Source organism: Accipiter gentilis, chromosome 14 (assembly GCF_929443795.1).
Source record: "Accipiter gentilis chromosome 14, bAccGen1.1, whole genome shotgun sequence".
Taxonomy (NCBI): Eukaryota; Metazoa; Chordata; class Aves; order Accipitriformes; family Accipitridae; genus Astur; species Astur gentilis.
The window spans coordinates 33,101,395-33,206,676 of NC_064893.1; the positions used below are offsets into that span (position 1 = coordinate 33,101,395).

Here is a 105,282-nt window from a genome sequence, read left to right on the forward strand (position 1 = left end):
TGGCATTCCTGCTGTCCTGACATGATAAATGGATGTTCTGGGTTTTTAATAGTTGGTATTATTGGAGTGCTTTTGCCTGGTGGTGCTGGCCAGGGAGGGCTGGGTCCGGTTACCGGGGCTTCCTCCTGCAACCCCCCCCTCTGGCTGCCTCCACCCCCAGAAGAAACCCCCAGCAGCTGTCCATGCGCTCTTGGTGAGCAAGGCTTTCCTCACCTTAAAGGTTCAAGTTTTAAAGTAAACAGGGCTCTGCTGGGTGGGGGAAATGAAGCAGAAACCCGGCATAACCCTTGGGGCGCCATTGGCTTCAGGACCCTGCGTGGCTGTGCTGTACCCTTGCCCGGCTCCGCTCGTGGCCTCTGCAGCCCCTGGCATGGTGCAGCCCACTGTGCCCCTCTCCCCTGGGGTTTTCCGTGCCCGGATTCAGCCCCGCACAGTCCCTGAGGCCGTGCCCTGGGATGCAGCACCCCAATACTATGCACTGCGCCTTCAGCAGGGGCCAGTGATGCCCACGCACAGCCTGACGCCCCCAGCAGAAGCCCCCAGCTCCTTTGTTTCTCTCCTTGATCCCCACAACACTTCATTTTGCAGGAAGCTGGGGTCTTTTAACTTGTTCCTGGAGGAGGCTGCAGCCTCTGGTAAGTGACTGGTTCCCAGCTGCTGTCACTTTTCTTTTGGGGACCCGCAGTTGTGCCCAGAACCGGTGGTGCCATCGGCTGCCACAGTGTTCTCGTGGAGTGCAGCGTCCTTTGGAGATGCTCTCCCCAAGGGCTGGCACCAGTGGGCACAGTCGGCTGCAGCTCAGCGGCATGGGGGGCTGGCATCATCACTGGCTGCTCCCGGCCACCATCCCTGTGGAGTGGCCACTAGCCACCTTCTATCACCCGCAGGCCCCTTGGAACCGCTTGGCCACTTGAGCCAGCCCATGTCTGGCTCAGCCAGGCCACCCCCGTGGGATGTTTTTGGGGTGCTGCTGTGCCTGGTGCCAGCCCCCCCTGCCGTGCCATGCTGGGGCGGGAGGCGGCTGCGTCCCCCTCCCCTGCGCCGTGTCTGCGCCTCCCCGGCCCGCGGGGGACAGGGAAGAGTGGCGTGTCCTTTGAACGGGCTCCAGCAGTGACAGGTGCTGGGAAAGGCGAAGCGGGATGGCTCCTGCCGCTGTAAAGGATCCTCCTCTGCCTGCACTAATCCGGCTCCGTTACACCCGGGATAGAAGAGGCTGCTCCCTCCGGGTGCTGCCACAGTGCAGATGCTGCCCTCCTGACCGCCCTCTGCACCGGGACCCAGGTAAAGGGGCTGGGGGGGGTGGGGGTCCCCATGGGTGCCCGCTCAGGGCACAGCAGTGGGGGGTCCTGGGGAGAGCAGAGCCCCCAGCCCTGGGAGGAATGCCTCTGTCCCCATGGGCTCCCCATGCTGAGCTGCAGGATGTGGGACCACTTGGCTGGGAACCAACTGCCTATAGCTCCTGTCCCAGTAAGACTAGCAAGTGACTCCCCTGTTACTGGGATGGTCGCTGGTGGGTTTATTCTGGGACTGGGCTGTCCCAGCCTCTGGACGGTTGTGCAGGCTGTGCAGGGGGGTGTTTTGGGATAGGGTGAGGTGAGGTGGCCGGGCAGGGATGGACAGCGGAGCCTGGGGCAGGGCGGGGATTTGGGGAACGGGTGCTGGGCTGCAGGGGATGGGATAGCAGCTTGTGCTGGCAGCCTGTGCAAGGCACACTGGCGGCTGCGGGGGCCGGGGGTCTCTCTGCGTGGCTCGACCCGCCTGTGCGGTTCGGGGTGGGCAGCGGTGGGGCCGTGCCAGGGATGCTCACCTCGCCTGATCCCTACCCCACCAGCCCGGGGCTGGAGCCGCCGTCTCCTGCCCCACCGTGGGTGGGGGGGAACGTGGCCTTAAATTGGCACCCCGGCTGCGCCACACAGGCCTGTTTGCACGCCGGAGGCCCCGTGGCAGTGACAGGTGCCGGCATCACGCCATCGATCAGTCACCGCTGAGCAGATACCGGGGCACAATGGGATGGTGCAAGGGACCGGCGGCCACGTGGGACCCCTGGCTCGGTGCCACCGGCCGGGTGGCAGGGGCACGGCTCCCGGCTGGGTGACAGCAGCTCGCCCTTTTCTGCAGGAGCTGCCCGCGTCCCACCGTGCCCCTTGGCAGGGTGTCGGGTCCGGGGAGCCCTCAGCTTCTGTTTTCTTTCCCGCAGGAGACTCGCCAGACCGGGAGCACCGCAGGGCAGCCGCCTTCTGCCCGGAGAGTCCCCATGGAGCAGGGCGGTGGGGTGGGCAGCATGCCTGGTGCTGGGGGGGCCGGTGGCATGGCCCCTCCTGAAGCAGAGGGCAACGCAGCTCCAGCGGCCCCTCAGGCCGCCCAGCCCCAAGGGGGGACGGTGCCGGCTGCCGCCGAGGCGCAGGACGGAGGGCAGGCAGAGCCTGGGAAGGAGAAGGCGGCGGGAGAGGCTGGAGGAGGGAAGGCAGAGCCGGTGGGGCAGACGGCTCCGACTGTTCCAGAGCCCCAGGCTGGAGAGAAGGCAACGCCGGCAAAGGAGGCAGCTTCAGCTGCGCAGCATGATGGAGGGCAGGCAGCTGCCGGTGAGGAGAAGGTGCCGGCTGCTGCCAAGGCCCAGGATGGAGGCAAGGATGGGAAGGAAAAAGCTCCAGCTGCGGGAGAGCTCAAAGGAGGGAAGCACCCTGTGGAAGGGAAGGCTCCAGCTGTAGCAGAGGCTCAGGACGGAGGGAAGCACAAGCCCAGGAAGGAGCAAGCCCCTGGCGGGTTAGAGGCTGGGGTTGGTGGGAAAGCAGAGCCCACGGAGAAGGCAGCTCCGGCTGCAGCGGAGGCTGAAGGAGGGAAGGCAAAACCCGCAAAGGAGACGGCCCTGGCTGCAGCAGCACAGGCTCAGAATGGAGGCAAAGAAGAGCCTGCAAAGGATAAAACCACGGCTGCCGCAAAGGAAAAGCTCCCCGTGGCTCCGAAGGCTCAGGATGGAGGGAAGAAAGCTGCAAAGGCAGAGAAAACCCCAGCCGATAAAAAGCCTGCAAAGGAGAAGGCTGCAGCTCCTGCAAAGGAGAAGGCCTCAGATGCTGCCAAGTCTCAGGATGGAGAGAAGGCAGCAGCAAAGGCAGGGAAAACCCCAGCTGCAAAAAAGTCTCAGGATGAAAGCAAAGAAAAGCCTGCGAAGGAGAAGGCTCCGGCTGCTGTAAAGGCTCAGGATGGAGGGAAGGAAGCCGCAAAGGTGGAATCCCCCCCGGCTGCAGCAGAGGCTGGGGATGGAGGCAAGGAGCCCACGGAGGCAGCGGCCGTGGCTGCTGCGAAGGCTCAGGGTGAAGGGGAGAAAGCGGCAAAGGCGATGGATAAGCAGCAGCAACCGAGGGGCCCCGAGCCCCCGCGCCCGGTGCTGCTGCAGAGCCTGAGCTGCCCAGCCGCCTGCCAAAGGTACCTGCACCCTCCTGGGCTGGGATCCCTCCCCTCGCTGCTCCCCGAGGAGCCTGGGCTCTCTCTGGGCAGAGGTGGGTGCCGGGCTCGGGGGGCTGCTGGCTGGGCTCTTCTCACCTCCTGCTCCTGCTTCCAGGGAGCAGCAGCCCTGGGCAGGGACAGCAGCGATGGAGATGATACCAGAGGAGACCACAGCCGCGGAGTCGAGAGAGGGTCCGACGGAGCCCGGCCCTGCCCTGTCAGCCCCAGGGGACCAGAAGCCCCCGGAGCCCCCTGGCCCCGCAGGGAGCCCTGGCACCCCCCAGGAGAGGACATTGCCCGGTGCCACAGGGCAGCCCCTGGATCCCACCAAGGCCACGGAACAGCCCGGCCCTGGGGGGCAACCGTCCTCGACAGAAGCAGAGCCACCCCCCAGCCCCTACCTCACCCCCGATTTTGGGAAGGAAGACCCTTTCGAGATACTGGGTAAGGTGGTGAGGTGCTTGCCTTATCCTCGCACCCCAGGACCCTCTGCAGGGTGGCAGCCCGGGGTCTCCCGTGGCTCTGCCCGCTGCCTGCACTGCCCTCCCGTGCTGCCAGCTCACGCTCTTGGCTTGTCACCTGCCCGGTGGCCTTCGAGCTCCTGTTTCACTATAAACAGGGCTAAATGTGTCATGTCCCCTCCCCGGGCTGCTCCAGCCTGGCACAGTCCCCGAGGCCGGGGCTGCCTGGGAGGAAGAGGAGCCCGGGGAGTGACAGCCACCGCCTGGCCGGTGGCAGGGGACAGCGTGTCCCCCCGTGTGTCCTGCACCGCTGTCCTTGCAGGGATGGCAGGGCTGGGGCTGGTCCCAGCTCGGGGGCGGTGGGACTCCCTGCGAGGGTGGCCCAGGACCGGGTGCGTGGGGTGCGTCCTGGGAGGGCGAGTGGGATGTGGTGGCCCAGAGAAGGTGACACGCAGCAGCGTGGCCTGGAGAGGGCGACCACGACACGCGGGATGGTGGGGAGCGGGCAGGCAGCAGGGTGGGTGCCACGCAGCAGGGTGGGTGCCACGCAGCAGGGTGATGCTGTGGGCAGCGGCGAGGGACCCGTCAGGGGATGCCGCGTCCCCCCGGTGCAGCGGGCAGCCGGCAGACCCTGATTTGTAACCAGTCACTCGGTACCTGGCCGCATCCTGCACCCGCGAGGTTTGACTGGGCTGCGCTGCTGGGTGCCTGCCTGCGCCTGGGTGCGATCCCAGCCTGGGGAGCAGCTCCCCTTCTCACCCCAACCCTCCTCTCCGGGCAGATGATGTCCCTCCGCCGCCGGCGCCCTTCGCGCACCGTATCGTCACCCTGCGGTCCGGCGACATCAGCTCCCAGTTCAACCTCAGCTCCAAGGACATCCTGGGAGGGTAAGGAGGGGCCCCAGGAGGGTGGAAGATGCCCGGCTTTCTCCTGGCACTGCCCCGAGCTGCCGTCCAGCCTTGGGCAATGGTTCTGGGTCAATGGGACTTCTCTGGCCATGATGGGTCAGTGCCTCGGGCAAGAGGGGGGCGGTGGGCAGTACAGGGCAGCAATGTAGGGGTCCCCAGCAGCCTGGACGGCTGTTATGGTGTTGGTGTCTCTCCCGCTCTCCCTCCCCAGGGGCAAGTTTGGCGAAGTCCACACGTGCACGGAGAAGCAGACAGGGCTCAAGCTGGCGGCCAAAGTGATCCGGAAACAGGGTGCCAAGGACAAGGTCTGACTGATGCTGGGGCGGGGGGGCTCCTCCTGGCCACAGTGCCACCAGCAAGTGGCATGGCCAAGGTGGTGGGTGGCAGTGGCATGCCCGGTGCGTCCCTGGTGCTCTGACACAGCCTGTCCCCGTGCTGGTGGCTTGGTCAGGGCTGACACCCTGCACTGCTGTGGGGCTCATTCTGCAGGAGATGGTGCTGCTGGAGATCGACGTGATGAACCAGCTGAACCACCGCAACCTCATCCAGCTCTATGATGCCATCGAGACTCCCCGGGAGATCATCCTCTTCATGGAGTTGTGAGTGTCGGGGCAGTGCCGCGTGGGGCCTGATGCCTGGGTGAGGGGCAGTGTTGCAGGGGATGTTCCAGACATAGAGCAGATGTGCCGGCCCCTCACCAAGCCGAAGCAGTTGCTCCCATGGAATGTCCCTCACCTCGCCTATTCCCTTTTGGGTACCTCCTCGTCTCGCACTGGCCTCAGAGGCAGTCTTGAGCTCTGCCTGGCTGGGACAGCATCTCCGTCCATCATGGCTGCATTGAGATGACCCGAGTCCTCCCCACACAGCTCCTTTTCCCGCTGCTCGCTTGCTCCAGGGAGGCTGGGGCCGTGCTGGGGCAGTTCTGCTCTACAAACCCTAAGGGAGCCGGGGTGTCCTGGGGTGATCTGCCACCCCCATGCCTGCCTTGGGGAGGTGTGTTGAATCCCAGCATGCACGCATCCCGCTGTGGCTCCGCTCAGCTTCTACGCCAGCATCTCCACGGTGGGGCTGGGCCAAGGTCCCCAGGGTGGGCAGGGGGCTCTGCAGGAGGGCGGCTTGGGGCAGGGAGCCCCGGGTAACCCCGCGGTCCGTCCCAACGCAGCGTGGAGGGCGGCGAGCTCTTCGAGCGGATCATCGACGATGACTACCACCTGACGGAGGTGGACTGCATGGTGTTCGTCCGGCAGATCTGTGAGGGCATCCGCTTCATGCACCACATGCGCGTCCTCCACCTCGACCTCAAGGTGCGGGGCCGGGGGTGACAGCAGGGGCCGGCCACTGCTTGTGGGGATGGGGGACACCAGGGTGCGGGGGGGCGGCGGGTGTTTGCAGGCACCAAAGTGGGGAGCGCTGTGTGCTGGCCCCGAGCCCTGCCGTGCCCGTGAGGGCAGTGTGTCCCCGACACTGGCCAGCCATGGGAGGGGTGCCTGCAAGTCAGTACTGTGGTGCGGGTCGGCCGCAGGACCCATGGGCTGCCAGACCCACACGCTGGGGATGTCCCCTCTCAGCGGTGGGGCAATGGTCTCCCTGTCCCCACAGCCCGAGAACATCCTCTGTGTTGCTGCTACCGGGCATATGGTGAAGATCATCGACTTTGGGCTGGCTCGAAGGTGCCATCTTCCCCCCGCCTTGGCTCCATCCCTTCTCCCTGTCTCCCTCCCACCCTTCGGCCCCATGAGCCCTTGAGGTGCTGGGACACTCGGGACCCGCTGTGGGCCCCGGCTCTGGCCACGGCTGCCAGCCCCGGCTCTCCCTGGCTGGCACGGGAGGGCTGGGGAGAGCAGTGCCTGCCAGGAGGGGGGCAGGGGTGTGGGGGAGCAGCCTGTCCCCCTCCTGCTGACTCGCCTGCCCTGGCCGCAGGTACAACCCCCAGGAGAAGCTGAAGGTGAACTTTGGCACCCCCGAATTCCTCTCCCCCGAGGTGGTCAACTACGAGCAGGTCTCCTACTCCACGGACATGTGGAGCATGGGCGTCATCACCTACATGCTGTACGTCAGGGCTGGGGGGGGGGGGGGGGGGGCTTCCAGCACCATGCCAGGACAGAGCTGCCCTGGGCATGGAGTTGTCCCCAAGCTGTACATGTGCCCCAGGCACCCGGCTGTTTGGTGGGCTGGTGGAGGGTGCTGGATGGGGAGATGGGCAGGTGGGGCTGCGGGACACCGAGCTGGGCTGGGGAGGGTCTGTGCCTGCATCTGCAGGCAGGGAAAGGCTCAGCCCAGCTGCAGGCAGGAGCACAACATGGTGCCAGTAGCCGCACACCACCTCCCATCTCGGGGCCACCCTGCCTCGCTCCCTGGGACAGCCCTGGCCAGATTGGCTCCGTTCTGGGGGGTTTGGGAGGTGCCACAGCCTGAGGGCACCGGGCTCCTCACCCCACTGTGCCCCCAGGCTCAGCGGCCTCTCCCCCTTCTTGGGTGACAATGACACCGAGACACTCAACAACGTCCTGGCTGCCAACTGGTACTTCGATGAGGAGACCTTCGAGAGCGTCTCCGATGAGGCCAAGGACTTCGTCTCAAACCTCATCATCAAGGAGAAGAGGTGAGAGGCTGGCAGCAGCCATGGGGGTCCGGGGGTGGGCATCCCCAGAGCTGCCTGCTCAGCGCCTGGGTACCACGTTGCTGCCCTCTGCACCGGGACCAGCAGCATCCCCTGATGTCCTGTACCAAATGAGCTTGACAGGGCCCTGCCCTGGCCGCTGGCTGTCCCCAGCAGAGCCCTGTGTCCCTCCAGGGTCACCTGCCCCAAGCAGGGCATGCTGGACCACTCGGGGTCCTGCCCAGCCCCACTGGTCCCTGGGCACATCCCTCCGGCTGGTTCCTCCCTGCACGTTTCTGGGGTTTTGGGGCTCCTGGGTAGCTGGAGAAGGGGGTGGTTGGGGGAGAGGGGCTCGAGCAGGGGTGACCCAGGCTCCTCTCACCCCCAGCGGCCGGATGAGCGCCGGCCAGTGCCTGCAGCACCCCTGGCTCAACAACCTGGCAGAAAAGGCCAAGCGCTGCAACCGCCGGCTCAAATCCCAGGTGCTGCTCAAGAAATACGTCATGCGGCGGCGCTGGAAGGTGCGGGGTGCCAGCATGGGGAAGAAGAGGGTCAATGCCGTCTGGGGGAGCTGGGGGGGGGTGGGCTGCCAGTCTCTGCCCATCCTGGTGGATGGCATCTGGGACATGGAGGATGCCATGTGGTGCCAGCTGGGGCACAAGGGCTGGGAACCCTTGAGCCTGGAGGAGGGGCTCCCCAGCAGCAGGGTCTTTGCATGGGTGCCCCCAAGGTGGGGCCCCCCTTGCATAGGTCCCATCATGGTGGTCTCGCCTGAGCTGATCCCAAGAGCACCTTTTAGGGGCAGGAGTGGCGTCAGGACAGAATGTAGAGAATGATCTCCAGCATCAGCCCTGCGCCTCCCCCTGCCCCGCGCTCCCCTCCCACACAGCCCAGCTGAACGGGTGCCGGGGCAGCTGCCGGCTCCCCAGCCCAGCTCCTCACCAGCCCCAGGAGTGGGGTCTCTGGCTCAGCCTCTGGAGCTGCAGCCCTCGCGGTACGATGAGCATCTCTCCTATTCCCCCTTTACAGAAAAACTTCATCGGGGTGTGTGCAGCCAACCGCTTCAAGAAGATCACCAGCTCGGGGTCACTGACAGCACTGGGCGTCTGAGCAGGGGCTCCCGGTGGGAGCCCGAGCCTCGTGTGAGCCTCGGCCGGAGAGGAACTGCTTGAGAGAGTCCCACATCAGTCTTGCTTCTGGACAGCAGCAGGACCTCGCTGGGCTCCTCGCTTCGCACCTTGGGGGCCAGAGGCTGGAGCCACGCAGCCCCCTCCCTGCCCGTGCTGCTGCCAGATGGCTGCTCTGGACCCCGCTGCGGCACGCCGCTGCGCCCCTGCTCCGTGCCCCCCGCCACCGCGGGTGCTGCCCTGCTGCGTCCCTTGGGGCTGCGCCCTGCCTTGGCACCCAGCGGCTGCGGGACTGCTTGGGGGGGCCGGGACCCCACTGGGCTCTGGGCCCGCACCCGCCGCTTCGGAGTCGCTCTGCCGAGCTTATCTCACCCTGTGCTGCGTTTCTGCGCTGAGGACCTGCTGCTGGGGATGCCGGCAGCACCCTCCTGGGCTCCTGGGGCTCCAGCCCTCCCCGTTCCCATTGAGCCAATGTTCCCATGTGGATTTCCTCAGACTGCGGGGCCGCTCCTGAGTGCTGGTTTCCAATCTCATCCCTGGCCCAGCTGTGCGATGCCTGACCTGCAGCATCTCTGCTCCGCTCCTCCTTCCTTCTCGTGGCCCTAGAGGAGAAATTCCGGCCCGGTGCGAGCGCCGCTGCCTGGGCCGCCCTGCGCGCTTGCCGCTACCTTGGACCCAAGACTTGCGTGCTCTGCCTGTAAATGCTGCAACCCTGCCCTGCCTTCGCTGTCGCTGGACCCTGAGCTGCCCGACCTCCCTTCCCAGCGCTGTGGCTTGGCGTGGGGATGCCGGAGAGCAGGCGTGGACCCTCACCCTGGCGCTTTGGCACCAGAGCCGGGGCCGAAGCGCCTCCTCCCTGGCCGGCTGGGCGTGCGGGAGCGGAGCTGGCCCCGAGCTGCTGCTCGCACAGGAAGGGAGGAAGCGGCGAGCACGCTTCCAGCAGTGTCCCCAGCTGGGAGCCAGCGAGGGAAGAAGGAGGCTTTGTGTTCCTCCTGCCCTCCCTGCCCTTCGGCTCTGCCAGCGGGGGAAAAACACAACCTCTGCTTCACCCGTCCCCGCCAGATCAAGATGAGCGAGGCGTCCTAATGCAGAGCAGCTGGACCGCGCTCCCCCGCTCCCGCGAGCATCGCTCCAGCCCCGACCACCAACACACAGGAACTGCTGGTCGGCGGCTGCGGCCGCCAGCTCCCCCCACCACACGCGGGGGCTCCCCAGGACCGGCCGGACCATGGGAGGCGGGTGCTGCCCCTGGTCCTCTGCCTCGCCCTGACCCCCTTCCCCTCTGCCTGCGCCCCTCGGGGGTCCCCGATGCTGCCGGAGGATGGGCAGCCCCTGGGCTTTGCAGCTCCCACCCTTGCCCGCTGCAGGAGGGGATGGGGGGACTGGTGGGGGGTCCCGGGCTCCCCCTGCTCTCCAGCTTTGGCTTTCGCTGTGGCCGAGCCCCCCCTGAGCCAGGGCTGTGTGCTTGCTCTGGGGCCGTCTGTACCCTCTGCGCCTGCTGGAAAAACCCTGGGGAGAGATGGGGGGAGGCACCGGCCCCCCAGCCCCACCGGCTGCAGCAGGTGAAGGGGCTTCAGGTTTGTCCCCACCAGGCAGGGGCCGTGGCTTGCAGCGCCCAGCCTAATGCCCGAGTCCTGCCCGGCTCTCGCCTTCTTGTAAATAAATGTACAGGTCTGCCCGCAGCCTGCGCCTGGCCTGCTCCCCCCGGCCCCCTCCCTCGGCCGCTGTTCCCGCCTGTGTGGGCCATGCAGCCGCAGTCTGAGGGCTGCAGATAGGCGAGGAGGGGATGGGAAGCAGCGTCTCATCCTCAGGGTAGAGGGGACAGAGAGGGGCCCTGGCTGTGCCAGGTGGGGCTGCGGAGCCCACAGTGCAGAGGGGTTCTGGTCTCTGCACCCCGTGGCCGTGCAGCAGCAACCGGCTCTGAGCACCCCAGGGTGCTGGGGGAAAGGAGGGAGGGATGGTCACAGACTATCCTCACGGCTTCAGCATCTGCCCGAGCGGGGTGGGATGCCCAGACAAGGGCTGGTGGGTGGTTGGTGCCCCTCTGCCCGGTGGGGCTGCAGCTGGCCCCGAAGCGGTTAAGGCTGCCCGGGCTGGACGCCGGCTCCTGCCGCGGGCGTCCCTCCCAGCCGCTTCCTGCCGGCAGCCTTTGACCGGTTCCTGTCGGTGACCACCCTGCGGGCCTGGAAGCCAGCACGGCCCCATCTGGTTTGAGTTACGCTCCGTGGCGGTGACGTCTCCTTCCTGTCTGGCCCCAGGAGCCACGCGTTGCCCTGGCCCCAGCGGGCCACGGGGGGCTGCAGGGCCCCGCCATGGGCTGGCCCACAGGGCTCCCGAACGGACTGTCGCCCCCGGACTCTCCTGGTGCCCTGAGCCGCTCCAGAGGATCGGTTCCTGGACGCGGCCCTGCGTGCGCACAGCTGCGGCACGGGGACGCGCGGGCATCGGCACGTCCTGGTGCCCCGAGCCCAGGATGGGGGACCCCCACCCCACAGCCCAGTTTGGCTTCCCCAGCCCCCTCCTCTCCTGCCCTGGGACCCCACGGGGACACCCACGGCACCTCCATCGGGAGCAGCTGTGGCCCCATCCTGCCCTCCTGGCCGAGGGGCAGAACAGGGCTCGGGAGCCCCCCCAAGCGCTGTGGAGGGGACCAGTCCTGCCGGGGCCGGTGACAGGACTGGTCCTGGTCCAGCACAGGCCATGGCAGCCGGCGCCATCCCTCCTGAGGGGGATCCTCGTCAGCCCCACGGACGCACGGCGCGGTCTGGGCTGGGTGCCTGTGTGTCCACAGCATCCGTCCCTGGAGCACTTACGCAGAGCAGCACCCTTTCCCCATCCTTACCTGCACCCCATCCCTGTGGCACCCACACTGCCTGTGCAAGCAAGGAAGGGCAGGAATGGGAGCGGGCAGACCTCCTTGCACCGGCACCCGGCAGCACCGCCGGCCCCGGCAGCAGGTTTGCCCCGTGACCGGGTGCAGCCCAGTTCCTGGCCATGGCACGGCCCATGCCGGGAGCGGGTGAGCGGGCTGGGGGCCAGGCCACCCACCGCGAGCTGGGAGCGAGCCGGGGAGGAGGCAGGGCAGGGAAAGCAGCGGGCCCACGGCCGGGAGCTGGGGCGGGCGAGGAGAAGGGGAGAGCACTGGGAGAGCGGATGGCCGTGGTCTGCATGCCCAGGGAGGCGCAGGCAGCCGGGCTCTGCGGGACGGGGGTCCCCGTCCCCGGGGGCTGCAGCTTGGGTGGTGGGCAACGGCACGCGCCACGCGATGCCGCGCCGCTCCCAGCACGGGGACGCCAGCCCGGGACGCCGCGTGGGGGCCGGGGCCGCGCGTTCCCAGGCGGTGGAGGCGAGAGCCGAGGTGGGCGATGGGCCCGGCCACGCTGCGTGGGAACCAGACGGCCCCTGGGCACGGCTGCGGCGCTCGCTTCCTCCCGCGCCCCCGGGGACCGTGCGAAGGAGGGGGCTGAGGTCAGCCGCGCTCGCCGCCGGCCGCTCCGGAGACGCCAGCATGATGTAGACGCTCAAATATTGTTTTCCACTGGGGAGGGGAAAAAAAAAAAAACACCCAGGGAGAAAAAAGAGGCCCAGGGCTGAGCGGCCATCCCTGATGACGAAGGGCAGTTCCCCCGCTGCCCTGCCCCGGGGCTGGGACGCAGCCATGGCCCAGCAACAGCCATCTGGGGGCTGATAATGGGGCTGACGTGGCCACGTTGCTCTGTCCCCGAGTGACGCCAGCTCTGCCCCTCGGTGCCAGCACGGCCCCTGAAGAGACCCCGGGACTGGCCGAGCTGGGGTCCTGGTGGTCTTGGGGGCTGGGGGGCTCTGCCGCAAACCTGCTCCCCACAGCGGTGCGGAGATCCCCCACCAGCCTGGCATCCTCCCACTGTGCCCACCCTGGGGCTGGCTGTGCCGTGGGGTCCGGGCATTACTGGTCCTGGGGTCCCCCCTGTCCCAGCCTGGGGTGGGCAGGTTGGGGACATGGGCACGGGCACAGCCCCCCGCTTTGCCAGCATCGCTCTGGCCCCGTTCCAGCGCTGCAGACGTGCTGGCCCGGGTGTCCCAGTGTGCCTGGGAAGGGGCTGGTGGCCAGGTCCCAGCCCGGGGCTGTGTGGGGACCCCCGCCTGCTCCGCTGTCCCCCGGCCCAGCCGGCCGGGGCAAGCCCCCCATGCCCAGCCCGGTGCCAGCAGCGGTGACTCAGCCGGTGCCTCCTCACCGGCAGCCGCCCGGCGTGATTCAGGTCGGAGGAATCTGCTTTCCTAGACCGTTCCCATCACAGCCGCAGCCCCTGGCACAGCCCGGCTCCAGGGGTTGCCCTGGCTTCGGGGTGTCTGCAGAGCCCTGGCGGGACCCCGGCCAGGCACCGGCACAGCCCCGAGCAGGGACAGAGAGGGGAGGGACCCCCGTCCCCACCAAAGCAGAGCACCCACACACTGTGCTACCTCCCCCACAACGTTTCTCTGGGGCCGTGCGTGTGTGTGAGCGGGGCCACCCGTTGAGGCTGGCGTTGGTTGTGCCATGCGTGGCACCCGGGGCGAAGCCAGGCATTTTGAGCGGTCCCAGGTGCAGGGAGGCAGCAGCAGGGCTCCGCGGGGGCTTGCTCCTGCCGCACCACGTCCCCCTGCCCTTCATGGACAAGATTCCCTCCTGCTACCCCGGGATGGGGCTTCAAGGGCTCCTGGCCCCGCGCTGCAGCAGGATCTTGTCCCCAGCATCTCCCAGGGATGCAGGACTTTGTCCCCAGCATCTCCCAGGGACGCAGGACCTGGACGCGGGTGCTCTGACCCTGGCCATGTCCCATCCCCCCGTAACCTCACAGGTCAGCCGGTGATCGCCGATGGAGGGGCCGGCGGGGATGGGGGCTGCGCCGGGTGGCCTCGGGGACGCGTGTCCCCCAGCCAGCACTGGGGCTGGGGCAGAGGGTCCCCAGCTCACCCCTGCCCACCCCGAGCGGGGCGCAGAGACCACAGAGGCAGCGTTGGGGAACGTGCTTTATTCGGTGCCGGGGCCGGCGGCGTCCCGGAGTGGACCAGTCCCTCACTCGAAGAAGAACATGCCGGGTGTCCGGTAGAGGCAAGGGGGCAGCCCCAGGGGGTAGCCGTTGCCGCCCTGCAGCGGGATCGCACCCCCCGGCCCCCATGGCTCCTTCTGCTCGCCCGCCCGCGGCCCCGCGGCCCCGAAGGGTGGCTGGCGAGGGGTGGCGGGGGCCGGGGGGGCCGCAGCCAGGAGATGCTCCAGCGCCGTGCCGCACGGCCGCTCCTTCACGCAGAAGCTCAGCGCCTGCACCCGGCACTGGTAGCTGCCGCCCAGCGCCTCGGGCCCCGACCGGCTGAAGGAGCCAAAAACGGGCAGGGGGGGCTGCGCGTAGCCCTCCCCTTCTAGGAAGCAGGACGGGGGGGGCTTGCCCGTGCCCAGGAGGGTACCGGGAAACGCGGGGGGAACCTGCCCAAAGGGCTGGCCTGGCCCCAGCCCGGGGGCGGCCGGCTCCTCGCCTTCCAGCTGCCCCGGGGGGCTGCCTGGGGGGGCCGGGGAGTCCTGCGGGGGGTCCCTGGGCTGGGAGGGCAGCAGGGTGGGCAGCAGGGCAGGGTGCGGTGCCGGGCGCTCGCCGGGCAGCGGGTACTGACCTGGCCGGGGCAGTTGCAGCGCCGCCGGGAGCCCCCCGAAGACAGTCTCCTTGGGCGGGCGGCTCTCCGGCGGGGCGAAGAACGGCCCCTTGGGCTGCGGCGCGTCCGGCAGGTACAGGCACGGCTGCCTGGCCTTGGGGAGTTGCCGCCGGGCGCAGGGTTCGGCGCACCCCGGCGCCCCGGCACCTTCGGGCAGCGCGGTGGGGCTCGGCAGGCGCCCCGTGGCCGGCGGCGAAGCGTAGCCCCCCTCCGCCTTCCCTTCCTCGGGCAGCGGGGCGGCTGGCTGCCCCTGCGCCCGGTGCCTGGGGGGCTTCCTGCGCCCCTCGTCCCCCTCGGTGCCCGGCACGTCCCGGAGGCCCCTCTTCCTGGTAAAGCGCCGTCGGCGCCGCAAGAAGCTGCCGTTCTCGAACATGTTGTAGCAGTCGGGGTCGAGCGTCCAGTAGTTGCCCTTGCCCGGCTTCTTGTCGTCGCGGGGCACCTTGACGAAGCACTCGTTAAGGGAGAGGTTGTGGCGGATGCTGTTCTGCCAGCCCTGCTTGTTCTCGCGGTAGAAGGTGAAGCGGCCCATGATGTAGCGGTAGATGCCGCTGAGCGTGATGCGCTTCTCGGGCGCGCTCTGGATGGCCATGGTGATGAGGGCGATGTAGCTGTAGGGTGGCTTGGTGGCCTCGGGGCTGGGGAAGGAGCCGCCGGCCGGCTCGGGGGCCGGCGGACCGCGAAGCGCCGTGTCGCCGACGGGGAGGTCCGGCTGCATCCTCCCGGCCAGCCGCAGCCCTCCCGTGCCGCCGCCGCTCCCGCTCTGCCGCACGGCCCCGGCACGGCCCCGTTAAAACCCGCCAGCGGCCCAACCTCCCGCGCCCGGCCGGCGAGGGGGCGGCGGGCCCCTCCTCTGCGGGGCCGCCCAGGGCGGAGCGGGGCTCTGCCGTCCAGCGCTGGTCCCTGCGGACGGACGGACGGACACGCCGCCAAGGCCTGCGGCCAGCAGCCGGCGGCCCTGGCGCTGGCACGGCCGCGGCCTCCCTGGGGCAGAGGCGGGCAGCGCTGGCCTCGGCCAAGTCCCGGGCATGGCCCCCGGCTCCCCCAGCCCCTCTTCCCACGGGAGGTTCCCACGACCTGGGTCTCATCCTGCCCTGCCCACGGTGCGCAGCTGGGCCTCGGCCAGGGATGGTGGGGGGCTGAGCGGGGCGCTGCCGGCGGAGCTGGGGCTGCTGACAGCCCTCGGTTCATCACCCACCCCCTGCCCACCCCAGCGTCTCGACCCCCCAGCCTGGGGTTGTGACCAGATCCCGTGCACCATCCCAGATCTCTGCTGCGTGCCAGGTCCCCACACCGTGCCCAGCCAAGATGTTGACTCCAGGGTGCAGCACGGCCCCCCAAACCCCAGGATCCCACTCATTCCGCTCACCAGGGGAAACTGAGGCACAGGCAGCGAGTCCCTTTAGGACAGGCTCCTGCATTGCCAGGTCAGCAGAGCAGCTAACGGGCACCTCACCGCTGCCCGCAGCCCCTGCCAAGGGGCCAGGACCCTGCACAGGACAGGTCTTGAGCCGGCACATAGGCAAGGGGGTCAGCTCATGCTGTCGCCTGCGGCTGGGGCTGAGCTGGCTTTGCCCACAGCGTGAGGCTCTGCCAGGGCTTGGCTCCCCCCAGCTGCCCGTGCCCCCCTCGGTCTGGCGCCAGCCCCTCACGCCGGAGCCAGCGGTACCGAAACACAACCTTTATTTCTAAGGTTCGCGAACGGCGAGTCCCGGCAGTGCAAGGCACGAGGACGGAGCTGGCTCTGCCCCGGCTTACCAAACAAGCACACAAAAATCCCACCTGGGTGGCTCCCGGGGAATAAATCCAGTGATCTGCGCAGGGACGGCGGCCGTCCGCCCACCCCGGCCAGTGCCCGCCCGTGTCCGGCCCCGCAGCGCCGAATGCCCCGTGCACACCGGCTCGGGGAACGTGGCCGGAGCGGGGCCATGGGGCGGCAGAGCATCCCGCTCCGAGGCTTCCTTGCGGCTGGTCTTTCCTCCTGCCTGTCCAGGCTCAGGGCTGGCAGAGCTGTTTGAGGACGCGGATAATGTGGCTGGAAGAACCAGGGGGGCAGGGCTGGGGGGAGTCGTGGAGCAGCATCGGCCCCATGCGCTGGGCGTGATGGAAGAGTTCCCGTGCGAACACCGGCTCCACCTGCGGAGGCATAGAGCCGACGGAGAACGGGCACGGGTCCGTGTGCCCCCCGACCGCGGTGGCCCTGGCTCCCAGCTCGGTGCCACCGCGAGCGCCAGCCCCGGTGCATACTCACGTGGGCCATGATGAGTTTCTGGAAGTGGTGCCCGGTGCTGGTGGGGTACTCCTCCCCGAAGCACAGGTGGATCTGGTACTGTGGCGTGGGCTGCCCGTGGCTCAGGTACCCCCGCAGCTCTGCAAGACACCGGCTCTGTCAGGGGACACGAGGTCCCCGCAGCCCCACAGCCCGCAGCAGCCGTGCCAGGGCAGGAGCTGACCCCGTTCCCGAGGGGACTGGGGTCTCCCGGGGCAGGGTCCAGCAGACCCCGTGCGCCCAGGACGGCAGGCGGGCACTTACGCTGCAGGAACTGCTGCGTGTCCAGCAGCTTGTAGGTCTTCTCCCTCTCCAGCTTGTTGGGCCAGTCCCTGTGCGGGGCCAGTGGCCCGTTCCAGTACACCCTGCCCTGGCACTGGCGCTTCATGAAGACCCCCTCGGGCGCTACCCACAGCAGCACACCGCGCTCCAGGTGGGGCAGGAGCCGTTCCAGCACGTCGGTCATGCCGGCCACCCGGCCACTGCTACCGAGCGCCCGCGGCGGGGGGAACTCGATCTGCTCCATGCAGGAGGGGCCGTAAAGGCGCTCGCTGTCGGCCGGCACGGCGCGGGAGGTGATGCGGCAGCCCTCGGCCGTGCGGGTGGTGACTTCCTTCACCAGCACGTCGCAGTAGTAGAGGCGGATGTGGAGCCAGCAGTCTGGGGAGAGGGGATGGTCAGCTCACGGGCAGCCCGGTCTGGGGGGGGCCACCCAGGGCACTGCCCGGCCAGCGCGGCTCCTACCTGAGTGGTTGACATCCTCCACAGGGAGGTAGGACGGGGGTCCGGGGAGGAGGTGGCCGTGGGGCGGGTTCCAGCCGTAGAAGACTCCCCTCACGTGGTACCCTGGGCCAGGGCAAGAGATGAGGTGGTAAAGGGACATGGGCAGCTGTCCCCGAGGGCTCCGGGGTGCTGTCCTGGCCCCAGCCCATGGGCCAGGTGGGCGGCAGGGTCCTTCCCACCGCTGCTGCTCGTTACTGGATCTCATTAAAGCTCCTAAGTGCATGATCAAGTGGCTTCGCTGGGGCAGGGAGGGAGTCCCCAGCCCCAGTCTCCATCCCCGTGGGCATTGCCTGCACAAGGGATGGTGCACGGGGCTGTGGAGAGCAGGGTTGCTCCCTCTAGGCAGCGTGTGCTCCCTGCCCCCAGCCCCATCCCGCTGCCAGGGACCCTCCTCCTCACCTCGCTCGGCTGGGTGGGCAGAGAGCAGGGGCAGCGGAGACACGTGGCACGTCTCCTTCTGGTTTTCATGATCCGGACTCTCCGCAGTGGTGCCCTGGGGAGGAGAGCGGCTGCGGTGAGGACCGAGGCGGGAGCGGGGAGTCCTGAGCCGGCTCCTGCCTCCGCCATGGACCCTGTGTGCCGGCGGATCCCCGGCCTGAGGCTGGCAGCTGCATGGCACAGGGGACCCGTAGCGATGCTCGAGGGAACCAGCTGCCCAGCGGGATGGACAGAGGCAGCGTGCAGGCAGGGGAACAGCCAGCGGAGGAGGGGGGATTTGGGGGTCCCACCTTCTCCAGCCCGCAGGCAGCTCCTGCGGCGGATGGCACGGGGCGGGGGGGCTGGCTCACCTGCTGATCCTCGCCGGCTGGGGACTGCGTGTCACCATCCTTCTCTGCAGAGAGCAAGGAAAACCAGATGACCCCCTGGGCAAACAGCAGGAACAGCCCCTGGGAAGGCGCCTGGCTGCCCAGGACATGCAGAGAGGACGAGGAGTGGGGAGGAGGGGTGATGTCCGCAGGACACGGGGCTCGTACAGGCACAGTGCATGCATCAGCCCCAAGTCTGGCGCAGGAGGAGGGATGGCAGGGATGTACCTGCATCCCGGGTGCCGTCGGACACGATCTGGTACACCTTGTAGGGCTCGGAGATGTCCAGCTGGCTTCGCTCGGGCACCTCCTGGAAGTCGGTGCTCTTGTTGAGGGCGCAGCGGAGACGCGTCTTCCAGGTGGAGGGGTCGGCCTTGTCTGTCCCCTCGTGGTACTTCCCCTTGTAGACGGCCCAAGCCTGTTGGGCAGAGGATGCCCTGCGCTGTGGGGGCAGCCTGTGTCCTGGCTCCCCGCTCCACTGTCCAAGGGGGCCCACTGGGGTACGAGTTCACTGGGGCTGGGTGGGGGGCAGTGGGGAGCCGGGGCTGTGTGTCCTGGGGGGCTGCAGAGAGATGGGTGGTGGGGTTCCTAGGGGTATGCACGGAGCCAGGCAATAGGGACGCTTGGGGGTGCGCACAGAGCCGGGGGCAGGGGGTTCTCAGGGGTGCTCATGGAGCCAAGTGGGGGGTCCTAGGGGTATGCACAGAGCTGGGCAGTGGGGAGGCCCAGGGGTGGGCACAGAGCTGGGCAGTGGGGAGGCCCGGGGGTGTGCACAGAGCTGGGCAGTGGGCAGCCCTAGGGGTGCACACGGAGCCGGGCGGGGGGGGTCCCGGGGGTGCGCACGGAGCCAAGTGGGGGTCCTAGGGGTGTGCACGGAGCTGGGCAGTGGGGAGCCCTGGGGGTGCACACGGAGCCAGGCGGGGGGATTCCGGGGGTGCGCACGGAGCCAAGTGGGGGTCCTAGGGGTGTGCACGGAGCCCGGCAAGAGGGAGCCCCGGGCGCGGTCACGGACCGGGCGGGGGTCCCGGGGAGCCCGGGGTACCTTGAAGAGCGCGGCGTCCTGCTGCTGCCGGTAGTCCTGCTTGGCCGCGTGTTTCCAGGGGATGCGGAAGAGCGTCCGGTGCCGGTTCTCCCAGCGCAGCCCCGGGTACCGGCCGCTGTCGATCTGGGCGATGAGCCACTCCTTCAGCCGCATGGGTGCCCCCGGCTCCGCCATCGCGGCCCCTCGCCCGGCCCGGCCGCCCCGAGGGAACGTGCCGGGGCGGTGAAAGCGAAAGCGCGGCTCCGGCTTTCACTTTCCTTTTCCCGCCCAACACCGCGGGCTCTGGCTCTGCCGCCAGGCAGGGGCGGGCGGGACACACGGGGCAACCCGCGGGAGAGGGGACGGGGCCACCCGTGGGAGAGGGGACACCCACCTGGCACCCACAGGAGAGGGGACGGGGCCACCCGTGGGAGAGGGGACACCCACCTGGCACCCACAGGAGAGGGGACGGGGCCACCCGTGGGAGAGGGGACACCCACCTGGCATCCACAGGAGAGGGGACGGGGCCACCCGTGGGAGAGGGGACACCCACCTGGCACCCACAGGAGAGGGGACGGGGCCACGCATGGGAGAGGGGACACCCACCTCACATCCACAGGAGACAGCACAGGGCAGCCTACAGGAGAGGGGATGGGGCCACCCAGCGGAGAGGGGACACCCACCTGGCACCCACAGGAAAGGGGACGGGGCCACCCGTGGGAGAGGGGACACCCACCTGGCACCCACAGGAGAGGGGACGGGGCCACCCGTGGGAGAGGGGACACCCACCTCACATCCACAGGAGAGGGGACAAGGCCACCCACGGGTGAGGGGACACCCACCTCACATCCACAGGAGAGGGGACGGGGCCACCCACGGGTGAGGGGCCACCCACCTGGCACCCACAGGAGACAGCACAGGGCAGCCTACAGGAGAGGGGACAGGCACCTCGCACCCATGGGAGAGGGGACAGGGCACCAGAAAGCACAGGGGGCTTCGCTGCACCCCTCCTGGATGCCCCCCCTCAGACTTTCAGGGCTCCCACACACTCCCTGCAGGGGACAAGGGACCCTCCTCTCCCGTCCTCCTGCTTTGGGGACCAGGACACCTCCCTGCCCAGGGCCTGCGTACCCTCCTGGGACCCGCACCTCAGCCCACGGGTGCGGGGAGGTGCGGGAACAGGCACGGGCTTTCCAGGTTGGTGTGAGCAGTGACGTTGCCCCATCTCTCGAATCTCTCCTTCGCTCCAACACTCACATCTGCCTTGCGGGGCTCCGGGTGCTGAGTCGAATGGGAACCAGGTGGGAAGGCCCGAGATGAGCTGTGCCAAGGGCTGCCGGGGACCGGTGAAGGAGCCTGACTCATCCCGCGCCCGCGCCAGCTCCCTGCTGGCCCAGGGGTTCCAGGCAGAAGCCGTCCCTGCAGAGGAGACCCCAGTGCCTGTGGTCATGGCTCTTCTGGGCACCAGCCTTCCCACGCCTCGGGAAATGGCTTCCCGCACCTGCACTGCTCTGCGGGGAGGTGGGTGCTTGTGTTGGTGCACACGTGGGTGAGACGGACGTCAGCACCGGGAGAGGGCTGGGCCCAGCACAGGGTCCCAGACAGCCCTTTCGCTCCTGGATGGCTCCTGAGCATCCTTCCTCAATGCCACGGCTACCAGGAGGGTCTGTCCCTCTCTCCTTCCAGTGAGGAGCCCAGCTCAGCTGTCCTTCCAGGAGGAAGAAGGATTTCACCTCATGTAGGGCAGGGATGGAGCTGGCTGGTACCAAACACTGCCCGGCTGCCCTTGCACAGGGCTGTGCTGGAGCAGGGCTGGTGTTGCGACCCCCCCACCCATCCCACCAGCAGGGCACAGGCTGGGTGAGCTTTGCCCTCTGGTCTCACTGGTACGCCCTGGGGTGACCAGCGGTGTCAGCTCCTCCATCACCGCTGCAGAGTCACATGTTGCTGTGTGGGGAAACCCAGCTCTCGCACCCAGCCCGCAGCCCACCAGGTCTCCTTTTGCAGCCCGCTGGGTTTCCTTTCCAGCTCTGAGTCAGAGAAAGTCACCTCTCTCGGGGAGGAGAGATGAAGCTCCCAAGAGCTGGCAAGCTGCTCGGGGCTGCGAAGCCTCGAAATGAATAAGCAGCGACACAGCACCCAGCCCTGGGCTTTTCCAAAGGACATGGGGACGGGGGCTCGGCCGCGTGGCACAGCGGGCACACGGGGCCATGCAGGTGTCTACAAGCCAGGCACGCTGGCAGGGATTTGCTTTCCTTACTGAGCCTGTCCGTGGCCCCTTTGCTGCAGAGCAAAGCCCACCCGCCCCACCTGCGCCCGCTCGGGGTGCGGGGCCGCAGCTAACCGGGGTCTGCCTGCGGCGCGGCTCTCCCTGCCTGGGAGGAGGAGGAGGTGGTGATGCCAGCACTGTGGCTCGGAGTGCCAAGAGCTGAGGGAGTCCCGGTTTAAGGAGGGGGAGACGGGTGGCATGTAGGACACCCCTGGCCCAGCCAGCGTTGGGCCATGCTCGCCCTCGCCCTGGCAGCCCGCGGCCATCCCGCTCGGTGCTGCCGTAGCCGGGCTGGCAGCCCGCCGCGCTCGGGGCAGCGCAGGAAGCCGCTCTGCTCTCAGCACCACCCCAGCGAGAAGGGGATTTCCAGCCGGCTGCGCCTTTGCTGGGGCAGCACCCTGGCCATCCCTGAGACCCTTGTCCAGCCAAGCCATGGGCTGTGTTCTGGGAAAAGGGTCCGGGACTGACAGATGGAGAACCCACACCTCCCCTTTCTGCTTTGGGAAGCGGGGTGATGGCAAGGGGTCATTGCACAGCCTCTCTCAACAGCTTGCGCAGATTACGTCCAAGGCCGGGAGATGATTGTAGCCGCCAGCTCGTTAGCCAGCTCCAGCCCAACAGGATAAGCCTTTATCAGCCAGGGATTTCATCTTGTGTGACAGCCGCGAGGTGACGTGCAGGGCCCGTGGGACCCTCAGGATCTAATTACCCCGGCATCAGCGAAGACGCTCAAGAGCCAGTTTCCCTGCTGTGCTGCTCCCTGTGCAGGGAAGGCGAAGCTGCTTAACCCTTAAACTTTTCATGCTAAAATGAGCTTCAAAAGGAGTCAAACATTAACTCGCAGCTAACCCTGCCCTCGCCTGGGTTTTTCCAGTTGTGCAAACCAGATCTGCCAGAATAAATACATTTTTATGTGCCGCAGAGCTGGGCTGGAGGTGCCGTTGCTCAGTGTTTGGCCTCGCCGTGGGTTTACAGTGTGAACAGGGGAACCTTGGCTGCAAACACCTCAGCACACAACGTGACGCTGCATGGGACCGACGGGAGGGTGCAGCCATGCACGAGGCACATATCCATCCTGGGTCCGTGGTCATGGTGTGCGGGACCACCACTCTCCTGGGTGCTGAGGGGCCAAAGGGTGCTGGAGAGCCCTGGCCTGGGGGCACGGGAGAGCTGGGAGGAGAGGGAGGACCCCATGGTGGAGGGTGCAGGAGCAGTGGAGGATGGAGTAACCCCTGGTTACTCCGTGGGGTCAGCGTCTATGCGGCAAGGCGGGAGTTGGGGTCCCAGCCTGCCTAGGTGACCCCAAGGCAACACCCGGACCGGCAGGCAGGTGCTGGCAGCAGCGAGGAACCACAGCCCCGAAGCTCTGTGGAAGTGAAACAGGAGCGGGTGTGCGAGTCCTGCTGAGGGGCTGCTTACACAGGAACCTCCAGGCTCCCAGGAGCTGCAGCTGCTGCAGCCCCCTCCTAAATTACCCTCATGTAAATGAAAAGGGAGGCTTAGGGTGCCAAAAGGTGGAGCATGGCATGGTACACCAGCCCAGGGCAGCGGGTATAACACCATCTCAGCCACCAGCCCCTCCTGTCCCTGCCGCTTCGCGCACTCCTTGCAGCACCCGCGGCGCGGGGGGCCTGGCACTGCCCAAGCACCGGCATGGCGCACACCAAGGGACCCTTGGGACGCCCAGACAGCTGCTCACCTTCAGCCACAGCTGCCACATAAGGGTAAATGAGCGACTATTAATTACTGGTGGGCATGCTGATGTCTCCTGGAAGCAGCCAGGGCAGAGGCAGTCCCTGCTCCCCGGGAAGTTCCTTCACTCTGGGACCCCATGCCTGGCACCCCATAACATGCAGAGCTGGAAACCTTCCTGCAGGCACCTGTACCTGTCCCCGTCTGGCTACTGGGGGACACTCTGTGTCGTGAGAGAGGGTTGGCAGGGATGAGGGGGACCCCAGAACCACACTCGGGCTCCCAGCAGGGGAGATGCTGATGACCCAGCTGGGCATCCCCAGCATTTTCCCCACCTGGCGCTCTGCCCCAGGGAAAGCTGTGGATAGGACAGCTCTTGGGAGGAGCTGGGGCTTGTGGTTCTCAGCTGGTGCCAAGCTCCCAGTGCTCCCAGCAGCCGGAGCCGGCAGTCTCCTGCACCCGGTGCTCCCGGACCTGGTGAGTGGAGAGGCTGCAGTGAAACAGGCTTCGCATGAGTGCCCACCACCTGCTGCCTGACCTCTCCTGGAGCAGACCCTGACCCCGCAGAGAGCCCTGCCATGCCACCCAGGTTTGTGGCCTCTCTTGTAACCTTCCCCCAGCCCACTTCTTCCCCAGTCCTCCCTGGGCTGCAGAGAGCAGCCAGCAGCAGCCTCCAGACCCACCCCACGCCAGGACCTTCCTCCCCAGCATCCCCCTCCTGATCCGGTCATCGCAGGGGAGTCGGACTGCACCCCGGGCAGACTGTGGAGAATAGGTGTTTATTACTTGGGGGACATAGAAAGTCTTTAAGCAAAATGGCTTAAGGCTCTGGTTTAGTGAGGTCTGGCCAAGTTAAACGCTTAGGTCCCACCTTTTAAAGATTGTGCCCTGGGATGGGTGGGAATGGGGTGCAATGGATTCCTAAAGCTACAGTGCTCGCTCAGGGCTTGTGCTTGGCTGGGCTAGAGCTGGACCCTTGCCTCGGAGCCGGTGTGGTGGCATTGCCTGCTAATGCACCCGTGTGTTCCAGCTCCGCAGCCACCTCGGCTCTGGGACCTTGTGCTGCTGGTGGGAAAACCGCTCCGAGGGGAGAGCCGGCTCTCCTGTACCCTGTGCACCCCGAGGACCGTGCAGCAGGTACCCAAGCGCTAAAGCTGCTGCCGGCATCACCTGGGTGCTGGCCCCACGGCAGGAGAGATCCCCTCTGTCGCTCTGCCCCGAGCAGGAGCCTGCAGTGACCTGAGGGGCAGAGACCTGCGCCTTTCACCAGGTGTCCCTAATACACTGGATACGAAGAGGCTGAGCCCACCGAGCGCTGCAGAGCCCGGCAGTGCATGCGAATCCCTCCCCGAGAGCTGAGAGCTGGGACAGAGAATGGCACGCTCACACCCCAGAAGAGAAGAAGGAGCTGAGCTTGGTACGTCTCCCTTGCAAAGTGTTCCCCCAGCCTGCTGTGCTGCGGCTCCTTCGTCTCTCCCAGGCTGTTGGGTGATTCTTGCTGCTCTCCCTTGGCTGGGGTCACTTCAGACAAGCCGGGATGCAGGAGAACGTCCTCTTCACCCGCAGCAGGAAGGGAGTCGTGGTCCTGATGTCTCTGGCTCTTGGGACCAGTCCTTGCCGAGGTCCCTCCGTCCTGGACGGTCCTCCTCTCCCTGCCGGCAGCAAGGCCTTTATTTCCTCCTCGTCGTTGAAAGGTGATGTCCCGTACCTCTGCTTCAGGTGCCTGCGGACCTGGGGAAGGAGGGGGAAGCAAACTAAGGTGCCTGTTTCCAACAGCAGGTCCAAGCCTGCTAGCAAGGGGAGCGGAGAATCAACCTGATCCCCTGAGGACCCGTCCTTGCTCTGAGACCCGTGAGCAGGCTCAGCTATGGAGCAAGAGGATGGGTGGCAGAGGCTGGTCCCACCTTGCGGGCTGCACCACCGCCGAACTCAGCCAGCTGCTGCCTGAAGCCGGGATTGGGGTTGGCGACGGGCCGGACGGTTCGGACGGCCTCCAGCACCTCCTGGCAGCTCAGCTCCGTGACGGCCATGACGTAGGCGACAACCACAGTGGTACTGCGGGAGATGCCGGCAAGGCTGGCAAGGGAAAGGGCAGAAATGCTGCTGTCGGCGGTGCACCCTGACCTCATGCTTGCCCCTTCCTCCACCCCTGCGCTTCAGCTATTTCGGTTCCTCTTCTCCGAGAACTTGCTCTCCGGGAGGCCTGAGCCCTTCCAAGGTCCTCTCCATCAGTGCCTATAAATACCCACTCCTCCCTGGGGAAGCGAGAGCAGCGGCCGCTGCCTGGCCGCCTGCCCCAAACCCCACTCTTCCCACTCGCTCAGCTGCAGCAAAAAGCTGCCCCGTCTCCAGGGCTGCCTGGATCCCGCTGGGTTTGAGTCACAAGCCGCAGCCAAGGGTGGATCCTGGGTGTATCTGTGGGCACGGAGCCCTCTGGCACAGGCTGGCTTTGATCAGGGGTCTGCAGCCAAAGCGGGGGCCTGGGGGCTGGATCTTTTCTTCTCTGGTCTGCTGGGGGGACATGGCATCAGGCACGGGGAAAGAAGTGTTACCAGTGGACGAGGCAGTTCCCTCCGTGCAGGCGACACTGGTGGATAAAACTGATGCATTCCTTGAAGTGCCTCTTGCTAGCAGGAAAAATAAACCAGACAGAATAAGAACTTCAGGGACAGAACAGGATTTTTAGGCTGCAGGCAGAGCAGCCCTCTGCATTTGAGGATGAAGCATTAACATAAACTGCCCGCTGCTTTACAGGCTGAGACCTGAGCAGCTCACTGCTGTTGTTTCCCAAGGGAAGGCGCATGGGCCAGCTCATGCTGTGCTGGGGATGGGAGCGGGTGCCGCTGTGCTGGGACGTGTGGGGCTGCCCGGCTGCCCTGGGACTCGTGTGCCTTGTGCTGGGGCAGCAGGAGCTTGGCTGCTCACGCTTCCAGCCGTGCTGGTGCCCTTGGCCGGCTCCACACCCCTTACCTGCTCTTCCTCTCTTCCCCCCCTCCAGGCACCTCTCAGGGGGATGCTCACTTCTCCTCTCCATCAGTGCTACCGAGCGGCTGCCCCTCACCTCTCCCCAGGGCTGGGACCTGCTCCCCAGCAGTTACTGAGCTGGGATGCTCGCAGGGTCCAGAGGTGAGCCCCAGCACTGGGGCATCGTGCCTCCAGCCTATGGGTCGCTGCGCTTGAGGAGCTGGAGGCAGCACCTCAAGGGCTCGGGGTGCTGTGAGCCCTCACCCCTGTTCGCCCTGCAGACCCCAGCCCTCCCGTGTGCCCCGAGCCGGCTCCGGCCTCCCTGGGGTACTCACATGTTGGCCTCAGGGGTGTCGGGCAGGGGGATGCGGAGGTAGGTAATGTCCTGGAAGACACAAAAGGAAGAGGGGGCACTCGGGCGCTGTGGTCGGGGTGTCACACGTGCATGCAGCCGGTCTGGCAGCACCTTTGCTCCTTGCCCCAGTGCCGCCTGCGGGGCTTCGCTCCCCCAACACAGCATCCCCCTGTGTGGGGACGGGGCCACTCTCTCCCTTGGCAAGGGGAGGGCAGCGGGGGACAGGCGGCTTATGGGAGGAAGTGGGAAACAAGATGAGGCTGGAGAGCTGGAAAGTGTTTTCCATTAGCATTCAAGGCCAGGTTATAGTCACAAGACAGCCAGTTTCCCATGCCACGGGGGCTGCCCAGCTCCTCTGGGACCACTGACCGGGGAGAGCCGTATGTGCTGTGGGATGCTCAGAGGGGGAAGGGAGATGCTGCAGCATAAGCTGCAGAGATCTACACAGTGGCGCCTGGCACGGGACCCTACCTGCAGCAAGGGCTGGGGAGATTCATGGATTGAAACGATGTGGGTGATCTTGTTCCGACTTAGCTGCTCCAGGTCTTTGGCATCTAAAGGATAAAACTAGATATTAGCACGTATTAATTTCTTACCCTTCTCTTCCCACAAGTGCATCTGCCGTGCTCCTGCAGACAGACACCATGCAAAGCCATGCATCACCCCCCCCACGTGCAGCAGCACAGACATGGGCAAATACACAAATGCACCCTGGAAATCTGGAACGCAAACCCCGTGATGCCAAACCAGAGACCTCCTCCCTCCGAAGGCACTTGACCTTGCTGCTTGTGCTGGGGTCAGCATTCACATCTGCATGGAAAAACTCCCTCTTTTGCAAGCAGGCAGCTTCCCGCCTGCCTGTACTTGCCCCCAGCTTGGGGAGGAGAAGCACGCTCTGCCTGCACCTCCCTGGTGCAAACACACACATAGCAATGGGACTTAACCGCAGCCTGAGGGATCTGCTTTATCTTGTGAACTACAGAAGTGGAGCTGCAGCAATTTGTATCAACCCTGAGTTTGGCTCAGTCTGAGCTCCCCTTTAGCACCCAAGGGGGCTGTGGAAAACACCTGAAGGGCAATTCGCAGCGCTCTACATGTATCCTCTGCAATTGCACGCACAGAAACCAGGTATCCTCGGCTTTCTGAGGTAATGACCTGCTTCTCACTAATGCTTCAGCATCCCTGGCCGTGATCCTGGTCATTGGTTCAGCGCAGCGGTTGTTACGCTGGGAGGGGAGCGTGATTGTCTTGCTGGCTGAGCAGCTTTGTAGCCATCTCCCTTCATGCCACGACCAGCGGATGCTGCACAAGCTGCCGGAGAGGAGGAGTAACATTTTCCCATCTCGTTGCTTTGGGTTTCTAAGCTTTCACATGGTGTAAAACCTTGGCTCGGGAATCTAGACCGCAATGTGCTAATGGCATGATGTGAATTTTAATAGGAGGGAGTCTCGAGAGAGATGCTCTGCAGGCGAGCCGTGCCATGTGCCAGTGGGGAGGGAGGTGGGATCCCTCGTGGGAACCCGTACAGCACCCGCCACTTTCCCACCTGCCTCGGGCAGGCAGAGTGACAGCAATTAGTGACACCGGCATGGAGGCTTACAGCGGCTGGGAAAGCTTTCAGATGGAGAAAATATCTCTGTGGGCAGACAGACCTTAACGTAGCAGGCCTGAAATCTCTGTTGTCACCCTGGATTGCTTGGTAGAGCGATGCTCAGGTGGCAGCAGGCCAAGACCCCACATCAGTGGTTACTCGCAGGAACCCCCGTGACGAACCTGGGAGCCGGGTACCCTTGCCCCTCTGCTCCCAGCAAGCCACAGCCCCCCCCCAGCCCACCCCAAGGTGCTCCATGGGGCGCAGGGAGCACAGGGCTGCCACTCAGGCTCCAATGACATTTTCTTACCAATTCACACCAGTGGCTTGAAACCTTCTCAGCACTTACAGCCAGAATCAAGCTGCCAAAAGAGCCATTAGGGAGGCAGGAGCACCAATAAATGCCAGTTTGTCATGGCAGATGCCAGTACTTGGTCATGAATTGTCCTCTGACAATGAAAACCCCTTAAAATAGTGAATTGGTGTGAGAATTTCTCTCTGCCTCTGAGAGAAATTCCCTCCTGAGGGTGGGCAGCCCTCTCCTGCATCTCCTACAGCTGTAAAACTGAGGTGCATCACCCTGAGCAGCTCCGGTCCTGCTCCTTCACGCTGCTGTGGCACCACCAGCTCCTCCGCTCCTGGCACGGGATCCATGCCAGCTTGAGCACATGGCACAGCCCACCCCGGCAGGTGAACTCCCACAGGACTCGGGAGAGGTTTGAAAGCAAAGCCTGGCTTGCCCTTTGCCGTCCCACGTGCTCCCATCCCCTCCTAGCCTGCCCAGCTCGCTGATTCACGCAGGGCAAGTGGGACGGGGGGTCCCGGCTGCGAGGGCTTCCCGGACCCAGCCGGTGGTGTCATGTCAGGGGTACATCTCGCTGGGCACCGCTGGGACCTTTCCTGGTGAGACCACGTCCCCCCCCTCAGCCCCTTCCCCGCTGTGTGTCCCGAGACCTCAGGGCAGCCGTTAAATAAGGAAACCAAAGCAAAGGCAGAGGGTTTCTGCCTGGCGTTTCCCCCTGGTGCCCCCACTCTCGCTGCTGCCAACACAAACCGAGCGGCAGAGCGGAGCGTGTGGTGGGCGCTGGCAGGGCATCGGGCAGCGTTTGCAGGCGGGGAGGGACGAACTCAAGCAAGCCCAGCTCCCCGGCTGGAGGACATCTCTGCGGTGGCGGGGCTCCGCTTACCGATGAAGTTCCCAAGATAGAGGCCAGGGAGGATCTGCGGGACACAAGGAGAAGTGGCAGCGTGAGCAGCAGCCTTGTGCTGTGGTACCCGCCATGCCGGCATCCCCCATGGAAAGCAGTGACCTCGGCCAAAGTTCTGCCATTAATGTGACCGTCACCAGCCCCAAGGCAGGAGTGGTGCTGGTGCAGCTGAACCTGCACACTCCTGGGGCTGCTGCTGCTTTGGCATCCAGCACGTAGAGCTGGGTGTAAGCCCCGGCACCCCAACCTGCGCAACCACCCGGCGCTGCACCCTCACGGACGCTGGGAGTTGGCCACGGCTTTTTTATTGCTCCTTTTGCTTATTATGAATAAATTCTTTGTCGGAGCCTATTATCTGAGCTCAGCAAACTACATACGCCTCCATACAGCCTTGGACTAGACCCATGGCCTGCGGATGTCCTGTTGTCCGAGGGATGGGGAAGCAACAGGCACAGAGGAGCCTGGGGGGGATGCAGTGGTCCCTCTCCCAGCCCCAAGCTCTGCTCATGTCGCCTTGAGCTGCAGGGAGCCCATTTCTAACAGTCCAGGAACAGATAGCTCTGGACACCGTGTCTTCATGTTATTTTCCTTGTGAAATTCCACTTCTCGTGATGAAAAGATAATTACTTGACATTGCCTCTGTTAATAGCACTGCAGATGCAGAAGCAGGATATCTTGCATCCCTTATTACCCAGAGCTATTTTATATTTTCCCTCTCTCCCAGCCTGGGCAGCGAGGCTTCCTGGGCTGTTCACCCCCGTGTCCATCCAGTTCCCCTCCAGCTTCTCCCTGCTGTGACGTTTGGTGCCCAGGACCTGGGCAGGTGGAGGTGATTTCCACTAGCACAGCTCACAGTCATCTCACTGCCCACGTTTGGAAACATTTCTCTTGGCTGAACAGCTTCGGGAGGTTTTTTTTTTTTATGATTCCTAAGATTTTAGATCAATTTTCTATCGACAGGGTGCCTTTAACTTGCAGCTGCGGCAGCGAGAGGAGCGGGTAGGAGAGCGCCAGTTAGCAAGGGCAGCTCCCAAGGGCAGGACACGGAGCCATGAATAACGGCACATTCCCGTCCCCAGCACCCTTCTGACCCACTCCTCGCTGGAGAAAACGGGGCAGTAGAGCCCCGTCTGCAGCTCTGGGCACTTCCCCAGATAACGAGCAATTAAGGGGGGGGGTGGTGTTTAAAGCTTAGGACCTGGAGATTCTTGCAGGAAGATGTATCTGTTCAGCTGTGACACGGAGAAGCTCAAACAACCATAAAATAATGCCCGTCCCCCCCACCCAGTGATGCTGAGCCCCACGCGCAGCCCGGCCCCACTGAGCGGGGGGGTGCGGGACCGCTGGGCTTGGGGTCGCACAGGGCTCCCGGTGCGTGCTCAGGAGCTGGTGCCTGGGGTTTAAAGACATTGGGAAAGATTCCACCCTTCCCTCGGAGGGGGCTCGCTGTCACTCCTGCCCTCCACACCCCCCGGGCAGCTGTCGGGACGAGCCCCGGCTGCCGGCTGGCGCAGCATCCCTGCCTGCATCTCCTCTGATTTCGCTCCACCAGCAGGTAAACAAGCTGCCTGACGGCCGAGCCCTGTGCCGGATCCGGTGCCAGCAGGTGAAACGCGGCTTGGCGTGGCAGAGCGAGCCGCCAGGCGAGCGTCTCCCACCTCCAGCGCCGGCACAAGCCACCCTGGCATGGCCGGCCCTGCAGAGCAGCCGCCCCAGTGCTCCCCATTACCTGGCTCATGCCGTTTCCCATGGCCGGCAGCGGGCGCCGCGGGGGGAGACGGGGCGCGGGTGTCCTTGTCCCCAATGCTGCCGTCCTCCCCGTCCCCAGGCACAGCCGCCGTCCCCGCTCCGGACGCTTCCCGGTCAGGTTTCCGTCATGAAGAGCTTGGGTCCCCCGGGATCGCTGCCCGTGGCGGGCAGGTTCGTTCCCAGCACGGTGAGGCCGAGCTGGTGGCGGCCGTGCCGGGGCGCAGAGGGGACCTCGGCCGCCGTCCTCCACGGCTTTTGCCGAGGCCTTCCCTGGCTGCTCCGGCGGTGCCGCGCACCGGCTGCTGCTCTCGCCTGGAGCAGACAAAGGAGGAGAAACTCCCCCTCTGCGCCGTGGCGTGGGAGCGTGGGGGCCGCGCTGGCTGCCGCCTGTCGCCGCTGCCCGCCGCGGCCGCACAAGGCTGCAGTGTTGGGAGAAGAACAAAACCTTTGTCCCGCTCCATCAAGGAAGGTCTGTGCGGCCACGCGGCGAAGCGCCCGGCCGCATGCCCACTCCTGCCTGCGCCATGCCCGTCCTTGCCTGCGCCATGCCCACCCTTGCCTGCGCCATGCCCACCCCTGCCTGCGCCATGCCCGTCCTTGCCTGCGCCATGCCTTTCCCTGCCTGCGCCCACCGCAGGGTGGGCAAGACCCCGGCCCCCCACACCTCAGGGCTGCCCACAGCGTGCCCACCTGCAGGCAGGTGACACAGCATACCTGCCCTGCCTGGGGGGGGGGGGGGGGGAATGGGATCTGCGTGGGTTTCCCCGGGGGGGCTCTGCAGGGCAGCTGGCTCGGGCAGTGCTGGTGGGTCCCGTCAGCCGTGGGCAGGGGTCCGGTGGGTGAGGGCTCACCCGCTGCCTGTCACCCACCACCCCCCCCCCCCCCCCCCCCCCCCCCCAGTGACATCCTGGGCTGGATTTTAGAACTTTTTAGATCTGTTTGCTGTCCCCCTCTGCCACCGGCCCCAGTAGCTGGGTGCATCATACTGGGCCGCTGCTGGGCTCACTGGGACTGGGGAAAGGCTGGTCGCCGTCCCTGCCCAGCAGCGGTCAGGGGCTGGGGGACCCCCACCCCCCCCCCCCACTTTGCGCCCTGTGGGGTGACACGCCGTGGCCCTGCACGGGGTGGGGGACCTGGGGGCACAGGGCAGGGGGACACGGGGTGGGGAGTGGGGGACTTACAGGGCATGGGGGGCATGGGGTGGGGGACGTGGGGGGGCACCGGGCAGGGGGACGCGGGGAGGGAGGGGGGGCACGGGGCAGGGGACCTGGGGACACAGGGCGGGATGACAGGGGATGGGGTGACATGGGCTGGGGGGTGGGAGCCCACAGGGTGGGATCGAGGGGACTGGGGGAGCTGAGGGGACCGGGACACGGTGGGGACACAGGTCTCGGGGGTGGTGAAGTGACGGGTCTGAGGCCGCGGGGGGGGCCGGGCCCGGGGCGGGCGGGGGCGGGGTCAGGCCGGGGGTGTGGCCAGACCCGGACTTCCGGTCCCGCCAGCGCCCTCTGCTGCGCAGCGGCGCCGTTGCCATGGGGACGGGCGCGGCCTGGTGGCTCAGGCCCAGGCCTAGACCCCGACCCAGGCTCAGACCCAGACCCAGACCCAGACCCAGACCCAGGCCCAGGCCGGCAGCCCGCGGGGCAGGGCAGAAGCAGCAGCCGTAGTCAAAGGCAGAAGTGAGGGTAACAGCCCGTGAGCGGGGCATGTGGTGGGTTCATGGCGCTGCGTCCCCGGCTCTTGCCTCATCCCCGAGGCAGTGTGTTAAACCCTGGATGCTCCCTGTGCTGGTGAGGGCAAGCACAGCGCCGGCAGGGCCTCCTGTACCTGGGCCGTGCGCTGTGTCCCATCTACCCAGGAAAAGGAGCTTTTGCCTTAAAACCACCTGAGGACGGTGCATTGCAATAGGGCTTCCAAAATGGCTGCATTTGGGGAAGTCTCCTTTGTATCGGCGGGCAGGTTTAGTTGCAACAGGTAAAACTCTTACAGCCAGGGAGGCCTGCCCAGTCCTCTCCGGAGTGTTGCTTCCACTGCAGCACAGCGGCTGAGCGGGATGTGTTCCCACTCTGAGCCTTCGGGCCCACCAGCCATGGCATGAATGGGGGCTGAGGGTGATTTGTAACACTGGGCCGTAACCTGCGGTGGTTCAGGAGCGGTGGGACTGGGCTGCTGTGGCCATGGGGGGTAAGTCTGCCTGCAGAGTCAGTGTGGGCAGTGCTGATCAGCGCTGCCTGTCCTGGAGAGGAGTGTGCTGACTGTGTGAGAAAGCTCCAGTAGAAAGGGTAGAACGTGAATTGTAAGACCTGCTCTGTACTAGCTCCTCACATTTGTGCGGAGATACAGAAAATTGAAATTGAGCCTTCTCCTCCGCAAAGAAAAAGCAGTTCTTGATGATATCTGGGGTTTTTTTAATCATCAGAGTATGTGGTGCATTTGATCCCCAGAAACTTCTCAAGGGCAATTAAAGTGAGTCAGACTGTGGGAGCGTTTGTTGCACTGAACCTTATATTTCTCTTTCTACTCAGCTGAGTCAGAAGAACTGCTTAGTGAAGAATCTGAAGAGGTTTCAGAAGCAGTTAGAAAGAGAAGCAGGAAAGTTTGAGACAACAAAATGTGCCTTTATTCTGAAGACCTTCAGAATGCTTTCAGAGTACCATTTGTTTGTGGAAGAATTTTGCAAGAATCCTGGCATCACTTGGTTTATGAAACCGGTAAGTATTTGCTCTCCCAGGGAAAGTGAGACAGAGATGAATGGATGCCTTCGTTCTTCAGAGGGAGAGGAAAATATGCAGGAAATCCGCAGGAAGAACTGGGCAGAGCAAGGTGGCTAGGAGCAGCAGTGCTCCTGGCCAGTTTCCTGGTCAACATGTACTACCAAAACACTTCTTCTTGTGTAACAACTTACTTCAGCCGTCAAAAGACAGCTCAGTTTATTTGTAGAGCCAAAGTTAACTCAGTGGTGAAGGTATAAAGTGCAGGGTTCTTGTGTGGAGGAACAGATTGTGCTCCCAGGAGTTCTCGCTGTGAGGTTATGGCCGAGTGCATGCTCTGAAATCTTTCAGTTTGGCTGCAGGTGTGCAAGAAGGTGGTGTGTGTGTGTGTGTGCAGCACAGCTGCCTTAACTGGGCAGCCCCTAAAGATGGAGCTATGAAAATATCCGTTTGGTTTTCGGGAAATCCCACTACGTTAGATGTCAGCCCATGTAAGTCCAGTCAATTGACTGAGCAGTCTTCCATCCTGAGAATGCGAAGAGATTACAGGAGACTCCATGAGCAGCCTGGAGCATAAGTTGGGGTGGATTTGGTTGGCATTAGCTTCTCTCTGCTCTGCAGTTAGAGACCTGAAGGGTAGCCTCATGCTCTGAATCACATTTGTCCCCCCAAACCTGCAGCTGCCTGGAGCTGTGCTGAATGCAACTTCCACTTCAGCCAGTGTCCTGGGGACCATGGAAAAATTGTGTTTCCTTTAGAAATTACAACAATACAATGTGATGCTGAGAAATGCCTTGCTTCTGCCAGATGATTCAAGTCATTTAAAATGAGTATCATGCCATGGTGCATAATTAAAAATACACCCATTTGAGAGACCTGCAAGCGAGCAGTCACTTTGCTTCATGCAGCAGGTCTGTCGAGGAGGCTGGGACAGGAGGATTCGTCTTATCCTGAGAGTCAGGCCCATCAGTAAGGGCACACTTGTGAGAAGTGAATGGGAGGTAATTACGCAAACTAGCATGTGAATTACAGCCAGGAGGATAGCAGCTAGTGATTATCTAACTCTACAAATGGGAACATGTTAATTGGCAACAAAAAAACCTTACATTAAGCTGATTTTATGCCCACAACCTCAATTAACTTGGTAAATAACCAGAACACAGTAAACAAGGATGTATGAAAAGCCTGTGATTACTGAGATTATACTAACAACTTAAATGAAATAGTTTGTGGGTGACCTCAAAACTCGCAGACAAGTAAAAATAAACTCCTTGTTACTCCTTCTGTTCGTCTGTGCTCCTGAGCAGCCCCGTGTTGTGACGTCTCAGGTTGCCTACTCCCACACTCAGATGCAGTAGTAGGTCAGGCTGTACACAGTGCCACATCCTGGAGCTGCAGGAGACTGGACCTCCTTGGGAAGGTGCCATGGGGAGCCTTGCTTCTTGGGTGCCTTATCTGGGCCACTTGTCACCCACTTTTAATACATCATGCAGCCTAGGCTGTCTTCAGGATTGTTCTGCTCTTCCTTGCCATAGTTCTCTGAAATCTTTCATGACTTTCCTGTTTAATTAAGTTCTTCTGTAACGTACACAAATTTAAAATGTGACTTAACAAAATTCCCAACACCATATGTTGTGTTACTTATATTTCTGCAAGCATGTGACAGGGTTTGTTTATTTGGTACTGTGGAACTTCCCCATTGGCTGGCTGCCTGCTCTGCCCTTTCCTCCAAGAATCCTCCTAACACTTGCAAATCTGAGCTTTTTGCACTAGAGAGCTGCTGTTGTATCCCCTTCCCCCCCATAACCCTAAATAAATGTGCTTGCATACAAACAGATGATGAATCAGGTTATGTAGGGCTTCTACACTGAAATTCTGGGAAACTGCAGGAAATGCTAACGTTAAAGCCAGTAAGTCTGCTCTGCCATATGTAGGTTGGCAGGTCACAAGGTGAAGGAATTTTCCTGTTCTGAAAACTGAAGGATATCGTTGATTGAAGAAGGTGAGAACCACTCTCTGTCTTCTCTTTGGGGAATATCCAAGAGACATTTTGTTCCTTTGCTCTTATTTCATCCTCTTATTCTGCTTGGCTTCTTCTGTTCTCCTGTGCCTGTGTCACGCCATAATCCTTCACCGTTCCTCAGGGCAACAACATAGTTTTTTACAGTGGATTTTCCGAAATGGTCAGGTACTTTATTTGGGATCTGACTTCTTACACTTTGTGCATGTATTTATACATAAACTTCTGCTCTTAGGTACATCTAACACTAAGCAGCAATATCAGCAGCTGGGTAATATATACATTTCTCTGCACTTCATGGGTCAAAAGTTTGACTTGAGAGTTTATGTTCTAGAGACATTTGTAAGTGCAAACCACCATTATTATGCCAGAAATGGACTTCCTTGCCTTAATGTCCAGTTGCTCCTTTCCTCTTCTCCCAGTACATCCCACTGAAGGCCTGGTTATACAGAGGTGGATTTGCTTGCTTTTCTAGTACATGATTTACTCTGAATAGCAGAGATGATTGCTGTATCCTACCTGTCTCTAGGTGCCACAAAGAAGGGTAAGAAAAGAACTGTACAATTCTACTGCTTGGTATTAGTTGCATCAGACAAACCTTGTCACTTCTGACTCCTGCAAACACCTGTAGGATTCAGCGGTCCTATTGCTGCTGCTGTCACCCTGCCTCTCTCCAGTCTTTTTTCATTGGAAAACTGGCATCACCAGATCACTGGAAATGTCAGTTTGAAAAATCAGCTAGGACTGAAGCTGAAATGTCAGTCCTGGTTGTATTGTTAGTGGTTGAATTTTGGCAGCCTTTCTTCTTCCTTAGCTTCACAGAACGTAAGGGCAGGGTGATTTCATGGGAGAGAACTATTTGATTTCCTATGTGTCGCACTTGCTACTTTATTGAGTTTGATAGCTTTCATTTGATTAACACATCTTCCCAAAAGGTATCCCACCTCAATTTGATGGCTCAGGAGGCAGGAAAATCCATCACTTCTCTCCGTGAAAGTTCAGCACAGTTCATGCTTGCTCTGAAAAATCAAAAGCCTTTCCAGAGTAGGGGTACAGCAAGCTGCCTTGGGTGAAGGTGTGCTGGGGTTTGGAGACATGGTGACATGAAAAGCTTCATGCCAGCCATGAGGTACAGTACTAGCTCAGGGCAGTCACTCTTTCATTTTCTAGATACCCCTCTTGATTACTTCTGATTTTTATTGTCTTTCCAAGGTATCATCATGCAGTGTTGGATTTAAGCTTAGGTGGCTGAAGCCTGTGATTACAGACAGGGAAGATAATTAATTGGCACTGGGGCAGAAGAGGACTGTTCAGAGTGAGAATTCCATATTTGCTTGTTCAATGTCTGTTTGTCTGCGATCCTTATCTCTACTTTGTTCCAGATGTTCATCTCACAAATGTGGCAGTGCAAAAGACTGCACCTGATTATGATCCCAGGAAGGTGAGGGGTACTCACTGTCTGCAGACTATTCCCCTGCTGCCTGCCATTGGGGCTCTTCTGGCAGATGCAAGCAAGCTGACCTCATCCTGCCAGCTGCCATGCCGTGGCTGTGTGCTTCAGCCACTTAACTGTGCTGTCTTGTCTCCTGATACCCATAAATGCAATTTCCTTGATAGCAGATTTAGGAGAGAGGCTGGTCGAGCGTTCTGCTTTAATGTTGCTTTGCAGCTGTCTGTGCATCTATAAGGCTGATCTTTTTGACTTTAAACCTAATAACTTTCTGGTTAGCGCCCTTCGGAGATGTAGACATCTTATAGCTTAGCCCTTCGCTTCTAAGACCTCAGTGATACAGCAAGGTTGACATTGCTGCACACAACTGTCACTGTTAAGCTTCCTCTCTCAAGAGGTGGCAGCTGAGAGAAAATTGGGATGTCAGATTGCTCATGAATCTGAGATGAGGGTCAATGTTTGAGAGTAATGGAGGATGGTGTTGAACTTCCAATTTTATGGGCTGCTCCTTTCTATAAATCTCCCTTGTTTGTAGGGAAAGGAGGGTCTTTGCAGTACCCTGATAGAAGAGAGGATGTTGATTGCTGTTAGGGAACTTTTGATGGGGACCTGGGGACCTTTTTTCCCTATAGCTGTACAGTAGTGAAGCCTGAAGAGTTTAACTGCATTGTGGGGTTGGTGGCCCCTATCTTCTGGTCTCTGGCTTCTTACTAAGAATTTTTTTTTACTGGGCTGTGGAGACTATAGGGTGATGTTTGAAAAAAAAATCATGTGGGCTAAATGTGTGGTCATCTGTTGGGATTGGCTTCATATAATTGTGTTTGGATGTCTCAGGGCTGCAAGCTGGTGACTGACCAGCTTGGACAGTGCTCAACCGCCAGGTGTGGGGCAGGGTCAGTGGAAGTTCTCTTTGCAGATATGGACAACACTTACATCCACAGCCTCCAGAGTGTTCAGAAGGTGATTAGCAGGGACAAACACTGCTTTGAGCTCTACAGCTATGACATCCTGATCATCAGGATCTGAAACCATAAGGGTGTTAATAAACATACCAGGGGTTATAGTGTCAGGCCAGCTGCTTTCCCTGGGACAGGGGTGTCCCGTGATGCTTCTGCATCTGGCTGGGAGTGAGCCAGCCCAGAGCTGCAAGTGAAGTGTAGAGAGGTTTGAACTGGTTTACATGAAGGGAGCTGCCATCTGGAAGGTTGCAGCTGCTCTTGCTCTGGGTATCAGGGTTTATTAGCTGGGTGCAGCACCCTGTAACTTTGTCTGTAGGATCTCTAGCCCTTTGTTGTGAAACCCTGCCAATTTGGCTATTTCTGGAATATGCTCCCCTCCAAGTATAAGCATATCACAAGTGTCACAGCACTTGCCAGAGATGGAGGGTTACTATCTTCTCTTGTTCTGCTTATGTATCTTACAGCACTGCCCCATCAGCAGTGATAAACCTCCCGCCGGTGCCATTTGGCTGCCAGCGCTAAACATAACCCGTATCTGTGGTACACTGGCTAAAAGGCAGACCCCAAATGAAAGAGGTCCTTCCTGCTAATTGTGGAGAAAAGCACTCCACAGGAGCTGAGGGTATTTTAAATGACAGCAACAAAAAACCCCAAATCTTTAAAACATAATTTGAATCTAGATTTTTTTTTTAAATAAATGTTTTCTCACTGGCTAAGTGAAAAATATGTATCATTAAAGTTCAGCTGAAATTCTCGGAATTTTATCTGCTACAGACGCAATCCAAGTATTGCAACAGCAGGAACCTGAGAGTGCAACTGACTTGTCATTACAGGAGTTGAGAAAAACAGAAACAGCAAATAGTACTTCAGAAATGACAAGCAAATAGGATTATTATTCTTTCAGCCTTAATCACGTAAAGTGCAAGCAGTACCATAGATAAGGAAATTTCCCTTAGACGTGATTTATGTTGTCGGTGCTCTCCTATGAAATGTCTTCTCTAATTTATTTTTTTTAACTCTTCTCTCTAACAAGACATGGTAGCTGGTATACCTGTTACAGCCTTGTGTCCTGTCAGCTTCAGCCCAATATTTCATGTGGTGCCACTGGGGACAGCTTTATTTCAAGTGAGCAAATAAATGCAGCTCAGCTGTGGTCCTGGATAGCTCTAATTTGCACAATCTACTCTGTTCATAGCCTCAAACCAAATTACTGCTTAGGCAGCCTGCACGTAAAGAGCTGGAGTAACTTTGGTTGGTCAGGAAACAAATGAATTGGAATGAAAGTCCTTGATGTTGTCGCAGCGCTCAGATAGCGCTGCTGGGCTCTCATAGGAGAGCTATTTGAACAGTGAGTTGTGCTAGGAAACTGTTCCCAGGAGACATCCACATTCCGCCACTAAAAAAGGGTTAATGCTCATACTGTGAATTCTCCTCAGCATTTACTGCTTCAGCTAGACTTTGGTTTTCACTTGTATGTCTTTCTGGAAGCTAGAGGGATTTTTTTTCTTTGGTACCATCGAGAACAGGAATAGAAACTTTGCAATAAGCTCAGAATGTTCTTTGGCTCAGTGCATGGGAAAGAGATTTAGGGTTGGATTTCCTATTGCTTCACACTTACTCCTGCCTGCTAGCAGGGTAATGATTTTGTGGACAGGCATTTCTCTTAAATGAACCACTGGCAAAACTGCCTGTTTCTCCTTAATTTACTGTTGTATCTCCTCAGCTGGCTTCTGGAGGTAAATGCTTCACCTTCCGTCACTGCCAGTAGCCAGGAAGACTCTGAACTCAAGTGTCATTTTCTCAAAGACGCACTTCATATTGTGGACAGGGAGAGCAGGCGGGTGAAGATGTTTATTACCTTCTAAGGGCTTTTAATAAAATGTTTGGAATGGATGGTCTGGTTCCATGTCTTTCTTGGCAACTGATCATAATACTCTAACTTTTATGGTGATTAAATGATGAATTTCCAGAAACAGAGCAAAGTAAGCAAGCATGCTGCCATTTCAGAGTGGCAAAACAAAGCAGCACAGGGCTGCAAAGGGACTGGAGTCCGTGTCAGAGCTGGGACTTGCACAAGAGCTCTCTTTCAGAGGCCCTTCTGCATTGTGCCTCCCACACTTACAGCTTCTGGAGTGCTCTGTTCCAAGCAGCTTGTCTTGCAGCATTTTGTGATTGACTTTGCAACTGTGCTAACCTCAGATATTAATAGTAGAAAGACGTCCACTGCTTTCAGCTGTTCAGCTTTGTCTCTGATTGTCTGGGAGTTTATTCCTGTGTGCAGACAGACAATTGTCATTGCTCAGGTACTTCAGTATGTGTATTTGATGTTGTACGCTGACGGGGAAGGAGAAGCATGTTGGAGGCTTTGACCTGATATGGAATGACAGGCCTGTCATCAGAGGGGGAGACCTGGGTGCTCTGGTGAATGAGAACGTCATGGCAAACACACGTTTAGGTGCGTACTCATCCAGTGTTGGCAGGGTGCCCCGTTCACATCCCTAAGCTATCTGCACATCAGCAAGAGGAGAGCACACACCTTTCACTCAGGAGCAAAATAATAAGAATGGGTGTGTGAGGTCTTACGGGATTAAGAGACCAAAAGGAGCAAATGCTTTCCAAAAGTGGATGTAAGTGACCAAGCTGCAGAAGCACTGTTGAAAACAAGCATGTATATGTAGTGGGAACAGCTTTGTTCATGGTCCTGCTTTTCAAGCATTAAGTCACGGCAGAGTTCTTCATAGGCCAGCTTTGCTGCAAAAACACTCTACAGTCACTGTGGTGACTATTTACTGGGCACTTTGCTGAAGATAGTTGTGTATTTTACTGTTGGGAAGTAGTACTCGGATTCTGAAGTCTTACTTCCAAGAGGCTGACTTGTATTGTAACTTTATTTTACAGTACGCAGCTCAGTGTGCCTACAATCATCTCTGGCTGTAGCTCCTAACTAACAAAACACGAGTACAGCTTCACCTGAAAGTGGGACATCACCTCACCTCTACAGGAAGGAAGAGTAAGGTGATGTGTAACTAAATCCCCTGTTAACATTTTCATTGCAGGCTGCTACGATTGCAGGAAGAAACAACTGAAGCAGCTTTTCAGGAATCTTCCTGCACAGCAGAAAGTGTAATGCTGATCCCAAGCTCGGGATGGGAGAGGTCACTCTGGATGAAGTTCACTCTCTCTTCCATACATCGGGCAGTAGCAGTTCCCATTTCTGTCTGGACACTGCTGGCTCAGCACAAGACACTGGCCTTCTTGCTTCTGAAGGTTTCCCGGCTTGGAAGCTGCAATGGGCTTGAATGAGATTATTTCATAATGGCTGACACAAGTGATGCTGGCTTCTCAGCTGCCCATCTCCACTCACACTTAGTTCTGTACTGTGCGCGAAAATAAGAGGGGCTAAACACATTCTGCACAGCAAAACAAAGCTTTTAAGGAAGGCAGGCAGCTGACTGTCCTACTGCTACTACTATGGAAACATGTCAAGAGCAGAAAACCTGTTGCCATGATACTGTAAAAATAACCTCGCCATCACATGTTATGGAGAGGCTGACTGACTGTACTACACAGGTTATGTAAGAGTGCGGCTCCAACACAGGGACTTGGCACTGTGTACTGCCACTTGCTTCCAGAAGAGATGCAATTTTCTGAAAAAGCTATGGGCGAGAGCGTTCAGGTAATAAGTCAATGTTACTTTTAATCATTGTATCTGGAACTCAAGCCTGAAGTGGACAGCCTCGTTTCTTGCAGTTGTATGTTTAAAGTATGTGGTGTTGGCTACAGAATGTCAAAACTTAGGTCAAGCAATGGTAGTTAGCTCTTTAGATTTAAAGAAATCACACCTCAGTTTTAAGGAGTCTGAAACAGACTATTTTTGGAACTCTGCAGAATTTGATGCGTGTGTGGAACTGGACAAGGCAGCACAGGGCTGCCTGGAGGAGGCACCTCTGGCCTGTTAACCTGGAAGGCAGACAGGGAGCCAGGAAAAGTTCTGCATAGCTGTGCAGAAGGGAAGAGAGCAAGGGAAGGGGCCCAGCTCTGTGTTACACATGCGTGGTTTAACAGAACGGGTGAGCTACCTTGAGAGCTGGAGAAAGAAGGTCAACTGCCATGTTTAAAGATTTAAATTCTATCCAGAAATATCTTTACAAAAGTTCAAAAAAGAAAGAGCTCAACAGGACCCAGATGCTTTTCTGTCCACAGGAAAAAAAAATAAATATCAAACTCACTATAGTCCATTACTAATCACAATTAATTTTTTAAAATCTTCTTATGGTTTTAACCAAGTTGTGCTGGGGTAGCAAGTTCAGACTAAAGTGTAGAAGACAAATTTTAAAACCTTTGAAGAAACTATTGCTGGTTAAATCAATTGTCCTTTTACTACAAGACAGACTCAGTGACTATCCCTGCTCTGTCCTCTTCAGGTTGCTTTTTTAAATATACATACATTTTATCCCTTCATCTAGTTTTGAAAGACTTGTTTCTGCGGTCTCTTGCCTTCCAACTTAACAGTAGAAAATGTTTTCCCAGAGAGACTAAAAGGATGCTGCCTTCTCCTGTCCCTCCCTACACATCTTTAAAGACATTCCTGTCATGCTTCAGATGTATAGCTTTGCTTTGTTTTAATACCACAGGCGCGCACAACTCCTCTTCTGTGCTTCGGGCACGCCGTGGATTCCCAATTCCTCCTACTCCTGTTCCTGACACCAACAATGAACCAGCTCTGAAACCAGGCTCCAGAAGCGCTCACAGAAAAACCCAACAAGGAACATACACACGGAGTTAGGAGTGCCCCGCTGCTCTGATTTTAATAACCCCACTTCCTCCCCAGCCACCGGTGTTTGCCCAGCGCTGTGTCCCAGCCCGTGCCTGGGCGCAGCTCTGCCACCCAGGCTGCAGTAAGGAGCAGGAAAGGGTTGGTGATCCAAGGAAACTGCAGCATCGTAGCTGAGGAGCCAAATGCTCCCCAGTGCCTGCCAGGGACCTCACCCGAGATGGGCTCCGGACATGCCAATGTCCTCCTCCAAACCCCAAAGGCTGCGACTATTGCAGCGTGAGCTCCACGGGTGACAGTCCGAATACGCGCTGTGACGATGGCACGGCCACCTCACCCCTCCAGGATGCGATTGATTAGCTTCATTTCCTCGGCAGTCATGGGGTTCAGGTTAAATCCCTTCAGCTCAGCTTTACCTGAGAGAACACACGGAAAAAAAATAATCAGTATTTTGCCACACAGTAAGAGAAGTGGTCCATGTTAAACTTTAGAAGGGGTGTGGGGAGGGCAGGGACAGCCCTGGAAGCTGATGTGGGGTCACCCCGGCGTGATGCGGGAGCCTGTTGAGCATGCTGGTGGGTGACAGCTCCGCAACAGGAGCTGTACAATACTGCTGGAGCAGGGACAGAATTGTGAAGCCAGCGGGAAAGTGGCTGCAAGAACATGCAGAGCTCAGGAGTTTCTGGACCCTCCCGACAGTCCATGTCTGCTCCCAGAGACTGAGAAGGTTCCAGAACAGGAGTGTTTACCTTGAGCTTCGAAGAGGCGGTTCACCTTCACGCGCAGCTCTTTCCGGAGGTTGTTTATCTCCTCATCCAGATGTTCCTGGTCTGAGACAAGCAGGACAGGAGTGAGGAGGACTGTGGGCTCTGGGGCGCAGGCAGAACCTCCCGTGGGTGGCTCGCTATAGAAGCCCAGGCCCAGGGAGGGGGGCAGGAGAGGACCCTTCCCCAGCTGCCTCGGGGGTCCCACCCAGCCCCACGGGGCTCAGCCCCAGGCTGTTTCGTGCCCCAACATGCTTCCCAGGGCACTGCCCAGGAGAGCCAAGCAACAGCCAGAATCCACCTGTGACTGCTACCGAGAGGTTTTGGGCACTTCGAAGCCCAGCACTGGACAAAACCCAGCTTATTTTCTTAAAATCTTATTACGGTTAAGACTAGAGATGAGCCGAGCCCGTCGGGCAGCCCGCCTTACCCTTCTGCAGCATCTCCTTGGTCTGTGGTTTCGGGAGCTCGATGAACATGTTCCCGAAGCAGACCATGGCCTTCTCTGCGCAGGGAGAGGAGGAAAAGGAAAAGCCTTTGGTCAGAGAAGTTTTTCTCCCCGGCCAGGCAGCCGTTCCTCGGCCCTTGGGGCTCCCGGTGAGTGCAGCCGGCCGGGTCGGGGCTGAGACGGCACCGGGGACACCGGACTTACCGTCGGGCTCCGGGTCTTTCTGCAGCGCCCGCAGGGCCTCGCGGTTCCGGTTCCGCTTCACATCCAGGTCCACGATCTACAGCGGGAGAGAGGCAGCCGGGGCTCGGGCCTACCGGCAGAAGCGGGGAGGGGGGGGGGGGTGGCGCCGGGGCTACCGGGGAGCAGAAAGAGGGGTTGGCCGGGGACGAAACCGGTCCGTTCCGTACCTGCTGCCGTGCCGCCAGCACGTCCTCGGCCAGCTCCTCCACCTCGGCCAGGTAACGCAGCACGAAGGCCGGGTCCCGCGCCATAGCGATACCGAGACACGGTCCGGGTCCGGATCCGGTTCCGCCGCCGGTTCCTCCGCCGGGCGGCAGCCGCAGCCGCGCAAGGCGGGTTCCGCGGTGGGAGGGGCCGGCTCGGAGCGCGCCCCCTAGCGGCCGCCCCGGGTGCTGCCGGGGCTCGGGGACCCCCCCCGCCACGCCGGGGTTCGGGGACACCCCCACCGTCCCCGACCCGTTGCGGCCCGAATTAACGGGGGCTGCACGCGGCCGCGTGTCTAAAAACACGCGTGGCCGGGCTGGCAGGGAGGGGAGGTGGGCGGCAGCCAGCGGGCGTGGGAACGGGTGGGCGAGAGGGGATTAGCCGTGAGTTGGGGGGAGATGGGACACCCCGGCACTGGCTCCGGGACACCGGGACGGTCCCACGGGGACTCGCCGCCCGGCAGAAGGACGGGAGCGTTCGGTGCGGCCGAGGGACGCTGAGCCCTGGCACCTCCACCCCGGCAGCGGGGGGTCCCGGCCCCACAGCCCGCCCCAAACCCAGCCCCTCTCCCCGCAGCCCGGAGGGACTCTGGTGGTCCCCACGCGTGTGAATTATTTATGCCTTGTCACAACCCGCCCCCTCTCCCCCCTCCCCACCAGCACTGCGCTTCTGTCTGCCCTTCCTTGCCAGCACGGTGCCGGTGTCAGGCAGCTGGGCTCCTCGGAGCATCAGGTTGCCTTTCTGTCCCCTCTTTTTCCCTAGAACGCAATAAAGAGCACTAAAAGCGTGGGGCGATGAGCTCAGATTTCATTTTGTGCAGCTGGCTGGCTCATCCAGAGCTCAGCGGGCCAGGGCCTGCCGTCCCCGGGGAGGGAAGCTGGCTGCTGTCCCTGTGGGTCGGCTTGCCCTCGGCCAGCCCTGGTGGCCCCCGGTCTGTGCCGGGCAGGAACCAGCTCTGGGAATGGTAGGAGCAGCCGTAAGGCTCTGCCAGGGCACTGCGTCGGTGTTCTGCCCTGAGTGACCCTGCCTACAGGAAGAGAGAAATATCACCCCTCAAAATGGCTCCCCTTCTTTCCACCCCACCCAGCCTGTGAGAAAGAGGAGAGAGAGAAATGGGGTGTTGGAGATACAGGGAGACCAAGCACTGATGGCAAGGACTGCCAGACCCTTGCCATGTGAGGAAAGGGTCCCGGGAGCCCACCCGGGGCTGACAGGTAACAGGGGACATGGGTTTTCATGTCCCATGTCCCTGCTCTGGGCAGAGCCCCAAAGCAGTGCTGCTCCTCCCTAGTGAAACTGCCCAGTTCCCAGCTGAGAACCACTGGCCCGGCTCCCCTCCAGTCCAGGTACTGCGCAGGTGCTGCTCCTGCTCTTCTTGCTTACAAGTAACAACATGCTGGACGCTTGCCTGGGGTGCTGCACTCTCCAGTTGCCCAGTAAGCGTTGACTGACCTTCAGCATGGCAGTGCCCAGCTGGGGCTGCTCCCTGGTCATAACCTCTGGCCGGTGCTGCTGGGTCCCTGCTGACAGCACAGCTGGCCATGCCGTTACTGCCTCCCTGACAATGCCGCTCAGTGTCGCGTGATGATGGTGACACCGTTGCTTCCCTGCTGATGGTGGAGGGACCTCCAATCTGTCTTGGATTGGTGCTTTTACCAGAAGGAGCCCTGGTGACATCCCCGAGGCACCAAGCACGGGCTGGGGGAGAGGAGAAGCATCAGTGGAGGGGGGGATATGTGACCTGTTGTCTCATACCCTTCACGGGACTCATCTTGGTGAGAAGCTCCCCAAAGGGTGCACGGTGACCCCCTGCGCTGTGGCTGCTGGAGGTGGGGGTGGCCGTATGGGGACCGCAGGGGTCAGGGATGGAGGGAGTGAGGTGTCGGCTGGCTGGTGGTCACCACAGTTCCGTGGGCAAATAATCCCTTAAGGGAGATTACCCAGATCAGAAGATTACTGGCCCTAATCCCATAAGGTCATTTGTTACAGTTAACTGGGGAGATCTCCTCTGTCTGTGGCAGCGTGTGCTAAAATAAGGCGGCTTCCAGGGGAGTGGTGGAAGCGAGCAGTAATGCACAGCATCCTGGCTGGGCTGGGAGTGATTCACACTCAGGTTGGATTTTTTCCTGACATCGACCAAAAGAGGCAGCGGGATTGGGGCTGGATGCCAATGCTGGAAAATGCTCCTTTTTTGGTGGGGGTGGCTGGCTGGAGATCTACAGACTGGATCGGGGGCCACCTGCTTCCCATCCACAGCCTCAGGGTTGGCTCCCATGGAGTCCAAGCAGGACAGGAGCACTGGGGTCGGCTGCAGAGTGGGATGCAGGACATGGGACAGGACATGAAACGCAGGATGCAGGACGTGGGGCTGCTTTTCTCCTGCAGCCTCACACTGCAGCATCCACTGTGAAGTGGTTGGCTTCACCTTTCTGCCAAGCATGAAGGCAGCATTTGATCCTTGTTGCTTTGATGGGATCAGAAGAGTGTCTGATTCTTGTGATGTGTGCTGGGACCCTAACTAGAGCTGGAGCTCCATTTACCTCCGACGGGGACACATTTTTCAGACCAGTGACAAAAAGCTCGGTGGGCAGTGAAAGCCCCATCCGTCTGTTCTGCTGCACAGACACAGCCTCTTGAGACCAGAGTTTGGCTGCAGAGCTCAGAGCTGGAAGTCATGCTCGGGAAGCATGGCCTGGCTGGGTGGTGACCATCCCCTTCAGCGGGTTGGAAACCTTCTCCCGCCACCTCCACCACCAGCCCTCGCACTGCCCAGCAAGGCGAGGAGGAGGGAGTGCTTCCAAAGTCGGTGCGGGAGGGATGAGGATGGGGACGGGGATGGGGATGGAGGTGGGGATGGGGATGGGATAGGGACAGGCTGCTCACGTCCTGGCAGCAGTGAAGGAAAGCACAGTGACTGTCTGTGGTTGCCAATGACAGTGCAATGAAGGCAGGGTTTTGCTGGGGATGTTGGGCTGCATGGAGGGGCAGGGGCTACTTTCCCCAGGAAGCGGGGTCCCAGCTTGGCAGAAGTGTGGGGGAAGCTGCAGCTGAGTCTGCTGCAGCAGGAGGGATCACAAAGCCACGGGCACCAGGAAAACATTTGCAGGGCAGCGAGCGGTGGCTGGTGCTGTGCTCTGTGGGCCTCTCCGCAGCCAAGCTCTGAGCCAGCCACAAATCATCACGGATTTCTTCTCCTGGAGCTGGCGCCAGGGGCAGTGCCTTTTGCTTGGAAGCTGGGCTCAGCCCTGGGGACCAGAGGTCCGTTTGAACCAGCTGCACATTTATGTGCCCCACTGGGAACCAGGCAGTCAGAGGGACCGGCCGCCCGCCCACTGCCGAGGGCTGCTTTGCTTTGCTGTGTATTTTGTTGTGGAAAGAGCAGGGTTTGGGTTCAGCATGTTCCTTTTTCTTCCTTGCAGCACTTTTATGTATGCAGCTAGAAACCCTCCCTGCCTGCTGACAGCTGCACAGGAAGGCTTCAGGGATGTTTATAGGTTTTTTTCCTCTCTCACTTTTCCCTGTGGCTGCTGGGGCCTGCTGTTAAGATAAATCAGACTTCAAACCACAGTCTCTGTGTTCTCAGGCTGTGGATGTTTAACTCCACTTTCAGAGGGTGCGTTTTGGGGTCTGTGAAGGCAGGTGGGTCCGTCTCTCCTGGTCTCCAGGTCCCCTCTCCCTGGTGCTATGCCTGCCATCGTGGCGGCACCGGCTCTGCTCCATTGCCCAGCCAGGACAGAGACTCTCCAGGGACGGAGCCCAAACAGGGCTGGGGCTGGCCAGGTGTCAGGGGGGGCTCTGGCCAACGGAGCCTGTCACCCGAAGGGGCCCTGGCCATGACCGTTGGTGGATGAAAGGCTCCTTTCTTTGGGGTCTGGGATGCTGCGAGCATCCCCTCCCCCAGGCAGGCATTTGTCGAGGGGATCTGTCAGGAGCATCTCAAGGTTAGGTATTTAAGTCACATTACCCATGCTAATACATGCAGCAGTGGGAGAGCCTCACTGAGGGCCTGACTCTGCTCCCTTGTGCTGACTAACGCCCCCCCCCGCCAACTTGCTCCTTCGGTTTTGTGCACCAGGAACCCAGACTGATCCCCGGTTTGAGCTGATCCCCCTTGCTGCTCTGCAAGGTGGAGTTTGGAAGTTGGCCACGTTTCCTGGGATAAAACACGCTCCCCCTCGCTGCATGCTGTGGCGTGCTCACCGTGGGCCAGGCTCCAGCCACGCGCGTGGCTCCTCCGCAGGCGAATACACGGGGCTGAGCCTTGAGGGCTGAAATGCAGCGAGCCGGAGTCCATCCCTCTGGGCCAGGGGCAGCTGCCTGCATGTGATCACCCTCCCTGGAGACACGCTGCAAAGGAACAAAAAGCCCTTTCCCTCCCAGCAGCACCGGGGATGCCAGCACAGTGCTGCTCCTCATGCATGGGGGGTACCAGCCCCTCGCACTGCCTGCCAGGCCAGGGCGGCCTGGCTCTGCCAGACGCACTGCATCCGAACTCTGACGGGCAACAAACGGAGGAGAGATGGTGGGGCAGAGCCGAGGAGCAGGGCAGCATCTGGGCATACGTGCATCCAAACCCCAGTGCCCCAGGTCCGCCTGGAGACCTTGGCACTTCACCAGCTTGTGTGGTTCCTCGGGGACTTCCCCAAGGCTGGGACTCTCCCTCCAAAGCAGGGCTCAGGTCCAGCCCAGCAGGACGCTGCCGGGACTCCCTTGGGCAGGAGCCTGGTGGCCTTTGGGCCTGTCCCAGCCCCGGGGAGGGGGTGGCAGAGGGACCCGCAGCATCTCCATCCTCCCAGGCCCGTGTGGGGGGCTCACACCGCCTTTGCCCGCTCCGGGGCTGGACCCGTGAGCAGGGTCTTGCCCCGGGCTGAGGACTGAGACTCGGGGCTGGGGGAGCCCGAGGCCGCCCAGCAGCTGGTCAGGGGGCTCCGGTCCTTGAGGAGCTGGGTGGGGGGGTGGTCGGACAGCACGGCCGATGACCCGGGGTGGGTTCCACAGGGACCAGGGCGGGGAGGCACCCGCTGACCCCGGGTGGGGGCTCGGCGGGGACCGGGCCGTCCTTGTCGGCGGGGAGCTCGGTGTGGGGGGGTGCCGGTTGCCCTTACCGGCGAGGACTCTGGGGGGGGGGGGGAGGCGGCGCGGGGAGGCGCCCACCGGTACCGTGCGCTCCCCCGGGACCCCGAGAGGGGGGCGGCTGCCCTTTCCGGAGGGGCGAGCGGCGGGCGGGGGGGGGACGGACGACGACACGGGGCGGGGGCTCCCGGGGCCGGCCGGGGGAGGGGGGAGGGGGGAGGGCGGGTCTCGGCGGGGCCGGACCGGGCCGGGCGGCCGGTGGCGGCCGGGCGGTCGCGGGGCGAGGCCGGCGGGGGCGGGCGCTGCCGGGGCGGGCTCGTCGGCGCCGTCCTCCCTCCGGAAGTCTCTCCCGCTCCCTCCTTTCTCCTCCTCTCCCCCGACAACATGGCCGCGAAGTCGGACGGCGGCGGCGGTGGCGGCGGCGGTGGCGGTGGCGGCGGCGGTGGCGGCGGCGGCGGCCCGGCCGTGAGGCTGGAGAGCCCGGAGGGAGGCGGCGGGGGGAGACGAACGGGAGGAGGAGCGGCCCCCCCGGCGAGACGATACCGTTTGCGGGACGGCTGCTGGGTGCTCTGCGCCCTCCTGGTCTGCTTCGCGGACGGTGCCTCGGACCTGTGGCTGGCGGCCCACTACTACGTGCGGGGGCAGCGGTGGTGGTTCGGGCTGACGCTGCTCTTCGTGCTGCTGCCCTCGCTGGTGGTGCAGCTGCTCAGCTTCAGGTGGTTCGTCTACGACTTCGCCGCCAGCACCAAGGACAGCGCCGGCAGCACCAAGGACAGCGCCCGCGGCCCCCGCGGCTGCTGCCGCCTCTGCGTCTGGCTGCTGCAGGGCCTCATCCACCTCCTGCAGCTGGGGCAGGTCTGGAGGTACGGGGGGGGGGACCGGGGGGGGGTCGGGGGGTTGGGATGGGGCTGCTGTGGGGCCTCATCCACCTCCTGCAGCTGGGGCGGGTCCGGAGGTACAGGTGTTGTGGGGATACGGGGGGGGTCAGAGGGTCGGGGTGAGGCTGCCGTGGGGCCTCATCCACCTCCTGCAACTGGGGCGGGTCTGGAGGTACAGGGGGCCCACGAGGGACACAGAGACAGGATAGGGATGGGGAGGATGAGGAGCCAGGATGGGGCTCAGGGGGCTGCTGCAGGGCCTCATCCCCCTCCTGCAGCTGGGGCGGGTCTGGAGGTACGGGGGTTGTGGGGCTATGTGGGGGTCAGGGGATTGGGATGAGGCTGCCATGGGGCCACATCCACCTCCTGCAGTTGGGGCAGGTCTGGAGGTACAGGGGTTATGGGGGTACGGGGGGGTCAGGATGAGGATGCTGATGAGGATGCCTCATCCACCTCCTATAGCTGGGGTGGTTCTGCAGGTATGGGGGGACCAGGGGTATGGGGGGGTCAGGAAGGGTCAGGGGGCCAGGATGGGGTTGCTGTAGGGCCTCATCCATCTCCTGCAGCTGGGGCAGGTCTGGAGGTATGGGGGGACCAGGGGTATGGGGTGGGGGCGTCAGGGGGTTGGGATGAGGTTGCTGTAGGGCCTCATCCACCTTCTGCAGTTGGGGTCGGTCCAGAGGTACAGGGGTTGTAGGGGTACAGGGGGGGTCAGGGGGTCGGGATAAGGCTGCTGCAGGGCCTCATCCACCTTGTGCAGCTGGGGTGGGTCTGGAGACACGGGGGACCAGGGGTACAGGGGGACCAGGGGGCTGGGATGGGGTTGCTGCAAGGCCTCGTCCCCCTGCTGCAGCTGGGGCAGGCCTGGAGGCACGGAGGTCATGGAGCCAGGATGGGGCTGGAGGGAGTGGCAGGGTGCAGCAGGGACATGGAGGGGATAACAGGGTGCAGCACGGAGGACACAGATGGGGATGGCAGGGTATGGGGGGTATTGGGTGGGGATGGTGAGGTGCAGCAGGGGCCCAGGCAGGTGGGGGGGGGCACGGGGATCAATCTCTCTGCAGCCACAGCAGGATGGGTGGTGGGGGAGAGCCCCCAGCAGAGCCCAGCTGTGGGTGTAGGCAGGAGCTGTGGGTGTGGGCAGGAGCTGGCATGACTAGCCCACAGCCCAGCTGGGTGGCACAAGACTGCTGTCTCCACGGCCGGGTGGTGCTGGACCTGCTGGGGGGCCTGCCTGGCCATGACAGCCAGGTGCCAGGGGGTGTGCAGTGCTTCTGCTGGGCCCTGAACACCTTGGGCTCAGATCGTTCCCCCCATGTGCCTCCCTGTGCTCCTGCTCGGAGCTCACTGTAGTCTGCGGGGTCACGGGTGAGGAGGTGCCGTTTGTCCCCAGCTTTTTCTGGGCCTGGTCAGGCTGTGCAGGCAGGGTGAGCAACAGCTTGGCACACTGGAGCAGGCTCGAGGCCCTTTGCCTGTGTCTTTGCAGACCCTCCAGAAGCCCAAGCTGGTGGTTTATTGGCACCTTCCTCCAGCCCTGCTCCCTCCCAGCTCCACAGAGCTCCATCCTCAGGGCGCTGGGGAAGAGCCGTGGCTCTGGCACCGAGCTGCTTCCCGGGGAAGGCTGGTGCTGGGAAGGGAGTGGAGACAATGGCAAATTCCCGGAACAATGCACCGAGCAGGAAGCGCTCAGGCTCAGGTTTCGGTGCTGTTTCCCCTCCTGAGCTACTGTAGTACAGAGGCTCCTCCACTCCCTGTTGTTGTCTGCATGCATTCGTTCATCTGCTGCTTTTCCTGGGATGCTCTGGGATGTCTAACTTTGTTTCACAGTACAGCATGCACCGTTCTAGAGGGGCTCCTGCCCTTCCCTCACCAACACAGCCACTGCCTGCCCCTCCCCGATACCACCCACCCCCGTGGCAGCTCTCAGGGTATGCTGGCTGCAGGATGGGTGCAAGCCCTGCCTTAGTGTGCTGGAGGAGCTGGTGAGGGAGAGGATGGGAGCTCTTCAGCCCACTGGCTGCTGAGCTTGCCTGCAGCTGGCCTTGGCCCCAGCACCCTGCAGGCAATTACCTGATCTTGTCCTGAGCTGGGGCCAGGCTGCGGTCAGGGGCTTTGCTGCCGATGGTGTCAGCCACGCTCTCCTGATCTGCTGCACCGCGGAGGCTCTTAAGCCAATTAAAGCGGTAACTCTCAGCACTGACCCTCCAGGACATGTTGGTCTCAAGCTGCAGCTGAGGCTCTTTCTAATCTCGGGGTTTGGGATTAGCTTGGGTGACCAGTTAAATGCAGTTTGTTAAACCCATTAGTGAGGTTGGATCCGGTGCAGGTGGATGTGGCAGTTAAAGAAGATGTGGCAGAAATGCTACGTGTGAAGGGAAAGCTTGTCCCTGGCCAGGGTACCATGCCCCTTGCCAAACATCTTCCCCTTCCCCGATTTACCTGCCTCCTCCCTGCCTTGCGATTGCCTCACCCCTACCAAATCCATCACTGTGCAGCCCTGAGCCCCAGCTGTGACAAAGACCCCAAATCACAAAAATACAGCTGCTTCCCAGCTGCAAAGGCAGCTCTGAGCACAAACCCTGAGATTATCCCAAATTAAAGCTGCTGCGAGAAGCTGCTGAAGTTAGTTGTCATCAGCACGTTCATGATGCACATGCAAATACTCCGCCACGGATGCTCTCCGGAGACGGTGCCGGTTGCATGACCATGTGCTCATGCAAGCAGCAGCGGCACGGGCTCGTCCCCCAGGTGAGTCCATGCCACCACTGCGCTTGGGGGCTGCTGCTTGGATGGTTTTGCAGCTCAGGAATTGTTATCCACTCTGCTCGCAAAAAGTCACCAGCTTTTTCACCAAAGAAACACCAAAGGAAGGGATGCTGTGCATGCCACATGTGTCTCCCACCCGGCAGCATACCAGGGCTCCCCTGCCACCTCCGTGGGCTGGCAGCTGGCTGGTGTGTCTCTGCGGGTCCCGTTGCACTGGGGACAGCCCTGCCTGTGCCCGTTGTGCCCCTGTGTCTGCTTTAGCCCAGGGTCACGCCTGGTTTGGCTGCCTGGGGGTCACCGGGGCCAGACCTGGGGTGCCCTGTCCACCCGCAGGGCCTCCCAGAAAGCCCCCCATCAGCCCGTGTCCCCCCATCCTCTGCTGCCTTGGGGACCTGGTGCCACCCCTTGGTCCTGATGCCAGTCCGGCGGCAGCCCCACAGAGCACGGACACCCTCAGCACCTCCCTGGGTGAGCTCATGAGGGGTGGCAGAGCTGGGACCCACAGGTTTCCCCCCACTGGCCCTTCTGCTCCCCAGGCCTTTGCTCTGCCTGCTCAGGAGACCTCTCAGCCCTGGGAGCAGCCGGCTTGTCCTGCTGCAGGACCCAGCACTGGGGTCAGTCACTTGCTGGGGGTCCCTGCCTGGCCCCGGTGCGCAGGACAAGGGGCTTTTTGGGGCCAGACTGAGCTTTTCCCTGAGCATGAGTGGCCTCTGCTGCTCCTGTTTGCCCCAGGGACCCAGGGCACATTGGGGTTTGAGGACGGTGGGACACGGGGGCTTTCATCAGCGCGGTGCCATGCCAGCCAGGCCCATGTGCAGCTCTCCCTGATGACCTGACTTGGCGGGATGTGTAAGGGATTAAAATGGCTGCAACAGGGAAGCAATTTTCTCCTTGTTTAAATAAAGGATTAAGGGATGATATCCCAAATTACCTTCTAGGAAAATCGCACTCCATATCGCTCACTCTTAGAGCCAGGGGTCCCTTGTCCTTTTCTATCTGAGGACAATGATTAGTGGATTTGGTTATAACCAGGGCTGGGCTTTTCTCCTTGCACTTCTTTTGTTCCAGTACTTGAAAACCAGGGTCAGTAGCTGGGATATGGGGGCAAACAGTGGTGCTGGCGGCAAACCCGGCCATGGTGGGGCTCTGGCAAACCTGGCTGTGGTGAGGCTCCGGCAAACCCATCCGTGGCGGGGCTCTGGCAAACCCAGCACCCGCCTGAGCTCACCACCTTCCTGCTGCAGGGGTTTCGTTAGATTACTCTTTGTAATACAAAGGAGGCAGCAATTAGCCCTGAGAGCTCTCGTGGTCGGTTTCTGCCTCATCATCAGTTTTTTGAAAATTAAATGATTTTTTTTCAAGTGATTGATTCTGTATTTCCCATGCAGCTGCTGCGGTGCTGGGTTGGTAAGCGCCCGCCGTGCACTGTCAGCGCGGGGATGTTTCTCTGGGCTGAAACACCACGGGATGATCAAATGCATAACAAATAAGAATCAACATTTCATTCTGGCAAGTTGATGGGAGATGAAATCTTGTTTTAATGAGATCTATGGAGCTGATGGGAAGACGGGAGAGTAATTGTGCCCCTGCCGAAAGCTGGGGGAGGCCGCGGGTCACTAGTTGAATGGCTGAGGAGCCGGGGACGGCACGTGGTGGCTGCCGGCTGTGCCACGGGGACGGCATGGCTCTGCGGTCTGGGGGGGGGGGGGGGGCTGCCGTGCGCCGCAGAAGGTGGGATCATGGCACTGATGAGCCCAATTAGCGAGGCTGATTACAGGGAGAGGATGAGGTTGCCGGTGTCCAGGTCTCCCATGGGTGCCCTGGGACCAGCAGCGATGGCCTGCGGCATCTTGGGGTCTGCATCGCTTCTCTGGTTGCTTCCCCCCCCATGCCGTGTCCTCTGTCCCCAGGCCATCCCTTGGTTTGCACCTTTCCAGTGAGGGGGGGTCTGTCCCTGGGCCCTTCTGCAGGGCCAGGAGAGGCGGCTTATGGGGAGAGGGGCTGGGACGCAGCAGCCACTGTGCTGCCACGATGGCAGTGCTGGCCTGGCTGGGCACGAGCAGGTGGCACCGGGTTGCAAATCTGTGCCGGGAGCTGAGCGGCTGCAGCTTCTCCCCCCGAGCAGCGAGGGATGGGCCTCAGGAAAGGCTAAAATTAGCTTCTCCCCCCGAGGTGGACATTAAAACGTCATTTTGACACCAGTGCAAAGAAGCCGGTGGGGACCGGGAGCTGGGCTAGCTGTGGGGCCACGGGATGGCCCCCGCAGCCATTGGCACCCGCTGAAACCGGGGCGGGACTACCAAAATTGCGTTATATGCTGACAGCGATGTCTTGCCTGGCCACCTTGTGGCGGGGGGGCTTTTTGGGGCTCCCAGCAGGGTGGTGGGAGGGGCTGGGGCAGGCGGTGACAGGGCATCGCTGGGGATGACCACGGGAGCCCCATGGGACCGGCATGCCCACCTTGCCCTTCTGCACACTGAGGGACCCGGTGGGGCTTCCTGGGGTGGGAGCAGATGGCAGCAGGGTGGCACGGGGGCCTCGGTGGCCCCAGCTGATGGCCACCACCATGGTTTCGGGGCTGTGCAGCCCAGGGGCAGGAGCACCCAGCCGTTCCCGTGGCAGGAGCAGGGCCAGCTCTTGCCTTCTCCTGCTGACAGATGAGCCGAAAGTGCTGGGATCAGGGTTTCTCCCGCATGTCAGGCTAATGGAGTCGGCTGGCAGCGCTTTCTGGAGCTGATGGAGAGGCCGTCGCTCTGCGTGAGGGTTTTACCCGCCTGGGAGGAAGCTTTATGGTCCGACATCCTCCCGCTTCGTCTTTCTGTCTTCCTCCTCGTCCGGCTCCCTCCTCCCCCTGCAGCAGCGGAGCCACCGGCCCATGGTGCAAGCAGGGCTGGCCGGGGATGCCCTGCCTGTCCGGCCCCGTGTCCCCTCCTGTGGTGCCCGGATCTGGCCCTGTGCCGCAGGGAGAGGTCCCTGGTGGCGGTGACTCAGCCGGCGTGTGCGTCGGTGCCACGCACACCTCCGCTGACCCCCGGCCGACGACCAGATGGCTGGGGCCGGCATGCGCCCGCGCCCGCAGCCCTGCCAAAAGCCGAGGCAACGCCGGCACGAGCGCCCGGGAGCTTCCCGTGGGCAGCGCGGCACGACCAGCTGGTGCCTCCGTCCTGGCTTGGGGCAGGGGGAGGCAGGGTGGGCTCCGCGCCAGCCAGGACCAAAATATCCCCTTTGAGAAGCAGACGGACGTGGTTCTGGGCTGGGACCAGGGCACCCCAAATCCACGGGTAGCCGGAGAGCAGGGCTGAGGGGGGGGATCCCCGGCTGGGGTGGGGAGGCAGATCCTGCGTCGGGGAGAGAGTGCAAGGGCATCACTGGGGTGGGCAGTGGGGCGATGGCCAGGTGAGCCCCAGGGCAGCAGGGTGCTGAGCTGGCTTTGCATAAGCTGCTTCTTCCCAGCATCTCGGGGGTCCAGGGTGGGACAGGGGTAAGCTCAGCATCACCACTGCCCTGCAGCCCCCTGCACCCCCAGCGTGGGGGCCTTCCGTGGCCCCAAATCAGGGGGGGGAGTGCTCGCTGGAGCGGGTTGGCAGTGGTCATGGGGCACGCCTCGCATGGGCAAGAGGAGGTGAGCTCCGCTGCCCAAGCAGTGGGGGCTCATCTCACCCTCCCACCCTGCCTCGCGCAGGTACCTCCGCACGCTGTACCTGGGGCTGCAGAGCCGGTGGCAGGTCGAGCACCGCCGCCGCCACTTCTACTGGCGGATGATGTTCGAGAGCGCAGACATCAGCATGCTACGGCTGCTGGAAACCTTCCTGAAGAGTGCGCCCCAGCTCGTGCTGCAGCTCAGCATCATGGTACAGCAGAACACCATCGAGCCGCTGCAGGGTAAGGGACGCGGACCCCATGACGGGGAACGGGGGCGGCTGGAAGGGGCGACGCAGGGCTGCCGCAAGCTCTCACTGCTCCTGCCCGCTTTGTGCCCACAGGGCTCTCGGCCTCGGCCTCGCTGGTCTCCCTGGCGTGGATGATCGCCTCCTACCAGAAGGTGCTGCGGGACTCGCGGGAGGACAAGATGCCCATGTCCTACAAGGGGGCCGTGGTGCAGATCCTGTGGCACCTCTTCACCATCGCCGCCCGTGCCATCGCCTTCGCCCTCTTCGCCTCCGTGTTCCAGCTCTACTTTGGCATCTTCATCGTCACCCACTGGTGCATCATGACCTTCTGGATCATCCAGGGTGAGACGGACTTCTGCATGTCCAAGTGGGAGGAGATCATCTACAACATGGTGGTGGGCATCATCTACATCTTCTGCTGGTTCAACGTCAAGGAGGGACGGAGCCGCTACCGCATGTGCATCTACTATGTCATCACGCTGTCGGAGAACGCCGCCCTCACCATCCTCTGGTTCCTCTACTATGACCGCAAGACCACCTCCGACTTCGACGCCTTAATCCTTGTCTGCGTGGTCAGCTCCAGCTTCGCCCTTGGCATCTTCTTCATGTTCATCTACTACTGCCTCTTGCACCCCAACGGCCCCATGTTCAGCCCCCGTGTCGGCGGTTGCATTTTCCGGCAGCGGCCGGCCCCGGCGCCGGGGTCCCCCGCGGACGCCGTCACCAGCCCCCCCCGCTCACTGCCGCGGACTACAGCGGGGGAGCGGGACGGGGCGCCGGGGGAGCGGGACAGCTGCGTGCCCGTCTTCCAGGTGAGACCCTCCGCCCCACCGGCGCCGGCCGCCCGCGCCCCGCGGACAGAGGGGCCCGTCATCCGCATTGACCTGCCCAGGAAGAAGTACCCGGCCTGGGACGCCCACTTCATCGACCGGCGCCTGCGGAAGACCATCCTGGCGCTGGAGTATGCGTCGCCCACCACCCCGCGCCTGCAGTACCGCACGCCCGGTGCCCCCCAGGAGGTGCTGGAGTACGAGACCACCGTGTAGGGCGGGAGGTGCGGGGCCACGGCGGAGCCCTCCCGGTGCCATCCCGGCCGTCCCACATCCTCGCAGCCATTTGCCTTTCGGTTGGGTTTGCCAGCGCTGCCGTGCCGCTGCAGCGAGCGCCCCGCGGGCGGGGGCCGGGGAGGTCTTTTGGTGCTATCCCCCCCCGCGCCACCCTCCCGCAGCCGAGGCCCATGTCCCACCCCATGGCGGCCACCCTGGCTCCCCCCGGGGCTCGTCCTTGCCAAAATACCTCACCGGTGCCTGAGCCCAAGGCAGTGGGTGCTGCGGCCCCGCAGTGCTTGACCGTGTCAGTGGTGCAGGATGGGGACTGGGGACACCGTGGGCTGGGGGCCGGCAGCTGCGAGGGGCTTGGGGCATGGTGGGGCATGGCACAGCCCAGGTGGGCGGCACACAGGGACATGGGTGCCTGTGCTGTGGCAGCACCGTGGGGCTGGAGCGCGGCTGCACCGTAGTGTCTGTGGGGCTCATCACCCCCAGAAAGCTGGGGCAGGGGACAGCCAGGACCCGGTCAGCCCCCCCATGTCTTCTACTTCCCCCACTCCCTGCAGTGCCAGCCCCAAGGGGGGCCCTTCATCTCCATCCTTGGTCCCCCCAGCTCAGGGTCGAGCCATGTTCTCAAGCCCACGGGGTCCCTGCTGCCCTGTGGGGCACAGACCCTGGCCCGGGGGGGCCCCTCATGGGTGGGCATGGACCCTGCTCCCCCTGGGTCTGAGCTGGGTCCCCGGCTCTGGCCAGGATGGCAGCACCCCATCATCCCCCCCATGTCCCCACAGGAACCGCTTCGTCTCATCGGGTTTGTTTTCACCTGAATGGTGACATTTTGTGTGACATTTTCTACCTCCGCTGCGGCCAGGGAGGGGGGCAGGGCCTGGCTGGCACTGCTGCGGGGGGCGTGCGGGGCCGCCGGCGTTCCCAGCGCTCCCCAAAGCGGGGTTTACACCCAGCCGTTCTCCCCTCCCGGGTTTGGCATTGCCTCCCACCCGGGAGCGTTTCCATTCACCCCCCCTCATTGGCATCAGCCCCATCCAGCTCCCCCATATAAACCTAAGCTGGGATCCTGCCTCCCCGCTGCCTGCCCCGAGGAGCAGGGCTGCCCTGGGCTCTGGGTTTGAATGTGTCCCTGGTCCTGCCCGGATCCGTTGGCTTGCCGCTGCCCGAAGGACTGTGCTGAATGTACCCTGTGCCCCCGCCGGGGCCAGGCGAGCGCCAAGGTGGGGGGTGTGTATGTGTGTGTGCGTGTGTTCACGTGTGCGTGCGTGTGTGTGCAGGGGGCTGGCAGGGGTTTGCAGGGCAGGGGAGCTGCCGGACCACATGGCCCCATGCCCCCTGCCCCTGTGCCTTCCCCGTACCCGCCGTGCCCCCCGCAACGGCCCTGCAGGGTCCCGGCCTCCGGCTGCCCCGTGCCGCAGTGCCAAGCCCTGCCCTGAGCCAGGGAGCGTGGGCAACCCCGCGGGTCCCACCGTGCCATAAGGCACCGTGCGAGGCACTGCACGAGGCACCGTGCCGGCCGTGGGAAGGGCTCCTACTGGGAAGCTGTCCCTGGGAACGGCTCTGGCTGCTGCCCGCCGTGCCGGGGCACGGGGTCCCCAAGGGCTGGCGTGGGCACCCAGTTCTGTGGCATGGCAGGGGCTGGTGGGTGCACGGTATCGGTGGCATCACGTTGCTTTCGTTTCCCATTTCTCTGTAGCTGGAAGGCCGGGGTGACAGCAGGCTGGGGCGGGCTGTCGCTGGGGTCACTGGTGCTAACTGGTGCTAACTGGAAGCCTTGGAAACCCTTTTGGAGGAGGGTGCAGAGCATGGCTGGGGCTGGGCAGCGGGCTGGGCCCCCCGTGACCCACACCTCTCCTTCGCCACAGGTAACGGGCAGACCCCGGTGGTGGGTGCTGGCCCCAGTGCCGGGTGCGGGGTGGCTCTGCGGGGGGGTCTCTTATCCTCAGGGAAGGTCGGGGGGCAGCGGCTGGGGGAGCCGGGCTGGGGCCGGGGCTCTCCCCTGCAGCAGTCAAGCAGCATCGCCACAGCCCTCGCCCCGTGCCCAGGCAGCAGCTCCTCACTGGGTCCCACTCGTGGAGCTGGGAAGCCACCGGGGATGGGGACGGGCCTCATGGGGACAGGGTGCCAGCAGAGTGGCTCCTCTGCCCCAGCCCCTCTCCCCGTCCCCCCGAAAGCAGAGAGGAGCCGCTGTTTGGGGTGATCTGCACCCCTCCGTGCCCTTCACCCCCAGGGTTTGCGTGGGGACCCCGGGGCTGCGCCGGTGGGACAGAGGGACACTTTTCTATGCACTCAAGCCACGGTACCCTCAGCCCTGGGCTGCCCTGGGCAGGGATCTCAGCAGCAGCAGGCAGCACCAAGCCCCTGCCCGTGCGGTGCTGCCGTGCTCAGCGTGGGGAGCCCGGCTGTGCATGGGGCTCAGGGGGCAGCCATGGGTCCCACTCCCAGCCCCGGGGCTCGGCCACCCCCGGGAAGCCAAACCCAGCACCCCGGTGCCAGCGGCAGCACCGGCATGGCAGCACCTGCCCAGCAGGACCATGGTGAAGGGGTGAGACCTGGGGCCAAGCTGGGCACTACGGGATGGGGGGCAGCTCCGGGGGTGCTCGAGCTCCCACTGGGGACGGGGATCCTGGTCCCTGGGGGTGTCACCCCCAGGGGCGGGCAGCGGGTCCACCCTGGCTTCAAGGAGCGGGGAGAGGTTTGGGCCAGGGCCCGATCCCGTTTACCCTTGGCTGGGGCCGTTCATTCCCAGCAGGGGCTGCCGGGGAGGTCTTGGCTACGACCCTGGCCCCTCCGCCCTGGTGCTGGGACTTGGCAGCCGCTGTCACGTACTGTAAATACTCTGTGTGCCACCTTCTTCTCTGGGACCCTCGGCGCGGGCAGGGTGGGGGGTGAGCGGGAGGCCGGGGTCCGTACCGAGACTTTTTTGTATACCACAAACTTTTTGTATATTTTTAATTTTGCTGCAACATGAGATATTAAATTCATTTCAATAAGCCCTGCCTGTGGCAACCTGTCCTTGCCGGCACCTCCGGCTCACTCCCCAGGCTCTGCAGTGGGGCAGGACGCTGCCCCTCTGTCCCGGGGTGCTTGGAGATGCTGCGGGATGGAGCAGGATGGCTGCAGGATGGAGCAGGATGGCTGCGGCAGTGCTGCCTGTCCGGTGTTGGTGGCCCTGGCCGGTTCTGGCCCCGGTGTGGCGGCCGGCAGGGAAGGGGTGCGCAGGCAGGATGCAGCGTGCCGGGGAGGAAGCCGCCGGACATGGCCGCTGCCGGCCAACCTCCTCCCTGCCAGAGGCCCCGATCGCCGGCTGACCCCCCAGACCCACGGCGGGGGGCTCAGGACCCATGAGCGGCCACGGGGACGGGGTGCTGGGTGCAGCTGCACAGGCTCCTGCCGGTGCTGTTGGCCACACCAGGGCCTGTGTTGGCAGGGCAGGACAGGGGCAGCGAGGGCCAGGAGCCCCCAGCGCTGCCCCACGAGGACGGGGCTGATGTGGGGCCACGGGGCAGCGGAATCGGCCCCGGACCGGGGGGGAGCCCTGCGGCAGCGAGGGGCAGGGGCTGCTCTGCCATGGGGTCCCACAGGCACCCCCAGTCCCAGTGCCTGCTCTGATTCCATCCCAGTCTACTTCAGCCCCTGCCTCTGCCCAAATCCCAGCCCACCCCTCGCCTAAGTGCCACCCCCAGCCCCAGTCGCAGCCCAGTCCCTGTCCAAGCCCCTGCACCAGTCCCAGTCCAAGCCCCTGCTCCAGTCCCATCCCAGCCTACTTCAGCCCCTGCTTCTGCTCAGGTACCAGCCCAGCCCCAGTCCCAACGCCAGTCCCAATCTCAGTCCCAGCCCCAGTCTCAGCCCCTGTCCCAGTCCCATTCCCAATCCCAGTCCCAGCCCAGCCCAGTCCCAGCACCCCCCAGGAGGGGCAGGAACTCACATCCCAGCCGTCCTGGTGGAGTTTCCGACACAGGAAAACGCAGCGGCGCCGAGCGGGGCGGTGGGGGTGGCCGTGCCGGGAGGCAGCGCCACGGCCCCGCCATGGACTGCGAGGCCAAGAAGGGGAAGAAGGTGCGTGGGGCTGGGGCTGGTGTCCCGGGGGGGCTGGCGGGAGGGTGGGAGTGGGTGAGACACGTGGGGACACCAGGGTGGGGGGCCCCGCACCCTCTCCGGTGGCATGGCGGGGAGAGGTGGGTTCCCCACTCGCTGCCCCCCGAACCACCCAAATGGTCCAAATTTGGGGTCAGCTAGCGGAGAGGCGCCCAGCCCCTCCTCGGGCGCTGGGTGCCCACGGACCCTGTGCGTGGGTCCCGGGGTTGGGTGCCCAGCGCTGATGTGTCCCCGTGCCCATTCTCCCTGCCAGGGCTTTGTGTCGCCCATCAAGCGGCTGGTTTTCCCCAAGGCGGCTCGGAGGCCAGCACTCCGCAGCAGTGTCTACCGGCGGCCGCTGCACTCGGTGCCCCTCTACCCCCCCGACTACTTGATTGACCCCCAGATCCTGTTGCATGACTACGTGGAGAAGGAGGTGAAGGTAAGAGGGTGGAGGGTTCCCAGAGATGCCCGGGGTCCTTGCCTGCTCGGGGGTGGCTGAGAGACACCACCCACGGTGGCCAGGAGGGTCCTGGTCCCCTCCCTGCCCAGGCAAACACCCCGGGAGGGGGAGGGTGGGCTGGGGGTGCAGGGAGGCCCCCCTGTTGCAGGGTCTCCCTGCACCCCAGAGATGCATCCTGCCCATGGGAGCATGGGTGCTCCGGGGGAGGCTCTGGGTCCTGGGGTGGGGAGGACGCACGCCCCAGTCCCCCCAGGCTGCCCTGGGTTTTGTCCCCCCTCAGTTTTTAGGCCACCTGACATGGGTGACAGCCTCCCTGAACCCCTCCAGCCGGGATGAGGTGCTGCAGCTGCTGGACACGGCCAGAGTAAGAGGGGTCCCCACCGCCCAGGGTGCCCCCCCAGTGCTGCCCAAGAGGGTGGGCGCCGGGTGCCCCACGTCCCTGGCACACGCTCTGCCCCCGCAGCAGCTGAAGGAGCTGCCGCTGCAGACGACGCCGGAGCAGGACAGCATCCTCAGCCTCTCGGCACGCTGCCTCCTGCTCACCTGGCGCGACAACGAGGAGCTGATCCTGCGCATCCCCACCCACGAGATCGCCGCGGCGTCCTACCTGCGCGATGACGCCCTGCACCTCCTCATCCTCAAAACCGGTGCGGGTGTCCGGCTGGGGCCGGCGGCCACGGCACAGCCCACCCTGAGCACCCGCTGTCCCCAGGGCGTGGAGGGCCAGAGCCTGGGAGGGTGATGGAGCGGTGCTGGGTCCGGCCGAGGCGGCAGCACGGGCCGAGCACAAAAGCCCGTGTTGCCCCCCTGGCTTGGCAGGGGTCCGCTTCCCCGGGGCTGGAGTGGGGCACTGCCTCCGACTCCCCTTGCCCTGGCAGGCAGGTCCCAGCTGCGGTCCCAGTCCCGGTTGCCTTTAATGGCAGGCGGAGAGGAGACTGGAAGCAACTCCTGTCCCCGTCCCCTCCGGCACACGGAGCCCCAGAGGGCTCAGCAAACCCGGGCTTAGCTGCCAGCCACAGGCAGGGTCCCTGGGGAGGGGGCTGCGCCAGGCTGAGCTCCAGCCTGCACACTCCCACCCTGCTGCCCCTAATCCCCCTGCCCCAGTCCCACCGCCCCCAACCCACTGGGGCTCCCCCATCCCCACCCCAGCACCCCCATCCCTCCGCATCCCACCTGGCCGGTGGGACAGGGCAGCCAGGGCAGGGGCTGGGGGCCGGGCAGGGTGGGCAGCGCAGCCCCCCGCCCTGACGCCCGGTCTCTCCTCGCTACCCCAGGCCTGGGAGTGGACCCGGTCCCCGCCGGAGCACACCCCGAGGTGGCTCCGGCCGGTGTACCGGAGGCGTTTCCCACCGAGAAGCGGCCAGGGGGCTCATGGCCGGAGGGGGGACGGCTGGGGGGTCCGATGGAGCGCCGGCACACCATCTGCAGCCTGGACTGGCGAGCGGCGCGGGGCGGGCAGGAAGGCCGACAGGGCGGCAGCCTGGAGCGGCGGCGGGGAGGCAGCTGGGAGCGGCGGCAGCGCGGGCGGCCCTCGGGCAGCTGGGAGCGACGGCAGCCCTGCGGCGGCAGCTGGGAGAGGCGACGGGCCGGCACCGCCGGCGGCAGCTGGGAGCGTGGCACGGGCTTCGGCAGCTGGGAGCGGCGGCACGCCGGCAGCAACCCCTTGGATCCCCAGGAGCCCTGCCCCGACGCCTACTCCAACCTCATCATCCTCGCCGTGCCCAACAGGGTGAGCGGCCCCCGGCGTGTGCCCACCCGACGGCACACGGCCACCCGACGGCACCCACCCACCCGCGTTCCCTCCCTCCCTCCCTCCGTCCCGTTGCAGGATGCCGCCGAGGAGTCCTGCGCCCTCATCTGCCAGGTCTTCCAGATCATCTACGGGGACCAGAGCATTGAGTGCGTGGACCGTGCCGGGTACCACTACACCTCCACGCCCACGCGGCCCTGGCTCTCCAGCAGGAGTGAGTGGCCGGGGACAGCGAGGGGGACGGCACAGGGCTGGCGGGCAGGGATGCGTGGGCACAGCGTGGGGGGCGGGTGCCGTGGCAGGGGCTTGGCCCCACTCTGAGACCTCGGCTCTCCCTCCCCAGGCGAGAGCTGCCGCACAGACGGGACGTACGGCTACGATGCCGACTTCAGCTGCTGCAGCTCTTTGTGAGTCTGGCTCCCACAGGGTGCTCCTGCACCCGGGTGGGTGCCTCTGCCCCAGGGTGGGTGCCTGTCCCGGCTGCAGAGATGCCCCAGCCCTGCTCGATGGTGGGTGCTGTGCAGCATGGGGGGACAGGTGGGCACACGAGGGGTGCCAGGACCGGCTGACCCCCATCCTTCCGCAGCAACGGCTCCCATGAAACCTTCGAAGCATATTACAGCAGTGCCTCCTCGCCCTCCTTCCACCGATCCCACCACAGCCTGGCCACTGCCTGCAGCGGCAGCGACCAGAGCGGCGCGGGGCTGGAGCAGCTGCAGGACTACATGGTGACGGTGCGGGCATGGGGCCTGGCGAGGGGCCCTGCTCGGAGCCAGCGGCCGGGGATGGGGGGCAGTGGGCTGGGCTGAACCCCCCACACCGGAGAGAAGCCAGTGGGGTGTGTGTGTGGGGGGCCAGGGCTGTGTGCCACCGGTGTCCCCAACCCCAACCCATCCCCGTGTCACCACAGCTGCGCAACAAGCTGTCGCCGCAGGAGATCCAGCAGTTCGCCCTCCTGCTCCGGGAGTATCGCCTGGGCACGCCGGTGCGGGAGTATTGCGCCGAGCTCCTGCGCCTCTACGGGGACCGCAGGAAATTTCTCCTCCTGGGTGAGCGTCTGGGCTCCCGCTGCAGCCACCCTGTGTCATCGCGTCACCCTGGCGATGTCCGTGCATCCCTCGGGGATGGGGTGCTGGTGCCGGGTGTGCTCTGGGGTGCTGCTTGCGGGGGACGGGGTGGGATGAGCCCCCCTGCAAGCAGCCGGTGGGGCTGGCTGGCATCGTGCCCCAGTGCTGCCCACCCGGGCAGGGTCAGCCCGAGGCTCACAGCACCCATGGCAGGAATGAGGCCCTTCATCCCCGACCAAGACATCGGATACTTTGAGACCTTCCTGGAGAGCATCGGCATCCGCGAGGGCGGGATCCTCACCGACAGCTTTGGCCGCATCAAGCGCAGCATGAGCAACACGTCGGCCTCGGCCGTGCGCAGCTACGACAGCTGGTCCCTGCGCTCCGAGTCCGAGTCCTTCAACCGCATGATCACGGACATCACCCACGACATCGAGGCGCTGGCACGGGATGAGGAAGAGGAGGAGGAGGAGGAAGAGGACAACTACCTGTGAGGGAGTGCCGAAACCCGGCGGTCCCCTCCCCGCTCACCGACGTGGCGCTGCACCTCCAAGCCCAGACTGGCCAGGTGTCCAGCTCTGCCCCAGTGCCTCGGAGGGGGGACACTGTCACTGCGGGAGGGGACAGGGGCTCTGTACTGCCCTGGCAGCTCTCGGCAGGGCTGACGGCATCACAAGGCAGCCGTGGCGGTGGGGGACACCCCGGCCGGCAACACCATGTGCTGTAATTTCTGCAAATTGCAATTAAATGCCAGGGCTGGGAGCGGAGCACGTTCTTCCCTGGGGAAAGGCTGTGCCGGGGCGCAGAGGCTGCTGCAGCGGGGGGGCGAGCTGGGGCAGGGGGGCTGCTCAGAGTAAATTGGGGGGGCCTTACAACACAGAGGCGGGGAGCGGTGGGGAAGTCTGTCCCTGCCAGGAAAGCACCCGAGAGCCCCCGCAGCCCCAGGGATGCTCTGAGCAAGGGCTGCCGGGCTGCCCCATCCCGCTGCTGAGCACCCCGGGTTGAGGGCAGGGCTGGGGGGTGGGTGAAGCCGAGTTGCAGGCCACGCTGCGGGCAGCCGTCCCTCGTTCCATGAGCGACGTCCCTGCAACACCCGGCGGGTTGCGGGGCGGCGGGTGTTTCACAAAAGGAAGTTCCTGCCCTGGGACCTGGCTTCCTGCAGCACTGCCCTGCAGCCCTCCTGCCGCCAGCAGACAAGGGACGGGGCCGTGCTCCCCGCCGGCCGATGGCCCCCGGCCGCTGGCCACTGGCCAATGTCCCATGGCCGATGTCCCTTTGCCTACGGCCCCTGTCCACCGTCCCTCGGCGGGGGCTGCGGGACAGTGCTGCAGCCCCAGGCCAGTGCATGGGCAGGCAGATGCTGGGGGTACCTGCAGCAATTTTTATTTTTTTTTTCCTTAAAAAAATTTACATATGCAAATCCTTATGCAGGCGAGGTGCTCGCCACCCTGGCTGCTTCCTCTGCTGCTCCTGAGGCGGAGCAGGGGCTGGGCCCGGCCCTGCCTGCCCACGACGGGCGGTGGTCGGTGTCACAGCGGGGCCGCGGGTCCCTTTGCTGGTGCGTCCCCATCCCAAATTCGGGGGTGCTCTGGGCGAACCACAGCAACGGCTGGAGCACCAGGGGGGAAGCCCGGGAGGACCTTTGGCACGAGAACACCAGGGCCAGGAGAGACGCAGCAAAGCCCATGGCCTCCCCGGCCCCTCCGAGCTGGGGTGCACAGCGTGAACCCCATGCCCTGCACCCCCCCTGCCCTGCACCCCATCACGGGGCAGCACTCGGGGGGTTCCTCTTTTCTCCTCCCTGGGAACCCAGGACCAGCCTCACGCCGTGGCCAGCCTGCGCTCGCCCCGTGCCCCCCACGGCCCCGTGCCAGGCGAGGAAACAGCCCGGGGGTGCTCGGGGGTGCTGTGCCCCAAATCCCCCCGGGTCCCCCGGGCCCGCGGGTGAAGGGCTCTGGCACCCATCGGCAGGACATAAAGGTGACCCCGACGGCAGGGGGGTCCCCGCGGGACCGGGATGTCCCTGCGGGCAGCACGGGCACCCTCGCAAGCTGGTTCTGCTGCCTTTGGTCCCCGGGGGTCCCGTTTGGACCGGGGGGGGGGGGGGTTGTCCCGTTCGGTCCTTGATGGGGGTCCCCGCTCCCATCCCGGTTTGGGCCCCCCGGGGCCGGTACAGGGAGGTATCGACCGGGCCCGCCCCGTCGGGCAGCCACCGGCGGAGTCGGGGGGGGGGGGGGTCCAGCAGGCCCGGGACGGCCCCCGGGGGGCGTGGCCTTACCGGGGAGGGGTGTGGTCTTACCGGGAGGGGTGTGGTCTTACCGGGGCGGGCGGGGCGGGGCGGCGGGCGCGCAGCCGGGCAGAGCAGAGCGGCGGCAGCAGCCCCGGCTCCGGGACCGGGACCGGGACCGGTGGCGGAGGTGAGAGCGGAGCGGAGCCGAGCCGTGCGCGGAGCCCCGAGGGCGGCGGGGCCGGGGGGGGAGTCCCGGTGCCGGTCCCGGGCAGCCCTGGTGCCGGTCCCGGGCAGTCCGGTCGGTCGGTCCTTCCCTCCCCCGGACCAGCCGCCGCTGCCTCGGTCCGTCTCCGTGCCGGCCCCGCTCGGTGCGGCGGTCCCTGGGTGCCCGGGGGGGAGGTGATGCCCGGGGGGCAGGTGATGCCCGGTGGTGGCGGCGAGGCGATGCCGGCGTGTCCCGGGGTGGGGGCACGGTGCAATCCCGGGGAGGTGATCCCTGCCGGTGACCTTGCAGGGGCTGTCGGGGACCCGCCACCGCCTGCCCCGCCAGGGAGGGTGTGGGGCCGCTCGATGGGCTCCCCCCATCCCGCCTGGTCCCCGTGGCTGGGGACGGCCACCCGCGTATTGGGACACGGCTCTCCGGGCGGGGATGCGCCGGGAACGGTGTTCCCGTACCAGAAGGCCTCAGCGCTGCGTTGCAAGAGCTGGCGGGAAAGCCACGGTCACCCAGTCGCTGCGTGTGGCGATGCGCCGGGATGCCGTGGGATGCTCGGACCCCCCAGAGGTGTTTGTGCTTTGTAGGGCCGAATGCTCCGAGCTGGTGCAGGACGGGCAGAGCAAATACCTGCTGCGGTGCCGGCATGGGCCGTGGCAGCCGAGCACTCTGTGGGTTTGCCAGGATGGACCCGGCACTGGGCTTTGCCAGCGGCCGGTCCTGAGCCTGAGCCCGGGCATCCCTGACGAGGGGGACGTGCAGTCTGGGGCTGCCACTGCTGCTCCCGCTCTGCCCTGAGGAGCGGGACCAGCCCAGGCTTTGGCACGCTGGGAAGGACGAGGAGTGACAGTGGGGTGGCTGGGGGGTGACGGCGATGTCCCTCAAAGGCCGTCGGAGCGAGGTGGTGCTGCCGGTGCCCGGCTGCTCCCCCAGGGAGGCCGGCGGTGCTGTGCACATCGTGGGGCCTCGCTCAGCCCTGAGCTTCCTCCTTTGCTGTCACCACCAGCACCTTCTCCTTTCTCTGTTGCAGAGGTCTCCCGCGGACAAGGGAAGTGCCTTTGCGGGGGGATTCCCCTGCGCTCGCTGCTTCTTCGCATGTTTTCCTGCTGATGGTTCTTGGGGAGCTGGAGAAAGTTGAGCATTTGCATTCGCCCTGGGCTGCTGGCTCTTCGAGGCCGCTCCACCCTGGCAGAGAGCAGCCGGGGAGCGCGGGGGAAAGCGGTGACCCACGGCAGCGCGGGGGCCACGGCTGCACCGAGGGATGGGGGGGCCAAAAGCACCAGCAGTGCTGGGCAGGGGGGAGCCCCTCCGTGATGAGGGTCCCGCTTTGCAGAAGACCCCAAGTGGGTCTCTCCCGCCACAATGCTCAGTGCCTGCACCCCACTCTGGGAAAGGCCATTTTGGGGAAGGGCGGTGAAGCTCCTCCATGGCAGCTGCTGTCACCTGCCCAAAATTCACCTCCTCTGACCTCTCCTTTCTCTGCATCGGGACATCCCTTTTCCTCTCCGGCATGCCACCGTGCACCTTTCTGGGCACCCCGGTGCCCTGTGGCTGCTACCCACCTCGGCTCTTCTGGGCGAGCGGAGCCCTCTCTGCCCGCGGCAGTGCAGCCAGGTGGGCACCGGCTCTGTGCCATGTGCCAATGCCGTGCTGTGCCAGGTGGGAGCTGCTGGGAGTGGGTCTGGAGCAGGGCTTTCACCTCTGCCACAATGGCTTCACTCGCCCTCCCTTGGCTGCAGGATGGGTTGCGTGAAGTCAAAGGAAGCTGGCATCCAAGAGAAGGTGATAAAAACCGACCCCGACCCTGGCCCCAGCTCCCAGCAGGGCCACTACGTGAAGGACCCCACGGCCACCAACAGGAGGGTGAGTGGAAGCTGCTGAGTGAGGCAGGGGCACAGGGCTGAGCCACTGCGGAGGGCTCAGCCCTTCTCCCTGCTGGAGCTGCCAGCGCTGAGAGCGGGGCCGGCTGCGGGCACCGGCAGTGCCCATGCCCCCGGGCAGGGGGCTTGGCCATGGGATGGGACTCCGGTCCATGCTGGGACAAAGCACAGCACAAACCTGATGGGAATCGAGGAATTATGGAAAAAAGGAGAGAAAAATGAAGGTGTTGTGAGGGGGCAGAGATACTGGTGCTGTGTGGGTTGATGTGTCAGCAGGTGTCGGTGCTGCCCCCTGGGTGCCGTCCTGCCACTGCTGCTGAGGGCCAGGGCTGTGATGGGGCTGAGACCCCCACAGGGTATGAGTCTCTGCCACCCACGACTTCACTCTCTGCTTTTGTCCCACTTTCCAGAACAATAATGTCCCCAGCGTGGCTGTGTCGCCGCCCGAGGATGGTAGGTACCGGGCGGGGGGGGGGGGGGGGGGGCTGCAGGTGGGTGCACGAGGTGGGAGTGTGTGGGGGGAGCGTGGCTGGGTCCTCTCCAGCCTGGGTCGAATGCTGCTGGTCCCAGCGGGACGGGAGCTCTGGGCATCCTTGAAGGCCAGATGTAGCCGTGCCATGTTGAAGATGGAGGTGCTGGATGCTGTGGGGGTCCTGCCCTGTGTCCTGGCTGCACGTGGCAGGGGTGGCCGGGCACCCCGTCCCAGCACAGAGAGGGGTGCCCAGGGAGCTCCCTCGCTGCAGGCTTGGGGGACAGCGTGGTGCTGGCGCTCTACGACTACGAGGCGATGCACAGTGGGGACCTGAGCTTCAAGAAAGGGGAGCGGCTGAAGGTGCTGGAGGAGTAAGTGCTGCTGGTGTCCCCCTGCCCTGGGGTCTCCTGAAGGCTTGTGTGGCCCTGCTGGGGTTTTTTTTCTGGAATTTGCCCCTGGAGGAGCCGGTGGTGCCCAGTGCCGGGTGCCGTGGGCTAACGCAATGCCATTTCTGTCGCAGGTCAGGGGAGTGGTGGCAAGCGCGGTCGCTGGCAACGGGGTGCGAAGGTTTCATCCCCAGCAACTACGTTGCCCCAGCCGACTCGCTGGAGACAGAGGAGTGAGTCCATCCCTTGGTGGCACATCCCGGCCCCGCGTGGTCCCCTGCTCCCCCACCGCAGCTGCCCCCGCTCCTGCCCCCCGCCCTGCCCCACACCAGCCTTAGCTCTCCCAGCCCCGGCAGCGTCTGTTGGTTCCTTTGTTTCTGCTGCAGGTGGTTTTTCAAGGGCATCAGCCGGAAGGATGCAGAGCGGCAGCTCCTTGGTCCTGGCAACGTGATCGGGTCCTTCATGATACGGGACAGCGAGACGATGAAAGGTCCGGAGGGGTGACCGCAGCGCGGTGGTGGGGAAGCGGCTGCCCCAGAGGGGTCTCCCTCACCCACACTTGCCCGGCAGAGGAGCTCGGGAGATGCCTTCCCAGCCCGGGGGGCTCTGCTTTGCTGCAGAGCAGGGACTGGGGGTCCCATGCTTCTGCTGCGAGTGTCCCCACAAGAGCCCGTGGTGCTGCCATATGTCTGAGCACTGCAGCGGGGATGGTGGGGGGACATGCCCCTTTGAGGCTGCTTTCGGTGTTTGGGGTGCAGGTGTAGCCGGCCTCGTGCCTGAGGCCAAGGGGGTGGTGGCAGCACGGCGGGGACGGGGGCTGCAGTGGCGGCTCTGCCGGACGATGGCACCGCGTGTGCCGCAAACGTGGGATGGATGGGTGCAGTGGGGACGTGCCCTCCATGCGGGGGCTGGCAGCTCACCCCTCCCCAAACAGGCTGCTACTCGCTGTCGGTGCGGGACGGGGATGACCTGCAGGGTGGCACGGTGAAGCATTACAAGATCCGGACGCTGGATAACGGCGGCTTCTACATCTCCCCGCGCAGCAACTTCAATACGCTGCAGGAGCTGGTCCAGTACTACAAGGGTGAGCCCTGGGGTGTCCGGCCCCTCCATCCCAGACGGGGCTTTGCCCCCGAGCTGAGCAGCCACCAGGCAGCCAGGGGTGTGCAGAGCCCGAGGGGCTCCTGCCCGTCACCGCTGAGCTCTGGCTGTAGCTCCGGCTGTGATGTGCAGCAGCTACCAGACCTCCCCTGGTGCGATGGCTGGCGTGCTGGCCATCACAGCTGTGTCCCCGCTCTTTGCAGTGGGGTACGTGGTGCCAGGATGTGCTCTGCAGCCACGGAGGCTGCTGTAGGCTCTGCTTCGAAGCACAAAGCAGCCGGTGAGACAAGCCGGCTGATGGGTCTCGGCGCTCTCTGGCAGGGCAAAGCGACGGGCTGTGCCAGAAGCTCACCCGCCCCTGCTGCGTGCCCAAACCGCAGAAGCCCTGGGAGAAAGATGCCTGGGAGATCCCTCGGGAGTCGCTGAGGCTAGAGAGGAAGCTGGGAGCCGGGCAGTTCGGAGAAGTGTGGATGGGTGAGAGCAAGGGGGAGGCAGCTGGGAGGAAGATGAAGGTGACGGTGAAGGAGGACGGGTGAGGGATGGGAGAGGAGGTGGAGGGATGGCAGGGAGGGAGCGATCTGTGGGAGAGGAGCACAGGGAAATGGAGGTGGCCCTGGACTTAATGCAGGGACTGCTCGGGGCTGGGTGCACAGGGACAGCCCTGGGCTGCGCACGGTCTCCAGCCCTGGCGCAGCAGCTCCGTCTGCAGGACTGGGTGCTTTGGCTCTCAAATCCAGTGCTCCCAGTGCCTGGGCACTGGGCAGCCTGGGAATGGTCTGTCGTGCCACCCCCCAGCTACCTACAACAAGCACATCAAGGTGGCGGTGAAGACGATGAAGCCGGGCAGCATGTCTGTGGACGCCTTCCTGGAGGAGGCGAACCTGATGAAGACGTTGCAGCACAACAAGCTGGTGAAGCTGCACGCCGTCGTCACCAAGGAGGAGCCCATCTACATCATCACCGAGTTCATGGAGAAAGGTGCTGCCCGCGTCCCTGCACGGCCACCGCGGGCCCGGCCAAGCGGTGGTACCCAGGTGCCCTGGGGATGGTGCAGGATCAACCCCTCCTGCATCCCCAGGCTCAGCTGTGGGTGCTGCACCAGCTCCTGCTGCTGTGTGTCCGAGCGTGCTGGGGCAGGGGGATGCGGTGACAGCCCTGGGAGAGGGAGAGACAGGGGACAGATGAGGAGGAGCGCTCCACAAGGCAGAAGGGAGCCCACAGCGGGGCTTGCCCTTCTGCCCGATCCATGGGAGTGGGGTGGGGGGGTCAGGGTGTGTTTCCCGGCTAAGTCCCCACGTTGTTCTCGGCTCCCTGGGACCCTGTGCCGCTCACAGGACCCGTGCCAACCCGAGGGTGGGCACAGGCTCCAGCTAAGCCATCAGCCCTGGCACCTCTCCCTGTCTGCAGGGAGCTTGCTGGATTTCCTGAAGAGCAACGAGGGGAATAAGCAGCCGCTCCCGAAGCTGATCGACTTCTCTGCCCAGGTGAGGAGGGAGCAGACCTTCCCCAGCTCCCCACTCCCCCTTGCCCCTGAGAAGGGTGAGCGAGGGGATCAAGGAGCCCAAGAACTTGGGCAGTGTCATCCAGAGGCAGTGCCACCCAGAAGCCCGGTTTGAACAGGCAAACACTGGTGGTGGTGGGGATGCAGAGAAGGAGCCGGCGAGGTTTCCTTGTGGCACTGGCCTTGCACCTTGCGGGCAGCCAGCTGCCTGCTCACCATCCCTGTCCAGTTGCCTGCGCAGGAGCAGGTGTCTGCAAAAGGAGAAGTGGTGGCTCCTTCCCCTTTAGCCCATTAATTGCAGCACGCAGCTGGCCAGCCTGCGCCCAGGCAGCGCTCTGCCGGAGCTGCACAGAGCCCCGGGGGATTTTGGCCGGCTGGTCCTTCGAGGAGCTGGGAAACCTGCATCTTCTAAGGCCACCACGGTTTCTGCCCTGTGGGCTGCAAGGGCTGCAGCCCTTGTGCCCCTGTGCTTTCTGGAAGTCACACGGGTGAGGGTCGGAGCTTGTTTTCACTGCTCACGTTTGCACGGTTCCTTCTCCAGGATGCGCCGGTGCTGGTCGGCGTGGCCTTTCTGAGCCCAGGGCTCCCCAGGGAGTAGCCATGGCAAAACTATCAATTTCTATCCATTGCTGCTGATGCGATAGTTACCTGCAAACAACACGCTCTGTGTGACAGAGTCTTGCCTGCAAACTTTGCAAAAGCCCCACAAAACCCCGCGTCGCCGCACACTCGCGCTGTTCCATCCCGGCACTAGCTGCAGTGCTCCAGGGCAGCGTCTTACACCGCTCGGGCCATGCCCCTGGCCAGGACCCACCTGCAGCTGCGGTAGTGTTAAGATTCATGGGTTTCATAGGAAATCTTACAGCACCATTTTGTTGCATTCACAGCGCCTGGGAGGTTGAGCTGGGCACGATTTCTGGATGGGAGCGTAGCGTGTTATGTTATCCCGCAGCAATGCCTACGGGAGGTTTGTGGTTCATTAAAATCATCTACCTGCCACAGGGCTGTCAGGGGCTGGGGGAAGGCAGCTGGAGATGTAGGAGGACTTGGTGAAAATTGTTCTGGGCATATTTTCAGGAGCTGATTTTGAGTACAGCTGAGTGTGCTGTTACACATCTAGCTTCTCGTGCAATCATTTGTACAACCACTGTCTTGTCCCTGCTGCTTCTGCGGTGTCCCCAGATGCTGGCTGAATCCAGGGTCCCTTTGAGCCAAGCTTGGTACCTCTGTGAAATAATTCATAGAGGTACCTGAGCAACAGGAAAAGCCAGAACGGGAGCCCAGACCCCAGGGGCTTAGACCAGGTCACCGGCTACTCGAGCCAGCTGTGCCAGGGTCTGCTGATCAGCTGTGCACTCGTGCATGCCATCTGTTCCCAGCAAGCTGGCTTTTGCAAAGCGCCTGGCTCGGCTCCGTGGCTCAGAGGGGCTGCTTTCTGCAGCGCTCAGAAGCAAAGGCTGAAGCGCTTTCATGTGCAGGCAGCGGGCGTGCAGGCAGGCAGGCAGCTAGCGAGCCAGGCACCCAGGTTTGTGCTGGGGCTGAGTCACTGCGAGCAAAACTGTGTCTGTGGTCATGGAAATAATCCTTCCGCTCTTGCAATGCTTGTTTACTTCTGTATTTTGTGTGGAGAGCTCCGTGAGAAACTGTACCCTACCCTGGCCCGGCTTGTGCGGGTGTGACGGGGATATTGGGGAGCGTCCCCTCTGGCTGCTCCGGCCCCTTCCCCTCCTGGGTGCTGGTGGCATTCAGGTGTGGGATAATTTGGCACAAATCTGGAGGTTGGTCATGCACGCACCAGGGCACTTCTGCACTGTTAGAGCCACTCGGTGCAGACACTACAGAAGATGGAGCCGGGATTGGGGGGGGGGGGGATCTTCAGGGGTTGTCACAGCCATCCTGCCCCCAGGCAGGACTGACTCTTCACAGACTATTCTTGAAGACCCCAGGCATCTCCCCACCCTCCTCAGGAGACCCACCACTGTGCTTTTCTGTCCTCACCAAGGAAGATCTGCAATGCTGGCCGAGCCTCACTGCAGCCATTAAAGTCCGTTTGTTGTTCCCTTAGTAGAGAGAGGATAGTTTACTCCCTGCTTCTCTCAAGCCGTTGTTGTTGACGTATTTGGAGACTGGTCTCATGTCTTCTCTGAACAGAGAATGATTTACTCCTCTTCACATCTGCATGGCTATAGATGAAGCAGTTACACCTTGCCCTGTGGACATCCAGAGACACTTGCTCGTGGGCACGTCAGCACCTCGGATGCCAGTTCTCACTGCTTTTCTCACACAGGGCTTTAAATGAGTTGTGTTGGGCTGGTCACTCAAACCCTGACCTCTTCTGCAGGGGATTCCCTGCACAGAGAGCAGTTCCCATGCAGGAGAGTCAGTCACATCTGCTGTGACTCAGCCTCCTTTCACCACCTTTCCAAGCACTTGCCAGAAGCAGATAACCTCTGTTCCTAGTAAAAGTCGCGTTGGGGAGGTTGTGTTATTTCAAACAGCCTCTTTGCATTTTTGTCTTTCCCCTTTTTACAGATTGCAGAAGGAATGGCTTTTATTGAGAAGAGGAACTACATCCACAGAGACCTGAGAGCTGCCAATATTCTGGTGTCTGCACTACTGGTGTGCAAGATTGCAGACTTTGGACTGGCCAGAGTCATTGAAGACAATGAGTACATGGCCCGGGAAGGTGCGGGAGCTGCTGGGGGGGGCTGGCCGCTTTCTGAGGTGGTGAAGGGTTGTGGGATTCCCTTAGAGCCACTTACCAACGTGTAACCTTGATGGCAAAGACCCCGGGGGGGATGTGATGTGTAAACAGGCAGATGAGGGAAGCTCCACCCATTTGCATCGCTTCACATCTTCCTCTTTTTTTCCCCCATATTTCACCACTAGTTTCTCAGCATTTGGGTTAGAGCCCATGTCTCCCATTGGATCTCTTTGTCCAGGTGCCAAGTTTCCCATTAAATGGACTGCACCGGAAGCCATCAACTATGGATCTTTCACTATAAAATCAGATGTCTGGTCCTTTGGGATCCTCCTGACCGAGATCATTACCTACGGGCGCATCCCATACCCAGGTAAGGAGGTCAAATGTTTCCTCTGGTCTGGTTTCGAAAGACATGCTCCACCTTCTGGGCCCCATCCGTGGGATCTGTTTCTTTGTGAAGTTAGATCTCTGAAAACAGAGGGAATGGTGAGAAATCTGAATCTCACACTGGGAGCAGAGCTCGTAGATGCTAGCACAAGGTGTCAGGATGGCAATTCTGTCTGTGAGCCATGGACAGGAGCCCAGAGCACGAGACAGTCTCTGAGCAGTCTGCACTACTCATTTAGCTGCATCTAGTGTTTGGACAAGAGCTCACCTAGGATGGATAATTAGGAGGATTTCCCCCCTGGGAGTCCTCAGTGGTGTTTTCACTGACCTGAAATCCATGCCGATGTGACACAGGCCCCCCTTCTCAGTTTCCACAAAGTAGAGCTGGGACACCTCCTCTGGGGAGCCCATAAAAATGGGTCCAGGTAGCAACAACTTTAGGGTGCCAGCTGCTTTGGAGAGAAGGGCAGCTATTCTATATACTGCCTTGGGGCTGATCCTGCAAGGATGTCCTGAGGACCTCCAGCTGCATGGGAAACCAACAGTAGTCAGGATCTCTAAAAGATCTGGTCTCGGTCTCTCTGTTTCTAAAATAGATCATGTTTTTAATGTGAGAGGATAACTGACTTGCCCCAGGCTGTATTGCATGGCCCTGGGAGAGTGAGTATCGTACACCACCGGTTAGGAACCTGGTTTTGCATCGCAGCACTAGCCTGTGGTGTTTCTGCTTCCCGCAGACTAAGCATGTTTGGAAGTAGCACGTCAGTTCAGGGCTGATAGCTGGGCCAGGTGTTTTTGGGAAGGCTCGAGCAATCTGTAAATCACTGTCATTAGGAACTGCCCTGTATTTTATATTAATTTTTACTTTGGTACCTCTTTTCAATGGGAAATTATTCTGTACAAGAAAAGTAAACATTGCCACAAACTGACCATGAAGGATCTGGGATGGCATAAAGGGTTGCTGGGGAAGGACCAGTTCTGCCATCACACAAACTTATTTTTACTGGAAGGAATGGCTCTTTGAAGACTCAGCAGATGGAGGAGTGTATCCTTTATTTTTTTGAAATTTATACAAAATTATTATAATTCTCATCTGATCTGCTCAACTGGGGTACAAAACTGCATGCTACAGCTAATTCAGCATCTCGATTGTCCACATGTTTTCCAGAGCAGGAGTAGGAGTTCCCCCTTCCCAACCCCTCTAACCTGTTCTCCTTCTTTCTAGTGACATTACCCAAAGGGTGGATAGTTTTGGATTTGGGTGTTTTCTGTCTTTTAAAGAAATTGGTGATAAACCATGAAACGTTCACCTGTCCTGCCCTATTTCTCCAGGGATGTCGAGTGTGGAGGTGATCAAGGCGCTGGAGCACGGGTACCGGATGCCCCGCACAGAGAACTGCCCCGAGGAGCTGTATGACATTATGATGAGATGCTGGAAGACCAAACCGGAGGATCGTCCCACCTTCGAGTACATGCAGAGCATCTTGGAGGATTTCTTTACCGCAACAGAGAGCCAGTATCAGCAGCAGCCATAACGCGTGAAGCTCGGTGAAGACAGTGGATACCCTGCACTACGCCTGCTATGTTAGCGGCAGCAAGCACATGCACCCTGCTCTGCCCTGTCCCACTCGTGACCTGCCTGTGCATGCCTTCCTCTGCCAGCCTGGCCCAGGAACCAGAGCCTTCCTGGTGGGGCTGGGCTGGAAGCTGGGGCAGGAGGAAGCCACGCTCAGGCCAGCCCTCTGGGGCTGCCGGACAGAGGGAGAAGAGACGCGGGGCCATACCTTGTGCCTTTCACATGTGCCTGAGTGCCCATGAGGCAGCTGCTCTGGGCAGTGCTGGCTGGATGGTGGTTGCCCACACCGGCAGCACCCTGCAAGGAGGGATGGGGCCGGGGCTGTTTCAGCTACAAAGAAAAAAAACCCCAGACTATTTTTTTTTTTTCTTTAATTCTTCTGAGATCTTATCATGCTGTTTTGCAGAAGTAGATGCTTTAGCTGCGATGGCCTCAGCAAAATGCTGTTCTGCCCCAGGCTGTGCAGCGCCCACGTCCCCCTGTCCCTACAAGTCAGGGAAATCCCAGTGGATTCCCACCTGGGCATGCTGCCGTGCTGCACATCCGCTTGTCCTCGATGCAGGATCCTGGGTTTTGAACGTCAAGTGCCGCAGAAGCATGTCTCCTCACCCTCCTGGGTTTCCTTCCTAAGTATTTTTCTTGGTACCCTCTCTGCAGAGGCCAAGTTTGGGTGAGGCTGTGTCGGCGAGGTGGGCAGTGTGTGCCGCAGGGTACAGACGGACATAGATGGTGCTTTACAAGGTGGTCCCTGGAGGGATCTCCCCCCCAGTTTGCCTTAAGAAGAACTTCTTGAGCCAAGGGCGGCCCGAAGCTGGCCGTCGCCTGCGCCAGCACCGGCCTGAGGAGCCCTCTGCCTCCATGGCAAAGGCGGCTGCTCAGCTCACCGATGTGATTTAACATCTGCCGGGGCATTCGTGGCATCGGCAGTGAGCCCGGCGTCCCTTGCGCAATCCTTTTATGTTGTTTATTTTTAGTATTTAATGATGGGTTATTTGGGGCAAAAGAGGATGCACTATTTTTTTAAGATTGCCCTGAATGTCTCGCAGCAGGGAGCTTCTGGGCCCATGATTGTATTTTCCTCATACAAAGAGGCAAACACCGTTGCTTCTACGCTTTTGTATCAGCTTTGGAAGCTTCTTTTTGTAATCAGTAAAGTATTTGTAAACCTCTCGGCTTTTCGCCTTTCCTCACCTTCCCCACCCCGGCTGGGCCGGGACGTGGACGGCGCGAGGCTGGAGGCCCATAGGGACGTGGTGGGGGGGAAACGGACCGGAGGGACCGGACCGGGCCGGACCGTTCCGGGCCTGCCAGCCCCGCCGCCTCACCGCCCGCACCGAACATGGCGCCCTCGGCGTCGTGCCCGCCCCCTGCGCGAAGGCCGCTGCCCTCAGCAAAGATGGCGGCGCAGGCCGCCTTCCTCCCCTCCCCCCCCCCCCTTCCGACCGGCTCCGACCGGGGCCGGAGACCCGCTGGGGACCGGAGATGGCGGCAGCCCCCATCCCGTCCCGTCCGGCAGCAGGGCTGGGTTCGGCCCGGACCTGCCCCGGCAGCAGGGAGCTCTCGCCGCCCGGTCCCGTCCGGCCCGGCCCCGGCCCGCCGTCGCCATGGCGATAAGGCCCCGGCAGCCAACCGTGCGCCGCTTCCGCTGACGTCCGCCCCGACACGTGGATCCAAGATGGCGGCGTCGGCGGCGATGGTGAGTGCGGCGGCCCCAGCGGCCGGCGGGGCCCTGTCCGGTCTCGGTGCGGTTCCGCGTCCGCCCTCGTCTCCTCCTCGGCCTCTCCCGGGCCCGGCCGTGCGTGGGCCAGGCGGCCCGGCCCGGGGCGCTGCGAGGGGGGGCTCCGGGTCGGGCCTGCACCGCGCTGGGAGGGATGAGGCGCCCGGCCCGCAGCTCCGCGCCCTCCCCTCGCCCCGTCCCCGCGGGTTGCGCCGGTCCCAGGCCGGGGAAGGCTCCCCGGTTCCGTCTGGGGCCTTATAGCAGTCCCGCGTCTCCCCGGGGGTGTCCGGACGGCGGCTGGCGGCCTCACCGGAGGAGGGCAGGGGCGAGCGCGGCGGGGGGGGACAGAGCTCGGGCCGCCGCTCGGTGCCCGCGGGCCCGGTGGGGCGGAGCGGGTCCCTGCCTCGGCAGCAAAACCGGCTCCGATTCCACGAGGAACGGCGTTGTCCGGGCAAGAGGGACGCGGGGGTGGGAGGGGGGGCACGGCCGCGGCGTGAGCCGAGGTTTTGGGCGTCCTCGGTTGTCAGGAGCACCGGGCAACCTTTTCTTTCCCCGTGCGGTTCTCTCGAAGGGAAGCGTTGGCCTGAACCAGGCGCTTATGCCAAGCGAAGAGGCCAGGGGGTTTTTTTTGCGTGCGGTTTTCGCAAGTGTTTGGCAGCGGTTATCGACTTGGGGCGCGAGCGGCCGCTTCACCTCCCTGTGCCTCGGCGTCTCTGTTGTTATTACTGAGTTATTCCCTGAATCCTTGGAGAGCTGAAGGTGTTTCTGGTGGGAATTTGCTAAGGTAGGCGAGCATCGGTGCCACCTCACGGAGGAGGAAATGAGCTGCTCAGATGTTAATTATCTGCCTGAAGTTTTGTAGTAGAAGAGATGAATTTTCCTCCTTGCTTGCGTAGAAGGATCAGTGTTGTAAGAATAGCTGTATGAATAAATGACGTGTGCTGATACAAAGGTCGCTGTTGGCCAGGGTGGGGGATGTGGGGTGACTCATGTAGCCCAAAGATTGGCAGAAACTCGAAGGGAGATTGGAAGAGCGGAGGTTTTAATTTCTTTTGCTTTAAGCATCTTCAAACTCTGCTGGCTTTCTCCCAGGCAGGGAGGAGGGAGCGCCTGAGCTGGCTTTGAGAGCTGAAGATGGTCCTACTGGGAATTTCCTTGTAGCCTTCTCTTTTATGAAAGGCAGAGAAGACTGCTAACAGCTCTCCTGGTGTCAAAGGAGCTCTCTGAAGTCAATGTGAATGCAGCACTTGTCTCCTTTCGAAAGGCTTTCAGTGACTCCTCCGAGTGTAAGGGTGAGCTGGGTAGAGATGCAATAAAGATGAGCTTGTCCAAACAGTTGTCAAAAAACATCTAACGAGGCAGCCCTTGAAAAAGGGAGGCGAGTGTCAGGCTGGCATCTCAGAGGGGCTGAAGAGCAGGTGCCGTTAGCACTATGCGTGTCCTGTTAATGTGCCTGAGGGTAGAATAAATGTTACATGTGGGAGAGCTTCAGTTTGCTCTGTTACGTGTGGATTTTTTTCCTCCCACAAAGTAGTGGGTTATGTCTTCCCTCCCTTTCTGTCACCATATTAAAAAGTTTTGGTAAGTAGAACGGGATATCGGAGCTTTGTGAATCTGGCTGGACAAATGGCTCTGCGTAGGTTGCGGTTTCCCTCTTTTTCTTCAAAACTGTCTTTGAAAGTTAAAAGCTCTTGCTTATGGCTGTTTGATGTCCTTCTTGCCCTTCTCTGCAGAAAAGAAGTGGGACTATGTCCATCGTCTCATTCATATGATACTCATCATTGTCGCTTCCTACTTCCTTTTCCTCCCTTTGAGCAAATACTGTATCATGTTCTTAAGTTCATATGTGGATTATGGAACTGTAAGACTTAAACCAGCCCTGATACAGTACCAGCCCTATAAACATGCTTGCAGAATGCTTGAAATTGCTGCTGCTCAAAGGTTTCTTCGAGTTGTCGGTCTGTAGAAAAAACTCTTGCCAGTGACCTGGGCAGGGATGTCCTGGATGCAAGTGGCCTGGCCATAGGTCCTCTGGGTTACGTGAGATGCCTTGGCAGAGTGCCACAGGGAAAAGCTTCTTGTCGGCTTCTGTTTCCCCCTTCCCTTAAATAAATGTTGGAGTTCAGGCTCTGGCAGTGGTAGCTTCAGGGACTGCAAGCCATGGGGAAGCATACACAGTTGCGTGTTAATGACATAAATGCACATTGTAGGCTTTCTTTGGCTTGGTCAGGCTGGGATTTAGCTAAACAATTGCTCTGTTTTGGCCACGTGTTTTGTAAATCTTTTGTGAATTCACAGAAGATGGCAATATTCTTTAAGTCTTTCTAAATGAGATAAATCAGAGAAACCATGTCCTGGAATTGTTTGCAAGTATCAAGTGTAGTGATAATTATCCACAAATACCTTCTCAGAGAGGGTTTGTGTGCGAACTTCTGTTCTCATTGCTGCGCACAGGACAAGAAATAATGTTAGAATGGCTGCAAGGAAGGTTTGAGTTAATTTATTCTTATAGCTAAGTGCTCCATTCTAAAGATAATTACAGGAATAGATTTTCAAAATCTTTCCGGAGAGATCCCACAGACTTGAGGATAGTTGCTGTTACCCCTAGAAGACAGGTGTGCCGAGTTACATGACGATGGGGAGAGCGGCTGGTGCCTCCTGCTCTGAGGGGTTCTTAGTGTAGCTGTGCTTGCAGCGGTGCTGGCAGTGTTCTGCCTGCACCGTGCCTGGCGTTCCTGGGGTGACACTCTCTGCCTGGTCTCGTGCCGTGATTTCCCCAGGCTACGTTCCACCAGCGCGCGAGAGAGAGACCTGAGTGTGACTTCTGCCGGGGTCCTGTGTGCAGAAGGAATACAGTGGCATTTGAAATAGATTTTCTTTTTTGAGAGAAAGAACTTTGCTGTCCTTCAGCAGGCTTTTTGCATGTGATAGATCACTTCAGTGTGCTTCTCACCAGGCACTGTGATTTGGAGGACAGGGGGAGAAGGGGTTGATTGTACTTCTGCAGTTAATTCTCTCATTTAGGTCATATTCTCCTAAGAAAGGGTCTCTTGCCGGTATGTGTCTGCAGGTACACATATAGTACAATAATAATTATTTTTGTCTACATGCAGCTGGGTTTTTCTTGATCTGGAGTTGTGCATATTTGTTGTGCTACTTATTGCTTCGTTGTATGATTTCCTGGCACCTCAGATACAAGACTGTTATCTGAGAGATTTTTTCGTGCATGTGTTTTGAAATGTAAGTAATTGGTAAAGGCCACGAAGGAGGTGTCTCCTGTCTGCTGGAAGTCCGTGCCTCACCAGGGCTCAGTGACTGAACTAAAGCAGAGCTCCGTCCCGCGAGTTTTGACCTCGCGTAGGAGATAACTTAGCTTCCAGGCATCTCCCAAATGAGATGACTGCCCATGAGTTATGCAGATGTTTTGGCATGTGTCCGCGTTGTCATTGCTAAACTGCTGCCTTCATTTGGAGACGATGAAGCACATCTGTCAATACGAAAGCAAAGGTCCTGATAAGAAAGGCCCTGGCTTCAGCCTACACGTGCTCCGTTGGGTGTGAGCTGCCAGGTTAGGAACGTGCGCTGGGCATTTCCTTCAAATTTCACTTCCAACGCTCCCCCCACCTGTTGCATAGCAGTGTTCCCATTTCTTGCTACCAAATGTTTTTTCCTGGCAAGGCTTTCCATAGCCCCCTCTTGTCTTTTCTGTTGCCTGGTGCTGCCTGAGTCATCGTCATCTGTATTCAAAGAGCCTAATTTCTGCCAAAGGTGTCATCAAAAATTTCATCTTCTACATGCTTGCATGTCTCCTGAGCGCCTTCTGAAGTTCTGTCCTTATCTTGTCGTCTTGCAAGCTCTTCAGGGCAAGGATGGCACTGGTGTGGTTTTGGTTTTTATTAAGTAGTATCATGCTGTGTATTTCTGGCACTTCAGTGGCAAACGAAGCAGATAATTGCTACAGGTCGCAGGCTGCTGTAGAGCATGATGTAGGACAAGAGTGCTGTTCCCTTCTAGTGCTTCACCTGCCCGGGAGACCTTTTCCTACTTGGTTGGAGAGTCACAGAGCACTCTCTTACAAGATCGGAGAAGGCAAAATTCAGTGAAGCACAGAAAACAAGCCCCACATTGTTTCAGAGTAGATCAGTATTAAGTCCAAGCAAGTTTAAAAAGAGTGCTTGCCGTTTACTTTCCAGGTGAGGCTTTTTGCCTGCTCTAACTGCATTAAGCTGTGCTTAGAATAGATTTGAAAATCTCCCCTGTAAGCAAAAAAGATGTATCTGATAATTTAGTATTAACACATTTTATGTAGGTGCCTAGCATTTGCATCTTAAATACATTTTAGATTAAAAAACCTCCAATATTTATGACTTTTTTTTTTTTCATCCTGCTCAGTACCAGCAATTCTGGATGCTCTATTGACCCTTGCTGGTGTCTGGGTCAAATGTACCTTACTAGCCTCAGAATAAGGCAAAAGGAAGGTGATGAAGAAGAAGGGTGTGTGGGAGCAGTAAACACAGATTTATTATTTCCCTCCCCGCCGACCTGATGAAGGATCCTTGTGATAGAGCTGCTTTTTGTCCACACCTGGCTTGTGACTGTCGAGCTGTTGAACGTTTCCTCTGGTGTTGTGTATGTGTGCTGACTGTGCTCCAGTGCTGCACTGAGAAAGATGCTGTGGCTGTAGCAGCATAGCAGCCTGCCCCTTCCAGCCAGGAGGAGCAGTGCTGTTGGCAGTGCCGGTGCCCTGCGGTCTGTGTCTGTGCCCAGAGCTCCTGCCAGCCGCTCTCTGGGTCCCAGATCCCGTCTCCCTTCCACCTTCCCCATGGATCACTGCTGACAGGGAGCAGCCATGTGGGGGCTGGCTTTTTGGGATGGGCTCCATGGGTGGCTGCCGGGAGCCTGGATCTCGGCGTGTTTTCCCCTCTGCTGCCCATGGTATCTGGCTTGTATCCGCAAGCTGACCTTCTGTTTAATTCCCTCGTGGCCTGCCTGGACGTTGTTAACTGGCGGGAGGGTAGTGCTGAACCCCGGGCCCTGCTGAGCCAGAGCAGGCGTTGGGCTGGTGGTGGCTCATTTCAGCCCAAGCCTGTCTCACTTGGTCAGTCTGTTTCCTCTCCCTTTTCCCTTCTATATTTGTCTTCCCACCCTTGATTGCAGAGCTCCTGTGTGTAGGTGGAAGGGCAGTAGGTCGTGGAGACCGACTCTGCCTGCCCTGCCGAGGACATGCAGAGGAAGGCAGCAACTGAGTTTATTATTGCTGCAGCATTAGCTTGAGAGTTGTCCCAAACCAGACTTTGGGTTGTGTCTGGTTTTCCAATGGTGCTGTACACGCAGGGAGTTTAGGAGAATGGGCTGAAGCTAGTAATACAATGAGATTATACTAGAGCTGATATTCTAATCCAGCCAAGCTGCTGCTGTCTATTAATACTCTTTAAAGCTCAATTTTCATTTCACAGCCTTCCTGCCCATGCTTGAGCTGGGCTGCGTTACTGGAGGTAACGGTAAGGACCGAGGAGGCAGCAAAGTCCATTAAAGGGTTTGCTGCCGCTGGTGGTGTACGGAGTCTGGTTTGTGTTGGAGCCCCCATGGAAGTGATCGAACCTTCCAGCCTGCCCCGTCTCCCCACTCCCTGAAAAAGGGGTGAAAACTTTTGCTGTGTTGCTGAGCTGTGTTGTGGCCTGAAGGGGTGACAAAAGAAGAGTGGAATAGGAGGGAGCAGTGATGTGACCATCCCTTTGCATGCAGCGAGGAGTTAGTTTGGTGTCAGACCTTACTCTAACTACTACCGCAGGTAGCGGCATGTGAGCATCAGTCTGTAAGTGGCTACAGGGTAAATCCTAACGAGCAGAGCTGACAGAAATCCAGTGCCAAGGCTACGGCCCTCTCTTCTCTAGTAATCCATGGCGTTTTCTAATATGGGTGTTAGATGGGTGGGAGTAGAAAAGTCAGATGACAGCCTGCTAGATGAAGCATGTTACAGATAAGTGCATTTTCCTGTGGTTGAGCAAAGCCAGTGTTTTCCTAATTGCAGATGAAGAGACACGCAGAGTGGAAAGTGATTTGATGAGAGTCACAAAACAAGGTTAAGAATAGTTTTTCTGAATTTGATTTGTGTTTAATCGCCTGACTGTACAGCCTTTCTAATGTCTGGGATGGACACTTTCAGTGTTGTTGCCCATCTCTAATGTTGTTCCCATGTTTCTGTTTTGTTTTTAATGTTTCTTCTCCTTTCTGCAGGAAAGGCTAAGATATACGCTGGTCTTGCTGTTGTTGCTGCACGGTACAAACTCTTTCTATGTACCCGGTGTGGCTCCTATCAACTTCCACCGCAATGATCCTGTAGAAATAAAGGTAGGATGAACTTAGATGGAACTTAGATAGAATGTTAGTCTGTTTGGTTTGGGTTTGCTTGTGTTTTGGTTTTTTCCTTCTTTATCTCACAGCAGCTAAGTGGGACTAGAAAGTAAAATTTGGGGATCCTGTTACTGAAATTTTGGGGACAGGTATTTTATCTTTTTCACAACATTCATGTAGGGTGTTGGGTGTAAGCAGTCCTCAAGTGGTCACTGGCATTGCCTTACCCTGCAGTTCCCAACACGATTCTCTTTCTTTCTTACTTCTGATATCTTCTACCAAATTCCTTCAGCAGTTGCACCAAAGTCCTCAAGATGTTGCTCTGTTTGGGAAAAGAGTCCTCCTTCTCACTGTAGCTTTGAAGTGAATTAATCAGAGATTTTTTTCTCCCGCATTATACTGACTCTTAAAGTGCTTATAGAAGGTGGGCCTTTAGGTGGTAGGTGAATGGTAGAATAAAGAAGTGGTTCGAGTCAGACGTTTTCAATTTTCTCTTCTACCCAGTTCTACCCTTCTACTCATGTTGTGTCTTCAAGTCAAGTGAAATCCATGGTAAGCCCTTCCCAAGTGCAGGCATTTGTCCTTGAGCGTTGCAGATCTTACAACTCAGGCTTGCTGAAGAGCTGTTCCTGTGCAGTATTGCTGGTAGTGAATGATAGAACTGCTTCACCCATACAGGAGGAAGCCAGGCTTTGTTTCCAGACATCAGCAATTTATAGCCCATTTAATTTATTTTTCTAAAGCTGTGGCATCTTGTCTCAGCAAAATCCAGCACCCTTGGGGATGGTGAGGTTGGCTGCTCCCACTTGAAGCACAACACAATTTTCTCTTTGGCCACAGGCTGCCAGACGTAGGCTATTTTTAAGCAAATGAGACTTGCCTGTGGCTACAGTAAGCTTCCCAGAAGAAGGGGGTATTGGAATGGCTGTTCTCAAAGGGATTTCATGGGCCAAATGCTTCCTCAAGTGATAAGGCAAGTCAGTGTGTTTGCCAGCGCTCTTCCAATAAATGAGCTTGGCTGCGTTACAAAATGCTTCCGTTTTTCAGAGCAACTGTGGCCTTGGCTATCATGGTATGTCTTTGCACTTCCCTTGTGCCATGTGATTTGTGGCAACTCTCCAGAAATGTTTGGGTTTTGTCATCATCCATTGTCTTCCCAATCTGATGGCTCTCTGGCTTTCCTTACAGAGATAAAAATTGCTGAACTCTTCATATCACTAGAGGCCAGACCTCTAGGTCCAGTGTGACATGATTTTTATTTTTTTTTTATTTTATTTTTTTTTTTTAGGAAATAACTGCAGTCTTGTATGAAAGGGGACTCTTGAACCTCTTTTGAGCTCTTTGTTGTTTCTTAGGACTCCACTGAGCCAAAAATTTGTGAAACCAATCCACCATGCTTCTTTCTTCAAGTGTTTCTCTGTTTGTGAATGAATTGCTACTAAATCGTAGTGTAGAGAATGTATAACTAGGAATTGTGCAAAAGGAAAGAAAGCTGGAGCTCTGTTCTCCCAGTAATATGTCTCCCTTTTTTAAATTTTTTTTGTTGTTTTGTTTTTATTTAACAGCTTCCAAAAATGAGCTTTATGGGAGGTATCCTGAAGTAAGCTTCAGCTCTTGGCTGATGCTGAGAGGATAGGAAACTATCTGAGTTCTTTCATGGGGATAATCCTTCCATTCTTCCTCCAGGCTGTGAAGCTCACTAGCTCACGAACCCAGCTACCATATGAGTACTACTCGTTGCCCTTCTGCCAGCCCACCAAGATAACATACAAGGCTGAGAATCTTGGTACGTATCTGTTGAACAGCATGTTCCCCAGCAGTAAGTGGGCTGCCACTTATGCGCTGTGTGAGGGTGTGTTTACAGGAGTAAAAGCAATTGCAAATGTCATCTCTAACAAACTGTTTGTGGAGAGCCTGCTTCCTCTGATTTATTATATGCTAGCTGTTTGCAAACTAGGATGTCCATATATTGGAAAGAGGAAGCACCTTTCCAGAAGGAGGGCATGTAACCTGCTTCATAAATAGAGCTCAATACTTCCAATAAAATAGCTTAACTCTCCTTCAATCTTATCCTTGCATCTGTGGTAACAAAGGAGACTTGCTGTCATCGTTCCAGCTGTACGTTGCGCTGCCATCCCAGTGGCAAGAAGCCTGGCGGTCTTTCACCCTGCCCTTATTTTCCTGTTTTCCAGGTGAGGTTCTTCGGGGGGACCGAATTGTAAATACACCTTTCCAGGTTTCCATGAATGTGGAGAAGAAATGTGAAGTTCTGTGCAACTTTCCCAATAAACCAGTCACTCTGACAGTGGAGCAGAGCAAGCTGATCGCTGAGCGGATCAGGGAAGATTACTATGTACATCTGTGAGTCATCTTGAGTGTGGGTTTATGTCAGTAGGGATTCTGTATTGTGGACAAATTTGATCTGAAATCTGTGTTTTCAGCATTGCTGATAACCTCCCTGTGGCAACACGGCTGGAGTTTTATTCCAATCGTGAGGAAGAGGAGAAGAAGAAGGAGAAGGATGTGCAGTTTGAGCATGGATACAGGCTTGGGTTTATGGACGGTAACAAGGTAGAGAATCTAGATGCTGTCTGAGGGGTGCCCGGAGGAGATCTGGGTGGTTGTCAGAGGGCTTTAGAAGTCTGCAAGAGAGTATCAGTATTGGGAATGCAACCAAAAGGTTTTATAAAGAGTGGAAATATGCGAGAGAGGTTTCTTGTTGGAAGAAGGGAGTAGGTGCTGGACTACTGGTACAATAGCCAAGAGTCCTAGCTTTGACCTGCTGTATAATGTTGGACAACTGCATGTGGTGGTTTCCCCTCAGTAGGACAAAGGCAACATACCCCAAAGCTGGCTAATCTTTAATGGTCTTGGAGCATCTTGTATTTAAAAAAAAAAAAAAAAAAAAAAAGTGCTTTTCGGAGGAAAAGCTGCTTAAGTTTGCAAATGGAAACTTAGCATGTGTATTCTTGCAGCTGTTTTCCATGACTGTGTGCCCTAAGATTAGCTGTTTGACTTAACAGACACATCTCTTTATCATACTCAAGTGTTCAGTTGCACACGGAGCTCTGACCGCTTGAGCCTAAGGTCTTACAGGTGAAAGAATCTGCTGTGCCAGCTTGGGGTTGCTGTACTTTGTTCATGTAATAGCTGATATAGAGCCTTTTGAAAGTGCAAGCTTAGGGCAGCTGTGGGTCCCTTCGGAGTCTGGGTAATGGATGTCTGCCTGGTAGAAAAAGCAGACAGGAAACTCGGGGTTGTAGCTACTGAGGTCTTTCCAATCTAAATTTGGTGATTCTGCTGCCACTGAATGCATGGTTGAGATGTGACATAGAATGATATTTTCCAGGCCAGAAATAGACTGAAACATTGTCCCAGATGCCTGGAGTGGTTGAGGTGTTACCTTTTCAACATCTATTCTCTCCTCTTGTTCTTTTAGCCTTAGAAAGTGTTAGCCTGATCTTGCTCTGTAGCACAATGCATCTGGAACAGTTGGAGTCTTTAGTTTTCTGCACTGAAGCTGCTTTCTAAACTTTGCCTGTTCCTTCCTTGGGGTGCTAACTTTTTATTTAATGTCAATCTGTTTTAGTTCTACCTGCACAACCACCTCTCCTTCATACTTTACTACCACAGAGAGGATGTGGAAGAGAACCAGGAGCCCACCTACAGGGTTGTACGCTTTGAAGTGATTCCCCAAAGTATTAAACTAGAAGGTAAGAGATTCTTAAGGAGGGGAGCAAGGGAGAAGAACCTCTTGTAGGGCCAAGAGTTGAATGCCAGTGATGTATCAGGGTGCCAGTTATTGCTTTCGCAACTGGTCTTGGGGCGCGTAAATGAGAAAGTCCAAACTATAAGAACAATAAACCCCTTTGTTATTAAGGAAGTACCAACAATAGAATACCAACCATTTCAATACTTGAAATGCAATCTGTGGAAAATTAATTCATATAAAAAGATCCGAGTTTGAGGGTTTGGTGTTAGATTATTTTATGGGTTTTTTCAGGGTCATCTAGCATGAAGTATGCATGGCCTCTAGCTCTTGTTGTGGCCCAGATTTCCCCCACAGGGACACTACTTGCTAGTCCAGAGACCTACAGAATGTTTGGAACTGTTCTAGGGGGATCGAGTTTCAAAAAGAATGGTTAGGGGGAAAACAGTGAACCCTACCTCAGTGAACCCAACGTGAAACAGGTGTCTTGAAGGGAAGTTGCTCATCGTGTGTATCATCACGTGCAACTCTCCTCTGGCAGCAGCAGGCTCTGCTGGAGAGGTCTTGTTTCTCAGCGTGTCACGTGGAATTGAGGATTTGTTCATGGTCTAAATCCTTGGCTTCAGAGCCTCTGGCTTTTATCCTTGCAGTTAAGGAAAGTCCTATGTATAGCTTTCCTTAAAGTTTGTTAATAGTGCTCCACTTCTGATCGGAAGAATAGTTTTGCAAACTGCAAAGCAAGTGAGAAAGGAACAAGTGCTTCCTCTACAGTATTTGGAGTAATTGCAGCCCAGTGCCTTAAGGGTACCTGGGGCCAGTATGGTCAGTGGGAGAGGTGGTGCCTCAAGGGAAGGGCTGACCTAGCATGTGCCATGTTTTCCCTTACAGACTTGAAGGCTGATGAGAAGAGTATGTGCACCCTGCCTGAAGCTACGGGCTCTGCCCCTCAGGAGATAGATCCTTCTAAAGAGAATCAGTTGCTCTTCACCTACTCTGTCCACTGGGAGGTGAGGGAGTAATGGGAAGCGGGCTGGCAGTTGGTGCTCCAAGTGTCTGTCACAAAGGTGTTGTGGAGAATATTGGGGATGTGCAGTTATGAGAAGAACTTTCCTGTTCTTTCAGGAAAGTGACATTAAATGGGCTTCCCGCTGGGACACCTACCTGACCATGAGTGATGTGCAGATTCATTGGTTTTCTATCATTAACTCGGTTGTGGTCGTCTTTTTCCTTTCAGGTGAGTGAGATGTGTGGGATGAAGAAGGCTTTACCGTTAATCTGCAGGGAACTTTGTTTAAGCTTCAGCTGCAGGTGGCTCAAGGAGGATGTAGCCATGTCTGAACCTGATCAGAAAGGGCAGGAAACTAACATGAGCACATAAAACCTCCCTGTTCAGGCAATGCCCCATGGGGTCAGACAGTTACCCACTTCTGCTCTCTAACTGGGGTAGTTGAGGCAGTAGAATGTGGTTAACGCACTTCTTGCACGTCCATGTTAAGGAAAAAAAAAAAAACCACAGGAAAGCCACAGTGCCCTACTCCTGCTGGAATACTGCCTTCCCTACTCCCTGGCGTTTTGTTTCTGTCTTTGCTGAAGCCTGGGGAAGATGGCTAATGACTCAAGGCCTCCTCTCCTAGCCAGCACTGTGTGTTGGTGGGAGCCATGTAGTTACACAGCGTGAGAGCAGTGCAGCCATGTAGGAGCCTCTCCTCTGAGCTAAACTCAGTTTGTGCTTGTTTTCAGGGATTCTCAGCATGATCATCATCCGGACTCTCCGGAAGGACATTGCTAACTACAACAAGGAAGATGACATTGTATGTGTTTGTTCTTGGGGCTGGGATCAAAGCAGGAGGGAAGCACAGATGAGGAGGGATCTATTCTGAAAACTTGGATATATTGTCTCTTTTCTTGCCCCTGGTTTACTTTGAGCCCTGAAGATGAGAGGGGCAGTTCTGTCACGTGCTGTCAGGCCACCTTTGGCTATCTGTGTACAATGCCAGATTACCAGTTCAGATGTCTTCAGACCTAAGTAATGACTGCAGACAGTTCTGTAAATGTGTGCCCTGGCACTGGCAGTTCAGGTCTTAACTGTTTTAAGCCCAAGAGGAAAGAATTTTCTTAACTAGAGTGATAAAATTCTGTAGAAGAACCAGATACAGGGAAATTAACCTCTTAGGCTATGGTAGGACCTTAATTTCCACTGGCATATCATAACTAAATAACCTTCTTTTCCTGTTGTTGCTACAGGAAGATACCATGGAGGAATCTGGTTGGAAACTTGTGCATGGAGATGTCTTCAGGCCTCCACAGTATCCTATGATCCTCAGCTCTCTCCTGGGTTCTGGAATTCAGCTCTTCTGTATGATCCTGATTGTCATCTGTAAGTGGCACATGTTGCATGGGGTGGTTGTAACAAGAAGACGAACGATGCTCAAGGACATTTGTAGCTCCTGTTGACTTCAACCTACGCTCACCTTAGCTTGAGTGAGGTCACGTAAGGCTGCTTCCTGTTGCAGGGCTGATCAAGGCAATAGGCCTGTGCTCAGCATTTCGGAGTTTCTAGATAGCATTTCCCATCTGAAGGCATCTTTTTGTGTTTATATTTCCTGTTATCAAGATACGAGCCCTGGGTGTTAGTGGGCTGAGAGACATTTGCACGTGTGCCTTGCCTTCTGAGCTGCACCTGCTCAAATCTTTGGGGAAATTGAGGCTAAAGCATGGTCTGTAGCTTGAGATCAAAGCTGTGCCTTCCCCTCTGTGGCCAGTGCTGGAGGCTGTGGATGCATTATGCTTTGAAGGAAATGAGGTCTGTGCAGAAGGCAGACATTCCAGGCAGCTGTGGTCTGCATATGGGATGGGTCCATGTTCTCCAGATGCTGGCTAGCACACGTACATCAGAGCTGCTGTTCTTCATCCTTTTTTCCCTCTGTAGTTGTTGCTATGCTGGGGATGCTGTCGCCTTCTAGTCGGGGTGCGTTGATGACTACCGCCTGCTTCCTCTTCATGTTCATGGGGTAGGTGTCTCCTCCACTGCTTCCCACAGCAGTGCTGTCCTGCCCACCCCTTCTCTCCCCCACAATGAAAGTTAATTTTCTTTGTCTTGGCTTGTTTTTGTCCAGGGTTTTTGGTGGATTCTTTGCTGGCCGTTTATACCGGACTTTGAAAGGTCATCGATGGAAGAAGGGAGCCTTTTGTGTGAGTCTTGTGGTGTTCTGTGCTGTTTATCCAGGTTTGTTGATGGCAAGATATGTGGATAAGCTCCGTGCATATTTGTGGGTAGCTGAACACAGCCTGGCTGTACTGCAGAAATTTGATGTGGATTGAGTCCTCGTAGCTTTATATGAAAGGGCGAATACTAGAGCATGTACTGTAGTAAAGCAAGAGGATTGTCTGAGATCCTCCCCACAGCCCATCTGCTGCGTATTGGTGCTGCAGCAAAAGGGATGCTTCTTCCACATGTGCCTTGCCCCAGCAATGGACTCATTAAAGAGAAACATCTGGCTGATTAGTCATGTATTTTCTCTTAACGTGTGGTTGCTCTTGCAGACAGCTACCCTGTATCCGGGTGTCGTCTTTGGTATCTGCTTCGTCCTGAACTGTTTCATCTGGGGGAAACACTCCTCTGGAGCGGTAGGTACCACCTTCATACCGGAGCCTGCTGGATGGGAGAAGGGTGACTGGGCTGTCAGGGACTTGCTTAGTTTTGCAGTATCTTTATAAATGCGGGTGTTGATGCAGTGGTCGACTGGAGAGTTGGTCTGGCTGGTGACTTCAGTCTCCAGGGCAGGTGAGCTGTCAGCCTCACTTTTGTGACTCTTGGTGTGATTCCAGGTGCCTTTCCCTACCATGGTGGCCTTGCTCTGCATGTGGTTTGGGATATCCTTACCCTTGGTCTACCTGGGTTACTACTTTGGATTTCGCAAACAGCCATATGACAATCCTGTACGGACAAATCAGATTCCCAGGCAGATCCCAGAGCAGAGGTGGTATATGAATAAATTTGTTGGGTGAGTGATGAGTGTCTAGGAAATACGGTGAGTTAAGCCCCCTCCCCTCAGTCGTCTTGGGTTGCTGAATGTCACCTTCTGCTGGTCTCTGGACACAGACAGATGGCAGATGTTCTTCCTTGAGTAATGTGATATTGGAGACATTCTTGAGAATTTTGATGTGGTATGACTGGTGCTATAAAGTGGTGTGTGCTCAAAAGTGGGAGCAGCTGTGCCATTTAGTGTGTGAAATTTATTCCAGTAATCTGGAACTGTAGAGCTTTTGCTAGGAGTGCTCTGTGTGGTTACAGGGGACTTTTAATGGACAGACAGTTATATTGTGCTGCTTATGACTTCTCTTTCTTGCTTTATAGGATTCTCATGGCTGGTATTCTGCCTTTTGGAGCTATGTTCATTGAACTGTTCTTCATTTTCAGTGTAAGCATTTAACCCACTTGCTCCTGAATAGGATTCCTCTCATGGCAAAGCTTTTGAAAGGGAGGGGGCTTCCACTGGAGCAGTCTCCTATTCTTATACGTACTGAAGGGGCTAGCAGGTTCCCTCCAGGCCGCTCGGTATTGTTTCCAGAGAGCTGGGCTGTGGCAGTCTCTTCAGACTGTCCTCTTGCTGAAAACACCCGGAGCTGTCTATGGGACACTCCTTGGTGATTTGAGGGATGATGGTAAAGGTGAGAGCTTCCTGTAACGTTATGTCAAGGAGGGGTCCTGGTCTGAGGCTTGAGCCATTCCAGCTGCTGCCTATTTTTCACGACCTATGGATGGGGAGGAGTTTGCTGCTCCATTGCCAGGGAGATGGAGGGGAATGAACAACCTACCTCAGAGCTGTCTTTGGGAACCTTTTTGCAGCCTGATTTCTCTGAAGTAACACTGTGAAATGCATTAGATCTGTGGATTTATCTACGTGAGGCTGAGGGGCTCCTCGTTTTTCCTTGGGTTATCTGCTAGAAGTTAGTCTCACATTCACTGACTGATCACAGTAGCATGGAAACAAATTTCTGTTGTGTCTTTGTTTCAGGCAATCTGGGAGAACCAGTTCTATTACCTTTTTGGCTTTCTCTTCCTGGTGTTTATAATCCTGGTGGTATCTTGCTCCCAAATCAGCATTGTCATGGTGTACTTCCAACTTTGTGCTGAGGTGAGATTTCTGCATTTGTAGTTTCAGTAGCTCAGGGTGCTTGCTCCTGGAAAAGCACAGGTCATGTTATTGCTGCTGCTCAGCAGAAATCTGTTGTGGCCCAGCTTCATGAGTGTGACACCTCTTGACTTCAAGGAGAATTGAAGCTACTTGATTATCTCTAGGCTGGTAACTGTGGTTTCATATCAGAAATTATTCTGGGAGCAGGGTATTTTGAGCTGACATCTCTTCCCAAAGAAACTATTTCATTCCATCCACATACAAAATGAAATGCAGGGCCGGAGGTGAGCCATGTTCTTTGGTAGCAGGTGCTATGATACTGACCTGGCTTTGCTTCGCTGTCAGTTTCTCATCCTCTTTGTTTGGAAACACTTCTGTGACAAAATAGTTCCCCAGCCCCAAACTGTGGTTTTCCTTTGAAGGAAAATGGGGGGTGTTCTCCCTGTCCCAGAAAGGTCATAGCTCCCCTGAGACAGTGACACAGGAAAAAGAAGCCTGTGGGGTAATGAGGCTTTTTACCCTGTCAGGATTACCGCTGGTGGTGGAGGACCTTCTTGGTGTCTGGAGGATCTGCCTTCTATGTGCTGATCTATGCCATCTTCTACTTTGTGAACAAGGTATTGTTATTCCTCTTGTATGAAAGTGTCACCTTTCTAGAGGAGATGTTTGATTTGGGAAAGGAAATGGTGGGATGCCTAGTCTTAGTCTGTCCCCATGCCATGCTAACAGCCCTTCTAGAGGGGAGAGAAGGCTGTAAGTGCCCGAGGCCCCTGCCCGCATTACCTGTGCAGAGTGGCATTCCCTAACCCCACCTCCAAGGGGATCTTTTTTCAGCTGGACAAAAATGAATCGAGTGGGGGCTCTCCTCCCTTTGTCAACTTCCCCCTTGTGGAGGGCACTGGCTGGTTTGGGGAGCTAACTCTTGTTACCTCTGTACTTGATTTTGCTTGGTTTTTCCTCTTCTGTTTTAGCTGGATATTGTTGAGTTCATTCCCTCCTTACTATACTTTGGCTACACCGCCCTTATGGTCTTGTCCTTCTGGCTCCTCACTGGCACCATTGGCTTCTATGCAGCCTACATGTTTGTCCGGAAGATCTATGCCGCAGTGAAAATAGACTGAAGATGCAGAGACCCAGCAGAAAGTAGACACCTCTGAATGCGTGTTGTCCCAGGACTGAAGGGGACATCTTCTCCCAACTCTTTTAAGGAAACAAAATCCAGTGGGAGAGTGACAAGAGAAATAAATAACTCCTTGTTTTGGAATGTAACTTTGGCACAGTGTACATGGATTCTGGGCTACTTCTGGGGGGAAAAGGGGTCTGTAGATACCTTACATTTTAACTTTATTATCCTGTTCCATATTTGAGGGAGTTTTTTAGCAGAGAAATATCCCTCTGTATAAGTAAACCCCCTTTTTGCTAATTCATCCTTTTTTTTTTTTATGTTGATGACAAATGGATTTGAGACAGCAGTGGAAACACTTGTGAAAACATTTTCTTCCAGCCCCTAGGGTGCTCTAGGATTCAGGGAGACTCTTCAGACAAATATCAGACTGGGTTTCTTTCCTGCCTTCATGTCTGCACAGAAGAGGGAGCTTGACTATGGCAAAATAAAAGGAGCCTAAAGTCTTACCCAGCGTGAGTCTGGTGTGCTCTGACTGCAGAAGTCCTGGCTTCGGCTTGTTTACAATTTGATGGAGGTGCCATTCGGAGCCTGGGAAGTGCAATTTCACCCTGAGAGAGCTTGAGAACTGCAACCCTCGGCATCGCTTCTCCCTCCCTCTGGCCTTGGACAGCATGGGCTGCTTCGGATGCCTCCACAGGAAGGGCTGAGGGATTTCCTCTCTTTCGGAAGGTGTAGCCAGCTGCAGCAGGATGTAACGTTCTGGTGGAAGCGATGTGATTGTGGTGGTGCTAGAATACAGGACTGGAAGGATGCACGAGGTAACTACAAGGGTTTGTTCTGTCGATAGCTCTGCTCCAGCCGCATGAGAAAATGGGGCAGGCTTCCTTCCTGGGATCCCCACCAGGATTGTGCAGAGCCCTGCAGAGAGAGGGCTGCGACGCTGCTGCTTTAGTGCCAAGCAATCTGATGCAGTATTGGGCCTGAGCTGCCGCGAGGTGTGCGCAGGCCGTGCGGAAGGGGCTGGGGACAGGGAGTAGCCCCGAGGAGTTCTCCCGTTGCCAGGAGCGGGCTGTCTCGCTACCTGCCCTGTGCTCCAGCTGCTCTTGCTGCTCTCTTCTCCTCCTCTTAGATTCTCTACCTCCAGGGAACAGAAAAGGTGTATGCCCCTAAGCTGTATTTTGTTCTTCACAAAACAGTCCAAGCCCTCCAGGATAGCTGATGTGGGTTCTTCTGCAGCAGGCTCCTCTTTTTCCATGGCTTGATGCCTGAATCAGCCTATGGGAAGCTCTTTTTAAGAGGTTAAAGTTTTTGGTTTCTTTTTTTTTGTCACTTAAATGATATTTACCACTAAAAAGGTTCCACGTTACAGTGAAGGCTCCTTCCATCCCCAGACTAGCTGGATTCAGTCAGGGCTACAGGGGAGAGATTTTTTTAGTGAGGTCTATGAAAATTTTGCTTTTACTTCTTGCTGTAGTAAGCAGTAAGGTCTCCATATGACCAGCTGCCACAGGTGACACCGTTCCAACACAGAACTGTCCAAAGCCCTCCCTGTTACCAGCACTGATGTGCACCCTTGAGGGGTTTGGGACTTTTTTTTAACCCCAGTTGCCATAAGTTTCCACCAGGTTCACACAAGGACCTGTGTCTCTTACTGACGGCCTTGCCCCCTGCAGGGAGCTGGCTTCCCAGGAAGCTTGACTCCTCGGCACCGAGTCTTTTCAGCCTTGCCTAATAGCTTCTTTGGCCACCCATCATGCCAAAGTCTAATCAGCCAGGAATCAAGGATGGGAAAAGGGAGCAGGGGATGCACGAGCCAACCGTGCTGTGGAGTCCTGCGTCAGTTCTAATTTGAGATCCCTCCCTGAAATTGTGGTTGATTTTCTTCTTTTTTTTTTTTTTTTTTTTTTTTTTTAAATTTTCTGCCCCTGCCCCAGTGGAGAGGCTCAGCCAGCATTGATCTCTCTCCCTTCCCCAAAGTGTTTTCTCTGTATTCTTTGTAATTTTTAATTAATGTATGTATTCTTTGTGTCCTATTGTAAATAAATCTGCCATTGTCCTGTTGTCCTGCTCTCCTGGGTTCTCCTAAGCCACCTCTTGGGATTTTCTTTTTGTAACAGCCTGTTCAACACCCGTGTGGTCTTTGACGTATGGCTTCAGTCAGAAGCAGAGCTTGGAATACACTGCAGTTTTCTTTGTAATATTTTTCTCCTGGTAAACTTGACTGAGCAGTACATTTCTCCCAGCGTGGCATGTCCTGTATACTGCCGTATATTGTTAATTAAAACGCCACCGGTCAAGGCATTTGGATCTGTTTCTCGCCGTACTGCTCTCATGTGCTGCATGGTAAGACCACTTCAGCAACTTGTCTCTCGTGTGCAAAAGACATTGTTTGACTTGTGTAGCGCTAATGGATAGAACAGCAGGACTGTCAGATGGCTGACAGGCCTGGGAGTGCTGGGCAAATACACAATGCTTTAGAGCAATAGAGGTGAGAGTATAATTAAGAAGGGACCTGCCATTTCCTTCCTCTGAGTAGTATTTTGGAGCCGTGTTGGTGCTGTGAAAGTCAGACCTTCATCGTTAGCTTCTAGCTTGTCTATTTCTGCCGGGGGGGGTCTATGTGGCAGGAGAGCAGCAAGTGTCTGTGAAAGATGCTGACTGAGGGAGGGATAGTGAATTCGCTCCTCTTGCGATGTTTTGCTCAGCAGAGCAATGGATGTGCACAGCCATGGCTGGTAATGGCTTATGGGGATGCCAGTGTTAGGGGCTGCTGAATGTCTGTGACCCTGATCAGCTGCCGAGATCACAGCAGGCAAATACTTTAATCGAAAATCAGAAATCATCAGAATAGTCCCTTCTCCCCTTAAAAAAATGCAAAGGAAAGCTTCAGCTCCACCAACAGGACAATCCGTGCTGAACTTGTTTTTCATTTTTAGGCAGACTAGAGCAGCAGTGCTGCATAGTCCTGTCCTGTTGTAGTCCTTCACTCTGGGGGAAGGTACTGTTGAGGAACTGGTACGTTTTACCAGTGGCTGCATTAAGAATGAAAACTAGATCATACTTAGAAAAGTAATGGCACACTGAAAATGGTTGTCAGCTTTTAAACCATGCTCTGAAAAAAATTCCCCAGAGGGCAGGATCCTCTTTGCCATTTTTCATTTCTGTCAAACTGCTGTTGTGGCTGGTGTCGGCAGACGGTTGTAGCTTAAGCTTTAAGTTTTTGTTCTGTTTCTGCTGCCTTTGTGCAAGGTATAGTCCTGGGGAGTTGAAAGTGCCGGGCTCATTTGGGGCTGTACTCGTCTGAAATGTTTCCACGCGGGCTGGTAATTTTAGTGAAACCAAGTGACCAGAACTTTCTGTCTAACAAACTTTATTCTTGACAGGAGATAATGGTATTGACTGTGCTACATCCCCAGCAGGGTGCTGTGTCCTTTTTTTTGGGGGGGGAGGGGGGGGTGGGGCGCTGGGAGCAGTTGTCTAGTTCTTTGCTTGAAAGAAACTTAAAGTCTGTGGATTCATATAAGGAACTGGGTCTTTGACTTGCCTTACAATTCTGGCTTTACTTAAAACCAAACAAACCAAAAACCCCATTCCCCTCCAAGAAGACACCTGGGGCAGATAATTCAAATTCTTTTAATAAACAACTTCATTATAAAAAATGCTTTCAATTTAACTTCATTTTGCAAGACACTGAAAGCTAATTTTAGTGATGAACCGTACACTTCCTAATGGCACTTAATATTTTTACAGTTTAAAAACCTTGTTTACAGCCCCCAAAATACTCCATTAAAAGAGGTTATTCACTGTGTGTAAAAGTGCTAGAAAGCTTGTTTTTAGAAAAACAGTTGAGCTTTAACAATGGGAAGCTTCTGGCTTCGGCAGCTGTAGCTGCAGGAAGGGAGGTCAGGCACTGGGCCTGTCGAAATCCAGCACAAGAAGAGACGGTGTGAATTGCAGCCCGAGTGAGAGTTGCCGCATCTCTCCTATCAGCTCCCAGGGCTGAGAAAGCCCAAACCCTTTCCCTTACAACGGGATGTTTGCCAGCTCCGGATCAAATATTGCCCTCCGGTCAGCTGCTCCTGCAGCCTGTGACGGCCGGCAGAGCTTGTGCTGGGGCTGCCCTGCCCGGGAGAGGGTGTTCAGCGCGACTCTTGGCTGCAAAGGCCACTCGGTAGCTTTTCCTCCAGCAGCAGTTTCAGAGCTCGACTGCTCCAGGGGTGAGTCTTCATGGCTTCCACAGGTTCCCTCTACCGTCCCTCTTGCAACCACCCAGTTGTCAGACCACCTCGAAGGCAAACATCTCTAGTTTTTTGTTCAATATCCTCATTTAAGGAAAACACTGGTACAAATGTTAAAAAACCACCTTTCTAAAAATAGTTTCTAGATACTAGGGATCACTAGAGGGGGGAAAAAACCCACAAAGCAGTCAAGGCTGAGGCACTCAGTAGGGCAAGGAGAAGTCAAAAACTCAAGACAGGCTTCTAGTAGAAGTTACGGAATCTGCCCACTCCCAGTGCCAGCTCTCTGCTTGAACGAGCTGGCTTGTGCACCATTTTCCATCGCATCTTGAAGCAGAGTGTGCTGGTGAGTTCCATAAGCAGAAGCTTGCGTGTTACCTTCAAGTGCAAGACGCTGAACTGCAGAAGAAAATTGGCTGCCAGGGCAGGTACGTGATCTGTTCACTTGGATGCTAAACCAGCCAGGACCCATGTGCTGAGCAAGAGATGCTGTAGCTGTTCCTGTCCTGCAGGCTTCACACAGAGCTGTCCCTTATCATCTCAGTACATTCTGCATTAAAGCTGGTTATCCACTTGCATAGTAGTTTCAAAGAAAGACACGGTATGTGAAATAGGTGGCGAGAATGAAGGTGAAGAGAGCTGTTAAAATGAGGGGTGGTTTTTTAACAAGACACTTTAATGTTGAGGATTCTTCCCCTAACTGAAAATGAAGAGCCAACCTATTTAATAGTAATAAAAAAAATTCCAAATTCCCTATTCTTTATCTTCTGCAATGCCTTTAACTTTTCTTGTCACTGTGATCTCCCACTACAGAAAAGCTACCTCCATGTCACGTACATTCTTTGTGCGTGCTGATACTTAGGCACTGGTGGCAAGGACGACTGCAGACCTAGCTTTAGCTACGAGCACACAGAGGAAGATGTTTCAGTCTCTTCCTGCAAGCCTACCTGTGCACATAAGAAATAAAACGTCCTTTTGAGAGGAAACCTAAGCTAATCTTGTGGTGTAGATTTGCGAGAAGCAGAATGTGGTCTGTTTTCTGGGTATAATTTTCTGATCGCCAGTTCAATTTTTGCTTGACCTGTTTCTGTGGCAGTCTAAAGCACTTAGTGGCAAGTGGTCTGTGAAACTGTGGAGATGGCTCTGGGTGCAGAGCACACAGGAGCCTGCTGAGGAAGTGCTCTGGGAGAAAACTCCTTACCTGGAGCTACAGAATGCCTGAAACGTGGAAGGATTCCTAAAGGATCCCGGTTATTCACCAGAATGAAGTGAATACATCACGGGGTGGGGAGAAGAGCACGGAGGTGAGCCCGATGCGGGCGTGCATTGATTGTGCAGCAGGGACAGCAGAACCTGAGAGGAGTCTAGTCACACCAGAGATGTGGGGTGGGGGGGAATGGGGACAGGTGAGGAATGGCAAATAGCAGTTGTGTAAGGAAGCTTTGTCCATAGTAATGGCGTGTTTCCCTGGGCAGCTTTTGGCTGCTTTGCAAGGGAGGCTTGGTATTGCTGTGGCCCATTGCGGGGAAACAGGCACAGAAAGGGCAAGAGGTGCCAGGGTCAGTGATAAGGAGTGAGAACAGAGCCCGTGTTTTCCCGAGTCCTGGTCCAGCAGACCAGGCTAAACCAAACTGCCTTCTCCAACCAGGCAAGTGTCGGACAGGATTGTATTCAAAGGTTCAGATGACGATTCCCATCTCGGAGAATTGGGAAAAATACAAGAAATAAGTTATGAAAAAGAAGCAAATTTTGGATAAAGATGGAAACCCATAAAGTTTTAATGAAGTGGTTCTATTTGAGCCATTCAACACTTCACTCTTCAGTGGCAGAATATCTACAGGACTTGGGCAGGCAATTAACTAAAAATAGGCACCCGAGGGAGAATTCAGTGAGCCTGAGTAACCAGGATTAGAGAGGATAAGCAAGAAGGTAGGGTGATGGGGAGAGCATCTTTGAAGATTTCTTTGTAAAAATTTTAATTGCAGGCAGCAGAAAATGCCTCTGCGGGGTTATTCTTTCCAGATAGCAAAGGTGATGCAATGGTAGAGAAAGGAAATGGGGATTTTTCAGTGAACTGCAGGAAATCTTCCAAGCAGCTGCTATTCACCTGTCAGCAAGGAAGGAATTAAAGAACAAAGAGCTGAGCTCCCAACAAAAGTACTGAAATCCTCAATCTACTGGAGGGAAAAAAGGGATTCCCATTGAAGTGACAACATTTTTCAACACTAAGGCTAAAGAGCAGGCACTATTGTGAGACAGCTGAACGGGGTCTGTCAAAATGCTGTACGTGGATATTCTGTCAAGTGAAATTCAGTGGAAGCAAATGCAAGTTAACATGTTGTTCCTTCATACAAATGGATTTTGAGCGAGCTGTAATCCCATGGGGAAAAAAAGATCTTCAGACTTTCACACAGCTCTAGAAATCTGAGCCTGGGAAGGACCGGCTAGGTGAATTAACCCTCTGCTGCCATGGAAATGGCTTGTGTATTTTCTAACGAGCGAGCTGGAATCATTCTTATTTCTAGTGGGATGTTACGTCCTTGCCCTTTTGAGAGTCTAGGGTCTGATTTATAATGGCTGGCATGTTTGTGTCCTGTCCTTTCACAGACTTGTGCTCTGTGATTTTCTATTTTAGTTGTCTGCACTGTTCCTATTGGTCTTCAATGCCCCCCAAGTCAGCCACACTTTAAAATGCTTCTTTACTTAACTAAACCCTCCTGACCAATTATTTGCCATCGTTGCTCCTCTTGGGCTTAGTCTGATGCCACCTTTCCGGTACAGATGTGCCTGCCTGAAGTAAAGATACCCTAACAGGGTACTTCACAATGCTCTGCCACTGAAGAAGTCCTTCATTTAGCACTTAAAATGTTCTACATCTTTAGTGACTGCCTTGTACGCTGTTTGTGGGGTAAGAGTGTGAGACTTGTACTGGCATATTGTTTATTACAGGTGAGTTTTGTCAGTTCTGACAGGTTCATCTTCTGAGTTGTCTTACTTTCGTACAGCTGGTGCTTAGTGTCTCAAATCTCAGCGCTTCTCTGCTGCCCTACCTTGGTGTAAAGTCTGGCCCAGCTTGCTGTCTCCCGTATTCATTGAGCCTCTTTGAAAATACTGCTTTAAAAACTCCTCTCTTCCATCAAAAGTATTTTGTGCCTCCCAAGATGGCTTAATTTGCATTTGTCCTGGCTGACTCACAGCGGTCTCCTGTACCTGGAGCCCCTAACTTTGGTGATCAGGCAAAGAATGTCTGTATGTAACTGTAATGCTTGGTCCTGCGTTCATGGACACTGATGCTATGAGCCTCTGTTTCATAGTCACTATCCCTCCCTGCAGTCTCCTATTCCCTCCGTTAATAATGATCTTAGGAGAGAAAGTAGCATGTTGACTTAAACACCCCTAAACCTTGATTATAAAACAAAACTAAACCGCTTCTGGGATGAAACTTTTTTTTTGTATCACCTAACTAGCACAGTGGCTGCCATTCCCTCATGCACAAAGGTCCTGCATATGCAACAGAACAGTTTCCAGGCTGTGCTGCAGCAATCATCCTCACAGTGTGGCAAGTTTAACATTGTATTTTACCTACAGTTGCATCAGCAGGAGCTTGTCTAAGCTGACTTCTACTGCATTTCGTAACAGCTTGGTACATGTACATACTTCCTAATGAACTTAGATTCCCAAGTGGTGTAGCTTAGATGTTCAAAGCTTTTTCTTATAACCAGGCAAAAGTTGTTCACTAACTAGCTTCAAGAAATAATTTGTTTTGTGAATTGCATGCTTAGTATTTCAAATGGAAGTAGCCTCATTAGTTTTAGACTGGCTGACAAATACTTGCAGATTATAAACTCTGTTGTGGAACGGGAACTTTGCATCCATTTTCCAGTGCAAATACCTGGTATTAGCCCAGCATGCTGTCTCTGAACGCGCTCCCTTTGCTGGTTTAGACTTTCCTTTCATTGACAAATGTTACTGCAATTCTGCTTGTTAGAATAGCTGTGGAAAGCAAATCACACATGCAAATAATAGCAAAATGAATTCCATTTATTCTTTGACAGACTACTGGTAGGAAAAAGATGCCTGGCTCTAAGTTTAGCTACCACTGCTAAAGGAATTCCAGTGATGACATCTGTTCAGAGTACAATGCAGGCAAAAAGCAAGAAAGCTGAATGTTCCGAAACAGAAGAAGGTGTATGATGGCGTTGCATAAATCTGATAATCCTCACTTGCAGTAAGTGATCAGTTCTGACCATTTATTTCAAAAAAAAAAAAAAAAAAAAATTCCTCTCAACTGAAGACAGGGATAAGGCTTGCATATAATTGTTAACAGTGTGAAACTCTTTAATTTGCAAAGAGAAAAGCAATACAAGACAGGCCTGAGGTATTCAATGACGGTAAACAGAAGACTAGCTGAAATGCCCTATTTACCTTTTCTATGTTAGAGAACAAGAAGGCACTCGTTGAACTTTGAAAGGCAACATTTTATAGTGGAGAAAAGGAAGTACTGCATTTAACTCGGGGAGATCATTGCCACAGGATATTGCTGAGGTAAATAAATTTTATATTACATTTTGATACAAAAGTATTATTTGCAGCATTGCTGGCTAACCTAAAACAACTGATCTATGTTTTGGAGAATCAATGGATCACTAAACAGTCATTCTGGGAAGAGTTACTAAGCTAAATTAAAAATAAAATTCTTGAGTAAAATGGAAAGGGGACAAGCCTATGAACAAATGAGCCACGGCTAATGTCACGCCGTGGGATCAATGGCTCAGCAGAAAGTAATATGCGCTGACTGAAATGGATGTACTCTGGGGAGACGAGGGAGGACAGCATCTGGCTTCACTGATGGAGCTGAGATAACAGAATAGAGGTAGATTTTGCATTTTCTAGATTTATGCAGAGCAATATTGACAGATTTCCTGGTTTATATTGGCCTACAATGGTTCCTCCATGCTGAGGTATGAAGATCTGCATGTCTATATTCATAAACATGCACCAATGTATAGGAAGATCTACCTCCGTATGTTACCATCTGCAGCACAAGTGC

At 58.6% G+C, this 105,282-nt stretch overlaps 9 protein-coding genes across 13 annotated transcripts; 6 read left to right on the top strand and 3 right to left on the bottom strand.

The window, feature by feature from the left end:
* Positions 1 to 2,200: 2,200 nt before the first annotated feature.
* Positions 2,201 to 10,221, top strand: MYLK2 (myosin light chain kinase 2). Its single transcript, XM_049817416.1, has 11 exons — positions 2,201 to 3,423; positions 3,560 to 3,888; positions 4,687 to 4,792; positions 5,025 to 5,118; positions 5,303 to 5,412; positions 5,976 to 6,117; positions 6,413 to 6,483; positions 6,734 to 6,862; positions 7,263 to 7,415; positions 7,801 to 7,933; positions 8,442 to 10,221. Exons 1-11 carry the CDS (start codon positions 2,255 to 2,257, stop codon positions 8,520 to 8,522), a joined length of 2,517 nt encoding a protein of 838 aa, XP_049673373.1. The 5' UTR covers positions 2,201 to 2,254; the 3' UTR covers positions 8,523 to 10,221.
* Positions 10,222 to 13,525: 3,304 nt separating this feature from the next.
* On the bottom strand, positions 13,526 to 14,991 carry FOXS1 (forkhead box S1). The gene has a single exon (XM_049816638.1). The coding sequence runs from the start codon at positions 14,913 to 14,915 to the stop codon at positions 13,575 to 13,577; it is 1,341 nt and encodes a 446-aa protein (XP_049672595.1). The 5' UTR covers positions 14,916 to 14,991; the 3' UTR covers positions 13,526 to 13,574.
* An 872-nt stretch (positions 14,992 to 15,863) lies between these two features.
* DUSP15 (dual specificity phosphatase 15) lies at positions 15,864 to 31,397 on the bottom strand. The gene is made up of 18 exons (XM_049817098.1): positions 30,885 to 31,397; positions 29,135 to 29,168; positions 26,828 to 26,910; positions 26,337 to 26,386; positions 25,590 to 25,664; positions 24,942 to 25,113; positions 24,560 to 24,768; positions 21,337 to 21,789; positions 20,334 to 20,587; positions 19,688 to 19,713; positions 19,098 to 19,343; positions 18,284 to 18,473; positions 18,038 to 18,081; positions 17,649 to 17,742; positions 17,211 to 17,312; positions 16,731 to 17,126; positions 16,449 to 16,567; positions 15,864 to 16,333 (listed from the first exon to the last, which is right to left on the bottom strand). Exons 1-18 carry the CDS (start codon positions 30,903 to 30,905, stop codon positions 16,193 to 16,195), a joined length of 2,709 nt encoding a protein of 902 aa, XP_049673055.1. The 5' UTR covers positions 30,906 to 31,397; the 3' UTR covers positions 15,864 to 16,192.
* A 4,228-nt stretch (positions 31,398 to 35,625) lies between these two features.
* TTLL9 (tubulin tyrosine ligase like 9) lies at positions 35,626 to 41,172 on the top strand. Its single transcript, XM_049816681.1, is given in 8 exon segments — positions 35,626 to 35,977; positions 36,058 to 36,145; positions 37,018 to 37,076; positions 37,920 to 38,097; positions 38,100 to 38,121; positions 39,768 to 39,881; positions 40,378 to 40,499; positions 41,101 to 41,172. Coding segments are annotated over 8 exon segments (699 nt in total). The 5' UTR covers positions 35,626 to 35,932; the 3' UTR covers position 41,172.
* A 1,500-nt stretch (positions 41,173 to 42,672) lies between these two features.
* Positions 42,673 to 44,832, bottom strand: PDRG1 (p53 and DNA damage regulated 1). The gene is made up of 5 exons (XM_049816682.1): positions 44,441 to 44,832; positions 44,235 to 44,310; positions 44,013 to 44,087; positions 43,568 to 43,648; positions 42,673 to 43,234 (listed from the first exon to the last, which is right to left on the bottom strand). Exons 1-5 carry the CDS (start codon positions 44,522 to 44,524, stop codon positions 43,152 to 43,154), a joined length of 399 nt encoding a protein of 132 aa, XP_049672639.1. The 5' UTR covers positions 44,525 to 44,832; the 3' UTR covers positions 42,673 to 43,151.
* A 5,102-nt stretch (positions 44,833 to 49,934) lies between these two features.
* Positions 49,935 to 58,138, top strand: XKR7 (XK related 7). The gene is made up of 3 exons (XM_049816673.1): positions 49,935 to 50,413; positions 56,877 to 57,076; positions 57,178 to 58,138. The coding sequence occupies exons 1-3, from the start codon at positions 49,935 to 49,937 to the stop codon at positions 58,128 to 58,130; spliced, it is 1,632 nt and encodes a 543-aa protein (XP_049672630.1). The 3' UTR covers positions 58,131 to 58,138.
* A 3,983-nt stretch (positions 58,139 to 62,121) lies between these two features.
* Positions 62,122 to 66,179, top strand: CCM2L (CCM2 like scaffold protein). Its single transcript, XM_049816683.1, has 10 exons — positions 62,122 to 62,201; positions 62,494 to 62,661; positions 62,963 to 63,046; positions 63,146 to 63,329; positions 63,957 to 64,411; positions 64,511 to 64,646; positions 64,776 to 64,839; positions 65,019 to 65,166; positions 65,343 to 65,481; positions 65,713 to 66,179. The coding sequence occupies exons 1-10, from the start codon at positions 62,172 to 62,174 to the stop codon at positions 65,991 to 65,993; spliced, it is 1,689 nt and encodes a 562-aa protein (XP_049672640.1). The 5' UTR covers positions 62,122 to 62,171; the 3' UTR covers positions 65,994 to 66,179.
* A 1,654-nt stretch (positions 66,180 to 67,833) lies between these two features.
* On the top strand, positions 67,834 to 79,119 carry HCK (HCK proto-oncogene, Src family tyrosine kinase). Of its 3 annotated transcripts, none has more exons than XM_049816670.1 (14): positions 67,834 to 67,916; positions 68,974 to 69,602; positions 69,683 to 69,806; positions 70,234 to 70,276; positions 70,567 to 70,666; positions 70,816 to 70,914; positions 71,068 to 71,171; positions 71,616 to 71,765; positions 72,104 to 72,256; positions 72,578 to 72,760; positions 73,190 to 73,266; positions 75,816 to 75,969; positions 76,226 to 76,357; positions 77,707 to 79,119. In XM_049816670.1, exons 2-14 carry the CDS (start codon positions 69,370 to 69,372, stop codon positions 77,907 to 77,909), a joined length of 1,755 nt encoding a protein of 584 aa, XP_049672627.1. In that variant the 5' UTR covers positions 67,834 to 67,916; positions 68,974 to 69,369; the 3' UTR covers positions 77,910 to 79,119. The 3 variants fall into 3 exon arrangements, with proteins under 3 accessions (XP_049672627.1, XP_049672629.1, XP_049672628.1); XM_049816672.1 differs by having other exon boundaries at positions 68,974 to 69,076; XM_049816671.1 differs by lacking the exon at positions 68,974 to 69,602.
* A 455-nt stretch (positions 79,120 to 79,574) lies between these two features.
* On the top strand, positions 79,575 to 104,542 carry TM9SF4 (transmembrane 9 superfamily member 4). Of its 3 annotated transcripts, XR_007508099.1 has the most exons (20): positions 79,580 to 79,646; positions 85,905 to 86,018; positions 87,708 to 87,807; positions 88,214 to 88,382; positions 88,463 to 88,592; positions 89,611 to 89,734; positions 90,619 to 90,737; positions 90,853 to 90,964; positions 91,471 to 91,541; positions 91,975 to 92,107; positions 92,660 to 92,741; positions 92,847 to 92,922; positions 93,274 to 93,357; positions 93,559 to 93,734; positions 94,088 to 94,151; positions 94,749 to 94,868; positions 95,396 to 95,485; positions 95,840 to 96,812; positions 98,112 to 98,337; positions 104,288 to 104,542. XR_007508099.1 is itself a non-coding variant. In XM_049816669.1 (18 exons), exons 1-18 carry the CDS (start codon positions 79,626 to 79,628, stop codon positions 95,987 to 95,989), a joined length of 1,935 nt encoding a protein of 644 aa, XP_049672626.1. In that variant the 5' UTR covers positions 79,575 to 79,625; the 3' UTR covers positions 95,990 to 98,055. The 3 variants fall into 3 exon arrangements, 1 of the variants encoding a protein (XP_049672626.1); XR_007508098.1 differs by lacking the exon at positions 98,112 to 98,337 and having other exon boundaries at positions 104,288 to 104,372; XM_049816669.1 differs by lacking the exons at positions 98,112 to 98,337; positions 104,288 to 104,542 and having other exon boundaries at positions 79,575 to 79,646; positions 95,840 to 98,055.
* The last annotated feature ends 740 nt before the right edge of the window (positions 104,543 to 105,282 follow it).

Coding starts and splice junctions, on each gene's coding strand:
- MYLK2 (XM_049817416.1), top strand. CDS start 2,255: ATGGAGCAGGGCGGTGGGGTGGGCAGCATGCCTGGTGCTGGGGGGGCC. Junction 6,484..6,733: donor GACTTTGGGCTGGCTCGAAG/GTGCCATCTTCC, acceptor CCCTGGCCGCAG/GTACAACCCCCAGGAGAAGC. Junction 7,934..8,441: donor TCATGCGGCGGCGCTGGAAG/GTGCGGGGTGCC, acceptor CCCCCTTTACAG/AAAAACTTCATCGGGGTGTG.
- FOXS1 (XM_049816638.1), bottom strand. CDS start 14,915: ATGCAGCCGGACCTCCCCGTCGGCGACACGGCGCTTCGCGGTCCGCCG.
- DUSP15 (XM_049817098.1), bottom strand. CDS start 30,905: ATGGGAAACGGCATGAGCCAG. Junction 19,714..20,333: donor CGGAGCCCCGCAAGGCAGAT/GTGAGTGTTGGA, acceptor CCTCTCCTGTAG/GCTGCCCTGTGCTGTCTCCT. Junction 16,568..16,730: donor CACGCAGCAGTTCCTGCAGC/GTAAGTGCCCGC, acceptor GGTGTCTTGCAG/AGCTGCGGGGGTACCTGAGC.
- PDRG1 (XM_049816682.1), bottom strand. CDS start 44,524: ATGGCGCGGGACCCGGCCTTCGTGCTGCGTTACCTGGCCGAGGTGGAG. Junction 44,311..44,440: donor TGCTGGCGGCACGGCAGCAG/GTACGGAACGGA, acceptor CTCCCGCTGTAG/ATCGTGGACCTGGATGTGAA. Junction 44,088..44,234: donor GAAAGACCCGGAGCCCGACG/GTAAGTCCGGTG, acceptor CTCCCTGCGCAG/AGAAGGCCATGGTCTGCTTC.
- XKR7 (XM_049816673.1), top strand. CDS start 49,935: ATGGCCGCGAAGTCGGACGGCGGCGGCGGTGGCGGCGGCGGTGGCGGT. Junction 50,414..56,876: donor CAGCTGGGGCAGGTCTGGAG/GTACGGGGGGGG, acceptor TGCCTCGCGCAG/GTACCTCCGCACGCTGTACC. Junction 57,077..57,177: donor CACCATCGAGCCGCTGCAGG/GTAAGGGACGCG, acceptor TTGTGCCCACAG/GGCTCTCGGCCTCGGCCTCG.
- CCM2L (XM_049816683.1), top strand. CDS start 62,172: ATGGACTGCGAGGCCAAGAAGGGGAAGAAG. Junction 63,330..63,956: donor CCTCCTCATCCTCAAAACCG/GTGCGGGTGTCC, acceptor TCGCTACCCCAG/GCCTGGGAGTGGACCCGGTC. Junction 64,647..64,775: donor GCCCTGGCTCTCCAGCAGGA/GTGAGTGGCCGG, acceptor CTCCCTCCCCAG/GCGAGAGCTGCCGCACAGAC.
- HCK (XM_049816670.1), top strand. CDS start 69,370: ATGGCAGCTGCTGTCACCTGCCCAAAATTCACCTCCTCTGACCTCTCC. Junction 70,667..70,815: donor CGGCTGAAGGTGCTGGAGGA/GTAAGTGCTGCT, acceptor TTTCTGTCGCAG/GTCAGGGGAGTGGTGGCAAG. Junction 72,761..73,189: donor CACCGAGTTCATGGAGAAAG/GTGCTGCCCGCG, acceptor CCCTGTCTGCAG/GGAGCTTGCTGGATTTCCTG.
- TM9SF4 (XM_049816669.1), top strand. CDS start 79,626: ATGGCGGCGTCGGCGGCGATG. Junction 89,735..90,618: donor CCAAAGTATTAAACTAGAAG/GTAAGAGATTCT, acceptor TTTCCCTTACAG/ACTTGAAGGCTGATGAGAAG. Junction 94,152..94,748: donor AACTGTTCTTCATTTTCAGT/GTAAGCATTTAA, acceptor TCTTTGTTTCAG/GCAATCTGGGAGAACCAGTT.